This window comes from Heterocephalus glaber, unplaced genomic scaffold, assembly GCF_053883595.1.
Source record: "Heterocephalus glaber isolate CG9 unplaced genomic scaffold, H.glaber_assembly_v1.0 deba00001606, whole genome shotgun sequence".
Lineage (NCBI taxonomy): Eukaryota > Metazoa > Chordata > Mammalia > Rodentia > Bathyergidae > Heterocephalus > Heterocephalus glaber.
The window spans coordinates 15,483,790-15,607,319 of record NW_028258377.1 but is presented as its reverse complement, the minus strand read 5'-3'; the positions used below and the strand labels follow the sequence as shown (position 1 = coordinate 15,607,319).

Genomic DNA, 123,530 nt, shown 5'->3' with positions numbered 1-123,530 from the left:
TCATGGCTTCCAGCATGTTTCTGATCTCATCTATTTTCTTATCTGTTTCTGCTCTAGAGCCTCTAATCATGTCTTTCACTCTACTCACCATCTCTGTATTTATCTGGGGGATTATTTCTGCTTTGAATTTTTCTAGAGCCTCATGTATCTGCTTTGTTACTTCCTGTGCTATCAGTTCAGGGTGTCCAGGTGGTTGATTATCTGACTTTTCCACCTCATTTCCCCCAGAATTTCCTTTTTGTGGATGGAAGCCTGCATTTGTGCCTTGCTTAAATGTCTTCTTATTTTTGTTTTTGGTACTGTCTTTGGTTTAATTCCTGGGTTGATATTTCAAAATTGCTTAATGCAGGTATTTTTGTTGCTTGTGTTTAAAACCCTTGTGGAATGATTGCTTTTCAGAGGTGTCTTCCAGATATGGCTTGTGTTTAGGTGTTGAGGCTCTAATGACCCTGAGGCTATTTTATTTTCCTTATACCAGGAAGGAAAACTGATTAGATCAATCACAACATGTTAGGCCAAATGTTACAATCAGCAATACCATAGCATCAAGCACAGCTTAGAAAATGACAATTTGTGGTAGTTATTAATCTATCACATTTAACTATGTGAAGTATAATCCCCTGTGCCTCTGTAGTGTGGGACCAGGTAGCAGAAGAGCTGTAAGGTGTTGGGGGTGGGGGGAGAGGATGGAATTGGGCCTTGCAGATGCCTGCGTGTCTAAGAGGAGCACTGGATAAAGGCGGGGCCCCAAGCCGCCCCTGGGACTCCACCCTGCCGCAGAGAGGAACCAGAACACAGCCAAGGAGCCCCAGGCCACCCAGCCGACTCATGGAGAGAAGCTCCGGATGAAATTGGGGCCCCAAGTCGCTCCAGAGACCCCACCGAGCCACGCACAGAGAAGGTCGGGGATTTAGATCAGTGATTCTGTTGCCTGCCACACAAGGTCCCGAGTTCAATGTCCCAAGTTCAATCCTCAGTACCAAAAATAAAGAAAGAAAGAAAGAAAGAAAGAAAGAAAGAAAGAAAGAAAGAAAGAAAGAAAGCAAGCAACATGAAGGCTTCCATTGGTGATGGAAATGTTCTACATTTTGATTATATCAATGCTATATTCTAGATGTGATTTTTCATTATGGTTTTGTAAGATGTCACCATTGGGGGAATTTGGGTAGAGTACATGAGATATCTTCATTGTTTCTTATAATTGTTTGTGATGTACAATTGCTTCAACATAAAAAGCTAATTTGAAATACTATATCTTAATCCTAAGGCTAGATTACTTTTTATTTCAATAATAATAAACACATTTTTCTTAAAATATATCAATTGAACATATATTTGTGGGTCTATTTAAGGATACTTTGTTTTCTCATTGATCTACATGTCTGTGCTTTTCCCAATATCACACTGTTTTGAAGCTATAGTACTTTTTTGCATAGCTTATCTACAACTACCTATAGTAATTTTATTTTATTTTTTTATTTTTATTTTTATTTTTATTTTTATTTTTTATTTTTTGGTACCAGAGATTGAACTCGGGTCCTTGCGCTTGCGCAGCAGGCAGCAATTCCACTGAGCTAAATCCCTGGCCCACCTATAGTAATTTTAGAAGTTATATAGTGTGTGCTACAACTTAAAGTGGTTTCTCCTCCCCAAATTATTTGACTCTTCTAGTTCCTTTGCCTTTCATATAAATTTGAGAATCAGCTTAAGGATGTCTACAAGGAACTCTCTTCAGATTTTTATTTAATTGCCTATAGATGAATTTGGTTTCATCACAACAATATCAAATCTTCTCATTTGTGAACATAGTATATTTTTTCACTCAGTCTTCTTCGATTTTATTAAGTCTTGAATGCATAGTGGTTTCAGAAGTCTACAGATCTTGCACATATCTTGTAAGATACAGACCTAAATATTACGTGAATTTTGGCACTGTTCTGAATGACATTTTAATTTGAATTGTCCATTACTAATTGTTAGTATATACATTTTTGGTGATATATATAGATTCAAACTATTTTGTCTTTGAATAAAAAATTTTATTTTTTCTTCTAATCTGTATATGTCCTTTACTTATTTTTAATTTATTGTACAGACTAACACTTCCAGAATGTCAGTTGCCATGTTGGCTTTTCCAGGACCCTAATGTGTCCTCATTGGATCCTATTCTGGAAATCTGGTGGAGTAGAAAAAAATTCAAACATATGCAAAACCTGGTTTGACTATAGGTGACTCCATTAGTCTCTGTGCTTAGCATAGGTCAGATAAGGAGTATTTCCCCTCTGACCTAGACATTTTATTTTCCTTTTTAAAAATCACTATGAGGGCCAGGGATTTAGCTCAGTGGTTCCGTCGCTTGCCTTGCAAGAGCAAGGACCTGAGTTCAATCCCTGGTACCAAAAAATAAAAAATAAAAATTAAAAAAAATAAAAATCACTATGAAATGGAATCTTCTGGACATCAATAGTGGCGATCAAATGAAAACTGAAATTCTCCCAACAAAAGGTAATACCAGTTTTCAAACATATACTATCCACCTCTGCCTGAAGATGGGGGAGCCTTCAATTATATAATGTTTTAGGGCAAAGATTATGGAGGAGAGGTGACATACATATATGAGTGTTCTACCTTATATAAGTAGGTTTAAGTACATTCATGTATTCGTGTCTCATAGTTTTGAAATAAATATTATTTACCAGATTCTGTTCTAGGCACTGGGGTAACACAAGTAGATAAAACAAACAAAATTCCCACTTTTGGGGCTTAAAAACAGATGATAAAATAAGTAAAGTCTATTTAAAGAAATGAGTGCTAAAGAGAAAAGGCAAAAAATGAAGGAAGGATATGAGAGTATGAGGGTTGCAATGTTAAATACAGTGGCAAGAGGGAGGCCTTATATAGAAGGTGATATTTAGATAAAACCAAAAATAAGTAAGGGAGATATATAGGTATATAAGGAAAGAGATTAAGGACATTTTGGTTGAAGAATAGAATCTGAAGCTGAAGAATGGGAGCAAAAACAACAGGTCCAGTAAAGTGAGGAGAAAGAATAAGGGAGAGACAATAATGGAGACCAGATCATGTTGGGCTACTTAGAGGCTTTCCTTTTCTTCAGAGTTAGATTGAAATTTATTGGAAAGGTTTGAGTTGAGGATTGACATGAACTGACTGCATTTAACAGAGCTCCTTTGGCAACTATTTGGAAGAGATGTAAGGATCTTTTTTTATAGGAGTCGGGATATAATTGCTCCTCTCACTCCTTAATATAAACATAAAAAACCAATAAAATGTACCTTCTCTACAAAGAGAGACTTTCTATAAGGACTCTGAAAATACTACACATTTACTTGAAATATATAGTGGCCCTTCTGGGAGGAGACATTCATATCCCTCTTGCTCTTTGCTTAAGGGCAATGGATGCTTACAATCTGCTAATCTCTAGTGTATCAGAGGGTTTCAGGTCTACAAAAAAATTTTTCTACAAGGTCTTCCATAGCACTCTCAACTATTTTTTCATTATATTGGCCTTACAGCCTTTGGTAATCCACTATTACATTTGTCTACATTTTCTAGAACTCAGGATATTTTTTCCCTTATAAAAGTAAATAGCATTTTTTTTTGAAAGATAAGAAGAAAAAAGGTATTAAAAATACTGAAAATCACTCATTCAAAGAAACCCTATATACACTTTTGTATTTTTCAGGTTTTATATTTTCATATAGTTGAGTCTGTAATGTCTGTACCATTTTGATTATTCTTCTTACTCAACATCATATCACCAACATCTCCTATGTTATTCATTATTCTATGACATTATTTTAATGACTGCATATTATTTCATCATAAGAGAGCAACCAGAGTTCACTTGTCCACTCCATGGTTGTTTATATTTGGATTGCAAAAGCCCAATACTTATTCTCATTGAACAAAAATTACACAACTTATCATGTGATTTTCTTCAGATCATTTTATTAGTACATAATGCTTACATTCCTAGTCAAAAGTTGGTACATGAACATAATACATCTTAATTTGAATTTTCATCCCCTTTGGGTTCTCTTTCTCCCCCTCTAACCACCTCTTGATCTATTTCTCTCTCTCTCTCTCTCTTTCTCTCTCTCTCTCTTTCTTTCTTGGTACATGTTTACAGCACATAATGTTTCCATTCCTTGTGTAGAGTTGGTACCTGTTCATAGTGCATCTTCCTTTTTCATCTCCTTTCCTTCCTCTCCTGACCCGTTTCCATCTCTTGATCCCCTTTCTCAAAGAGAAAGATGTATCTCCCTATTGCCTATCATCTCTCTTTTATTTTGCTCTTTATTTATACTGTGGATTTCTCATACAAGAGACACCATGCACTATTAAAGCTTGTGTGTCTGATTAATTCACTTAATATATGGTCTTGAAGTGCATCCATTTTCCTACAAATGAGTGAAGTTTATCTCTATGGCAGAGTCATACTCCATTGTGTATAAATATCACATTTTCTCTATTCATCTGTTGATGAACATTTAGGCCACTTCCAAGACTTAGCAATTATGAATTGTGCTGCTATAAACAAGAGTATGCATGTATCATTGAAATATGATGTCTTTATCTCTTTTGGGAAGATAGCTATAAGGTTAATAGGTGGATCAAATGGAATATCTAGTATTAGTTTTTTGAGGAATCTGTACTGATTTCCATAATAGTTGTATTAGTTTACATTCCCATTAACAATGTGGAAGGATTCCTTTTTCCCCACAGCCTTACCAGCATTTGTTATTTGATTTTTTGATGATGGCCATTCTTTCTGGGTGTGTTATTTTTCTTTCTTATCGCTAAGACAAAATACCTGACACTCAGAGTTAAAGGAGTAAAGGTTTTTTAGCTCATAGTTTATAGAGGTTTCAGTGTGTAATTGGCTGGCTCCAAGGCAGGGTAGCATGGCAGAAAGGCATCACAGAGGATAAACAGTTCATGGCAGGCCGAAGGTAGCAAAACAAGCAAGGGATGACCACAGCTCTTTCTATCCCTTGTATCTTATCCAGGCTACATAGGATGGGTACCACTAACACCCTTAATCCTAGTGCCCTTGTTCCTAGCATTGCACCATGAATCAATCCAAGCATCCCACACTCTAGATCAAATAACCTCTGAAAAAGCCCCACCTATCACTGCATGAAGCTTTGGGGGAACATGTAGACTCAAGCCATAACACTGGGGTAAGATGACATCTCAGGGTTCTTCTAATTTGTATTTCTCTACTGGGCAGTGATGTTGAGCATTTCTTAATGTATCTAATGGCAATTTGTACTTCTGTGAGAAGTGTCTATTCATTTAGGTTGCCTATTTTTTTGATTGGATCTTTTATTCTGGAGAGTGTAATTTTTTTAAATTTCTTCATGTATTGTACATATTAGTGTGATTTTTAAGTATCATAGATATTTCAACCAGAATGAGAGGGTACTAAATGAACATACATCAGAGAAGTTGAAAATAATCTAGGCCTTCAAGGTATCTTAGTCTATTTTCTTTGCTAAAATCTGAGATTGAGTAATTGAAGGAAAGAGATTTAGTTCTTGGTTTTTGAGGCTGGGAAGTCCAAGACTGGGCATAGGTACTCTATTTGTCAGCTTTGCAGCACTATAATAAAATTCACAAGGCAACTATTATAAAGTTTATTTAGTTCTTTGTTTTGGAGATCCAAGTCCAAGATCCATGTGTCTCATGGATTTGAGCCTCTGGCAAGAGCAGCATATCATGGCAGGGACAAATGCTCACATTGATATAGTGGGAAGAGATGTAACTCCCAAACCTACTAGATATCCAAAATGTGAGTTCGTGTTCTCTAAAATTGAAGAATGAATTCTAGGAACAATGGAGGTTAAGAGTAAGAAAAATTTATTGAGAGAAAGAAAGCTTCTGTCTAAGAGAGACAGAAGGGGAACCGGAAAGTGGGTTGCCCACCCACCCCATGTTTCAAAGATGTTTTATACAGCAAAGCCATGTGGTGAGATGGGTACAAAGTGGGACAAAACTATAAGACTCAATGGGAATTTACAAGGTGGGCATGAGGTGGGACGAAACCATGGCCAACCAATAAGATTACAAGTACAGTCACCCTCGTAATATTGATCAAATGGGGTTCAAATGGGAGAGCAAGTCATGTAGCAAGCAAACAAGGATTTTCAGTAAGGGTGGGTCAGGGATATTTCCTGGAGAGGCTGGGTTAAGACCTTGGTCTCCCACTCAGATGATTGATACCTGTTTAGAATATCAATCACTGCTCTTCATCCTACTTGGGTGTGCTAATTTCTCTCCTTTTACAATGCTGGCTTTCAGTGAATGTGTCTTCACTCTCCTCCATGTTGGCTCCTTGACTGTCCTCCATGTTGGCTCCTCATGGGGTGGTCCTGTCTGCCCACAAGATATCTAATTAACTTACCTATCTACAATAACATCACAAGCCAGGCAGCAGAGGGAGATAAAATTAGCTGGATCTGACAGTGTACTTTGAGGGCACATTCCCTGTGACCTAAGAATCAAGCATTTACATTTGGATTTTGAGGGGACACTCATCCAAACCATAACAGGCATATTCTTGGCTCAGGTAAGAGCCTCATGCTATTTTAACTCATGGAAGAAAGTGAAAAGGGAAAGTGGACACTTACGGAAGAGAAATAAGAGAAATCCTGAGGGAACTGCACTCACTTTATAGCAAATTGCTCCTCTAAGCCATTTTGAGGTGGTTCTCCCCTGACCCAAATACCCCTCAAAGACCCCTCCATCTCTCAATATATTACATTGATAATTAACTTTCCACCTCAGTTTTGGCAGGAAAAATCCAGGTTCAAATCATGGTAGGAAAAAAAACATGATTGTAAGGAGTTTTGTTAAGTGAGGAGATGGAGTGCTCTAAAGTGAAGGCCTAGTGACAGAGAGGGGTAAATAGATTTGAGACATTTGGGACGGAAAATTATTATCTGACTTGGTAATTGTAAATCAGAGTAAGAAGAAGATGTCAACAATTCCTCTCAGATTTTTGGCTGAAACACTGAATCAAGAAGGGAGCAATTTGCTGAGTGAGGCAAGGCAGAAGGAGAGACAGGTTTGAAAGTGTAGACTCTCAAACCATTATGGTTTGCTACCACAAAGTACCATAGACTGGGTGGCTGATAAACAACAGAAATGCTTTTTTTACAGCTCTGGAGATCAGAAGTGCAAGATCAGGATGCTAGTTGGGTTCTAGTGAGCTCTCCTCTAGGCTGCAGATGGTTGACTTCATTTTATATGGTAAACAAACACACACTTAAGGATGAGGTCTTTTTTGTATAGAGAAGCTAATCCCATTAATTCATGAGGGCCCATTCTCATGTTTAAAACACCTCTCAAAGACCCTACTTCAAAACACAATGAGAATCAGACTTCAAAATAGAATTTTTGGGAAACCCAAATGTACAGTCCACAACAGAGACCATGAATTCACTTTATGCCTATTGAGATTCAAATATCTTGGAACCCTCCAAGTGAAGGAAATAGTTGTATACCTGAGTATTATTTCAGGAGCCATTAATATATGATGGTATTCAAGTCAGGGAATATGGCAGGGGGACATCACAGCTTAAGTTCTCCCTGTGGCCAATCCTGCTTCTTTTCCTCCCTTTTTCATCCTGAGACCACTCTTATAAACATCCTATACTCAAAGCTTCTAGAGTTGTTTTTTGGGGAAAAATTTCCATTCAATTGTGATTTATCTTACACCAGGAAATCTTCTATTAGAAGAAACAGGTGAGTGGAGCATTTAACAGGAAAATAGTCTCTTGGACAGGTCTTTTACAAATGGGAAAGGGACCGAGAGATGGGAGAAAGGAGAGGGAGGGGAGAGGAGGTACATAAAAAGAATTAAGATGTGTTATTCAGATGTACCAACTCCCCACAAGGAATGTAATTATTATGTCCTGCAAACATGTACTAATAAAAATTTAAAAAGAAAAAATAAACAAAGAAAGGAAAATAGTCTTTTGGAACGTGTTTTTTGTTGTTCTTGTTAGCACGTTTGCAGTAATAAGGATTAGATTCATTGTGAGGGGTTGATACATGTATATCCCTTCCCCTCCTTTCCCTTCCAGCTGCATTTTCCCTTACCCTCCTTCCCTCTCCCTCCATCTTATTTTTCCTCCTACTATTTTTCTTTTATTTTGCTCTTTATTTATATTTTGGGTTTTCCATATATGAGAAACCATGCAATATTTAAAAACGTGTATCTGATTAATTTCACTGAATATTGTGGTCTCAAGGTGCACCTGTTTTCCTAGAAATGACTAGAGTTTATTTTTCTTTATAGCAGGGTAATACTTCATTGTGTATAGGTAGCACTTTTTCTCTATCCATTCATTTCTTAATGGGTATATAGGCTGCTTCTAAGACTTAGCTTATGAATTATGTTGCATAAACATAAGTGTGCATGTATCATTATAATATAATGTCTTTAACTTTTTGGGGAAGATACCTAGAAGGTGAATAGCTGAGTCAAATGGAATTTTTAGTTTCATGTTTTTTGAGAAATCTTCATACTGATTTCCATAGTAGTTGTACTAGTTTACATTCCTACCAACAGTTTAGAAGGGCTCTTTTTTCCCAAGAGCTTTGCCAGCATTTGTTGTTATCTCATTTCTTGATGATAGCCATTCTAGAGTAAGATGGAATCTCAGTGTTGTTTTGATTTGATTTCTGTAATGGTCCAGGATTGCTTTTGCTATCGTGAGTCTCTTCTGGTTCCATATAAATTTAGGACTGTTTTCTTTAGTTCTGTGAGGAATGCTGTTGGTATTTTCATTGAGATTGCATTGAATCTATGTATAAGTTTTGGGAGTATGACCATTTTGACAGTATTGGTTCCGCCTTTTCAAGAACAAGGTATATCTTTCCATTTTTTGATGTCCTTTTCAATCTTTTTTGAGTACTGTAGTTTCACTTCCTTGGTTTGGTTAATTCCTATTTTCTTGATGATATTGTTAATGGTATTGTTTTTCTAATTTCTTTTTCATTGTGTTCATTATTGGTATATAAAAATGCTATTGATTTATGTGTGTGTTGGCTTTGCATTCTGCTACATTTCTGAAATTGGTTTTTCTAAGGTGTAGAGTAAACTGTCAAAATCTGGAAGATTGGTATTAACTACTGTGAAAAATTATATTCCAACAAATTGGAAAACCTTGAAGAAATGGACAGATTCCTAGATTCACATGAATTATCAAAACTAAACCAAGAAGAATTAAAAATATTGAACAATCCAATAACAAGTAATGAAATAGAGGCAATAATAAAAACTTACCAAATAAAAAAAGCCCAGGACCTGATGGATCCACTGCTGAATTGTACAAAACATTAAGGACATTATATCAGCAATACTCCTCAAACTCTTCAATGACATTGAAAAGGAAGGAGTACTTCCAAAGTAATTTCTGGAAGCCAGCATCACTCTGATCCCCAAACTAGAAAAAGACCCAAAAGAAAAGAAAATCACAAGGCAATCCCCTTTATGAATATAGATGCAAAAATCTTCAACAAGATATTGGCAAATAGAATGTAGCCCATCATCAAAAGGATCATACATCATGACCAAGTAGGTTTCATCCCAGGGTTACAAGGATAGTTCAACATATGCAAATCAATAAATGTAATACATCACATAAACAGAATCAAAGACAAAAACCACATAATTGTATCAATGGATGCAGAAAAAGCTTTTAACAACTAATACCCTTTCATGATAAAAACCCTGAAAAAAATAAGTATAGAAGGACCTTACCTGAATATGATTAAAGCCATGTATGACAAACCAATAGAAAATATCATATTAAGTAGGGAAAATTGAAAATTTGTTCTTTAAAATCAAGAATAAGACAAGGATGGCCAATATCACCACTTCTGTTTAACATAGTACTCAAAATACTAGCCAGAGAAATCAGGGAAGAGAAAGAAATAAAAGGGATACATATAGGATAGAAAGAAGTTAAATTATTATTATTTGGAATGGTTTTTTTAATGACATCAATTTCTAGGCAAAATTCAAAAACTTTCTCAAAGAGCCTTTATTCCAATCAACTCATGTCTAAGTGGATTCCTAAGCCTTAATTGAAAGAATTCTTTGTAAGTCATCCTACTTGTATTAAGTTGATACCAGTTTTCACCCCTAGGGCTTGTCTCCTATTTTAAGAGAATTTCCTTCTTCATCTGTTTCTAGTCACCGAGAGAAGAAATTTTGATTGGCCTTTCTGCCATTTGTCTGCTGGTCCATTGTCCTTTCTTGTTTTAAATCAAAAGTAGGCAGTGCCCCCTTTCCTTTTTAAGAAGAAAGAGAATCTCATGCTTTTCATAGCTTTCTGACTTCTTTTATTTGAAATTTAAATATAGAGTTTCTAGTAATGGTGTGAGCATAGCTTCCTTTTATGCTTGCCTCTGGGAGGTTCTCAGAACAAATTTCTAAAAAGCTTATATGCGTATCAGACCATTCAATTTGGAATAACATCCTTAAACTGACAATGTAACAAGATGTATAATGAGACATGTAAAATGGTTTCATCATCTCTATCATTTGATATATATTTATTTAGAAACAAAACACTAAATGCTAGGATGTGATGAAAACTGGTCTCAGAAGAACCTTAGATCCTTTGAAACATTTATGTATAATAATTATTTTTAGGTAAAGCATCATTTGAGGCCTTCTGGAAGAAATCTTACATTGCATTCATTTTTCTTCCTGTTTCCAATTTTGACAGAGGTGTCTTAGGAAATGGAAATATGCATCACTGCAAAGAAAGACTGGAGTTTGGCTTTTGAGGTTCAGCTGATAAATATGGAAGGAGAGGCAGAAAAATGAGGAGAAATAAATGTGTGTTGAATATCTTAGTTTACATAGGAGATGAAATTGCTCTATTATTGAACCTGGGAGATCAATATTGATTGAATTGTTTTTGATACATTATATTACAAATTGGCATAATTAAAAAATTCTGTGTACCTTCTAAATTATTAGACAAAAATTTATATAGAAAAATAATTAAGAAAATAAAGATTATAGTAAGGAATCAGAAAAAAATAAGTATAAAATAATACATGCTGTTATAAGCATTAATTTAAGAGGTTAAATTCTCCTATTAAAAAGGTTACTTATAATGGCTAGCCAAGTATAAAAGGCTGAGAAGAGCAAATACAAATCATATAAATAAGGGTTTTCAATTGTATTTTAGATGAAGGGGAATTAAAATCACAAAATACTAAATAGGAAAAATGAATCATTTTGCTTTCATAAAAGCAAAATTCATAAGAAGATGTGATACTATAAAACTTAATGCAAGAAGAAATTTCACAATAATAATGGAAAATTGAAATGTTCTCTCTTCTCTTAACAGATCATGCAAGTAAAAAAAATGAGGGCATAGAAGATTTAAAAAACATAAGTAACATTTGATTTAATAGTTATTCATAAAAATCTGTTTTTACAGAAGGTATGACTTCTTTTTCTTATGCCCACAAAATTTCAGTGGAAATAGGTCATATGTTAAGGCACAAAAAAAATGTACATTCCCCCAAAGCAGAAAATATATAAACCACACTCTTAGAGTACTTGTAATAAAGCTAGAAACTACCCTCAAATGATATACATTATGGTAACAATATAAACCAAGCTTGTAGGAATTAAAACAAAACCAAATATTTTACTGAATAACTCTTGCATCAAAGAGAGAAGTAAATCTTCATTTATCAAATACTTGAAAATGATCATGAACAAGTATTAATAATCAGAGGTAAATTAAAAAATAACATCAACTTTTTCATTATCAAACAGGAAGGAGGCTAATCAATTCATTTTTCCCACAATGTTAAAAAGAAAAATGACATAAACTTTAATAGAATAACAAGTAAATATTTATTTTTGCACTTACAAGTATCGTTCTAAGCAATACATACATATATATATATATTATATATTTTCTCATCTAATCCTCATAATGACTCCACAAATGTTATCAGTGTGCTTTATTTACAATAAGGAAATTGAGGCACAGAGAGATTAAATTACTTACCCCCCCCGTCATAAACATAAAGTGTCAAAGTTAGAATTTAACCCCAGACAGTCTCGTTCCAGAGACTGTATATTTAATTCCCATACTATACTCAAATTGAATGGTTTCAAACTCAGAGAAACAGTATTAGTTTAAAATCCTAAGGGCAAATATTGCATATGATACTATACTAAAATATGATAATTTAAAAATATTCTTTGTAAGTTTGTCAATGGTGAAAGTCACCTAAAAATGTCAGATGATGTTCAAAGGAGTAATTATTTCTGTGTTTCTTTCAGGCCTATGTCATTATGCAGCTGTAAGTGTATATTCTTAGATTAGGGGTAAAACTAATTGTGTTAGTTACTTTTCTTTTGTTGCTGAGACAAAATACTTGACACCTAAAGTTAAAGGGAAGGGGTTTATTTGGCTTACAGTTTGTAGAGGTTTCACTCCATAATTGGCTGGGTCTAAGGCAGGAATGACAAACAGGCATCACAAAGGAGAAACAACATGGCGCCCACAAAGGCAACAAGGGAGAGTTTTATAGCATCTTTCTGGATCTTTTATTTTATTCAGACTACCAGGATTAGGGTGGTACCAAACTAATCACTTGCCTGTAGTGGTTTAGTAAGCACACACCCTTAATCCTAGGATCACATATTCTAGATTCAATCACCTCATTTGCATGAGGCTTTGGGAGGACATCTAAATACAAACCATAACACTTATAAAATTTAAACTCTTCAGCACAGCCCAAATAGATGACTGTTGCTTAAAGTGTGCAATACTCCTTCCCACTTTTTAGAAATGTTCCCTTTGTTTCTTCTAAGACATGCTCTTGTCTGCTTCAACCATGTGATTGAATGAAGTTTTATCTTTTTTCTTTTTAATTCGTTTATTGGTACATTTTAGGTATACAATACGTTACATTTATCATTGGGTGTTTGTGCTTGTACATGATATATCTTGATTCTTATTTTTTCCTTGTTACCTGTGGGCCCTTCACCACCTACACCCTTCCCTATTTACATAGACATCATTTCCATTTTTTTTTCTTTCCCTTCTTTCCTTTCCCCTTCCCCTCCCTTCACCAAATAGTTTCTCTAGTGTGAGAAACTGATAGTGTAAATAAGGGTTAAAATGATTAAAATGAACAATTGATAATTTAAAATAGGAAAAAAGGTCCGAAGACGTAGGGGTGAAGTTTTAACTTACAAATCTCATTTTCCTTGTTAGAAGTGGGCCCTGGACTCTTCTTGGCTGATCAGAGCCCTTCCTCGGGAGTTTTAAACTAAGCACCTGAGAAAGAGAGTCCGAAGTTCACCTTTGGTATGATGGAATAATGAAAAGAAACTCAGCAATATTTTTGCTGAGAACAACTAAAATTTTGGTTAAAATTTTAAAAATAGCTGGTTGAGACAGTGAGACCCTACTACTGTGTTAGCTTTCTGTCCCTATAATCAAATACTTGAAATAACTTATGAAGAGAAAAGTTTTGGCTCACAGTTTTGGAAGTTCCAGTGTGTGAACAATTGGTCCTATTCCCTTGGGTCTATTGTGAGGTAACATCAGGGTGTGAGTCCATGGCAGAACAAAACTGCTCACCTCATCAGCTATGACAAGAAAGAGGCTGGAGCTGGAGTCTTACAGTTCCCTTCAAGGGCACACTCCTGATCACTTAAGCATCTCCTAATAACCCACCTCTCAAAGATTCCACCACCTACTAGTTGCACATGGGTATAGGCCAAGCCAACACACGGACTTTTAGGGGGGACATTCGACATTCAAACTATAGTAAGTTGTGAATTATTCAAGAACCAGAACCTTGCCAGTAGACTAAAAAATCCCAATCTGACACCATAATTCATATACTTTACATGTTGCCTTCTTGAACAAAGTTGGGACATAGATAAACCTTACCTTTAAAGATTCTTTCTTCTATTTAGCCATGGTCCCATTTCTTTGCTTGCAAAAACAAACTTAGGAATCTAATAGACTTGTTTAACCAATGCCATCAGAGAGTCACAATGTGCCCTCTAACAGGACCTGAGTGGCAGATCATTTGAATATCCTTTAATATCCTTATTTGCTATTTATTTATCCTCTTTGATGAAGCATTTCTTCAAGTTTTTGCTTACTTATTTTTTGGCTTTTTTTGGTACCAGAGATTGAACTCAGGACCTTGTGCTTGTGAGGCAGGTGGCAGCGGAACCACTGAGCTAAATCCCTGGCCCTTCTTGCTCACTTTTTGATTGAGTTGTTTTCTTATTTCTAAGTTCTGAGAGTTTTTTTTACATTCTAGATATGAGTCCTTTCCTTTGTCAGGCATATGATTAGTAAATATTTTCTCTTAGTTCATAGCTTATCTTTTCATCCTCTTAATATCTTTGGCAAATAAAAAGTTTAAAAATTTTAGTGAGCTCCAGTTTATCACTCTTAGGTTTTATACATTGTGCTTTTGTTGTCAAATGTATGAACTGCTTTTCTAGCTCTAGGATGTGAAATTTTTCTTGTACTTTCTTTTAAGTGTTTTATAGTTCTAAATGTTTTATAGATTTATAATATATATTTGTATAAGGCATGAGATATAGGTCAAGATTCATTGTTTCAACACCATTTTTTGAAAAGATTATCTTTTCTCCATTGAATTGCATTTAGACTTTTCTCAAAAGTCAATTGCCCAGGGCCGGGGATTTAGCTCAGGGGCACCGTGCCTACTTTGCAGGCACAAGGTCCTGAGTTCAATCCCCAGTACCACACACGCACACAAAGGTTAATTGGCCATATTTATGTGGGTTTGTTTCTGTTCTATTATCTTCCATTAATTTATAAATTTATACTGCCCATACAATATTGTCTAAAATTCTGTAGCTTTATATTAAATCTTAGAAATGGATAGTGTGATTTTTCTAATATTATTTTTCTTTTCAAAATGTTTTGGTTATTCTAGTTCCTTGCATTTCCATGTAAATATTAGAGTGATTATATCTACAAAAGTAACTGCTGAAGATTAGAATTGAAAATTTATCCATAAGGCGATTTTTAGAGAATTGACATTAGTACTATGTTAAATATGCAAACTATGGATTGGCATATCTTCAGTTAGGCCTTTGAGCTCTTTTAAAAGCATTTTGTAGTTTTTACTATACAAATTCTGTATACATTTATATTTATACCAAGGCTTTTTATTTTTTGGAGCTGTTGTAAATGGTACTTAAAATATTTTGGTTTCTGTTTGTTGCTAGTATATAGAAATATGATTGATTTTATATATTCATTATCCATGACTTTCCTAAACCCATACATTAGTTCTATGAATTGAAGAAATAGTTTTCTTGGAATTTTCTATGCAAACAATTATGTTGTCTGAAAAAAGGCATAGTTTTATTTCTTTCTTTCCAATCTTTATGTCTCATGTTATTCTTGCTTCACTGCATGGCTGGGAATTGCACATATGTTGTTGAATAGGTGTGGTAAGAGAATGAACACTCCTGCCTTATTCTCAATGTGGGAATGAAGGCATTCACTATTTCACTATTGCGTATGACATTACTTTTTTTATAGTGCCCCTTTTCAGGTTGAATATATTTTCTTTTATTCCAAGTTTTCTAAGAGTTTTTATTGTGAATGGATGTTACATTTAAAATCATTTTTCTCCATCAATTGCACTGCTATGATAAAGCTCACTTGTTCATGGTGTATTTGTTTCCTGCAGCTGGATTTAATTTTCTAGTATTTTGCTGAAGACTTGTACCTATATTTATGAGGTATATTGTCCAGTAGTGTTGCTATTTTATCTTGTCCAGTTTTGATATCAGAATATTAATGGGCTCATAGGATAAGTGAGAAACTGTTTACCTGTTTTCTGGAAAAGGTTACATAAAATGGTATTATTTCATTTAAAAATATTTGGTTGAATTTACCAGTGAAATGTTTTGGATTTGAAGATTTATTTTGGAGAAGATTTTACCTACAAACATAATTTCCTTAATACCCACTACTATTCAGGTTGTCATTTCATTTTGGGTGAGTTTTGATAATTTATGATTTTTCAGGGATTGGCTCCATTGAATCTACTTCATTGGTTGTTTGTAGTAGTTCCTAATTTTTTTAGTATCTGCATGCTCTGTAGCATTATCACCTTTCTTTAGTAATAATGGTAATTTGTGTGTTCTCTCTTTTCCCTTTGGCCTTCTGCCTACATATTTATCAAATTTGCTGGTCTTTTCAAAGAACAAACTTTGGATTTCATTTATTTGCTCTATTGCTTTTTGTTCTCTCTCTCTCTCTGTTTGCTTTGGGCTTATTTTTCTTTTATTTTTCTGAGTGACAGCATATATTACTTATTTGAGACTTTTCTTCTCATAATATACACATTTAATGCTGCACTCTTAGCTGCACTCCTAGGATTTTGATATTTCGTATTTTCATTTTTGTTTAGTACAAAATATTTTCTAACTTGAGATTTTCTCTTTAACATATGGGTTATTTAGAAGTGTGTTGCTTAATATCCAAATATTTGGAGGTTTTCCTATTAATACTCTGTTATTGATTTCTAGTCTAATCCTATTATTGTCAGAGAATATTCTTTGATTCATTTCAAATTTAAAGAAATGTTCAAGTTTGTTTTATAATCAACATATAATCTATCTTAGTAAGTGATTCATGTACACTTAAAAACAATGCTTCTTTTATTGGACCAGATAGTCTATAATGACAGTTAGATCCAGTTTATTGATAGTACTTTTTGATTCTTCTACAGCAATGGCTGTCAACTGGAGGTGGTTTTGCCTTCCTTCCCCCAGGGAATATTTATCAATGTCTGGAGGCATTTTTGATTGTCACAGCTTGCAGGAGCATGTAGCAGGGATATTGCTAAACAATACAGAGGATAACCTCCCACAATTATGTAATCCAAAATATTAATAGTCCTGAAGTTGAGAACCCTGTTCTATGTCATGGTTGATGTTTTGCTTGCTCTATCAATTAATGAGGGAGAAATACTGAAGCTGTAATTGTGGCCTTCTTGATACCTCCTTTCAGTTATGTCATTTGTTTTGCTTAATATGTGTTGAAGCTTTGTTAACAGGTTCATATATATTTAAGATTTTCATGTCTTCTTTGGAAATTAGTATTTTTGTTATATTCAGTGCTCCTCATTATCTCTAGTAATTTGCTATGGAGTGTACTTTGTTGTCTGATATTAACATAGCCAATTCAGCTTTCTTTTTGTCAGAATTATCATGATTTATCTTTTAAAAATATATTTATCTTTTTGGCTGTCATTGTCAAGTGATAATTTGTTGAAAGATTTTCCTTTGTCATTCTTAGCCAGCTGGACATTCTGCTGCCCTATCATTGACATCATTTGAAGTGTTTGAAGTGTGGTGGCTGTCAGTAGTGCAGACCACAGACTGGGAAGTCCCTAGGAGCTCTTAAAATATTCTAGAGAGTTCTCTAGCTAAATATTAGCTGTATCTGTCAGGCAATGTTGACAATCACACCAAAAGTTGTATTTCTACTCTGATTACTGTTTCTCTGATTCTTTCTATCTCTTGGCAGTTCTTTAAGGACCTTAATGATCAGGACAAAGGCAGAAGGTTCTACTGCAGTCTACGTCTATGTGTTCTTAATTAGTTTTTCTGTAATCCTTAGGTTCTCCCAATCAGCCATTTTTTCAGCTAAACAATACATAATATCTAACCTATTTTTGAAAGCAAGACCTGGAAAGCTCATTTTAGGGACCAGGCTAAAGGCACCGAGTTTTCCACCAATATGTCTCAGGCACATGACATTGATATTGTGGTTTGAACAGAAAGACGTGGAAGAGATAACTGATGTTGAATTAAATTAGAAATGGGGTGACATAAGAAAGTTGCAGAACCAAAAGCCCATCCTTTTATTTTTAACCTTATAGTATTATGTTTGAAGTAGTATAGTATAGTATTATGTCTTATTGATAGCATATATTTGGTTCATATTTTCCTCCATTTTGAAAAATTCTGTTATGAATTGGCTTGTTTATATCATTTAAATTTAATGTAATAATTGATATGTTTAGATGTAAGTACATTATTTCGTTGTTTTCTCCTGTTCTCTCAATTTTTTGTTTACTCTTTACTGCCTTCTTTTGTTTATTTGAATTTTTTCTCTTCTATTTTGATTTATCCATTGCATTTTGACTATATCACTTTGTGTCATTTTGGTCAGGCTGAGAATACAATAGACATGCTTTAGTTGGAACCAATACTTTACCACTTTAAGTGGAATATAGAAACATTGCCACCATATTGGCTCCTTTATTCTCCACTCTTTCTGTAATTAATTATCTTATATGTTACATCTACATACATTGAAAACCTCATCAGAAGATGTACTTATTTTCATTTTCAACCATCAAATGTAAAAAATCTTTATAGAAGAATAGTAGCCTATTTTACTAAGAACCACTCACCCTCATTCTCTAAGAAGGGGAAAATCTTTCACATCACTCCAACCCCACTCCACTTTATCCTTATAGCCTCTCCCCTATTCCACATATTAGGATTTCCTATTGCTGTGATACAGGCTCTTCTTCTGGATGCTAATAAACTCTCAGGAATTCTGGTATGGTGTTATTAAAAGGGCAGTTTCTTCTTGTGGACCATTCATGAAACATTGAGGTTTTATTTTGTTGTGGGGGCAGCAATAATATGATGGAATACAAGTATTCACAATTAAATACATGTGGTTGGATACATTGTGTTATCATTAGACAATGCTTGAACTTTAAAATCATCTAGGTCTTTGGGAAAGGGAGTGGATGACTAACATTAATTAGAACCCTCCTTCTCACCTTTATGCATGGGTCTCTTAATAGTGCCCTGTTTAACCCTGGTGTGTTATAGCCTTTATTGCCTCAGAAATCTCTCTCTCTCTACACACACACACACACACACACACACACACACACACACACACACACAGAGACAGACAGACAATTTCATTACTGAGTTATACAGATAATATGTATGTTTTCTTCTAGGTTTTAGCTAGAAGTGTACATCCTTAGCATGTGAGCATTAGCGAGAGTGATCAAACACTTCATCATGCCAAGCAGGATACTCTTAAAGCAAAAGGGGATACTGTTACAATGCCAAGACAGCTGAACCTCATAAAATGCATCATAAACAGCACTATAGCTGAGGATGAACAAGCAACAGTTATTTGAACCACAGCAGGGGAAAACCAGTGGCAATGGTCTTGACCTTACAGAATTTGAAGAGAGTGTAAGAGCAATCTCTAGGATTGAAATAATTCTGTCATTCAGAACCTCAACCTCAAGTTAAAAGGAATTTTCTTGAGCATAAGCTCTTCTCATGTGCCACCACTCTGCAAGGGAAGCTATTATTTTCAATCAGAGATAAGGAAATGGGAGCTTAGGGAGAGATTGCAAAAAGTTCAAGATCACATAGTCAGAATTGGGCACAGCTGACACTAGAATCTTGCCCTTTCCGATTTTAGACCATAACTGGATGTTATGTAGTGTTGTGTGCCAGATATAAACTTTGTTATCAATGGACCAGAGTCCAAATCCCAGTTCTGGTGCTATTTCAGCTCTGTGACCTTAGTTAACCTATATGATTACAGTACAATTGTGAGAGTAGTAGCTTATGTTTATGCAGTGCTTGTCATTTGCTCTTGTACTAATTGCTTTCCCTGTGCTATCTTATTCATGCCTCACAGTAACCTCATCATGTAGGTACTATTAGAAGCCACATTTTGCAAATGAAAGAGATAGCTTGAGCCTCTTTCAGGCTGGAAAAGTGCTCACTGCATGGTAAATATGCAATAAATATTGGTTTTCTTTCTCTACTAAGTCAGACTACAGTGTAGCTCTGGAACCATTCTATGTTTCATAATATTGTTCAGGAAGCTCTTAGGAGATGATCATCTTTCCTAAAAGTTAACCTGTTTTCCCAGTTTTTGCAAAGTCTCAAGAATTGCTTTCTATATACGTAATGCATATTATTAAAAAAAATATATATATTTGATGTGGCCAGAATTCGTCCCACCTTCTTGAAACCGTTTTGTACCATGCAGTGGTTGTGGCCATGCATGAGAAACAGCAGGTGGTGCCAGATGACAGATGGTGTGGAGCTTGTTCCCCGATGGGAGGGGGCGCGAGCGAGTAAGCGAGCAGGCAGCTGTCAGGAGATCTTCCCCGCTCTCTGGCGCCTCGCTCTCAGAAGCTCCGGATCCTGACACACGCGAGGCGCTGTCCTTTCAGCACCACAAGCTCAGGGCTGAGGAGGGAGGACTCCTGCTTGTCCTCCTCCTCTTCAGATTGGCTTGAATCTGCTCTGATCCCCCAAGAGTGCAGCGCAGTAAGTAGGCATTTGTTTTTGTTGTAACCATTCCCCACTATCTTCTAAATCCTTACCACCCCTGATTTCCCCACAACAACCCTGTTTTGTCTAATAACGTTCCATTAGCATGTTTGACAAGAGAAATTCAGTTGGGCTGGGCTTTTGAGGGTGGGGTGAAAGCACTGTTTGACTTCCAGGGGGGCTGGAGAGGAATAAATGTGATTTGCTTATTTAGTTGGCAATCTTGCAGTACGGGGGCTGCTAACTTTCCATGGAACAACAACAACAAAAAATGGCCCTTCGCTATTGAGGAAATGGAGGAATTCCATACCTGAATAACAGGATCAGGTTCGTGCCAGCCACCACCCCCCCTTTGGTTTTGTTTTAGGAAATTGAATCTAATGTAAATCTATATATGATGCAAAAGGGAACAGCTAGAGATATTGCATGTATCTTTTGTGTTTTCGGGGGATTGATGAAGAAAAATCCATACCACCCCCCCCAAACCAAAAAACCGAAAACAAACCAGAGGATGAAGTGAAATTTATCATACCGCAGAATTTCATTTGGCACTAAGATTACATTTTCTACTGGGATTATATGAACACTTTAGCTGTAGTGTCTTGAATATTTTTAAAGCTGTTTTTCATGTAGGTCTGGGATTTTCCTTGGTTCCTCCCATTTGAGGGCTGTTGAACCCAGTGATCAGGTGGCATGTTCTGATGATTAAAGAAGTTTTACTTGACAATGGGAATCATGTCAGAAAATCTAGTGGAAGATCGATGACTGATCACTACATTGAAAGCCACCCAAGTAGAGCTGTTGAGGACAGCATTATTTTCTCTGTCTTCGACCCTCTCCTTTCCTGCCTCACCTCCTGCTGTAACCAGAATCCCATTACTTGCCTTAGGTCTGGGAAGAAAGGCTTAAGGATGGTGAAGCTGAACAGTAACCCCAACGAGAAGGGAACCAAGCCACCTTCAGTTGAGGATGGCTTCCAGACCGTTCCTCTCATCACTCCTTTGGAGGTTAATCACTTACAACTGCCTGCTCCGGAGAAGGTAAATCAGGCGTTCTTCTTCTAATAAGCCCCTTGGAATCCCCCTTCTAAAGGCAATAAAACAGCAAAACATTCCACTACAAACCCTTTCATTCCTTAATCAGCCAAATATACTCCCTTTCTTGTAAAATGTAGTTATTGTTTCCAGAGACAAGACAGCTGTGTGTTATTTCAGATTTATGGTGTTTGTTCATTTTTTGCTTGTATCTACATACATGGGTGAGCAAATTGACCTTTCCTTGTTAAAATTTTATCACAGCAGATGAATACAAATAAGCTCCTAGGTGGTGACAGAAAAAAACCTGTCTTGATTATTTTGGGAGGTGTTTCAAAAATTGGCTAGCATAGATTTGAGGACAGAGACTTGAATTTAGTCCAACAAACATTCAGTTTGCACCTGCTCAGGCCCTGTCTCTACCAGGAGTTGGTTAGAAAAAGAAAAAAAAATATGAAATCATTATTCAGTACGACAAATGAGTGTAATGCATCATGGTAAATTCTATGCCTGAGCATTACAAAGATTGTGAGAGTACATGCATGGAAACAACTAAATTCTGTCAGGGTGGGAAGAAGATGAGGAGGATTTTGGGATAGGACTGGGGGGATAGGTTAGAGGAGCTGCAGAGGGGAATATTAGAACTGGGTTCTTGAAGGTGAGTAAAAACCTTTCAGGTAGACCATGAGAGAAAAATGCACAAAGGCACAGTTGGGAAGCTTTTGGGGAGCAGCATGACTGGAGTAGAGTGTCTTTGGTGGAGGCGTGGCTGGGAAAGAGTGACTGACTGATGGCACATCTCCTGACATGGGAGTAGTCCATGGAGAATGGAGGTGGCATTCATACAAAGACTGGGGTGGAGGGTGTTATACCATGTAGATGGGTGGGGAAATATTGTCATTTAGGATCCAGCTGAGAAAACTTGCTGTTTTGTAATATGAGCTTGTACATACCATAAGGAAGAGATTTGGAGGTAAATGATGGAGTTCCCTGGCTGCAGGTGAACAATGGATCATTCCATCTGTTTGATTTTCTCATTGGCATGTCCAGGAAGGTATTGTGTATCTTAACCAATTGGCTCCATCCAATCAACAGAAGAGGAGTCAAAGCTAGATAAAGAGCCTGGCTGATTGGTTGGGGATTGAGTCATTTGTTTTGAAAGTTCAGAGGTTGTCAACATGAGAATATATGCCATGATGGGGTTGCAGAAATAAAGAATTCTTGAGCCATCCTGAGAATTGATAACACCTTTAAACATAACTTTGAACAGGCAGTTAACACTAAAGAATCATGAAGAGATAGTGTCGAGAATTTGTCACATGCATATCAGATGGATTTTGACTACATATTAGAGTCATGTGGGGATTTTAAACTCCTGATGTCTTGAGCCATATATCAGAATAATTCTATTAGAATGTCTACAGTAAGAGCTGGATATCAGTATTAATGACATTTCCTCCAAGTGACTCCTATGTGCATCAAAAGATGAGAACCGTTGTTTTAGATGGGTGATACTCCTAGGAATCAAGAGTTATGAACTCATAGGTTAAAATTTTTTGAATTATCCAAGTTATCAGAAAGAGTAAATGGAAATGCTAAAATTTGAATCTAGACATAAGAGGAAGCTGGAGGGGAGAAGGGGAGATATTGTCCTGAGGTTCTGAGGCCAACAGCTACAGCTTTGCAGACTTAAGCAGTGTGCAAGAAAAAGCGACTGTGATAAGGTTTCCTTTCTCCCAACCATCCATACAACTGCAAATAGAGATTGCTGTGATCTCTTTCTTCTCTTACTCTCCCTATCCACCTGGGATTTCTTCTCTCCTTGAATGAAGAGACTGACCCAGTGTTTACTCAGCATCCAGTCCAGCAGTACCAGAAAGTCACACAAAGCTTGAAGCATAAATATCTTATTTCTATGGTGGGACCTCTTTGCAAGGAAAAGGAAACATGCAACCTAAAAAATGCTATGGGTCCCAGTTTGACTCCAAATTCCTAAAGGGACACATTCCTACAGGGACACATCATAGATGACCCCAGATGTTCATGGAAAAACTCTTTCTAGGAAGTAGACCTGTTTCCTCTTCTGTGAAGTGAGGGGGATCACACTTAACTTACAAGAGTCAGATCAAAGATAGATGTGGCCCCATCTATAAAATGTCAGGCACAAAACTGACCATGAAAGAATAATAGTTACCATTTTTCAAGTGCTTCCTAAATGTTAGATGTTGTCCTGAGCCACACACACACACACACACACACACACACACACACACTCAGAAACTTTCATTCTTTCAATAGTTAGTAGAATCTGACAAGGAGTTCTATTAAAATCCAAGTTTTAAAGAAACTCAGACACAGAGCATTATTGGTTGTGGAACCTGGGCAATGTTGTTCCATCCAGAACCTCCCATATCAGCAGGAGTGAGGAGTGAGCTTGCCTGAGAATCCACGGAGTTAGTCTCTAGCTCTAACTCAGTCACTAGCCCACAGTGTGACTTGATTTTCCTCCCTTAGGTGTGTGAGGTGAGCTTTGGTACACCAACCACACTGATGAGGAAAACAAGGCTCTGGTTAATAGAGTGGCCTGCCCAAATTCCATAGACAAGGAGTAGAACAACCAGGCTTAATGTTCCTGACACCCCAACTTTTTATTTTTGCATCATTCTGGCTCCAATGCTAAGAAACCTCCCACCCTGGGAGAATGCTTCCTCAAACTCTATGTTCCCTTTTATGTGGCTACAGCTCCTTGAACTCCCTTCCAGATAGGCTCCTGGACCTGCAAGTGAGGCCCTTGGAGTTGTTCTCCAGAAATATGTCACCACCTCTTTGTTTCCTCCCTGTCCAGTGCTGGAGAGATTGGTGGCTGCTCTGGGAGAGGTGGTGGCCAGCCTCAGGGTGTTTTATCTTCACTTAATTCTCCTCACTGCTCCGGAGATTCCTTACCTTTGTGACCAGTCCGCTCCCATGGAAACCCTTTGTAGTCCCTCATTCTCACATGGTTCCATCCGCAGCCCTCACCTTGGCATTCCTGGTCTTGCACTGTCTAGCTACTGGTTTCCATTCTTCTATTCCTACCTTGTCCCTTGAACACCAGCATGTCACACTTCTCTCAAGCAGCAGTTTTCAATGGGGGAGAATTTTGCATTTCAGGGAGATATCTATCAATGTCTGGAGACCTTTTGGTCATCATAAGTGGAGGGGTGATTCTACTGGCATCTAGTGAGTGAAGTCAAGAATGCTGCTAAATATCTTACAGTACACATGACAGCTTCACCTAACCCCTCCTACAAAGAATTATTCTACCCAAATATCAGCAGTCGTGAGGTTGAAAAACCCTGCCAAAGAGTTTCTACATTCTCTAGGAGTTTCCTATGCCTCATCCTCCTTGAACATGTCATTCCTTCTGCACAGAATGCCCTTCTCACCCTTTGCTTATCTGATAAGACAACACTCATCTTCCTAAACTCAGTTCTGACAGTAGCTATCCTGCACACCTTTCTTGACCATCCATGAATATAGCCATGATGATAGTCATCATACTTGAAGGTATCCAAACTCCTTCCTTCTTTCCTTCCTTCTTTCCTTCCTTCCTTCCTTCCTTCTCTTCTTCCTTCCAATTTTCCAATTTTGTTGAGTACCTTCTATCCACCAATCACCACCCTAGATTATGCATATACATGAAAAGACAATATAGCCTCTAATTTCATAGTTTCATGTCTAGAGGGGAAGAGGGACCTCAAATAAGTGATCACACAAATAGAAGCCCATAGAGGCAAATTATTAGAAGTGCTATTGAGAAAAAGAAGATGTTATAATGTAAGAGAGGGCAAAACTTAGGAGAATCTAATTCTGATGGGAGGATGGTCACAGAGGTATTTCTGAGGAAGTAGCCCTGGCTGAAACCTGGTGAGTGGAGTGAGGACAAAGGACTAGCATGCAGGCATGCAGCAAAGAGGGTGGAGGAATAATCAGGGAGCGAGGTTGGCTGAGGATGTTGAGAGAAGGAGAAAAACTTAGGAGATGAAGTGAGGTGGATGCAAGTCACGTGTGGTCTGGTGTACATTTTTTGGAAGGGACTTAAAGCAGGAGAGTAACAGGATCTGAGTCTTATTTTAGGATGACTACTCTGGCTCTGCTGGGCAGCCTAGGGAACAAGGGACAGGCTCAGTCTCATGCTTGGTATTCACTGCTTCTCTTCCTCTTTTCTTCCAATCATTCTTCCATATAACACCGGAGCATTTATCCCTAAAACAGAAGTGACTCCATTTCTTGCAGTCGCCCCACAAAGAGTAGTGGAAGAAAAGTGCAAAAGGCATGATACCAGCTAGAAGGCCACTGTTGTGTTAATGAAGGAGGTGGTGGTGGTTGGGACTAGTGCAGTAGGATTGGGGGGTTGGTGGGATTTATTAGTGCTAGGTTGGCTGTGAGGAGAATTTGGTCTCTCTGTTCCACTTGCCGAGTAGGCCTGAGACCCCTGGCTCTGAATCACCTCAGAAGCATTAGTCTTGACATGGAATGGGCAGTGGGCAATACTGGCTGAATAAGGGACCCTCTTCTGTTCTAGTTAGAACTGACCTCATTTTCTTCACTTGTTGCATGGAGAAACTAAGCAGTTGAGTGGTTTTCTCCAGAACACAGGCGCAAGCTTTGGAGAAGCTGGGATATTAATTGTTAGATGTCCAATTCTGGGACATGTGTTTGGGGCCTTGCTGATTTCAGTTTGTCTAAGTGACCACAACAACCTAGCTGTCCCCACAACTCATCTGTGAGGCTTCTGCCATTATCTCCATTTTACAGAAGCAGAAGCAGGCTCAGAGAGGTTACCTGCTGTTGTAGGGCACATCAAGAGAAAACACCGCACCCATGATCGTCCCTCAGGTGTGCTTAGAGATGTTAACTAATGGATGGCAGGTATGCAGAAACAAACCACAGATGGTACAGCTCCACCCTGGCAAAGGCCCAGGTGAATTGTATATGTCGCAAGCCAGCTTCCAGGCTTTGGGAAAATGCTCCTTTCTTTTCTTGTGATTACTAAGTATTTGTGAATCGTGGAGAAGCTTATTTCACCTGCATTGGGATAAGAGGAACATAGACATGTAGACACAAATTGATACTTGGCATGCTTCAAGTTTGCCTGGTAGATCACATGCACTTTGTAGTCCTGGAGACCTCAGCTAAACTATTTATTTACTGTGTGGCTTTGGCAAATTGCTTAGCCTCTCTGGACTCTGTTTTGTTTTGCTTCCAACTGAGTATATCTACGTAATAGGGTTACTGTCAAGGCAATAATGTGAAAATTGTCTAATGGGCCTGTCACATGGAGAGAGCTCACTGATATAGTTTCCTTTCTTCTACCAGACACAGAGAATATGTAGCATAAGATGACATGTTTGGAAGAAGAGGAAGAAAAATAAAAGATGCTAAGGATAAAAGATGAGGTCTCAAGGGTGGGGATATGAATCTGGGGGTCCGATGCTGCATAAGGAAGATCTGAAAGGATATTGGGCAGAGGGGATATCATTTCTATCACAGAGATCTATGTGACTTCTTGGCCACTCCCATGGCTTCTTTTTCTCCCCGAGACAAGGGATCAGAGAAATGTCAGCCTTTCCCCAGGGAGCAGCAGAAATGCACTCTTCAGGGTCCAGGTCTACAGAGCCCCTTGTTCTTCAGAGACTCTCAATGCATAGGTTATAAAACAGCCAACAGAGGGGCAAAGCTCCAATTAGGCAGTTCCTGCAAGCAGCTAGGAAATACTCAATAAGCACATCAAGAATTCTCTATAATTCAAAAATAACAATTTTAAACAATATAATTCTTTACTCAGATTGTTTAAAAAATTTAAAAATAATACCTAGCACTGATGATGCTGGGAACAAATCTGACCTCGGTATAGGTCAGGTTATATGATTTGATGCAACATATTCAGGGACTATTTTGACATTGTTTATAAGCTTGAAACAGTATATACCACTTTACTGATATGTTTTACACTGGTAGGAAGCCTTTCTTTGTGCAAATTTTTTTCAAGAATTCAAAGATCTATAGGTATTATAAAACAAAAGCCAAAACAGAAAAAACAGGGGAACAACTTGGACTATTGCACAAAAAGGGACTGGTTAAATCAACTCTGGTGCATGGATTGAATTATTAAGCAGTGATTATAAGAAAGAGGCCTGTTTTAATGTGGAAAGGAGCACTAGGCACACTGCTCAGTTAAAAGAACTCCAAATAGGGTGGAGCCACACATAATGTGGGCATGTTATATTCTTTTTTACTGTTTCATTTTTGATTGACACATAATTGCACATGTTCTTGGGGTAAAACATGGTGTTTTGATACATTTATACATTATATAATGGTTTCTACACAATGGGATATTATTTAACCATAAAAAGAACGAAAATCTTGCTATTTTTAAAATCATGGGTTAACCCGGAGGTTATGCATGTGTTTTATTCTTGTAGTTTATAAAGCCGTTTTGAAAGGTCATAAAATAAACCATTAAATGTTTAAGAAACAAGGATGGGGTGAGTGGCATCCATTTGAAGACTTTTTAAATATAACCATTGCCCTTTGAATGATGATTAGGCATCAAAGTTTTACTTAAAAAATCATCCCCATTTTGTGAATAGTAAAATAATCTGGAAGACTTGGTGTAACTTGCTCACTTTCACACAGAGAGAGTCCACCTTGGAGAGAGCCAATGTTCCTATTTGTATAGAGAGGATTATAGCAGCCCACTTTGAATTCAAATGCTAACTCTACCACCTCCTTACTGCATGACCCTTGGTAAGTTTATTAATCATTCTGAACTTCTGTTTCCCTTGACATGGTATCTTCCTCTACAGATTGTTGTAAGGAGGAAATGAGAAAAATATATGCTAAATGTTTATCAGAGTGTCCAGCTCATAGTAAATGCTTAATGCAAAGACATCATTATTATTGTTGGTATTAACGTGATTTTCCTCATCTAACTCAGTTCCAGATTCAGGTTCTCTGTTCCTGTGAAGCAGAGGGGCTGGCCCAGGCAGCAAAGAGAGATGATTTATAAAGTGCCCTGGGCCTCTGTGCCATGGAGCATCCTGTGGAGAGTAATTTTGCCTCATACTTTGCATTGCCAAAGAACTGGACAGTCATATAATTTTTGGTCTAGACAGTCCATTTGAGACCCTATTAGGCAAACTTCATTTGTGTCGCTGAGAAAGCAAAGCCTAGCAAAGAAAAGAGAACTGAACCCATGGAAAGAGCCAATGGCAGGTTCATTTTAGAGACCTGTTCCTGACTTAGTCTCACTGTGTGACCTGTGCAAAATCCCTTCTTTGGGCTCCAGTTTCCTCACATAAATTAGGGAGTTGGGCCATACTGCTTTAAGCACTGATTTTTCTGATATTTTACTTTTGTTTTCTACTTCACACCAAGCTTCAGGGGACAGGGCAAGACTCAAACCCAAGGAAAGAATATGGGGTGAGGTGGAGAGAGGCAAATGGGGGAAGTTCTCAACTGAAGACTCAGGTTGCAACTGGGCAATTTCACCTTCTCTCTCTTTAGATATGAGATATATTCATTCATTCATTCAACAGTATTTGTGGAGCCCATATTTTATCCCATTTCCATAGGAACAGAGTATGTTAGGTGGTACTTGAATCTGAGTTTAGGTTCAAGTCTTGTCTGCCTCATAGTTGACACGCGAGTGGTGCAGTCATTTCTGCCCTCAGACTCAGGCTCCTCATCTGTAAAATGCAGACAATCACCCATTCCTCTTAGAGTGAGTGACAAAGTTTGCTGTAGTGCTTTCAGGAAGTAAAGCTTTTGCTACAGTTCCAGGAACCTAGTAGGTACCTTAGAAAGCATGATTTAATTAAATTCTTTTATTGGTACATTGTAGGTATACAACAAAATTACATTTCTCATTGGGAATTGTACCTTTACATAATGCATCTTGGTTCTTATTTTTTCCCCATTCCTAGCCCTCCCTTCACCCCCTCTACCCTTCCCTATTTACAAAGACTTTATTTCCATTTTTTCCATTTCTCATCATTTTTGCTTTCCCTTCTTAGAAAGCATGATTGATAGGAAAGATCATGATAATCTTGAGGCTGCATACCAGCTTAACCACTCATCAGTAATTTTATCATAAAAAATGTAACTTGACCTGCTGGAGTTAACTTTCCATATGAAAAAAGGAATAATAATAGGGATTTTATGGGAGAGACATGAGGACTGAAGGGAATGTGATCAGGAGAATTATGAAGATGAAATGGATCTTCATCAGTAGGGTACTTAGCGTAGGGTCTGGCACATAGTAGGTGCTCAGCAGCAAACTGCTCATTGTCTTGGCCCGGAACTTCTCGCTTTCCTGCAGAGATGAGCTGAAGGAACAGCATAGATCTATTTTTGGCCTGTGCAAGTCCAGCTCATAAAAATACAATCTTGCTTCTTGTCAGCACTTCTGCACTCTTATTTATTGTTCCTGCCAATCCTGGGACCTCTCCATGTGGGAACTTCTTCATTATTGATAATCCTGGGAAGTAGTATTTTAAATTTTTATAATCTGTACTTTGAGCCATCTGAACCACATGTATTATCTGGCCTTATGAGTGAAGGGGGAATTATAGCCAGACTGAGGGGTCCTTTTGGGATGAATAATTTATTCCATTTTCACAATGCCAATTATGTTAAATTATGATCCTCATATTAGCTGCTGACAGGGCAATGGGGGACCAAAGTGTAAACATGAAAAGAAAACCAAGTTGCTACTCTGCCACATCCACAATAATGTTTGAAAACCTGAAGTTTCATTTTTCCAAAATATCTATGACACCCTAATTTTAATTATAGAAAACTAAGAAGATTTTTTTCTCCTTCCATTTCTGTTATAAATCAAAGAGCTCAGTGCTCTGTTTTGATCCATTTTTGTAACAGCAGGAAAAAAAAAGAATGTCCAGAATAGACCCTTTCGTTACCAATTTATTTGCTCTAATCTCCCCCCGTCTCCCTGCTTATGCAAGCTGATTCCTCTAAGGTACAATTAATAACTATTGGCTAACATTTCTTATGCTTCCTCCTGCACAGTTCTAAAAATCAGTAACTTGTTACTGTATCTTTTATATAAAGAAGGGAAATATTTGTGTTTCCCTTCCATAGGAACAAAACACCAAACTTCTTGCAACTCCTAATACCTGATTTTGGTGACTTCATAGGACTGTATTGTCTCTTCTCTCTCTTTCTCTACTCCTGTGTATCTCCATTGTGGCTGAGACTTCTCCTCTGCTTGTAATGCACATCTGGAAAACCATCTCTTGGTTTATCATCCTTCCTTAGTTCTTCACTGTCCTCAATTTGGTCTTCAAGATCTGCCTGTCCCTCCTAGCTTCATCTCTGTCATCCCTCTCTCACTGCTCTATTCTCTAGCCTCTTTGGGTATTCCCCCAGCCTCTTGAGTGTCTTTTGAAGGTTTGCTGGTATATGCTTCTCTCTTGGTCCAGAAAGATCTTTTCTTTGGGTTTGAGGAAACAAGGAAGATGGCCAAAAGCCAAAGCTCATGGAAAAGTGACCATGCTCTGAATTAGGGAGGAGACAGTATAGTGCCCCTGCCCCAGGCAAATGGGTCAATTCAAGAGAAATATTTGAGGAAGCTAGAACTACAATGGGTGGAATGATGGAATGGGTTTGGGAACTGAAGAGAAGGGAAGTATCATGAAAGATTCTTGTACTTGATCTGATAATAACAACGCTGTGGACAATACTGCTGTTTTCAAAGCTGGAGATTCTATAAATAATAAATTCTATAAATTCATGAAAATGTTGAGGGCAAGGTAGTTGGGGAATGTAGGTCAAAGCCCAAGGGGTAGACTGTGACCATGAACAATTTAGTTGTGTTGATCCAAACACAAATGCCCAGTAGGGTAAACTGAGTTTTGGATGAGGTCTGAATGGATACATTTAGGAATCATAAAACTAAATGATAGGCTTGGCAATACTGACAGCAAGTAAGGACACCCAGAAGGGAGCTTGTAGAAGTGGAGAAGAGTGGCTATGACCTATTCTTGAAAATTCCCATCATTGTGGGCTGGGGATTTAGCTCAGTGGTTTCACTGCCTGCTGCGCAAGCACAAGGACCCAAGTTCAATCCCCAGTACCAAAAAAAAAACAACAACCCCCCCCCCCCATCATTGAGAGGTTGTGTGGAAAAGGAGCACCCTGAAGAATAAACTGAGGAGAGCTAGTTAGTGTGGTAGGAACAGACTAAGAGAAAGATCACTAATGGACCCAAGGGAAGAGAATGTTTCAAGGAGGAGGGGAGAACAAGTCTATCAAATACAAGTACTTCTCAATTTGCAATAGGGTTATGGCCAGATAAACCTATTCTAAGTTAACAATATCATAAGTCAGGAATGCATATAGTCTGCCTAGCCTACTGACTATAACAACACAACACAATGTAGAGCATCCATTTGCCCTCATGATTACATGGCTGCCCGGGAGTTGCAGCTCTCTGCAGCCACTGTCCCGCATAGGGAAAGACAGCACCATACTGCGCATCTATATCCTGGGAAAAGATAAAAATTGGACGTAGTTTCTAGTGACTGTGTACATCACTTCCACACCATTGTAAAGTTCCACAAATAGTAAGTCAAACCATTGTAAGTCAGGGACCATCTGTAGCTCTGAGAGCTGAAAGATGACCAAGGACAGAGCACTCTCCACTTGTTCCAAGCAAATAGAACAAGACCTCCAGAAATAGAGGTGAGTTCTAAAGGAGCTAACACTTCCTTGGGGGTGAAGGTGAAATTTATATAGAAGCCCAGGTTAGTTTTGTTCCAAGCTCAGGCTAAGGTGGCGTCCACCAGACCCCTCCCCGGGAGCCGGCTCTGTGGCATCTCCTGCCCAGGGTGCCCTCCTGCAGGGCCTTGTTCTCTGGGCACTCACCTCCCTGAGGCTCAAGGAAGGCCCTGTTAGAATTACTGCTGTCCCCAGTCTCAGACCTTCCCAAGGGACATGGTCCTGGGTGCTTTGGGGAAAAATGTGACTTAGCTAACAAGAGAGGAGCAGATGACGAAGACTCACATGATATTGGGTATTCACCTGTCTCTTAGCCTGTGTTTGAGCTCTGTGGTTTCCAGAGTGAGGCAATGAAGCTAAAATAATTATTTTTATTAGACAGTCACCCAGAGCATGAGCAGTATTTCAGAGGAGTTCAGAGTAAAACAATATAAATTTGAAGAGAGAAGTGTGACCCTGACTCTGCCTAAATTCAGCGCCCCCTAACCACATTATTGCAATTGGTGAGTGGTATATACTTAAATACCATATATATCATATATGTTATACAGCCATATATTTAAAGGTGATGTAAGTGAAATCAGTGTGTATAAAAACCTTTTTTGTGTCCAATTTGTTTAATATAATGAAATTCATCCATGTATAATGGAGGATTGGAGAGTAGGATTCTCACTTTATGACTAACCCACAATGCACCCATTCTCCTGTTAATGGACATTTGAGTTGTTCTTGATTTGGGGGTTACCATGTTATACTTGATCTTAGCCAAAAGACCAAGAAGCCATTAGTTTGGGGTTATTATGAACAAAGCTGTTCTGAACCTTTTTGTATGTATGTTTTGGTAGATCCATTATATTTTTTGAGTTGGCTTTTTGCTGACACATATTAAATCTATTGATTTTGATATGCTTAGAATTTGGCTATCTTACTGAATTCTAATAGATTTTTCAGTTCATTTTCTTGGAACATACTTACATCAGATAGAAAGCTTTTAGTTTCAAGTAACAGAAAAACTAACCCAAATTGGATAAAGGCCCAAAGAATATATATTTGCCCCTATAACTGCAGAGTTCATCATGGGTCTAGCTTCAGCAAAATGTGATCCAGAGTGCAGGATATCACCTGGACCCATCTCCATTCTCTACGTTTCTCTTGGTTTTACCATCCTTTGTGTGCTTTCTTTGTCCTCTTCTTCACAGGAGCAACAGTTGCTACAACAGTTTCCCTTCATATATGCAACAGTTGCTCCAGCAATTCCAGAACTCATGTCCTCACCACACCATCCGGAAGAAAGGCACATTCTCAGGGACACGAATGAAGACCAAAGAAGACTTTTCCTCAAGTCTCTAGTCAATACTGCCTCAAATTTCATTGGTTCAAATTGGGTGATATGCCAATGTTTGAGCCAATTAAATAGTGTGGTTGATAGGATAGTCTTCTCTAATGGGATTAACTTAAGCAAGGGACCATCTTTGTTCTGAATAGAGAGGGGGTTCTCACCAAACCACATGGCTGTCAGGGGTGAGATCCTGAAAGGAACTATAGAAAGCTTTTGGTTGAGGAAGGAAAGTGATGCTGGAAAAGCAACCTCAAAATGTCTATTTTTATAGAAACTAGAATAACATTGCCTGTAGGGATTATTTATTGTCTCATCTTAACATAATATTTTTCAGCTCTGTCTCTTGACTCACATGTTGGCCAGAGTATAGGGTCTTTCAACTTACACAAAATGATGAAAATGGTTTTAAGCTTTTTGAAAAGGTTTGGGAAGGATGTTTATAAAAACACAGAGGAGGTGGGAAGTCATAAGAAGTGAATGCACCCTAATATTTTACATGTAATGTGAAGATGTTCAACACCAACCTCATGTTGTGGTTCTATACAGGAAAGGATCAAACCAAGAGGTGGTTGAGATGGGCTTGGCAATGTGGGAAGATAAACTATTCTTTTGCTGTATAAAAAATCACCAAATTTTTGTCTTAAGCCAACTTAGTTTTATTACCTCACAGTTTTTGTAGATCAGAGGTCTAAACACAGTTTAGCTTAGTTCTCTACTCAAGCTTGAAATCAAAGTGATGACTGGACTGCATTTTTGTCTGGTACTCAGATATTTTTCCAGGCTTATTGAAGTTGCTGGGAGAATTCAGTTTCTTGTGGTTATAGCCTGAAGTCTGGTTTTCTTATTGGCTGTCAGCTGGAGGTTGCCCCTCAGGTATCTGCTGCAAGACCCTATCACAACATGTCAGTTTAACTCTTCAAGGTCAGTGGAGAATGTTTTCCCAATCTGCTATGACAAAGTTTTACATAGCATATGGAATTGTGGGAGGACTGTATTCTACGTATGTTTTTACTTTCCCATTCTTTGATACAGGAGGTAGGAAAAAAATAAGAATGATAGAACATCCTTCCCTACCCTTAAGTCTGCATTTGAGTTTGCCTGCACAATTTTCTTATTTAAGAAAGTCAGAGACTCTCTTTTTTGTTATTTAACCAAGGAAACTGTGAAGAGAGTATCTGGAAAGGAGTTCTAAGGGTCAAGGAAAGGGGGAGTTGTGTATGGGCTGGAGACCTGGACCTCTTTTACTATAGGAAATAGCACATGGTAGATGTTCAGTACACCATGGTGGTTTCCCCATCCCTTCATCTTGAGCAACGATGAATCAATGACATGCCTCATGAACTTTAAAGAACATTTTTTATAGAAGAATTCTTACTCTAGTCAATGTTCTTGACATTGCCTCTAGGAAAAGTTGGTGGGAATTTTCAGTGACAGTTGTTAATTTAAGCTACCATGGGAATTAAGAGTGCTCATGGTTAGAATATTCCTTCCTTTTAGCTATGTGAATTTGGACAAATGACCCAGCATCTCTGACCTTTAATTTCCTTGTCAGGGGAATGGAAATAGTAGCATGCAGGTAAAGTATATAAAGTGCTTTCTCTAGTTCTGGTGCATAACAAATGGTTTAAAAATATGAAATCTTTTAACTGACTCAACTTTCCAAGGAAACTTATTAAATTGGAATTATGTTTATGATTATTGTCCATATTTTCAAGTAAGACCCAACACTCAGACAGTTTCAGTGTTTCTCATGGTACTGCAATATTTAGTGATAGCTATTGATTATCTGTCAGGCTTCTTTTTCTTCCACTCTGACTGCACAGTAGGATGGAGTTCCATAAATGTCTTGTCAAGTTGACAGCATATCTTAGGAAGAGATTAACCACCTCTGCAAAAAAATAGTTAAGCTTCAGATTGAACACACTTTGATATTTTTACAGAAATCAAATCAAATTGGAATTAAGAATGTGTGCAAAGGTTCAGCTACAGGATGTTCTTCATAACTTGTTTATATAACCCAAACCGTGGAAGTGACCTAAATGTTCAACAGTTAAAATTCAGTTGTTGTGCATACATACAGTGAAATATTATGCGATATCCAAAAGCAAAATGAAGGGCTTGGGATATAGTTCACTGTTAGAAAGCTTGCCTAGTATGTGCTTGGTCCTAGTCTCCTCCCCCAGCACAAAAACAGCAATAACAAAAAAAGGCAAAATGAATTCATACACTGCTCTACATTGGAAAAAGTGTAGTGTTGTATGATAAAAGCAGACTAGAAACTACACCATGAAGGAAGAGTCCATTTCATAAAAATAGAATATATGTTGTTATATATTGTAGATATGTAATATACACCTATGCATATAAAAGCATTTGGAAAGGTATAATCAAAATTATCTGTGTTTGTCTCTCTTGGAAATGGGTTAATTTGAATTTTCTTTTCACTTTTCACTTGTGTGTGCTTGGAAGGTGGCTTCATTTTCTGACCCTTATGTGGTAGATAATAAATTCTAGTTATTAGAAAAAGGAAAAGAAAAAGAGAGATAGTTCAAGTCTCCATGTGTACTGACACTAGTTGAACTTTTCAGGTGATTGTGAAGACAAGAACAGAGTACCAGCCAGAACAGAAGAACAAAGGGAAGTTCCGGGTGCCAAAGATCGCGGAATTTACGGTCAGTTTCTTGCTGGTGTAGGAGAGAGTAAAGGTAAGGCTGGCAGCAGCCAGCTCAGCACCCTGGTGTTGAGAAAGCAGGTGCCACTGTGGATTGGAAAGATGACCCAGGCTGCTTCTGGAGGGTTTCTTGAAGCCACACTGTCTGTCACTAAGTTTAATCAAATGACAAGAACTCTACACATGTACTCTTATACTGATGTTCTGATAAATGCCTCTTATATTCTTTGGTGTTTTCCTGTCTCCTTCTTCCTACTTTCTCATTACTATCTTCTGAAAATATGATGGAAATACATAAAAAACCTCAAAACTTTGTCAGTGGATGTGGTTGCAACAAATACAAAAAAGACAAAGGGAAAGCAAAGCTGACTTGATAAACCTCATGGTTGAGTTTTTATTTCTTGGTGAAAGAATCTGAAGCACTGACAAATAAGTACCACTGGCTGTGATGAGTTGCATGACAGAGCCATGAAGTAAGCTTACAAAGGTGAAAAAGAGATCATTTAGGGGTTAAGACACAGGAAGAGGCAGTGAATTTAAGTAGGTACAAGGGTGCTAGTGGCTGACAAGAACATAACTTGTGCAGAGGCCCTGAGGTTGTAAAGATGGTAGCCCCAATAGAAATAAGGATAATGAGACGGAACTCTAGGAGATGGTTGGGGAGTAGCAGAGATAAGACAGGGGAAGTAGGCAGAATGCAGGCTGTTCCAGCCCTTGTAGGCTGCTAAAAGCAATAGGAAGACACTGAAGGACTTTAAGAAGGGGAGGGACATGACTGAAATAGGGTTCTTCAGAAAGCATACTGTCTTTTACATGGCTTAGTGGGTGTAGTAGGCAAGAGGAAAGGTGGGGAGATTACTAGGTACAATAATCATCCAAGTGAAAAATCAGTAGTGACTCAGACAAGGATGGTGAGTAGACAGAGAAATGGATTCAGACCTACAAGATATGAGACAAAAATCAGTCAGGAAGGCAGTGAAAAAAAAAGAAAGTGGTTCAATGGATGGATATTGGAGCAGGCTGGTTTGGTTTGAGCCTTGTTTCCACTTTATTAGCCACGTGGCCATAGGTAAGTCACTAAGCCTTATTTATCAAATGAAGATAATAATAGGGTCACTTTAAAGATGAAGTGTAGATGCATGTACAGAATGAGTGGCACAATTAATAGTAGCTGTTTTGTGTCAACTGTGACCAGGGGCTTTGAAAGTGAAGGCAGCCCTTTGTTGGTTATGTGGGGCTAGCTATCTTTCTGTATGCTAAATCTTACTCTAAATCTGTGTCAGAGCAGTTGGGTGTGTGAGCCTGAGCATGAATGTGGCACTTCTATTGTTAGCCTCTTTTTTGAGGGTAGCGACTGCTTTTAATGTTTCTTTGGTGTCTGCCACACAACGTGATTATAGACCTGGCTCCTGCTGCACATAGGTGCCTGTAAGAACAAGCACACACCTGCAGGAATGAGCACGTGGCTTTGAGGGGAGGCTGGGGTTATGTGAGTGCCCCAGACAGGCAGTAAAATTGTTCTCTTCTGGCAATGGAGGTCACAAGAAGTATGCCCAGACAAGAGTATGCTATTTATAAAATCAAAGTATTGGATATTGTTATACTTTTCAACAACTTTCTCATGATTCCATAAATAAAACCACAACTGTGTGATAAGGAATTTTTTGGTGTTCTACGAATCACTTTTTTTCAGAGTACTTTCAGAGCATCTTATGAGATAGTCTTATGAGATAGTTCAATCTTCTTTTTATGCTTTCCATATTTTATACAATAAATGTGTATTGTCACAATAATCAGACAAAAATAATAATTATTTTAAAAATCTTGTTCTTTTTCCAGAATGTTGAGTATTTAATGAAACCATTCCTTACCCAGAATCATTTCAAATGATGGCTAGGAAGATACACAGTATGTTGATGAAGGGTTAGGAGAGAGTGTTGAGGGAAAAAAAGCAAAGGCTAAAATTGTATGGTTTCTAGGGTTGTAACTGTGAAGAAATCCACAAGAATAGAGGGAAAACAACTTAAAAGAAATATATTATGGTGCTGCCTGTGGCTGTGTTATCAGACATAAAGTTGGACCATGTTATATTTTTCTCTCTCTTTGAAAGCTTTTGATTATATGGCTATTTTACCAGATAAATGTGATAGTGATATTCAGCAGTTCCCTCATTCCCCGTTAGTTTCACATTTCCTGGTTTCATTTACCTACAGTCAATTGTGGTCCAAAAATATTAAATGAGAAGTTCCAGAAGTAAACAATTCATGCATTTTAAATCTTGTCCATTCTGAGTATCATAATAAAATCCCACACTGTCTTACCCTGTAAATCATCTTTTTATCCAGTGTATCCATGGTATATACACTACCTGCCTGTTAGTGACTTAGTAGCTGGCCCAGTTACTAGATTGATTGCCATAGTATCACAGTGCTTGGGTTCAATCACCCTTATTTTATCTAAGAATGATCCCAAAGTACAAGAGTAGTGAATCTGGAAATTCTTATATGTGGCAAAGAGGAAAAATAAGTGCTTACTTTAAGTGAAATGATGAAAGCTCCTGATTTAATAAGGAAAAAAATATATACTGAAGTTGTTAAGATTTATGGTATATTATTATTGTTACTCCCATGCTGTACTTAATTTATAAACTAAGTTTTATCATGGTTATGTGTATACAGTATAGGAAAAAGTATAGTATATGTAGGGTTTGGTATTATCTGACGTTTCAGGCATCCACTGGATCTGTGATAGTGAACCTTTTAGAGCCTTCAATGATACAAACAGCCCATTGTGGCACATGTACCATAGCTTTGCCACCACTGCCCCGGGTGTTCGTTTCCCATGGATAAGGGGGGACTATTCTACCTTCCTATCTTTTAAGGGGGAATGATGGCTCAGTGAGGTGACATAATCTACTCATCCAGGTACCCACTGGCAGAGATAATGTTCAGAGTAGAGCCTGACTGGCCTTTCCTTTCAGCTACCTATAGTCAGAACAGAAGTGAGTCAGCTATGAGAAAAGGCATGGTGTGGTCAGGGTCCAGGGCCTGTAGAAGCTCCTATGCAGTTTGGCCTAATTAGTCCTGGAGGTCTGAAAGGAAAGGATTTGTGATTCCACAGCACCTCTTTGTCAACATTGTCAGGCATAGGTGGAGGAGGGCCCTGCCACTTGGAACAAAAAAAAAAAAAAAAGAAGGAATGAAGCAAATTCCAATTTGCTTATATAAAGCTTCAAGTATTAATTAGCCTGATTTTCTGCTTTCTTTAAGAGAGCTCTCTCTGGTCCCTGTGGAGGATGTATCAGCTGGCTGCAGGGTGGATGTGGGGAGAGGAGCGAGGAGGCTGTGATGGTAATTAAAAAGAGTCTGAGGGTCTGAGCTGAGTCAGCTCTCTGAGGCTTAGGGACCCAAGTGGAACTGTGTCGAGCTAAAATTCACAGACCTCATGTTTAGCTGGAGAAATGGACCCTGGGGGACTCGTTGGTACTTGGCTTGTCTGCCTGGCTCTAGTGAAGTAGGAGACTGGGGAGATGCAGTGAGTGTGAAGTGCCTTGAAGCTGTGGGTGGGGTGTGCTCTTGCCACACTGAGATGTAATTCATAGGTCTGCAGCTAAGGATGAAAATTTCAGCCAGAAAATGAGAGCTGAAAGTTGGAATTTATAGTCAGCCTTAGGGAGCTCTGTGCTAGCAAATAGTTGCTGGGTCTGTCCTTGGGATATATTGCCTGGGGCAAAGGTAACTTTGGGAACGACAAAATTGCATCCCTGTCACTGGTCACTGTCATCACTTCATTGAGTAATTTCAAATTTCAAAATTGTGATTTCAAACAGCTTGTGACTTCAAATTTGAAGATTGACCTGGAGAGAGCAGTTCACAGCAGTTATATTGTGAGAGAGAAAGGGAAACGAGAGCAGGGTGGGGAGAGATGAACTGAGAAAGACTGGCTGAAGGAATTGCCTGGAATTTTTGTCATTTCTAAAGTCAAGGAGGTCCTTGCAGTCATTGTAAAAGACCAAATACATGCAATATTTTCACCAATATAATTTGAGCAAATAGGAAGCTATAGAGAGGAAATTTCTTCTTTTTATAGCCTGGGAATCGGAGGCTCTTCTAAAGTTGTCTGCTATAGAGGGTGCTGGTGTCATGGAAAGTGCTGTACAATGGGAAGCATGTTGCTTTGCAGAGTACTGATACTATGATGAGTGCTTGTTTTGTGGATGTGACGGTGCTGTGAAAGGTTCTGGTGCTATGGAAAGTGATGATATGGAAGGGAGTGGTGTTATGGAGATGTTAGTGCTATAGAAAATGGTGGTGATTTGGCAGGTACTGGTGTTATGGAAGATACTTGTACTTTGTAGGATTTTGATGATTTGGTGGTATTCCTACGGAAGGTGCAGGTGCTATGCAGGATTCTAGTGTTGTGAAAAGTACTCTTACTGTGGAAGGTGCTGGTGCTATGGAGATTCTGATGCTATGTAAAGTGCTGGTGATATGGAGGGTGCCAGTGCCATGGGGGTATCTAGTGCAACAGTGGGTACTGGTGCCATGAAAAATTTTGGTGCTATGAAGGATGTTAGTGCTGGGGAGGATGTTGGTGCTATATGGAGGGTACTGATGCTATGTAAGGTGGTTGTGCATCAGAAGGTGCTGGTGTTATGGGTACTAGTGTTATGGAAAGTACTGGTTCTGTGGAAGTTACTGGTCCTGCAGAGAATGGTGTTATAGGGAATGTTGGTAGTATGGAAAATGCAAGTGCTATGCAAAATTCTTGTGCTATGAGAGATGCTGTAGAAGATGCTGATGGTATCAAGGATGCTATGGTATGAATGGTGCATGTGCTAGGGGGGATCCTGCTGCTATGGAGGATGTCCAATTGTTCCAGGGCTGATTCGTCAGTGGGAATTCATGTTGTATTTGGAAGCTTTTGTGCTAAGGGGATGAAAGACATTTGAGGAAACAGTGGACTTGGAGGCTGGGCTCACCTGGGAATCTTAGTTCATGACTTCATCCCCTGTTAGCTTCATGACCTTGGGAAGCCCATTCACTCCTCTGGGTTGCTGATTCCGCATCAATAAAACTGGAACAACAGTCTTGAGATAACAAATAGTATAAACTCTTGGCACACTCTATGGGCTTAATAAGGGAGCATTGTATTGATTCCCTATTCCTATCCCCTTTATTTCTCCTGGATTTTTAGCTTTCTGTATAATCAGCCAGATTTTATCTATTGTTTGGGCTCTAGGCCTCATTCTCTTGGCTTTTCTCATGTGGATTTTCTCACAGGAATCTGCCTGTGAGAGCCATTCAAGGTTGTAGCTAGTTCAACAGCAGGACACATGGGTGGCCTTTGGTTCTTAACAGTGACCTCTGAAGTCATGTGCTTGTCTATTAGTAAGTGTAGGATATATTTTGTAGGCCATTTTTCATGAGTTAAAATGTGAATGATTACAATGTGTTAACGCTTTTTCAGTCTAACAACAGCTTTGTGAAATGCTCACTCATATTATTCCCATTTTACAGGTGTGTAAACTGATGCTCAGAGAAGTGAAATGACTTTCTCAAGCCAGAAATGTTAGAGTGAAATAAGAACCTGTCTTAGTTACTTTTCTCTGGTTACTTGAGACATGATACCTGACACTTAAAATTAAAGGGGAAAGGTTTATTTGGCTTACAGTTTGTAGAAGTTTCAGTCCATAATCAGCTGGCTCCAAGGCAGGGTGGCAGAGGGACTATAGGTCATGGCCTACAGAAAGTGTCAAAGGAACAAGAGACCTTAATAGCATCTTTCTTCCCCTTTTATTTTATTCAGACTTAGGGCGGGTAGCCCTCACACCCTTAATTCCAGTGCCTTTGGTCATAGCTTTGCACTATGAATCAATTCCAGTGTCACACACTCTAGATCCTTCTACCTCCCCTACCTATGACCACTTGGGGGGGCATCTAGACACAAGCTATTACAGAACCCATCTCTGTGACTCTGTATCCTAATTTAGAGCCACACCTTGATGTCCCCTTCCATTGTCCTTGCTAAGCTGTAGCTTGTCTGTCTTGTAGTCTTCTTTCTTCTCTCTCCCTTTTCTTCTTTGTCTTTGTTAGTATTTTCTCTGAGCTTGGCTCAGTGTCTGTTGCTGGGAGACAAAAAGGTGGATAAAATGAAATCCCTGTGCCAAGGAGCTCATCAAGGTGTGGAACAGATAAGAAACTTTCTGGCCAGCTTTTCAGCTGTACTGTTCCTGTAGAGTCACCTCCTCTGCAACCTCTTCTCTGGTCTTCTCAGCATGGTTTCAGACCTTTTCTGGGCTCTGCAGGGTCTGTGGGAGCTTCTAGCACTGCTGACCCCTAAGCAACTGCTCTGCACCTGCAGCCTGATCTAGGGAAATATCTGGCCCACTTCTGTGTTTCCACTTTTCAGCACAGATCCTGGCATAGAGTGGGCATTGGTTGTACTGCAATGTGAGCTCAGTCTTTTGGTATGTTTTAATATTTCTTCCTGACTGCAAGGTCCTCACTCAGGAGTCAGAAGACTTGGTTCCTTTGGCTATGGTCTGGGCAGGCTCAGACTGAAGGGTGTCCATGCACTTGGGGAAAGATTGTAGAGGGACTCAGGAGTCCAGAGGGACTGGAACTCACCATTTCTGTCAGGCAAATGAACACATTAAAAGGAAAGTAAAGTTTGGGGGATTGGAAGTGAGAGGACTAATCCTTTTTAAAGAACTAGCATTAGTGGGGTCTTAGTAAAAATCAAACTGCAGAAAACAAAACAAAAATGAAACAAAACCTTCCCCAGTTGATATTTCAGACTTGACATTATAGAATATGGTATTTTTTTTTTTTACCATTTCATCCATTCACTGATCCATTCAACTCTTTAGGCTTCTTTCCTGCCCTTCACCTATGATTGGCATTTTTTCTGTTCTATTCTATCGAACGATCTCCACAAACAAAGCTGGAGGAATTATTGCCCCACTTGCAGAGAAGGAAGATAGGCTCAGAGAAGCTGGGTGATCTACCCAAAGCCCACACCCAGCAGGCTGCAGAGGTGGGATGTGCTCTGAGGTCCTAAACATGGAACCACCTGCCCCAGGGAGGAAGGGGCTGGGAAAGCTACTCACAGGATCTGCAGCAGAGTGGAAGGCGAGACCCAGCTACACATGAAGAACTTCTTAGGGCACGCTATTGAGCCACCTAAGTTGCCAGTTGTTCCTTCATTTCCTTTTACAATATAAGGTCAAGGGATGAAGTCTTGGCAGTCTGTCTCAGGCCACACCCATGCTCACTTTCCTTCTAACACCAACTGAGAAAGAAACATGGAGAAACATCAGAGCCAACCTCCCAGTGCTGGTTGCTATGTCTATGGGTTGTTAAGTCTAGTCCCTTCTTCCTCCTGTAAGTCTCTAATGACTGTCCTTTTTTCTCTGTTCTCACTCTCCTAGTCTGGTTAAGCCATATCATCTCCTGTCCAGCCCCTCCCTTGTCCCTCTGCCTCCTTTCTTGCCCCTCACCCCAAGTCTTTGTTCTCATTTCCCCAGAAGCAGTTCCTTTCAAAAGTTCATATTCCACCTGGTTATTTCCACTCTAAGAACCCTTCCATGGTTTCTTTCGCTAACCTGCCTCCTCGATAGGTGGCCTTACCTTCCTATAGCATTCACACTTCTTCCTGTCATTCTGCTCTTTATGCTTTTGTCCAATTCTGTTCCTTCTAGCTGGCTGCCTTCTGTGTCTTCACCATGGGCCCACCTCCTTATTCATCCCCCAACACCCAACTTGAGTAGCTCTTGGCCTGTGTAGTCTTGGCTGAACTCTGTGCAAACCCTGCCCTCCCCCTTGGGACCCCTATGCTAATTACACAGGGTTGGGATGATGAGTTCCTCTCTGGTCACACACAGACTGGACTGTGAGCTCCCTCAGGAAGGAATGGTGTTCTCTTCATCTCTGCACACCAAGAGCCTAACTAGCACCTCACCAGGCTAGGCACCAAAAAAAGGATGCACTTAATAAGTAAATAAACAGGTAAATTAACAAACAAAATATCCTCATGGCTGACTGAGAAATTATAGTTGGTATTTATAGCACCAACAGCTTTTGCTGTCTCATTTTCATTATCTTTATTTAAAGCCAGGGCCTTATCTTTTCTTCTGAGCTGCTTCTTGCCAATGACACATTCTCATAACTGTCTTCTTCCTGACCCCATGTTCTTGGAGAGGTGAGGCCTCATTTATAGCTTTGCCATTTGGTTCTACCAGTTTTTCTTCAGAACTCCAGGGACTGCCTTCCATTGCCAAGATTCTAGTATTTGCTGATAGCGGTAACTGTAGATAAGAGATTTTACTTTATTATCTGTTGTCTTAGTTTTTATTGCCCTTCTTTTTTTATTTTGAGGAACATTTTTGGGCAAGTTAATAAAAACACTGCTTGCTGGGCTAGGAGCAGAGTCATTATTTGGCACAGAAAAAAATTTCACATGAGTACTTGTGGCGAAATGCTCCAATAGTATGTTTCTTATTTCATTTCTGGGTAGAGTTTTATTGAAAATCAGAATATATATACTGGTCTATGTTTTCATCTGGCTGCTTCCTCCTGGCCTGATGGATGTTTAAGAGTGACTCCCAAGAATATATATTGTTATTAATTGATAGTTGAAAAGTAAATGTGGCTTATTATTTTTTATTAAATATTTCCCATTGAGAGAGAGAAAATATACATGGTGCTGTCTTAGGAGAAATGAGCTCAGGGTTTGAATGAGGAACTGAAAGATGTAATGACCTCAAAGCTAAATAATTGGCTGCTTTTATTACTTGCTCCTCATTTTCTTTGATTTAAACAAATCTTGATAAATAAATGCGGCAGTGAAACAAGTCACTTGTCACATCATCTAGCATAGGAGAAGGCTTACAGCACCTTGTGATGATTCTTGTTTCCTATGGGACTCCTGGAGGGGGAGCTGGAGCTAGTTCACACCAATTCCTGAGAGCTGGTTGTTCAAAGATTGCAAGCCAGGTTTTAAACTGCTGGAAGTGTGAAACAAACTATGGTGGAACTTTTTACACCAGAGAATTCAGCAACCGCCACATAAATTCACCTTCCCCTGCTGAGAGTTGGTTAACCAGAAGACCATGTTGTGGAAGACATTATACAAAAAGGGAAAATACATAGATAGGTGAGGTTTGACATCGTGGGTTCATATGAACTAAAGCAACTCATTTCACCTCTTATAATCTGTAAAATAGAAGAATGATGTCTACATCATAGGCCTGTTGTAAATCCTATAAAAAGGTAATATAAATTGACACTCTTGTTCCCTAGTGGCTGCATAAATGTGAACTTCCCCTTGTCATCACATGATAGTTCCATTTCTGTTGTGTGGGTCATCTCTTAGATGAAATGCAGTCACTATTTTGAGTCTCTGGTGGGAAGCCCTGCATGGTACCCATAGGCCCTCTATCTCAAGTGTCACTGCCCTTGCTCAGTTGTGCTCTCTTGGCTACCCTTTCCACAGTGCCAGCTTTGGACTCTTGAGTTTCTGTCCCACTCACTTTGCTTCCTCTTTTGCTTGATAAATTTGATGGTGTTCTTCTTCCTACAGGCAGCTGTGTGAAATCCTTAGTATAACATAACAGGCTGTTCAAAAGTGGTCTTTGCTGCCAGTTCATGTCCTTCTGGAACTGATTTCCTGCATGTGCAGGAGTCAGAGCTCTAACAGATTTGCAAAGCTGCCTCTTCACATCTGCAGCCCTTTGATCATGCAATTTCCTTTACCTTTATTTCTGTCTTTTTTTTCTGCCTTGTGACCCATCTCAGATTTTACCTCCTTCTGGAACTTGTTCTTGGTACTGCAAGTCGATTTCTTTTCTGAAGGTCCTACAGTCCCAATTCCCTCTGTTCCAGCATCTCTTATGGTCTGAAATGGCAACTTTGCTTCTGTAGAATGCTTCTGCTGCCTGGGTGGATAGCTGAAGGTAGTTTTGAAGGTTTTGTAAAGGTTTCACAGATTTTAGGTTTGGATAACAGAAGGAAGATGCTCATGGAAAGTAAAATATTTAAAAGTGATTATTTATAGTTAACTAACAATAATCATTATTTTATTAAATTCCTGTGATATACCAGGTAGTCTACTGGTTATGTTCTAGTTTAGTTTTACTCTACCTCATGAATTAAGAACTATTTCTGATGTATAGATGAGAAAATTGGTACAGCATAGTTGATTATGGTAGCCAAGGTTGCACAGGCAATAAGAGGCAACCAGGCTTTTCCAACCCAGAGGGGTATGTGTCCAGGTATATTCATGTGTATTTTTTCAATCTCTCTCTCTCTGTCTCTCTCTCACTCTCTCTCTGTCTCTCTCTCTCTCCCTTCTCTTCTCCTCCCTTCTTTCCTCCTCTCTCCTCTTCCTCTTCCTGCTCTCTCTTCTTTCTCTCTCTCGCTTAAATGAAATCATGCTTAAAAGTGTTTGCTAGAATACTAACGTTTTGGTACATATCCACATTATTTGTCAAAAATTACATTGATTTTGTTCTTTATTTCTTTATTCTCTTTGAATATACTATTTGGCCAAAACCTGAAATGTACTAACCCAAAAGGAAAAGGGAATAGCAAACATTTCCTGAAGGAGAAATGCCATTTTCCTTAAGGCTTGTCATATGATCTGTTTCATCCTCGCAGTCACAAGGTGGGAATGTTCACCTCCTGACTTTCTTGGCCTCTTGGCTTCCACTGCTAAATGTGCAATTATATTTAATATGATTTTCAAAAAATTTTAAAGTTATGATATCTAAGCTCTTATAACTGTCAGAGGAAGACAGGGCCTAACAAGGAGATTGTATATACAGCTGGTCATGTCACCATTATGTTCTATAATTATAAGAAAACTAGTTGTCATAGCAACTGCCGTAGAACCCTGGCTTCCTCTTAAAGATGCCAAGCAACTGGGAGGAAATTTAGTTCTCTAAAAAAGATACAACACTCACTTGGGCAATCATCATTAACTCATCCAAATTCTTTACAATTTGACCTCAGTTTTGCTTTGCAGTGTGATAGACCTGAGTTCAAGTGTTGGTTCTATAATTTATTGGCTGTGTAACATCGGGCAAGTCACTTCACCGCCAGGAGCCTCAGGTTCTCTTTTTAAGGATTGTTGTAATGATTATGTGTGTGATGTGCCTACACATTTCCTGAATGCAGTAGCCCCTGATACGTATTAAACTGCTTCTTGATCTCTTTCACTCTTAACACATGAGTTGGGAGTAGAGAGGGTGTTTGTTTCTAAAATAAATTAAAAGAAATTATTATTGATTTTGTTAAAATTATAGGTAGAAAACAGAATTACTGATTAGATATTCTAGGCTGAATCATATGCTGTATAAGAAAGGAGGGAAGGAGAAAGGAAAAGAGAGAGAGACAGAAAGAGGAGAGGATACATTCAGCTGGATAAAACTGACTTAAATTAAAAATTCTGTTTTTTCATTACATTTCCTTGAGCCTAAGAAATATATCTCTAATTGCGAAAAAATTTCTCTACACTGAGTAGGGAAGCTGGTTTCTGGTCTGTCTCTGGACCTCAGTTTCCTCATCTGTAAAATGGGTACTTGGGTGAGCTGATCTTTGAGTGTCCTTTGGCTGTGATGTTTTAGGACAGTAGTTCTCAGTCAGGAATGAGTTTGTTCCCAAGGAGCCCTTTGGAAATCCCTGGAGATATCTGTAGTTGTCACAACTCTGTGTGTATGTGTGTGTTTATTTGTATCTAGTGAATAGAGGCTAAGAATGCTGTTAAACATGCTGTCATGCATAGACCAGTTCTCTACAACAAAGAATTTTCTTTCCTCAAATGTCAGTAGTGTCAAGGCTGGGTAACCTTAGTCTAGAATTTAATAGAACGTTTATTGGATTTGAAAAACAGGGCTCATACAATAGCAACCAACATAAGTCAGATTTATCTGGTATTTCAATTTCATATCCTTGCAAACTCTTACAGGCTTGGAGCATTATAAAAATTAATAAAGGTAAAGACTAAAAGACTTCTCAAGGTTGTAGAGGGCTTCATAAAAAAGTGGAATAGCTTGCAGGAGGTACTGTATAACTTTAAACAGTCCAAATGTGATTGTTTCATGCTCAAGCAAAATGCACTGAATGCAATTTCAGGTTCATAAATAGCTTTATTATGTTTTCTATAGAGGAAGATAAAAATAAGTCTTGCATAGATTTCAACTGCCTTCTCATTTCCAGCTTCTGCCTTGGGTCTTGATATTTCAAAATAAGCCAGAGTGTATCTCTTCTAAAACTTGTGTGATCAGTTACTGCCCTCATGTAGAGATCTTGGAGCTTCTTCTGGCTTCTTGGTAAAGTCTCCACTTCTTAGTTTGCTATATGTGCTCCTCAGAGCCTGTTTCTTTCTCATCTCTTCAGTCTCCTCTCCTATCTGCCTCCATCTCTTCTCAACAATCTAAATTACTTATAGAATCCTCAGTGTACTCTGCCCTATCTCATTTGCACTCATTCCACATCCTGCATGGTTTTCTTTCTCCCATGGTCTGTGGACACCTATTAATCCCGTAGCATGGCTCAAATGCTTTCTTGGTACACTTTCTTGGTAACACCTCTTCTTTTTCTCATTGGTAAATTGACTGACCACTTCTTCCTCTGGGCAGAAACTCGTCACCTTTACCTCATTCATCCAGTCATTTCCTTGCATGCATTTTTTCCTTGGTCCTAGAAAAGCCTGATTCTTTAGGATAGAAACTTCTGATTCAGTTCAGTAACTCCTACTGAGAGAGAAGACCACTCCTTCATATGGAATTGGGCAACTGTGGGTTAACTGTGTTATTAGGCAACTATGGATTAACTAGATAACTATGCTCTTTGTGGAATGTACCTGAGTAACCATGACAGCTTCTGTAATTTGTCACCAAAGGAGAGTAACAGAAAGTTCTGGCAGAACTCTGCTTTTTGAAAATCCTGCTTGCTATATTCTCAAGGAAACTCCAATGAAAGTAAGCCTTGTATAGTTAAAAAAAAGAGATATGTAAACTAGAACAAAATTCTATTAGATGCTCTTGAGACTGACAGGAGTCACTTGCTGAGCCACAGGCATTAAGAGACATTTTTTGCTCCTATCTACCTTCATGTTATGAGTTCTCTGTCCGGGGTCCTCACAGTTTCCTGCTTCACTACAACTATATACTCTGGGGATTTAAATAGAATGTACTTTGAATAGGATGGGTAGCCCATATCATTTATTCTTAAATAAGAAGAACAAACTCATGCACAAAATTCCAACAGTAGAAACATAAGCTGAAATTTAAAAGTATTCCTTTCTCCTTCTTCATAAGTCTTCTTACCCAAAAGATCCATTGTTTAGGTCTGCACTGTTCACATTGGAAACTTGTAGCCACAATCAAAATGAAATAAAGTTCAAAATTTAATTCCGTAGTCAAGTGAGCCATGTTTTAAGTGCTCAATTGTCACATTGGCCTAGTGTTTCCATCAGTGCAGAAAGTTCTATTGGACAGTCCAAACATCCTTTCCTTATGTGCCTATCTAGGGATATTTTCTACATCAGTATTTATATATGTATATATACACCTGGTATCCTCTTTTATTTTCTCAAATAGGGTGATTTTATACACATTCTTTGGTACCTTGCTTTTTTTCTCATAATATATCTCAGAGATGTTTTCAAATCAGCACACTGAAATCATTTTTGTTCTTGTAAATTGCTGTAGACTGAGGATATTTTGTAATCTTTCTCAATTAGTTCACTATTGTTCTGGTTTTCAGTCTTCTGCTACTAAACACCATTTCTTGGTGAAATTTCTTGTGTGAGCATCTTTACACACATACACACACACACGCACACATGCATCCCTTTCATATATTTTAGAAGTGTATTTGTAGGTTATGAGTACCTTCAATTTTAAAAAGTTTGCCAGAAAATATGTAAGTTCTTAATTTCAATAAATTTGACCAAATTATCTTCTAAAAAATTCCTACCAATTTATATTTCGTCAAAAGTGCCTAAAAATGTGTTCCTCCCCACATTGTGAGCATCAGGATTTAATAAACTTTAAACGTTTTCTGGTAATATAGATAGAAAATGACACTTCATTTTAAAGGTTTGCATATCTCTCATTACTGATGAAGCTCAGCCTCTTTCCATGTTTTTTTTTTTGCTTAATATATGCTAACTGTACATATTAACAGGGTTCAGTGATATTTCCATACATATATGCATATAGTAAGCAATGATCAACTTCAAGCTAGGTATGGTGGCACACGTCTTGGGAAGCACTTGGAAAGCTGAAACACTTGGGAAGCCGAGGCAAGAGGATTCCCGAGAGTTTGAGGCCAGCCTGGACTACATAGTGAATTCAAGGACATCCTAAAATACATAGCAAGACCCATCACAAAAACAAAAAAAGATCAAGTCCAACCTCCCTTTAGTTACCCTACCTCCATCCTGCTCAACCTCTATAATCACTATTCTACCTGCAGACTGAAGTTTTAGCTTCCATATAGGAGACAGAATATGTGGTACTTGTCCTTGTGAGGCTGGCTTATTTCTTTTTACGTAATTCTTGGTAGTTCTATTAATTTTGCTTCAAATTACCTTTTACTGATGAATAATATTCCTATCTATCTATCTATCTATCATCTATCTATCACATTTTCTTTATCCATTCATCTGTTTATGAATACCTTGGCTGACTTCATAACCTAGCTATTGTGAATACTCATAATAAACATAATAAAACATAGGAGTGCAGGTATTTCTTTAGTATGCTGTTTTCATTTTCTTTGGATATATTCCCAGAAATGGGCCCTCTGGGTCACAAAGCAGATCTATCTTTAGTATTTTGAAGAGCTTCCATTCTGTTCTCTTCAATGGCTGTACTAATAAAATTTCCTATCAATAGTGCATAAGAGTTTGTTTTTCTCCACGTCTTAACCAGTATTTGTTATTTTTTAGTTTTTTATTTACTCTTTGACCTTTAAGTCTCTCCTGGAAAGCTTCCTGTTTGGCTGGACTACTTGTAATTCCTTTGTACTGATTTGTGTGGGTGCTTCCAACGGCTACAAACTTAGTCTTTCTCACTTGTTTGGTAACTTCTCAGTTGTCCTTTACCTTTTGGTTTTGTTTATGATATAATTTCCTTTTTAATCCTACAGGATTTTTTTTTTTTACTTTTTCATTATTTCAATCACAAACTCCAGAAAGCATGAAAGAAAACATTGATACATTTGAGTCTGTAAAAATTAAGGACTTCTCCCATCTTAAACTCATACATTCTTCTGATGCTTTTATTATTTTATTTTTTATATCAAAATGCTTATCCATGTGGAAATTGTCTTTGAGTTAAGAGTCAGTTGCGAACTCAATTTTCTTTCTTTTTGAATGGCTCTTTGCCAGTTGCTTGAAGTCTATTGCCCTCTAACTTGACATGCAACCTTTTTTTATACAGAGATTGCATTTCCATATGTATTTGAGCTTACATCTGATATCTCTTTTCTTACATAATTCTGACAGTTATTTGGTATTACATACCAACTCATTTCCAATTAAATAGTTTTAAAATATCTCTTTGCCTTTTTTTGCCTTACTGTTATTTCTTCATTCTTTGCATAAACTCCTTACCCATTCTTTTGTGTTTGCCTTTTCAGATACATCCTACCATATTTTTAGGTAGGTGCCAAAGCACTCCTGTTATATTTTGATTTGGCTTTCATAAATTTATAGGTTGATTTGAGAAGAAGCTACATCTTTAAAATATTGAAACTTCTACTATAAATAAGATTTCATCTTACATCTGTGGAATTTTTCCATTACTCTTAGTTGGGCTTTAAAATTCATTTCTTTGTCTGTCTCTGTCTCTCTCTGTCTCTGTCTCTGTCTCTCAGTCTCTGTCTCTGTCTCTCTCTCTCTCTCTCTCTCTCTCTCTCTCTCTCTCTCTCTCTCTCTCTCCCTCTCTCTCTCACTTGCTCTGTGTGTGTGTGTAATCCAGGGTGATCTTGACTCATCATCTTCCTATCTCAGCACCTTGAGTTTTGGGATTATGGATGTTTGTCATCATACCTGGCTTATTTTTTAAGTTCTTGTTAAGTTTATTACAAAGTATTTTACTTGTTTTTATATTATAAAATGGCTCTTTTCTTTCATTATATTTATAACTGGTTATTATTTATATTTAATAAAAAAGCTTTTTTAAAATTTATTTTTTGGTGCTGGGGATTGAACCTAGAGCCTCACACATACTAACATCCTAACTGAGGTATATCTTTAGCCCTTACTTTTTGGTTTTATTAATATGTTTGCAATACATGAAGCTTGCATTCGTCTTGGGGAGCAGGTATATGTACATAATATAGCTTGTTTCTTTTTACATCCCCTTTCCTTTCCCCCCACCTCCCTCCCTCTGTCTCTAAATCCCCTTTTCCCATTTTTATTGTTATTATTTTTAGCTCATATTTATGACATGTATTGTTTACACTTACTGTAGGTATTTGGGTCCTGTATGTGGCATATGATTAAGTCTTTTTACTTTCCCTTCCTACACACTTCTCCCCTCATCTTCGATCTCCTGAACACCTTCTCATTTGCAAGAGATCTATGCCCTTTTTTTCTTCTATCCATCCTTTATTTTGCTCTTTGTACTTTGCCTTTCTTTTGAATTTTGTACACCTATTTGCCACTGGGCAATTACCAACTTCTCTTATTGTTTCTAATGATTCATTTAAAAGTTCAATTATTGGGATTTTCTATATAGATTATAGAAAATAATCTGTTTATATGCTAGTGTTGTTTCCTTTTTTCTGACATTTAGTGTTTTTTTCCTTCTTTTTAGTTGTTTTTTTCTTTTTTCAAATTTTGGACCCTAATGTCATTTTCTTGTTTAATTGCATTGGTTGGTAACTTCAGGTCTGTTGTTTCTATTTTTAACCAATTAAATTTTGATGGATTCTCCTTTGTCCCCCTATGCTTTCTACGTATATGGAGTTGGCTATATGGTATGTTTTATTTGACTCAGTATTATGACAAATTTGTCTTATAGATTTTCAAATATTAAGCCATTCTTACATGTCCTCATTTTGGTCATGGTGTACCACTGAGATCTACTGCTAGTATATTAACATTTTAACTTCAACAGTATTATGAGCTTTTTTTGTGTGTGCTGCTGTTGTCAGGTTGGGTATAGTGTTATACTACCTTTCAAAAAAATTACAGGTCTGTTCTTTCTCCTTGCCCTTAAATTTGAAAGAGCAGATAAATAATATGTTCCTTTAAAGTTTTTTTTCCCCCAAAATAGAATTAACCAATGTAATTATTTGGGTTAGTATTGTTGGGAGTATGTAATAATTTTCAGTAAAAGTGAAACTTTAAAAGATTACATTTTGAAATGAATCGTTGCCATCGCCTTAATTATAATTCTCTTCAGCAGTTTTTCTCCAAATGGCCTCATTCAGTCAATACATATTTGTAGAATGACTGGCCACAATGTGCTAAACTTTTGGGTGTAGGTGATTCATGGAAGTACAAGACAGAGTTCACAATCTGATGTTCCACTCTCATACAGTGGAAACACATTTATGTGAATTTGATTGTGAAAGAACATCACTTATCATTGAATGTTAATAAATATTTGGGCCCTCTGTTTACAGATTCCCTTTTAGACATCTATTAGTCATTCTTAGGTCTACAGAATGATATCTCACTTCAGGCTGTACACATGGATGCAACAAATTGTCTTTCCTTCTTATGTTTGCATCTGACTCTGGTTTCTGATGCAGTTCTGCAGAGTCAAGTCACATCGATCTCTGAGTTCAGAAACCATCACACCTGCCTGGCCTGTATGAATCATTTCTCTTTAGCTCCCTGAGTTTTAGGTCTTTTATCTGTAAAATGGAGATACTAATCTTATTTTGCAGGATACTTAGATAGCACATGTAATGCATTTAAATGCAGTTGACACCAGAAAGTATACACTTACTTCTTTAATTTGGTATCTCCCCAAATACCTAGCTCACTCTTGGGCTATGAAGTACCATAACTGTGGAATATTTGTTCAGGTTAGAAATATTTTTAAAATCCTCAGCTGGTCTTTCTTCTTTTCAAATATACCCCCTCCATTTCAATTCCCACCTAAACTGCCAAAGTAATCTTTAAAATTCCAATGAAGCCATGTCAATAAACAGTGGGTATTAAATACCTGTTAGCTCTTTAGTTTGACAATTACTTCATGCTACCTTTGTTTACCATTGAAGTTCCAGTTTTACCGAAATGTACTGCTGCCACCTCTCTCCCTTTGCCATTCTATTCTCTCTGCCTGGACTGCCCTTTCCTCTATTCTTCCAGCCTGGCTCAGAAGTGCCATCTTCATCACAGGGCTTCTCATCTTGCCTTCTAATGGTCTCTCCTGAGAGCAAAAACTTGTATACATCATCTTTGGATCCCATATTTCTGACCCTGGACTTGTTATGAATTAGGAATTCAGCCTATATCTGTAGTTTTTTGTGGAAGATTAGGCTTTGGGCTGCATGGTAAAGTATGAATGAGATTTTTTAAATTTAATTTTTTTGGTTGACATATCATGTTTTATATATCTTTATGAAGTACATTGTGATATTTTAATTCATGTATAATATATAACTGAATTGTATAAATGATCAACTCAAGATAATATCCATCACCTTTAACTTGCATCATTTTTTAATAATTAGTACATTCCAGATCCTGTACATCCATTCTGCTGTGCCATAAAACACCAAAGTTTATTCCTCCTATCTAGCTATAACAGTGCCAATCTCTTTCCCTTCACTCTAATTCTCTCCAGCTTTTGGTAATCACTGTTCTACTCTCGACTTCTAGGAGGTCAACTGTTTTAGATTCCACATATGAATGAGATCACACCATGATTGTCTTTCTGTGCCTGACATTTCACATAACATAATGTTCTCCAGGTTCATGCATGTATCATAAATGACAGGATTTCATGCTTTTTGATGCCTGAATAAGTTCCATTGTATATAAATACCATACTTTAAAAAAATCCATTTGCCTGTTGGTGGAGACAGGTTGATTCTTTAATCTGGCTATTGTGAATAATCCTGTAATAAACATGGGAGTGCAGGTGTCTCTTTGGCATGTTGATTTTACTTCCTTTGTTCCCAGTAGTGGGATAGCTGGATCATATGGTAGATATAGTTTTTATTTTTTGAGGTCTCCATAGTGGCTATACTAATTTACATTCCTGCCAGTAATTTGCAAAGGCTTCCCCTTTTTCCACATTCTTGCCAGAATTTATTATTACATTTTTATCTTTTTAATAAAAAGCATTCAAATTATGGCAAGGAGAAACCTCATTGTGGTTTTCATTTGCATTTCCCCGATGGTTATTGATGTTGAACCTTTTTTTATAGTTCTGTTAGCCATTTGTCCCTTTCATTTAAATGCATATTTCATTTGGAGCCTGGACTAGAATTCATCAAACCATTCAGCTGCCCCCACTGCTCATGAAATTCAGGAGCAGGTGCATTTGAAAAGCACTTCTTACATAGCTCTTTCTTCTTTTTCAGTAATGCCAATGATTTTACAGTTAAACACCCACACTCCATGATGCCTCCTTCAATAAATGGAAAGAGAAAAAGGCCAGAAATAAGATGGGAAGATGAATATTGACAGAATATCTTCTAGAATCCACGCCCTGTGCTTACTGCATTTGTCATCTCCTTTGGCCTTTGTAACTACCCTGAGATGGAGACATTATTAGAATTGCTCCCTTTGGACAGAGGACAAAACAAACAGTGAGGGAGAAGTGGCTTTCCCAAGGTCATACAAGTTAGATAGGAGCCATTTGCACATCTTCTGAGCAATCAGTTTGGTTTTGTTTTATGCACTGTGTAAACTGATCACTGATCTAGTTTCTATTTTTGATCAGCCTTCTAGAAAACCTTAAGCTAATTTATTGTCCACTCCCAACATGAACACTGTTATCCTACCTTCCTCCAATTTATGAGCATTCTTTTCATTCATCTCATTACAATAATAATAGCAGTCACAAACACAGGTTGAATATCCTTTGTCCAAAATCCAAGGGACCAGAAGTGTTTCAGATTTTGAATTTTGGAATATTTTCAAATACATCATGAGATATAATAGGGATGAGACTCAAGCCTAAACCCAACATTCATTTATGTTTCAAATATACCTTATACACAGATCCTGAAGGTAATTTTATACAATATTCTTACTGCATCTGTGTTTTGATTACAACCCATCATTTGAAGTCAAGTATAAGGTATTCTACTTGTGACATCATATTGATGCTCAAAAAGTTTGAGATTTTGGAGCATTTTGTATTTTGGAGCAGTATGAGTTCAGATTAGTGATGCTCACCCTGTATATTGTGAAGGCATGAGGGAGAAGCCATGTAAAGTGCTTAGGGCAGAACATGACATGAGATGAGCCCTTGATGAATGTTAGAGATTAATAAACCATGTAGCCTATAAGTTGCCTTACATCATTTCTGGGAAAAGATGAGGATATAAGAAAATTAAGATGAATGAAGCTAGTTAGGTGGCATTTATTTCTTTAGCACAGATTTATTGAGCACCTACTGCAGCCAAGCCCTGGCCGGAGGTGGGGTCTTCTGAGATTAAGCCTCAAGGCCTCAGCCCTCAGGGAGCACAGAGTCCAGTCAAGACTTAGCCTGGTACAAGCTAATGTCAAACACGCCTCAGCCAGCTTGTTGTGGCTTTTTCTCATGGAGGCTGCAGCAAAGAATATTCTACATTCTCTGCATCTCCTGTCTACCTTTATTTTCTGGGTAAAGAAAGCATCCCTGATCTGAACCTCACATCCAACCCGGTGGTTTGGCCACAGCTCTTCAAAGACAGCTTCACATAAAGGCTACAACATGGATGCATCTCCTCCCTTTCAGCCATGGTGCCATCCTTACCCTGGCAAGGCCGTGGAGGTCATGGTTGAACAAGCACGAAAACCAGGGAGCCAAATTGCAACCACTTTAGGGAACTCAATTGAGGGAAAGTAATTTCATTAGATTCCAGGCCTTGCTTTTAAAAATGCTTTGTGGAAATGACTCTCTGTGGCCTTGTAGGCTTGCTGTATGTGGCATCTTGTGTCTACTGGATGATTTTCTGATGTCTGTAGATCAAAATGGTTTATAAGAAACATGCACTTCCATTACTTGCAGCCAGGAAGAGTAAATACAAGGGTCTGATTCCTGTGCCAGTAAAACCACGAGAAAATTAATTAAGGCTGTGACTCACCAGGCCATCTTCATGAGATGAAGCCAGGCAGATAGCTATTTTTGTGGGAGGAAGTCAAGCAGTTGACTTTATTGTTGCTTGCTTTAGGAATATATTTAAATAATAATGACAGTAATGAAATTCAATAATAATGGGAACTTTATAGCCATTGTCTTTGGAAGTTCTCCCAAAGTACCTGGTAGGTAGGTAGGTACCCAATTTTGCAGATAAAGAGACTGAGGCTTAGAGATATGGCACCACATCTTGTGGTATCTTGTGGTGGAAAATACATTGGATCCCAGGTCAGTCTGATGCCAGGGTCTGACTCCTTCTCCCGTCTTCCACTGCTTCCCTTTTAAATTGCTGCCTCCCAGCCGCTGAATAGCCAGAACCAAATTCCACACTTCCTGTACCCTGAACCCTCAGTAGCCTTTCATTGTCTTAATAATAAATTAAAATCATCATTTTATTGGCAGCAACAAACAAACTTCATGACTTTGCTTCTCAAAACCCAGTTGCTTGCATGTTGGGAATGATTTGTAACTATAGTTACTGCCTGTGGAAATAGCAAGGCTGTATGACTTCTTAATATCCTGAGTTGCACAAAGTACAAAATGACCCTGTTAAAATGGGTGAGTATTTTTCTTGTCTGGACCATTTTTCCAAAATACTGGTGATAGACAAGGTTATGGTGTAATTTCACCAGCCTTGGAAAGAGGATGACCCCTGTATGGTGAGCAAATGTCAGAAAAGTAAAAGTCCTTCCTGACCTGAGTGTGATCCTGGCAAATCCTATCCCCTAACTTTAGTAAAATGAGGATAATATCTTCATCTGACCATTGTTGTTGGGAACTTAAAGCAGTACATATAAAACCAAGTTCTCCTCCCACCTTCAACCCCTTCCACTGTGGTAGAAGGTGATAGGCCTATACTTATTCAGAGATGTTTTTTGAATACATGCTCCAGATCCCTTTACCTTCCCACCTTGTCTCTTGTAGTAACTGGCCATAGGAGTCCATAGTGCCACATGAGAGTTTGCTCTACACTTAGCTCCATGCCAGTCACATTCCCTACCTCATCATGAACCTTGACCAAAACAGACTAGGGGTGATTCCCGGCTATCTGATCTTGTACTAACCATGTCTGGAAACTTATTTCTTACAACACAGAGATGAAAAAGCTCTACTTTATAGAGTTGTTGAAACATTTAAAACAAGTAATGAAAAAAAGTGTTGAAAGTCTTTTTGGATCTGTTTTCCCTCAATCTAAAAATTCGGAAATTACATATAAAGTACATTATCTCTGCCTTTTCTTGAAAAGTTGGAAAGCCAACCATTGTAGGACTTCACTTCATCCTTGACTGTATATTGTCTGAGGCAAAGCAGCTGCTGTCCGCTGTAGATGGGCCAGGTTCGCTCCAGATCCCCATAGTCTCTCCAGCACTTCTAATACCTCCTACCTGGCCCTTGTTACCTATTTATGTTGTTTGTCTGTTCTTTGCCTGCACAGAGGAGATGACTGGGACAGGTTGGCTTCTCCATCTTGATAGGTTGGTTAAATATGCATAAACATGTTTGGATATATTTTGCATTTACCTTATAAAGATACAACCTTGTGAATTAAGGCCTCAGCTCATTCATCCTGTAAGAGGTTCACTGTCAAAAGGCTTAATATCCTCTGGCCCAAGTTGAGTGATGGTTTGAACTTTTAAAGTGAAAAATACTTCAGGAGGCCAGAGATTTATCTCCTACATAAGCAGGGCTCTAGACCCTCATTTCTTCTTTCTAATGATTATGCCAATAGCACATTAAACTGAGAAATGAGTTATTGCTTTCGAATGTTCCAATTTAAATGGTGCTTTTTCTCTTTCAGGGATTCCATAGATATTAATGAATTCTTGGCTCTCTACCCCAGGATCACATTGCCTCCTCCGCCCTGTGGGGAATTTTCTTCTCTGAGTTCTGAAAGCAACTCTTGAATTATTGTTCATATAAAGTTTGAGGCCACAGATGTCTCATTTTCCTTTTCCTTTCAAAGGGCAATTTACTAAGCAGGATTCACTGGAGCCCTAGGGAATGGGCTTCTTTAATGAGTTTTTGGGGGCTTCCATAGGGAGCTGACCAAACATTATGATAACACAATTTTTTGGGTTTGGTAATGGAAAGAACCTTTGTATTCCAGGTAGCCACTCTATTAGCAGGCACCACACAGATAGTGAATGAAGCGAGTGGAAGGTGCACATAGTCTTTGGGATCAGACTTGGATTTGAACCTCAGTTATTCCATTCATTAATTGAGTTCCCTTAAGCAATTGACTTAACTTCTCTGGGATTCATTCTCTTCAGTTATAAAAACAGAAAAGTGATAAGACCTATAATATAAGATTGGATTTAAAAATATTAATAAGAAATGAAAGTAAAATAACCACGGTGCATTTAATAAACTGCAATGTTCATCTGAAGCCTTTTATTCCCTTTGCAATTATATAATCTTGGCTATGGGAGAAGAGACCAAAGCCAATCCCCTCTTAACTAAGGAATTAAATAAAATAATGGGCAGAAAACAGAGCCATCCCTTAGATGTTCACTCCCACATCTGTCTTGTCGTTTTATGATTGACTATTCTACCCAAATAATATCTTTCTAGATATTGTTCTGATACACTGAATTGTATGATATTTGGTTGACCATTTACTCTTTCAGATTAAAGCCAGGCAGATGACCTCTGTGATCCCATTTCACCTTTCAGTGCTTGAATGCCAGGGGTCACTATAATCCCCATTTTATGGGTAAAGAAACTGAAGCATCAAGATGTCACAAACCCTCTTCAAAGTCATTCAAATGACAGCTGGCAGTGAAGTCTTACTGGCGAGTATGCCTGTCTTCAGTCTGGACTGGCTTCATACCTGCTTTGGTCAGTAGCACTGGCTGTCTTTAGCCTCATCTCAGTATTTTATGAAGCCCAAAAGAAATTATTTCTTTTCTTCTGATTAGGCCAAACAGACCAAAAGAAACATCATGGTCATTGTAGTCATCTCCTACACCTAGGTATGTGCATGAATTTGATGACTTCAAATTAGAATAAATTCATTTCTATTGAATGAATACAATCTTGGGACCATAAAAAATTACTCAAAACATGAGACCTATGAGGTAAGGAATGAGAATAAGATATTAAATCCTAATGCATGTTTATTCTTCCTGGATCTTTGGTCTCTAGGCTCCTGTTCTATGCTAGGTGCTGCATTCAGCATTCCCACACAATGATCTCATTTTCTTCTTACATCAGTGCTTCTAGGCAGCTGCTATGATCCCAATTCCCAGATGAGACAGCTGAGGTCACAGAAATGTAATTAGAGAACCAAGAAGTTAAGGGTTGGAATGTAAGCATCGGGATTTCTGGTTTCAAAACCTAGGATCTGGCCAAGGCTTTGTTTTTCTGTCTTTATCAAAACTGAACAAATGAATGGAAAGATGTTCTACCTAAGGTCATACTGAAATATACACACTGACTGGAGAACATTGGACTTTGAAGGAAAACTTGGCTTCTAGATATTATCTAGCAATGTACTATTTCAAACCAAAGCCAGACTGATGGCCTCTGATCCCTCTAGGGAGAATTAACCAGGGTCCCATGAGAACTATCTTAATCTCTTCCAAAGGTAATGTGAGTCCAGATGACCTCATCAGTTCCAAATAGGTCCTTCTTCTTAAAGGTTCCACCCTCTCTCATCATCACCACACTGTGGATAAAGCTCTCAGCACATGAACTCAAACCACATCCAGACTGTAGCAATAGCCCATAGAAGTACCATCACCAAAGAAAAAAATCCAAGGTGGAATGTAGGAGAAAATACATTTATTCCCAGTTTCTAGCATGGAACTCATTAAGTGATATCCCAGGACAACAGAGGAGGAGAGAGGTAGACCCTAAAACAGATGGCCAAGCTCCTTGATGCAGAAAGAATAAGACTTCCATGATCTTGACCCATGAAGAAGGAAGAAAAGGGAGAGTTGTAAATGGTTCTGAGATCTGGGTGGCAGAAAGAGGGGGACAAACACCTAGTGCCTGTCTTTAAGGCACAAGATCCCTAGTAAAGTCTGGCTAACCACCTGCCAGGCTCTGAACAATGAGACATACTGTGCATTCTTCTGTAGGGGAAATCAGAAAGAGGAGTCAAGGATGGGGTTGTGTTGAAGTTCTCCAAGACCATCCCCAACCTCAATAGTTAGTTCTCCAGGACTAATAAGATTCTGCAAATGATTATATGCATGGCTCTGATTTATTACAGTAAAAAGATCTCCAGCAAAATCATCCAAGAGGAGGAAAAAAGGGAAAGTCCAGAGGAAGCTAAGCACAAACTTCTAAGAGTTCTCTCTCATTGGTGATACAAGAATATGTTTAGTTTCCTCATTTTTAATAACATGTGTGATGCATCATCTTCCAAGGAAGCTTGTTAAACTCAGTGCCTAGGGTTTTTGATGAGGGTTGGTTACACAGTCACTCTCTGATCAGCACTGCCCAAATTTCAAACCACCAGAAAGAGGGCAGATGTGCAGCATAAACCATATTGCAGGTACTATTTAGGCATAGGGAGCTATTCAGTTCTGAGAATAGTGGAAACATTCCTAAAATCCAGGTTCCTTGATGGACTAGCCTTAGAAGTAGGCCTTGCCAAGGAAGAAGCAATCCTAGGCTCTCCACAAGAGCTCTTTTCTGTAAAAAATACTCCTATAACCCATCCCTCTAAGCACAGCGTATCTGTGTATCTGTGTGTAGGGAAGGAAGTATGAAGAGGTAGGAGATTCAGTAGAAATTTTTTCCTGCTTGTGGACAAAAGTAGCAAATTGAGTAGAAGGGCAGAAAAGCTGTCTCCCCCAAACTCTGTTGACTTAGATCCAGAGGAGATACTGCGGTATGTGCTAGATCACAGCATTAACAGGCACTGTTTCTCACCCTGGGGGGAATTATAAGAAGACTTGGATTTGTTTATCTGCTTGGGATCCCCCCACTGGTATACCTACCAGTGCTATTCATTGGAATTTAGAGAGGGTAATTTCTAATTTTTCAAACCAATTTCGCTGACCTGATTCTTTTTTTTTTTTAATAGTAACTATTCTGCCAAGAAAGGGGATTGAGGAATGAAAGTAGCTAAATGGAACAAGCTATTTGGACTAGAAAGTTTGTGTCTCCATGGAGATGGGACTATAGACTGAGTGTACACCAACAGGCTGACTGAGATGCACGGAGATGATTGTGTATCTCCAACTATGGCCAGGATCCATGTCAATAACCCATAGAGTCCTGCTCTAGGGCTTATGGGGACTGGCTGAAGCAAAAGGATATCAGTCCTTCTCAGTTCACTCATGTGCCAGGCCCAGGCCAAGAATTGGGCCAGAGGTCACTGGTGTACAGTTCCTGCTCTTGGGATGCTCACAATCTGATGGGACAGGCTGGTGGTTCAAGAAGCCACAGTAACACAAAGTAATATGTATAGTTAGGTTGCGTAGCCACGGAATCCCCAGAGAGGCCTTACTTATGAAGGAAAGTGAAAACAAGAACTAGGAGTGTGTGTGTGTGTGTGTGTGTGTGTGTATGTTGTGAAACACTACCCTTTGAACACTGAAGGATTTTGATTCCACAGGGGGTCCTGGAACCAATCCCCCACAGATAGTGAAAAACAACTATATTTCATAACAAAAGGATGTGAGTTCTTTGTCCTCTCCTTTTTAGATGACAGGCAAAGGAACTTGGACTTTGTCTCAACCTATTTATAGGGTCCCAGTAACTTGGATAGCTGTGGAATATGCTGATTTCTGGGTGATGGACAGACCAGAATAATCAGAACCCAATGGTGGCTTAGGACTCTGCACCTGATCTGTCTCCTTAGATGATTCCAATGCCCAGTAAAGCCACAAACTCATTGTGCCAGGAGATAAGTCAGGGGAAGGTTTTCAACTTTACCCTGAAACGTTCAGAGAAGTACTTTAAGAAGATCCTTCAGTGGACAGGGAGAATGGATTAGGCTGGAGAGGCAGGAAAGGCCAGAGAGGAGATGCACACCAAAACTACTTTTCCGGCTTATCAACATGAATCACTAGCAGATGCTTTAAAAGATAGAACCTCAGTCCCTGGAGAATCTCAGAGACAGGGGATAGGGGTGGTCTTGCCCTTGAGAAGATATCATTTGGCTGAGGAGGACAAACCAAAGGTGATAGTAACACATGGCAATACCTAATGACCCTGATGGCAAGGCAGGAACAGAACAACAACAGCAACAAGAATCACTAGTTGATCACTTTAGAATTTATGTGGCACTCTTCTTTTGCATTATTCATCTTGGTTGTATCTCATTACAGTATGATGTAGATTAGTGTAGCAGTTTAGAGACATTTTACAGATGATAAGATAGAGGGTTATGGGTGGCCCAGAATTTGTATGTGAGGATTTTCTGTGTGATCACAGGAAGCTGGAGTCATCACAAGTATATACAATGAGATGGAGAAGAAGGAATCAAGATTTACACTGGAATATATAAAGAGAGGAACAAGAAACAAGTGTGTAAAATGAATTAAGTGTGATAGAAGAATTATAATGGGTGTCCTTTTATATTTTCAATATTGCTTTTAAAATAATGTTGCATGATATTTTATTTATTTACAGTACTGGGGCTTGAACCCAAGGCTTCATGCACAATAGGTGTCTACCACTAAGCTATGCTCCAAGCCCCAGTGTATTTTTAATAACAATAAACTATAGGTTTATAAGCAGTGTAATATATGGTTGCTGTCTTAGTCATTTTTTCATTGCTGGAACAAAATGCACAACACTTACACCTTAAAGAAGGAGAGATTTATTTTGGCTCATTTTCAGTTTGTGATTGTCTGGCTCCAAGACAGAAATGGAGTGGTAGAAAGGCATGGGTAGAAGACAGCTGCTCATCCCATAGCAGCCAGGAAGCAAAGAGAGAAGGGAGGAACTGGGGACAATAATACACCCTTTCAAGTCATGCCCACAGTGACCTATCTTTAATCAAGCCCCACATAACTGCACATTCAGCTACTGAGCTCACCAGTGGATGAACTCACCAGTGGATACATCCACTGATGACTATAGTGCCCCACGATCCCATCACCTTCTACACATGAGAGGTTTTGGGAGGACATTTCAGATCTAAAGTGTAACAGTTGGGAAGCTGGACTTCTGACTCAACAGACCTGAGTTCAAATCTTCACTGCCTCTCGCATGTGTAAAGCCATTCTGTTGCCTCTCATACAACATCTGTAAAATAATAGCCTGGTTCCTGCCCCACCTAGAACTGTGAGAACATGGCTTGATGTCATGTGTGTTGCATACTCTGTGTGCCAAGGTCATTTCTATGAGTGGCTGAGCATGCAAGATGGACCACGTACTACCATGATCTGCCTTTCAACAGTTAGTATGGGGAAGCAACCAGCATCACTACCATTTAAAAGAGAAGTAAACTGAGGGTTCCCAAAGGCAGGCAGGCAACTTGCCCAGGTTCATATGGATAAGTGGCTGATCTGGGGCTTCTGCTTATAATCTTAAAGTTCTGCTCTGTTCACTTCCTATACTAGGGAACGGGCTGAGAAAACCAGAGATTCATTTGAGTGAAATTTACAGAGGCTGTGATCCCTCACCCTTTCCACTCAAGCCCTGCTGTCAGTATTTCTGGGGCCAAGCCAGGAACATGGCACTGGGCGGCCTGATTCTAACTCTGGAGGTTCCAGCTGGCAAGTACAGAAGATGAATGTCAGTTGAATGGCTGTTTTTACCTCCTCACAAAATTAAATTTCTCTGATGTGAGTGGTTCTATTGCTTTGAGGTTTCTAGGGTTTGCATCCTTCATAAGAAGGTTCATTTATTGGGTGGTGTGGTGCTGAGAGACTGAGAGGTACCTGAATGTTAATGACATTCATGTTTCCCAACATAATGAGGGTCTAAATCAGTGGCTTCACTGGGTAGACAGTGAGAAGGGTGTTGTATTTGTCTCCTCTCTTCCTGAGTTCTGGGATTTCCACATCTGCAGTGATGGGTCCTCTCAGAATAAATTTAGAGTATGTACTGTGCATAACATCAGCTTCATTGCAATCATGAAAGAGAATTCAACTGCAGGATAGCAAGGGTTAGAATCAAGGCCTTCAGAATCAGATGTTCCACACTCCCCATTAAGCTCTGCTCCTTCTATAACCATGTAGCCTCAGACAAGTAACTAAATCCTCGTTGTCTCAGTTTCCACAGCTATAAAATTGGCTTATATGGTTACCATGAAGTTTAAAGGAGAGAATATGTAAATATTCTGTTCCACAGTACCCAGCCTGTTACTTAACAGCCATTACGTGGTTGCTCGTATCAGTTATGCCTAGGGGTCGGGATGACACTAGACAATTTATAGACATCATCTCATGGAATCTTCACATCAACCCTGGGAGATGAGATGTTTTTGTCCCTATCTGACAGATGAGGAAACAAATTTAGAGAGATGAAGCATCTCACCCAAGGTCACACACTTCACTAAAGGCAAAAGCAATACAGGTGCCTTGATGGGATGTGGCCATAGCTACTGCAGAGAACTGCACAGATGTGTCCAGAATGGAAGGTTCAGCTTACCCAGTAGAGAGAAGCTTCCTGTCTTTTGGGGGCACTGCAGGCAGAAAAGGAGATCACTTCAGGGAACTCATAGTTTCTCCACATCAGACAGACTAGACTTCGGTTGACCTTATGCACTGGTTTTATTCACCTGGGCCCTTCTCTAGCCTTCCCTTCCTTATTTGCCTCCCCTCCTCTCCTTCTCCTTCCCTTCTTTCCCTACCAGGCTCTGGAACAGTTGAAAGGGGTCCTGAAAACTCAGTGCTTTGTGCCAAAAATGAGGAAAGAAGTATGGGGTAGGGAATGTGGGATATCCATTAACATTGCTGACACACTGTGCCAATCTTGAGTTGGAAGCTAGGACCTGGAGGGATAAAGATATGATCCCTGCATACATGACACATGCCAATGCTACATGGTGGATGGATGCACAAAATGTAATGAGAGTACAAGTAGGCAAAGGAAAGTTTCTCAGAGGAGGTAACATGTGGTGTGTTAGGTTTTGAAGTATGAGTATGAGTTCACCAAGGGAGGAAGGATTGAAAAGCTATACAGGATGAGAATACAGTAGTCTTCTTTAATATTTAGATCTTTTGAAGTATATACCAGGAAACAAGGCAGATGTTATGGAGAAAGAGGAGCTCACCCATGTAACACATGTACTAAACACTGTGGGAGAACATTTTATTAGTTTCCTGGAGCTGCCATTACAAATTATAATCCCACCATGTGGCTTAATTTAATATAAATTCATTCTCTTACAGTTCTGGAAGCCAGAAGTATAAATCCAGGTGTTGGCAAGGGCCACATTCCCTCTGGAATCTCCAGAGAAAGATCTTTCCTTACCTTTTCTAGCTTCTGGTGGCTCAGGTGTTCCTTGGCCTGCAGATGCATCACTCTGCTCTCTTCTCTTGCCCCTGCATGTCTGTCTCCTTCCATAAATCTCTTATGGGGCATTTCTCCTGGGATTTAGGGCCCACCTGTATAATCCAGCATGATCTTACCTGAAGTTCCTTAACTAAACTACACCTACAAAGACACCTTTAAAATAGTCTAAATAAAATCACATTTAAAGGTTTTGGAGATTAGGATGTGGGTTTGTATTTTGGGGGCCACCACTTAGCCCACTGTAGGGCTTCATGTGCATTATCTGATCTAACCCCATAAACTCTGAGAGGCAGGTATCATTATTCCCTTTTTACAGAAGTGAAAAATCATTTCCAGGCAGACAAGGTAGACAGCATGTCTCCTGTCCTCTTTAGTATGATCTGCCCTGCATGTGGGATTATCTTTGATACACTGTATGTAGGTGCTCAGTTAATGAAATGAATAAATATACTATTTGAGTTGTGTAGATAAAATAAGTGCCCAGGCAACACTTCACAGAGCTCCTGAGTGTATTAATTCATAAGCTGTGTGTCTTTGAGAAAATGATGTAACTTCCTTGTGCTTTGGTCTCCTTACTGAGAAGATGAGGCTACAGTAGTGCTTACCTTGTAGGGCTGCTGTGAGGTTGGTAAGAGCAGATCTGTACACAGCACTGAGAACAACATCTGGCAGGCGATCAGTGCATAGTACATGGGAAGTGTGAAGTGCTATCATAGCATACTGTCTCCCAGGAGGTGGTTAGTTACATCACACTTGGAGATAGAAGTGGGCAGACAGGGAGTGGCTAAATATTGCCTGGGGACTTTGGGGGAAGAGATTGATAGTTTGAACTGGCTGTAGGATGAGCAGGGAGTCAGCAGGTTGGGAAGCAGGAATGGCGTTCCAGGGCCTGAAACAGCAGCTGTGAGTGAGCATGGGAGTGGGGAAAATCAGGGAGCCTGGGCATGAGGGGTCCAGTCAAAAGTGGATGTGGAGATTAAATGGAGAAGGGTCTGGCCTACAGTATTAAGGCTTGGTGATCTGGGTGTGAGGTCTTATTCATAAGGAAAGCAACCCAGCATGGACTGGAAGGCAAGAGACCCAGGTGCAGTGAGAGGCAAAGCCCGCGAGGATCTTGGTGAGGGAACTCAGGCTGAAGGCGGTGGGGAGAGGAAAAGTGTACCTCTGTGTCAGAGGTACAGACTCTGGGGAGCAAAGGGAGCATGGTGTTGGAGCTGGACATCCCCTGGGTTAGGGGTGGGCAGCACAGACTTCCAGCAGCTGACGGGGAAGAGGCTAAGGCTGGGTGTGAACATGATGAGTTCAGGGGACCCTTGAGTCACCTCAGCTCATTGTCTGGCCTTAATTTTTACCAACTGTAGAGTTCAAGTGAATCACTTAAATTCTCAGAGCCTCAGTTTCCCTGGCAGCAAAATGGGGATGATTATCATATTTATGCTGGGTGATTGTGATATGAGTATATAGCAAGCTCCCTCAAACTCTTGGCATCTATCATTATTGTTATGACTGCTATGAGTGCTATGGTTATTATTGCACAGATGTATGGATCATGGGAGGTGATTATGGTGACTCCAGCCTCAGCACATCTTTGCCAGCAGTGCTGACTCTATATTCAGCTGTAAATGATTTCTCTCATCTCTCTCTAATCTCAAAAACTTAAAGAGAAATCTTGGGTCCATCTTAGCAGATACTAACCCAAACCCTGACTCTTCTTCCAAGGGTGAATGGGTTTTTGTTTGAGTGTCTGTGCATCTGGGTTTGAGGGTAGGGAGGTTGAAAAGATGTGATAGTAAAGAATAGAAGCTGAAGAAGGGTGGATGTTTCATGCCCCATCCCACCAATGTGGTTTGGACCTGGCTTCATGTCTCTCTGCTAGTGAATATCTGGGGAGAGGGTGGATGTTCGCACCTCTGTGTGTGCACATGCACACACACACACACATGTGTGTGTGTGGCCTTAAATGCAATGCAACATTGAAGTTCAGGAGCTGTTACTGGTCCTCACACTGTGGAAACCATTAAGCTGGGTGCAGAGAGAAGGTGAGACTTGCTGGCTGCAGAAGGAGGATGCCGAGGTGGTAGTGACTGAGGAGCTAAATTGAACCTCAGCTCCTAACCAGGGAGGAGTCCAGTGCTTAGGAATGAGCAGGAAGGTAAAGAGACACTCTTCCTGATTCTGGTAGAAGGACACATGGGAGTTTCAGGCCAGACCAAGGCTTGAAGGGAAAAGTATTAGCTGGGGATTGATGCCACAGGAGACTGGAGGGCAGCAGAGGAGCCAGGCTAGTTGAGAAGGTCATGCTGAAAGACCCATGGAGAGGTGCTGGCTCTCAGGCAGCACAAGGGTGAGATCAGCCTCTGAAGCTTCATGGGTCTTGCCCTGCCCCCACCTCAGTTGTGTCTCTTCTTTTCTCCTTGTCACATCCAGGGTGCTCCAACCCAGGGTCACCTTGTGTCTGGCTCCTCTTTCCTTCCCATAACCTCCCTATCTAAGCTCTTCCCTTCACATTCTCTGTTCCAGATCTTGTTCTAGTCTCATTCTGTCATTATTTGGTTTTTATTCATTCACTGCCTGTCTCTGCCTATCATAAACTCCTTGGAGCTATGACTGTATCACAGTGTGTGACACAGAGAAAACCCTACAGTGAATATATGCTGAGTAAGGGAGGAGGGAGGATGAGAGAGCAGGAAGACAGGGAACAAAGAGGGTGTTTTCACGTGGTGAGGATCACATCTACGGAAACATTCACATCTAGCACCAGAAAACTAACAGGCTGTTTATTGCTAGTCCCAAGTTGTTAAATTCAAGAGGTGAAGCCAAGGCCTTTTGAGGGTCTCTGAGGAGCAAGGTTATGTAAATAGAATCCATAAATGTTGATGTGGAATCTGGCTTTCATGTTCTGAGGGACTTGGGGGAAGTGGGAATTTCCTCCCTGACCCTCTGTGTCCAGGAGCTTTGCGGCACCATCAGGCATGTGGGGCTCTGAATTTCACAAATCTTCCAGAAAGGAGAGGTAAGTTCTGGGTAACCAGGTGTGCAGTGTACCCCACTGAAATGGCCTGCAGGAAATCCCCCCTTGAGCCAAATGAGAAATCTTCAGCTCCTCACTCCACTCCAAAGATCAATGGAGATGTAATCCTTAGAATTCAGTCCCAGTTCAAAAACCCACATTCCTCCTATGAGTCAGTCCCTTCCTCCTATCTCACAGCACAGTGCTCTCCTCCTAGGCTTCCTCACATCATTACCTCTTTCCACTCCACTGCACAAGTCTGACTTCAGCCTTTGGAGCTTGTTTTAATGCATCAACCTTGCCAATAGCCTCCCTGATTCCAGTCTTATCCCCTATCCCAAGCTACCTCCATGGTGCCTCCAGGAGACATTCTTTTGACACACCTAATTTAGGTCTTGCCACTCCCTTCCTTCAAACATTCAGTGGATCCCTGCTATCCTTGAGGTAAAGTTTAAATTTTAATCCATTCTTTTTCTTTCCTCTCCAGCCCCTGAGTCCTCTCCCTCACTTGCACCCTCTCAGCCAAACCCTATGTTGCTTCTAGAACAGTCCATGTTCTCTGCAGCTTCTGTTCCATGGCAGAGGCACTTTCCTCTGCCAGAGGTTTCTGCCTCTCATTTTCTAGTGTGTGCCCATGAAGTCACTTCTGGTGTCACATTACCAGGAGGCCTTCCCTGGTCCTCCACCCCCAGGCTGGTTAGGTTTAGGATCCCCTTTGGAGATTGCCTCAGTTATGATATCAGCCCTTATGCTACCAATTCCCATGTCCTTTTGTCTACCGCTGCCACATCCTGTAGACTGTGAGTCTCAGGTGGGGCTATGCCTGGTTCACCACAGTGCACCCTCTCGCCTCCCTAGCTCTTAGGGAATGATTGGCCTGAGTAGTAGAAGTTATCAACATTTAGGAAGGGAAGCAAACTTTTCTTCCATCAAAACAACCTCCACCATGCTAATTCCAGGGACATGGAACATGTGATTCCACCTGGCATAGGTTAGTTTTGCTTGGGCAGAATCCCATACATGGAAGGGGTTGTAGCCCCATACCATCCAGCGTCCATCCACTCAGCATTAGATCCTTCATGGTGACTGTCATAGGGGCCACCTTGTCCAGTGTCTACTCACAGTGATCATTCCACCCTGTCTGCAGTAGGGATCCACCTTGGGGCTTCCAAATGCCTCAGAGCCATGCCCCCCCCCCCACGGCCCCGATTCTGATGTCATTGGTCAGGATGGAGCCAGAGCATCAGGATTATTTAAAATGCTGCCCAGTTGATCCTACAATATGTAGTCAGCTTGAGAGCCACTCATACTAGGGGAGTGGATCTCTTCCCTGTTGCACGTTATAATCACTTGGAACATTTACAATAATGCCCATGTCCACCCATTCCTGGCCCATTACATTAGAATCCATGGGAGTGATGGCAACCTATACCCCAGCATTAGAAGGTACTTTAGATGCTTCTACTGTGAAATAGGAATTGAAACCACTGTACTTATAGAGGATCTCCCTTCATCTTTCCCTCCGTTCTTCTCTTCTCACCTTTTATTTTCCCAGTAGTATTTGCTGAAGGCTTCCTCTCTGCTCACACTGTCAAGCCCTGGTGACACTTTGATGAATCAGATCTACTCCTTCTAGGTGGAGGTTGTTAATTCAGGAACTGTTAGGAATGGTAAAGGCCACCTTTGTGAGGGAACCTGTCCCAGGGATGGGACTACTTATTCTTCTTCATTAACCTGATGCTGGCCAGGGAGCATCCATGCTGAATGCATGCACCTGTACCTGTGCTTGCACATGTTGCCCTGTTTCTTAGTTTTCCAAGAGGTCTGGGGCTCTGCTCAGTCAGAGATTAGGATTGGGAATGGCCATTAGGATGGGATACTTTCCAGGAGCTCCCTAACACTTTGCATTAGGCTGCTGGTGACAGCGCAATGGGGCTGCAGCTCTCTGCTCCCTCCTTATCATGCATGAGGTCTGTAGCTGCACTGTTGACATGAGTGTGCCTATGATTGTGTCTGTATCCTGGCATTGAGGGCAACCCTCTTGGCTGGGCCTAAGTAATACTCTCTGTGAGGTGTGATTGTGGCATTTTAATGTCCCTTTGCCAAAGTCACCACTTGGGAACAAGTTTTCCCACCCGGAGGCAGAACTGTGGGTACCAGGTTGCTGCATTTATTTTTAAAACTTGCGTTAAAATTCACATACTCTAAAATTAATCACTTTAAAGTGAACAATTCAGTGGCATTTAGCACATTCACAGTGTTGTGCAATCATCACCTAAATCTAATTCCAAAATATTTTCACCACTGCAAAAGGAAACCTGGTATCCATTGGCTGTCATTGCACATTTTCTACTACCCTTAGTCTTTGGCAATTAGCCATCTGTTTTCTCTACAGATTTATCTATTCAGGATATTTTACACAAATGAAATTACATACTCTGTGTCCTTTTGTATCTAGCTTTTTTTTCAGTTAGCATAGTGGCTTTGAGGTCCATCTGCATTTGCAGTATGTACTTCATTCCCTTTTATGACTGAATAATATTCCACTCAGTAGATACACAGCCCTACCTCAAGATCTCTGGGGAATCTCAGATATTTGAATACTTTATAAAAAATGGCATAGTATTTGCATATGACCTATGTATATCCTATCTATATCTATGTATTTTAAATCATCTCTATATTCTTTATAATCCATTTTAAATGTTATAAAATAAGTGTCACTCTATTGTTAGGGAGTAATGAGACAAAAAAGTCTCTACATGTTCAATACAGAAGGAATTTATTTTTTTTCTAATATTTTTGATCTCCAGTTGATTGAATCCATGGGGGTATTGGATTGAATCAGTAGATGTATAATCCATAGATGTGGAGGGTTGACTATACCACAATTTGGTTGTCCATTCATCAGATGATGGACTTTTAGGATGTGTCTGCCTTTTGATTACTGGAAAATGTGGGCATATTTTAGTTTCTTTACATCTACATTCCAATATCTGTTTCTTTACAGTGCCTGAGTCCTTAGTATTATTGGGTAGTAGTTTCACTATACTCCTTTCCTATGCTATTCAAATTCAACCCTTGGTGGAAGTTCTAAAACAGTGAAGTGTCCTGGGGGAATCTCTTGGTCCAGATTCAGCTTCTATGGACTTACTCATCTTAGCTCCACGTATTAGCTGCCTGGGTTACTCTGGTCTGATCATCATCCTACCCTACACTGTCATCACCCCAGTCCTTGGCAGGATGCTTCTGTGTGTGCAACAGGTTTCAACCAAGGGCTTAGGGTAACAGTGGACGGGAGGATGTGGACAGCACAGTGTCAACAATAGCTTAAAATTGTCCTAAGGCTTCATACACACATATGTGGGAATTTCTCACGGACTGTGCTCCCTCCCTTATCCATCTTCCTCCTTTCTTTTTCAAATCCCTCCCATCCAATATTTAAAGCTTCCAATAAGCAACTGCATTTTTTTTTGAATATTAAAGAACCCTATCATCTCCTATCCTTATCAACATGCCTTGGGTTGGGAAGGAGATATGGTATGGCCCCTCAAGATTGATTTTATTTTTCTTCTAAGTCAAAAGAAACCTTCTCTCCATGAAAAGGATTCTGTCATATTTCTAGATCAACTGACATAAAGGACTAACAGCTTTAAAAAGTAACACAGGTAATAATTCTGCTTATGGCCCAAATAGAATGGGGCTCACCTTTGTCTTCTGTATACAGGTAATGGGATGGGCCCAATAGAAACCTGGAGGCATCTCTAATATTAGCTGTTTATTCCTTTCTGATAAACCCTGATGGTGCCCCCAGTTTGGCATGTTTTTTTTAAACTGCTTATTTTTAAAGATAGATAACAATCAGGAGCTGAGTTTTTACTCTGAGTGTGTTGGAGACTACTGCACACTTTTGATCCTTGACTTAGATTTCCAAATATCTCTCTGGTTTCTTTTTCTTTTTTTCTTTTTTCTTTTTTTTTTTTTTTTGGTTTCTATGTGTCAAATACACCAGAGTGTGAAGAAGCTGCTAGTTAAAGGTGGTTTTGATACTGCGGCTGAGAGAGAATGATAACTTGGGCCATCTTGGGAATGACTGAAGTGGTAAGAAGTGGCCAAATTCTGGATGTCCTTGAAGGCAGAGATGATAAGTTCTGCTGATAGACTGGATATACAATGTGGGAGAGAGAGTGAGTTGGGGATGATCTCAAGGTTTTTGGCCTAAACACCCCAAAGGTGGAGTCCATGTTTCCTGTCATGCAGAAGGATGCAAGTGGAGCAAGTTTGGAGTGGGAGGAGAACAGTGGTTTGAGCGATGTGTTCAAGTGTTTACTCAATGTTCAAATGGAGGAGAAACCAGCAGCTGATGCCTGAAGTTGGATTTCAGCAGTGGTGATGTGGTGGTGATGGAAGGCAGGAAGAAAAGGAAGTGATAGCTTTAATTAGCCCTTCCCCCATATACATACTGTTAACAGGAAAAATAAAACAAGTGGGGAAATCATATGTTGTTGGGTCAAGAAAAAAGTCACAGATTACCTTATTGAATGGGGAAACTAAGCCCCAAAGACTGCAGTCACACTGAAAGTAAGTGATAAAGTCAATACAGAGCCTGTCCACTGGATCCCTGGCCCTCTGCTCTTTCCAATACCCTATATACCACACTGTCTACAAACTCTAGGTTTTGAAGGCTGCACATATGGACTAAAAGTGGGTGCTCTGAGGCTGAATGACTTTCAATTTTATCTTTTCCCAGGTCACAATCCTCGTCAGCCTGGCCCTCGCTTTCCTTGCCTGCATTGTGTTCCTGGTGGTTTACAAAGCCTTCACCTATGACCACAGCTGCCCAGAGGGATTTGTCTATAAGGTAAGGGGAGTCTGACAGTAGCCCAAAATTACTGTCAACTTCAGTTGAAGGGACTGTTGTATCTTCATTTGTGTCCAAAGTTTGGGTGTGGCAACTTCCTCACAGACTGTTTTAAGTTATTTTTGTTCATTGAAAAGAAAGTTTGTGTTATTGTCTGATTATTTCTTTTTTGCAAGAATCTTTTGGTTTATATCTTGTACTGAGTACTTTGAAGATGATGATACATGGTATATAACTATTGCTATTCTCTTATTATTTGATAATGAAAATTTGTTTTATTTTTTCATAAAATAAAGCAATGAAAAAGAAAAAATATAACATATGTATGGAAAGGAGTTCTCCTGAAGGACTCAGTGGCATCCTCTAAGGTTTGGGACATGGTCCAGCTGCTAATTATGCATCAACAGTGAGGGGCTCTCACCATCGCTGGACACTGGCTTTTCCATCCTTGGAAATCTCCTCTTGGCACACTTTTGAGCCTTGACTTAGTCCTTCCTGGCTAAATGGCTGGTTCCTTAGGTTTTTTTTTTAATTAAAATAACTTTATTATCAAACACACACACATGCAAAAATTAAAACCAAAGAAGAACAATGCAAGGGAAAAAAACTACAATAATATTCAAATACAATGGAACTCAACCAAAGCAAAACTGAAAAGCACTTAAACATTTTTCCATATAACTTAAAAAAGCATCTCAAGCACCAACAAGACACCAGAGGATGTGATTTCTTTCAGAAAGATCCCCAAAATCAACACTGAACAAACAGTGGTCTGGAAAAAATCTCCGGTTGGTAGCAGACTCCACATAAGCCAAGCTTCTCCCTAATTTAAATTTTGATACAGTCATATGACCCATGATGTAAACACAATCTACGAAATATGTTATTAGGCCATTTCATCCATGTGTATCCTTAATTACACTCTCAGTATCTCACACTAGACAAACTATTCGGTATTTACACATGTGTGTCCTATTTATTTCACTTAAGAGGATGGCCTCAATGTGCATCCATTTAGCTATAAATGTCTCTAGTTTCTCATTCTTTATGGCTGAGTAGTAGCCATTTTATTAAAAAACCACATCTTTTTTATCCAGTTTCCAGTTGATGGGCACTTGGGCTGTTTCCAAACTTTAGCTATTATGAACTGTGCCGCTATAAACATGGGTGCACATATATTGCTGTAGTATGATTCTTTTAATGCTTTGGGGAAGATAGCCAGCAGGGGAATAGCTGGGTTGAATGGGTTTCTTAGATTTACACTGTCCCTGAAGAAATGTGAAGATAGGGAGCCATGCTTCTGAGGTTTTCTCTACTTTTGCAGTTGGACCCCTGACCTGCTCATCTCTTTTTAAAATTATTTTTTATTAGTACATGTTTGTGATATAATGAATATATTCACCATAAGGAGTTAGTACATGTAGACATCACTTTTTTTTTTTTTTTGGTACCAGGGATCGAACTCGGGTTCTTGTGCTTGAGAGGCAGGTGACAGAACCACTGAGAGAAATCCCCAGCAGACATCACATTTTATTGGTACTTTTTTTTTTTTTTTTTTTTTTTGGTACTGGAGATTGAACTCAGGACCTTGAGCTTGCGAGGCAGAGACAATGCCACTGAGCTAAATCTCCGGCCCAATATCACATTTTAATCCTTTTATATTTTCCTTCCTTCTTCCATCTCTCTGTCTCTAAATCCCTTTACTGTTTACAAAAGTTCTGCCTTCCTTTTTTCTACACTAATATTTACAATTGTCATTTACTAAGTATTATAAGTCAGGCCCTTTGCTAAACATTTTTATAAACATTATCTCAATTAGGCCACACAACCATTCTGAAAAATAAGTTTTATTGTTCCTCATTTTATATATGAGGAAATACAGGTTAAAAACATTTAGTTAAGGTTTTCCAAGACATCATAGCTATGTGAATTCCACAGTGGAGGATCAAATGGGTGATGTTTCAACTTGGAAGCATATGTTCTTTGATTCTGTTATAGGCTTTTCTAAGACTATGGTCTTAATGACTAAAAGCCCAAGTTCTGAAAGACTGGAAACAAACAGCATTGGAGACAGTTGAGTAAACTATGCTCATCACCAAAATGGAATTCTATAGAACTGTGAAAGTAAGTGAAGAAGGCCTTGGGAATAGACAGAGGATGTCCTCTAAAATGATATGGCTAAGCAAAGGAAGAAAAATGATCTACCTTTATGTGAATAAAAGAGGAGTTGAAATTTGCTTATTTTTTTCAGAAAGAAATTTCTAGATGGATACATTTCAAAATCAGTAAAATTGATTACTCAGGAGGAAGGGAGGGAACAGGGGACAGGGGACAGAGATGCAAGCAAGGTTTCTCAGGATATACCTTGTTATATGTTGTTCTAGGAACATGTAAATAGTTGACATATTTAAAAAATAAATAAAAAGAAAAAACATGAAAGTTAAAAAACTAAACAAAGAAGCTACTTTCTATATCAAGTTGAGGACATACATTTACAAAGAAATTAAATAAATTTCAAATGACTGTAGAATAAACAATATTGACTTTACCCTCTCATGGAAGATTCTGCTGCTACTCAGCTTGTAATGGAGTTATGATATGATAAATCTACCTTGAAATATCATAAGTTGAAAACACATTTAATATATTTAACCCACCAAACATCATAGCTTACCTTAGTCATGGTGAAAATAGAAAATTGTAATTCTATTTCTGTTTTAAGTATAGATGGCCCTCAACTTACAATGGGCCTCTGACCTGATAAACTCATCATGAGCTGAGAATATCCTGTTAAAATGTACTTATTGTATCTAACCTATCAAAGCCGTAGATTAGCCCAGCCTATCTTCAATGTGCTCAGAATATGTACATTACCCTACATTTGGTCAGAATCATGTAACACAGAGCTTACTTTATAAGAAAGTGTGGATTTGTTCTGGAGTTTATTGAATAGTATACTGAAAGTGAACAAAAGAATTATTGTGTATGTATAGTTTTATGTCATCATAAAGTAAAAAACAATTAGCAAGTCAAACCCTGGACTATCTTAAAGACAAAGATGGCTGTAGAGAAATATCAAAGTTCCTTTAGTAGTCTAACTCTGAGTAGTAATATTTGTGTTTTTTTGTAGGACGTAAATTGTAGGAGAATACAAATGCATGATTATATTAATGTTTTTAGGAACCAAGATACTTGATGTAAGAAAAGAGAGAAGTATAAAGTCAAGGACACAAACAGCCATTGTCTGTGGGCAATGGCCCAGAGAAGCAGTTGGATACTAGATAAGGAGATCTGGTGGAAGCATCAATGATGTCTACTAAGTCAAATGTTCAATAAGTAGATGAGGTTGGTCTTAAATCAATGCCAGCATCAAGTTCATTTCTTCTGGCTTCTTCTCAATGATAGCTTTGGTGATGGCGATGGTGATGATGTTGGGGACTGTCTGTTGTGTGCCAGGCTCAGGTGGCACACAACATGTGCCACGGTCTGAAGCCTGATGGCACTGGGGCTCATTGGTGACATAGTATGTCTCAAGGTGGGTTGGAAGCTGCCCACCAAACTACTCCTGACTCTGTCTATTTCTTCCCCAGCACAAGCGCTGCATCCCAGCCTCCCTGGATGCTTACTACTCATCCCAGGACCCCAACTCCAGAAGCCGCTTCTACACGGTCATCAGCCACTACAGTGTGGCCAAGCAGAGCACTGCCCGGGCCATCGGGCCTTGGCTGTCAGCAGCTGCTGTCATTCATGAGCCCAAGCCTCCTAAGACCCAGGGCCATTAGAGGCCTACCCCAGCCAGAATGGGGGTGGTGGTGGAAGGGAAGGCACCTCCTCCGTTGGCTAAGCCAAGCTTGAGTTACAACACTGTACTCCTGGGATATGGGGGTGGGGGTGGGGCAGGGCAGGGTGGGGGTGGCACTCTCCAAAAATATCGTGCACTGGAGTTGTCTGAATCAATATTTCTTTTTGTCCTTTGGTATTGTTGATTCGTCTCTAAGTCAGGCTCATGTACAAAGGCATGTTTCGTGTTGATTGTTCCCATGTAAGATATTTTCAAAGCCACTGCTTATTCTTTGTTAGGAAAATTTAAAAACAGAAAAGGAGAGACACAAATAAATAAATAGAAAGCATGAAACAGGCTCCACCTGGAAGATATTGGAGAGCAGTAAAAAGCACAGACTCTGGGCTTCTTAAACAAGAAATTGTAGCTTCACTATGGGCTTTGGAATATATGAATGACATGGACTGGGACTGTTTGGAATATATGAGTATGTGAACTGAGTCTTTAGTCTACAGGATAGGAACACCGGAGGATAGGAATGGCTCAGTTGGAGAAAAGAATTGATTTTGACATTTCTAAGCCCAGGATACACACAGCTCAGAGTAAAATGTACTGACCACTGGTGCATTTGGCAGAATGAGCACAAGCTTTAGCTGGGTGTTCATGCTAGGGCTTGGGCAGATCCGCATGGCCTAGGCCAGCCCACATGACCTGGGCTCTGAATGCTCACCCTGTGGCAGTGTGTTTGGGATACGCAAATACTGAGATGAGGGCAGATTTTTTTTGTTGTTTTGTTTTGCTAGATCTATGCATGGATATTGCCCTTGTTTATCAAATAGCAAGGGTAGAGAGGGAGAGAAAGGAGGCAAGACAGCAAGAAAAAAGGAGACACATGAGGCACAGAGGTGTGACCCTTGGCCAAACTAGAAGAAGCACAGGTACCTAGTTTTAAAATTTTTTTTATTTGTTTGTGGTTTCTCAAAATGCTAACAGGAGTAGCAACAATTGGATTACAACCAGGAACTTCAAGTGGTAGCCAAGAAGAGACTTTAAGATTGGGGCTGCAATAATCCCAATTTATTTCTAGAAGAAACTGGAAAAGGTGACTGTCTTTTGTTCATTGCATTGTATTGACAAGGGATATTGGTCCTATTTCCCCAGTCAAGTTCTAGAAGCTACTGACAAGGAGGCAATATCTGGCATTGACCAGGCCTCCTGCTCCATGGGACCATATAAGGCAGCCCATGCCTTTCTCACAGTGTTTCAGGGAGGCCCATTCTGTGCAGATTTTGGCTTCAGGCCCAATAGGGCCAGAAGTGGCTAGGAGAATTGGTGATTAGAGATGTGTTACTGTTTCCCCATGAGTCTCCAATAGGCCATTTAAAAGGGATTTTTTGTGGCTTGCTATGTTGCTGAAATCATTATACACAACAGCTGGAAAATAAGACTAGTATAGCTCAAACTATCCTGCCAAATGCTTTCATCTGATTTTTCCTTCCTCCTCCCCTATTCTCCCATCACCTTGAGTCACCTGTAAATTCACTTGTCATCTGAAGCGGAATAACAAGTTGTCCTTAGCAAAACCGCTGAGCGCTTTATAATTTTGTGGTGTATTTTTGTCAGTAGGTAGCAGAGGCTCAAGTATTTTTTGGTGTAATTCTTGAAATTTTATGACAGAAAACAAATAAAGATAGATGTGTCTGAGAATCTTGACCTTCATGCGCAACTTTCTTTACCTTCTGTTCATTGAGATGACCAGGAAGATGCTGGGGGTAGGGGCCCTGATGGGCGGGTGAGCCCTGGGGGAAGAGTGGCCTGTTAGGTGACATGGAGGACCTTCATCTTCAGGAAGCTGGGGCCTGACATGATGCTGAGGCCCTAAGTGTGGACAAAGAGATGTACTTGGCCACCTGGCTTGCAGTCCGCTGTCCTTCATTCTCTGTGGCTCTGCTGGTCAGCCTCTGAGGGCCAGGCTGAGCTGGGGATGGGGGCTACAGCACTAGATGACACAGAGTGCTTTATTCTATTTTATGTTGTAAGAGAATATAGTCTGGGTTCCCTATGGAGAAAAAAACCTTGTTTCTCACAGTTCTGGAGGCTGGGAAGTACGTGATCAAGGAACCAGTGTCCCATGAGGGCCTTCTTGAAGCATAATCCCAAGGCAGAAGGGCAAAAGAGAAGGTGAGAGAGAGCAAGAGATTGAATTGATAACTTCAAGCCCTCTTATCGTGGGCATTCATCCACTTATGTGGGTGGAGAACTCATGACCTAAACACTCACCATTAGGCCCCATCTCTCAACACTGTTGCATTGGGGATTAAACTTCTAATACATGCTTTTGGGGGAACACATTCAAACAATAGTGCATAGTCACTGCTCTGAAGTCTATAGGCAAAACTGGATGTAAAATAGACAGTGACAAGAAGAGGGTCTGATGATACTTTTGATATCATGTACCTGGTGGCTGCCCAGCACCTTGAGGGGGAAGATAATGAACCATGAATGGGAGCCTCCGCATAATTACCTTGTTTAAGGATAGGATGATGTGAGTATGTGGGAGTTATCAACCCCCATTAAACAGGTGAAGAGATTGTGGCTCACAGATGTGAAGAGACTGCTCTAGGGCTATAGCAGAAGAGCTGGGATCCAAACCCAGCTTTGTATGATACTTTTACTTCCCTTAACCACTGCTATGTACGACCTCAAGCAATGCTGTCAAGGTTATAGTTAATTCCTCCAGTCAATTTGCAGTTATTATAAAAGCAGACTCACCTATTCTCAGCCAGAACTCAGTTTCAATGGTTAATGCCAAAGTAACAAATACCTAAATACTATGTGTTCTGTGATAAGTATTGTTTTATGTTCACAGAGCCACGCAAAGTTCCAGGAGATGAGTACCTCCATCTTCAACATCATCACCATAAGCACCATCGTTATCATCCCTAGATGAAGAAATGGTGACACAGAACTGTGAAGCAGCTTGCTTTAGGTCATTCAGTTAGTAAGAGGCAAAGCTGGGATTCTAGGCCATGCATTTGTTGACAGTGTCATAACCACTCTGACATTCAGCGGTATCCATACATATTTGCGTTTTGCTCTGAAGTTCATAGTTTGTGTCCATTTATTCTATCTTAGCTGTCAGGCCATGTGAGGAAGTGGTCTGGGTTGACTTTGAGTGAGGCTGAAAGTAGAGGCTCCAAGCTGATTGCTAAACTGGGATGTGCAGCTGAGCATGCATGGTAGTGGGAAGAAGAAAGACAGGATAGCTCCTGCCCTTTGGGTCTACACAGGCTGCTAAGCACCAGGCATCAGATAACCTTCTGCAGACCCATATAGACTTAGGTGTCCAGACTGTCTTTAAGGGATGGTGAGGTGAGCTGAGCTGGAGAGGCCCAGGCAGGCACTGGGGCTGGCATATCTATCACAAAGGCTAACTGATCCACATGACCAACACATAAATACCGAGTGTATTTTTCAATTACACGAAATCAACTGATGCCTTAATGAATACATGTTCAAACATTCTGTCATAAGGATTTCCCACTCTATAAGAAACAAACCAATGCTATCTCTACTCAGCAATGAACAGGCTATGGGGGTGTAGCTGGAAACAAAGGCGAAATGGAAGTGTGAGGAGATGGGTAGCAGCTATTTCTACTTTCAAGAGTGACCTGGGAACCGCGTGCTATTCCTTCCAGTGTTATGATTTTCACATTAGAACAAAGGAGGATGCCTAACTCCTCCCATAGATATCCAAGGAGTGGCAGATCAGTTAGGAGCGTTTAACAAAAGGAAGTTAGAAGAGTTTGACAAAAGGTGAGGAAAAAGCTCTGCATTTTGAAAGGAGGAGTGTCACAGGGCCCCTTCTGGCTGACAGGGTAGCTGGAGTAGCCAGGGAAAGATCATAAAAACAGAACTTTGATTATTTGAACAACTATGTTTGTGGCTTTTGCACGGTTTTCAATCTTTCCATCATCTGTGGTAGCTGATCTTGAAAGGCTCCTAGATAAGACAGGACCAAAGCCGTGTGAGAAATGTGTTAGAGCCAAGGGTGTGATTGTGCTGGAAGTTCTAGAAGGGTAGGGCATGTTAGTGTAGTTGTTCACCAGGGCTGCACGGACCTTTGAACTGGGCCTTGTAGGACAGGTCACATTTTGAGAGGAATAATGCGGGTGGTGGGACATCATAATGCTGTCCTCCCAGGAAATGGGAAAAATACCATGAAAGTGTGGAGGAGGAAATATCCAGGGCTTCTCTTCATGACACTGTGGGATATCTCCCCTACACTGGTGCTGAATGCAAACATGAAACAAAAAGAAAGCTGCCCCTGCTTCTCTGGGGCTCATGGTCCCAGCTAGGGATAGAGGTTGGGGTGGGGCGAAATGAATGGACAACTGCTGCATGTTGGGGAGAAGCAATTGTGGTGTCCAGGGTACACCATAGTGCCTGATCTCAGAAGCAGGTCAAGTCAGAAGACATTTAGGGGGAGGTACACATTTTTTTTCTGGAAAATTCAAAGACCACTTGTTGGAACTGTTATGGCATTTTATCTCCCCTCCACTTCCCCGGTGTGATCTGATCCAACTGTAGAGTCAAATGAAACAAGAAGTAGATTCCCAACAATTTTTCTGAGAAGTGCACAATGCCATCTCTTTAAAGAATAGTGCTCCTGAACAGTTGAAAGAGAAGGGCTGGTTTCCATGGCAACATCAATGCTGTTTCCCATAGATCAGATTCAGTCTGGCACAATGGGCTGTTTATCCCATTCTGTCCTTTTGTCAGAGTTGTTCCGTCCCTGGGCACATAGACCCAGTGTTCAGTTAGTCAAATTGGCCCTCAAAGATGACCACCCTCTTTCTGGATATCCTTGAGCTTTTTTTGTCTCCTCTTTTTCTTTATCTTTGTCTTTCTCTGCCCCCATCCAGAGGCTGAGGAATGATTTGATGCCCTGATATTAAGGTTTGTGGTGGATGCTGTGCTGAGTCTGGGCCTTGTGTTGGGTGGGGCACAGATGGAAGGGGAAGATGGATAGAGTCCGTGGTAGGAGGGCAGCTAGCCCTGGGTCTGGCCTTGGCCAACTCCCTTCTTCTCTCTATACAGCAGCTTCCGTATCTTTAAAATGAGGACAAAAATTGTTCCACCCTCATTGTGCAAAGATTCTGTGATATAATGTTTAAAGATTTACCTATAGCAGGCACTCAAACATTGTAGCTCCTGTGGATAAAAATCTTACTCAGCCCCAGTTTCCTCATTTGCAAATTAGAATTATTTATACTCTACTCCCAGCCCCTATAGGATTGCTTTGAGTTAAAATAAGGGCAACAGCCTTGAAGTGCGTATAACATAGAAATTGCTCCCCTCCTAGCTGCCTTTAAGAAGCTCACTCCCCCGCCCAATCCCAAGCCCTGGCTCCTCCTCTACCATCTATCACATATACCTCTACACAAACCCAAAGGCTGCTCCAATTCTCCATGTCTACTAACAGTTTTTAATTACTAAATTCAGTTATACAAATATATTATTTTTAATGAAAAGTATTGCTTTGGGGCTCATCACATATCATGAAACAGTTTTGATCAAACTCTACACACATTTTTATAAAGAAAAAAAAAAGAAGAAAGAAAGTATGGACTTTATGTAGACCTCACCAATTTTCCCACTAAAATTCTTTTTCTGTTACAGGATATAGTCTGAGTTTCCACATTGCATTTAGGTGTCTCCTTAGGGTCCCTGATTTGTGTTGGTTCCTTGGTTTTACCTTGTTTTTTTATGAGCTTGCCACTTTTGAAGAGTGCTGGTCAGCTATATAGAGTGTCCCACAATTTGGTTTGCCTGATGTTTTCCCATGCTACACTGAAGATATGTATTTGGGGGTAAAAAATCACACGGATTTATGTCAGGGGCTTACTACTGGTGATGTTCACCTTGGTCTGTTGGCTCAAGTGATCTGTTTCAGGCTTCTCTATTATGTTACCAATTTCCCCTTCATAATTAGTAAAAATTGGAGTAAATTAGTCTGATGACAATGCAAATAACCTGTTTGTCCTTTAACTTTCACACACTCATTCCAACATTTATCAGCAGATTTTGCAGCAATTATGACACTGGCAAGTTAATAGTAATTTTTTTTTTACCCTCTTTCCTCTATATTTATTGTATAATTGCCCCTTCTCCACATTTCTTTATTTTTCCAATCGTTTCTTTGTATTACTATAAACTCATGGATCTTTACTTATTCTTTGGGTTATAATTCAACACTATTTTATTCTGTTCCTCAAATTGTTTTGGCTTTTGTTATTAGGAGCCATTTTAGGTTGGATCCTTCCTATCTATCTATCTATCTATCTATCTATCTATCTATCTATCATCTAGCTATCTGTGGATCATAAGATACTCTAGGCTTATCGCATATTTTCCCTTTCCCATACCTGAAATCAACCATGCCTCCAACCAGGCCCTATTCCTTTTATTGGGGAAAGACAAGATATTTAGAGACCAAGATCTGAACGTGAGGCATGCTCTCTGCTATGGAAATGCCCTTGTTTGCAAGCCTGCTGGGCATACAGAGCCAAAAATTATGAATATATACTAGCTTATCTACATGCCCTTTATCTGTTTATCCATTTACTTACCTACCTATCTACCTATCATCTATCAAGCCAGCAATAATTCTATCCATTTATCCATCTAAAGTACATATGAGTCTTTTGACCCTTCTTATTCCAAAGCACACCCATAGAATTCCTTTTGCTTACTTCTCACTTCTTTCTTTGACACTAGGAAATACGATTCTATTATCTACAATATTTGTATGCATATAAAGTTGTTTCAGATATGTGCATTGTTTTGATATTTAAAAGTTTGGACACCACTACAGATAATTTTTGGGCCATCTAGCATTGTGTTTTAGAGAGTGTATTCAGATATAAAGGGATTTTTATTTTCTGAAGGTTAACATTTTTTGAGGTGGGTAATGCATGGTATCATATTTAAGTTGAGTTTACAAAGGCCTCACCACTGAGAGCAATAATGGGATCTTATTAACAATAGTACTGTACCCGTTGTACACATCTAATATCTGCTCATGCAGGATCCTGACCCCTTTGTAAAGATGTCACTTCTCAGCTTATGCCAGATATTGCTGGGGACTCCTAGATGGAATTTCACATGTGCTAAAGAGCCAGTGAGCAGCTGTTGAGCTGTGTTGCTCTACTGAGCTCCCTGGATGCCCCAGGTATTCTTAGGCCCATGGGCAGCGCTATGGTTGCCCCATAGCCCTTATAATTTCCAGCTGTCTGAGGCTCTAGGGGAGCAAGGAAGAAGTACTCTCTTATCTTTTTGAATTTCACTCTAATAGGAAGGGCCTAATGCAGGACCACTCATTCCTCCTGTGCCCTATAGAATTTTAACAAAAATAGTTCTCTATGTTATTTTTATTTTATTAACTGGACCCTAAACCTCTCTTATATGGGACCCATTCATGAATACAGAAGAGCGGGATTGAAATATGGATTTAAGCAACAGCTTTAGTGCTAAGGTTGTAAGTAAATCACTCACACATTCTAACTGTTCTATCTGCACCCATGGCAGATTCAGCAAATCACTCATATCACTCTTTCCCACTGAGCCTTGTTGCAGCCAAATCATCTTCCCCTACATCGTGCTCTATCCTCCTTCTGCTGCTCCATTTGATGCTGATAGTGACAGAGATTGCTGCCTCCCCAGAAAGTTCCACATTCCCCTTCCGAAGCATGCAGTTGTCACCAAGACAGCCTTCAGTGGTGGGAGATTATCTTTCACAGCCTTTCTTGTTTCTAAGCCTTTTTATTTATTCATTTAGTTTTAATTTTCATAGTACTGGGGATTGAACCCAGGGTCTTCACACTGAGCTATACCCTCAGCACTTTTAAAATTTTTATTTTGAGACAGGGTCTCATTAAGTCACTAAGTTGCCTAGGCTGGTTTCAAACTTGTGACCTGCCTATCTGAGCCTCCCAGAATGCTGGGATTACAGGCATGTGCTACCACACCCAGGTTATATTCTATTTAAAAAAATTTTTTTTTAGATAAGGTCTTGCTAATTTGGCCAGGCTTGGCTTGAATTTGCAATCCTGCTGCTTCAGCCTTCTGAGTAGCTGGGATCATAGGCAAGTGCCACCATACCTAAAGCTTCTAAGGCATTTTATACATTAGTAATGACCATTTGAGCATGAGTGGAAGTAATGTGCATCACTTTTGGGTTGGCACTTTTGAATCAAGGAATGGGTCTTTTCTACTCCCTCTTCCTCACCAATCCTTCAGTATCTGGCAGTAAGGAACTTTCAGATCTCTAGGGATGATGGAGCCATGAGATTGAAGGAGCCTGGATCCCTGAGTCTCATGCAGAGGATGGTCTCCTTTTAACACTGATATTACCTGAGTAAAAATCAACTTTTTCATTCTTAGTGAAATTTTTGTTTTTATTTATTACAGTGGAAATAATTGCTTTGACAGATATACAAAGAAAATTCATTTTCTGTTTGGATACCAACAGTGACCAGGTGTTACTGTTTTATGAAGTCTCCAGATCTCCCCAAATTAGGTGGGTAGGATTTTGCACTGTACACATCCCAGATCCTGTACATCCCTTTGTCACAGAATTATTACAATTTGGGGGGTATAGCTCAGGGGCAGAGCATTTGACTGCAGAATTATTACAATTTACTTTTATCACTGGATTGTTAGTGTGTAGTTTCTGGAGTATATGTTGAATTGATGAATGAAAAAATCATTTATATGCCAATAACCTCTAAATATTTACCATCACCCATTTGTTTTTCCTGAGGGTTACGGTCATCAACAACTCTTTCTGCTGGTTATTTATCATTGGATATCCTTTCAGGTACCTCAAGCTCAACACATCCACCCAAACCTTCCTCTTATTTGCTCCTAATACTGTTTATTTCACGTGGCCTTTAAATTGGATTTTGACATAACCAACTACTTGCTTACTAGAACTGGAAATCTGAGTATCATTATAATTTCATCTTATGGATGAAGAAATGGAGCTTTAGAGAGACCGAGTTTTGGGTTTGACTCTGTTTTGCTGCTCTAGTGCTTAGGCACATGCCCCTGTGCCCTCACATGGAGTCTAAGCATGCCTGCACTCATTTTCCTCCATTCTCCCTGCAGGCCTCCACCATCTGCTTGAAGGCCCCCTACCCCTGCACCTCTTCAGGATTGCCAGACTCCACTGACATCTCTAGCAGGCTGGCTTTTCCTGTTTGCAACTATTTTCCCAATTAAATTCTTTTATTGGTACATTTTAGGTATACAATACATTTACATTCATCATTAGGTGCTTGTACCTGTACATAATGTATCTTGGTTCTTATTTTTTCCCCATTCTCAGTCCTCCCTTCACCCCCTCCACCCTTCCCTATTTACAAAGACTTTGTTTCCATTTTCTCCTTTTCTCATAATTTTTTCTTTCCCTTTTTCCCTTCCTCCTTCCCCTCCCACTTCCCCTATCCTATCTGCAACTTTAAATAAACGCATTTGATTAGGAAGATACATCTTTCTATGTTTGTAATTTATTCCCTTCTCTGCAAATTGTCCAATTAATTAAAAAGTAAAAGCAATATAATTCAGACCAGTGAGCTTCTGAAAGTGAAAAAGAAGCTACAGAAAGTTGGTAATATTTAGAGAATCCTGGCTTTGGAGTTGGGCAGACCTACATCTGAGTCCCATCTCTGTTGGTCTCTGGCTGTCCTCCTTTCTGAGCCTCTGTTTCCTCACTTCTTTTTTTCTTTTTTCTTTTTGGTACTGGGGATCAAACTTGGTTCCTCGCGCTTGCGCAGCAGGCAGTGAAAGCACTGAGCTAAATCCCCGGCCTTTCCTCGCTTCTGAAGTAAAGATATTAATCTCTGCTTCACATTTGAGCAATATCATTTGAGAAAGTATATATATGGTTTTGGAACTCTAAGGTGCTCTGGAAGTAGGGAAGAATATTTTCTTATATTAATTTGCAGAAAGCAAACTTTGGCCCACATATCCTCTTAGGGACTCTAGAGCCCATGGTCACACTGCTAGAAGCTCATGAAGCCATGACTTGAGGTAGGTCTCTCCAACTTGGTTGTAGTTTGAATTGTGTAATCCACAAAACATACACTGAAGTCCCAATCCTCCCAAACTTAAGAATGTGACTATATTTGGAGATAAGGTATTTACAGAGATAATCAAATTAAAATAAGACCATTAAAGTGGGCTCTGATCCAATACCACTGGTGTTCTTATGAAAAGGGAAAACTGGGCACATACACAAGGATACAGGGTAAATGTCCTGTGAAGACAGATGAGGTGATGCTTCTATCAGCCAAGGCACTGAAGATGATAACAAACTACTCAAAAGCCAGAGGGAAAAGCACAGAACAGATTATTTTTTGCAACCTCCAGAAGAAACCAACCCTGCTAACACCTTAATTGTGTACTTTATCATCCAGGATTGAGACAATACATTTCTGGCTTAAATTTTAAGTCACCATTTGTGGTGCTTCTTATGGTAACTTTAGTAAACTAATATGGTCTCCAAACATTGTGCCCTTTCTGTAAACTGCATGTGACAATGCTTCATGATGCAGACATTGTAATAAATACATACAAAATCAAATGAATCTATTCAAGTCAGTGTTTACTAGCCTTTGCCCATGTGCAGAGTCCCTTCTAGGAACTGAGAAGAAAGCAATAACTAAAATGCAGACCTCACCTTCAAGATGATAGTGAAGGATGCCAGACGTGTAAAACTCCAAATTGATGCTCTTTCATTGTTTTAAATGTCCCGCAATCATTCAGTAAGTGCCCTGAACGAGCTGCTGCAGGAGGATCTGGTCCTGACCCTACAAAACTCCCAGATCTATAATATGAGATAGGACATAGTGTAACAAAAAGCTTGGAGAGGTCCAAATGAAGGAAGTATGCACAGGGTGTAGTCCCAGGGATTTCACAGCATAACGAAGGGGAGCAGTTCACAGTCACTAACAATAACCATCATGCCCACAGTAACGTCTACAACAACTACCAACTACTAGCTAGTGGGGGAAAATAGGGGCTAGAGTACATTCAGATTAGATGAACTGGAAAACAAACTCTCTCACATATTTCCTGCTAGCTTTCAATCTCCACTTTTGTAATCATCAGAGTCAGATAAAATGCATTAACAGTTTGGGTTTGAAATCAGCAGAGGTAGTTGGCATTTAATTGCATTTGGAATGAAAATAGAGAAAAATCTTTTAAAATCATTATTGTATTTTCTGCAGCATGACAAGTGGTGCTTTTAAGTAGTTGCTCTTTGACCTTTTCTCAGCAACAAAGATGAAAGCTGTTTGCGCTGAGCTCAATCCAACCTCAAATTTACTTCCGAGCCCTGTGCCATACTTCCTAAGCAAGAAGAGAGGTGGCTGCTGGTATAGATGCCTCCTCCTTGGAAAGAGCTTTGCCCCCCTCCCTCCCAAGAGAGTTCAGACCTGGCATTGCTGAGAAACAGCAAGCAGCACTGCTTGGTTAGACAGCCTGTAATATCTTCCTGGAGCTCTAGGAAGAAAAGCTCTTTCAACACAGGCCTAGAAAATATGCACAACTGAAAAGCACACCATGAGGTTCTGTGGCTCCCTGATATGCCTGTCTTTCATCTGGCTCATCAGAAAACTTTATTGTGGCTGACTAAATTCTTTGCAAATAAATTTCCTTTCCCAAAAGCAAAGGGGAAGCTTTATTTTTCTCCCCTAACATAATGAGATGAAGAGAATTCAATTCACCAGATTTCCTCTTGAGTAGAGCATTGTATTTATTTGGAAAACATGCCTCAAGATGCTAGTGGGTGCACATGCCTGTAATCCCAGCACTTGGGAGGCTGAGGCAGGAGAATCTTTGTGACTCATGAGTTCGAGGCCAGCCTGGGCTACATAGTTCAAGGCCAGCCTGAACTACATAGCGAGGTCCTGTCTCAAAACAAAAAACAACGAAACAAAACAAAGCAAAACAAAACGAAAAAAGGCTAGTGGAGGAACAGGTGATACCCTAAGGCAATAGTCTTCAAAAATCTTTTTTTTTTTTTTTTTTGGTATCGGGTATCGAACTCGGATCCTCCTGCTTGCAAGGCAGGAGGCAGAACCACTGAGCTAAATCCCCAGCCCCTAAAAATCTTTAAAGTTCCCCTAAAGTAACAACAAAAAAAATTAAAACCAGATGATATGTACACTCTTTAAATCACAAGTTCAAGCAGTTGTGAAAGATATAATTTACTATTTATGGCATATGAATATGTGCTTGTACACTTAGGTCTTTCAATTTTTTGGGAGGTATAATACTTGTACATATTTATGGGGTATAGTATGACAATTCAATCCATGTACACAGTGTGTAATGATCAAATCAGAGCAGTGACCTTTTCCATCTCCTCAAATTTTGATGATTTCTATGTGTGGAGAACTTTCATACTTGTTTTTTTCTAGTTATTTTGCAATGTGTCACAGACTGGTACAGACTATAATTGCCTACTAGAATACAGACCACTAGAAAGCTCCTTCAATTTTTAAGAATGTCTGCTAAGTACTCAAACTGGCAAGGCTGTGTATTTAAACCATTAGTTAAATCAAAATGTTTGTCATAAAACACCTGACATCATTACTTAGTTTAAGTAAACTTACTTAGAAATGAATGAAAATCAAGATGGACTAATATATGAATTGAAGAGACAGCAGATAGAGAGAAATGGAATAAGAGAAATACAGCAAAGTGTACACCTAGGTGATGAACACATAGCAGTCCACTACACAACATTTTGAAGACCAATAGCGTGTAAGACAGGTCTACCTTAAAAACTACGAGAAATACTTGAGCTATTTATCAAACATTTTGATTGTTTAATGACCATAATAGTCTTGTGTTGAATCCGTCCTCCCATATTACAGATTAGAAAAAAGTGTTCCAGAGAGGCTAAAATAAATGTGCAAATTCCCAAAATTTTTTCGATGTCAGACAAAATTTGAGCCCCAAGGCAGCCCACCTCTGACACTCATACTTCATATTCTCATCAAGCTCAAAGTTCACCCCTTTAGAAGTCAGTGGCTATTTTATGTCTTAGGAACTAAGATTGTACAAATCAGAACTGTGTCCCATTGTCTTCCCCACAGATAGTTTTGTCTGCTATAGTGACTGCCCCTCAGGAGCCACACATTTTCTTCCCCTTTCCTTTGGCCTGGAGGTCTCTGCTCTTTTTGGCAAAGCACTGTGGTAATAACGAGGCTGGATGAAAAGCCAGTCTTACTGTGGCTAAGTGGGAGAGGGGAGGTTGTGTCAGGGGAGATGAGAAAGAAGAAGAGGTTGCCCTTGAAAGTTAGCAGAGGGCCTATTTTAGAAGCAATTACTTCTGGAAACTGAAGAGCTAGAAATGTACTCCCTAAAACAAACTTACTCTTTCTGCACCCTCTAATTGTCTGTCTTCCCACTTTGAAGGCTCACAGACAATGTATGCAGAAAAAGTGACTGAATAAGTGTGGTAAGGGGATCACAGCTTCCCTGAGAGACCTGGAGACCCCAACTCCAGGCTTAGCTTTCTGGGTCAACCCTCAGAACCATGCTGTAAGGGAACAAATACAAAGGCCAATGGCCAAGGACACTGCTGTAGGGTGGAAAAGAATAGAGAAACAACACCACAATGCCCTCATCTTTCAGCCCACACGAGTCCTCTCTAGTATTAAATAGGCTGAAATGATTTGGGCCCTTATAGAAAAGGGAAATTTGGACACAGAGACAAACACACATTAGGGAGAATGCCATGTGAACATGCAGATTGAGATGATGTATAGAAGTCAAGGACTTTCAAAGAATGACACTCAACTATGAGAAGCTGGGAGAGAGGCATGAAACATATTCTCCTCACAACCAACAGAAGGAGCCAATGCTATCAATGTCCTGATCATGAACATCCAGCTTCTAGAACTCAGACAGGAAGAAGTTTCTGTTGTTTAAGCAATCCAGTTTGTGGTACTTTGTCCTGGCAGCCTTTGGAAGCTAATATATAATCAAAGTAATTTTTAGTCTCAAGGCATTTTATTTGGTGATTTGTTTTGAAAATCACACACACATACACATATGTGCATTTAAGTCTGGGACATATGTTTAGCTGAATTCTTTAATATGATCTGACTAAGAAATATATTCCTAAAGAAATATGACTTTGATACCATAATGAAGGCCAGAGATGTGATTTATAAATATCTGTTTTCCAGGAACCTTTCAGGAATCATCTATATGTGTGTACTCTGATACAGATTCTGGGAGTAAAAATGAAACTGTTTAGTAAAACTGAAGTTTTCACTGAGTTATGCTATCAATGCATCTATGAGAGAAGTGGTTTACTCATTTAAAAGAGTAAAAGATTCAAGAGTGAATAGAATTTTTTCTCACTTAAAGGAAAAGAATAAAGAACCTTCTCTTGCTTTGTCTCTCTTCATTCTTTTCTTCCTATCTTCTTTCCTTCACCTGAGTTCCTGTAACACATTCCACCAACCCTGTGCAACCACTGGTGACAGTGAGTGGCAGACATTGTCCACAAAATATTCATATGTTCCTTTGATGGAGTACAGTTGTTTCAGGGAAGTAGATGTTGAGCTGTGCGCTACATTTCCCAGATTCCTTTGTATCTAGGGGGCATCATATGACTAAATTTTGCCAATCAAGTGTAGGAGGAAGTGATGTATGCTATTTTCTCATCCACTTGGTTCTTAATGATAAATTAAGATGCCATTTTTCTATCTGCTTGGTCTACTTAACTGAAAATACTTCACTTTGTTATGATATTTTTGCTTTTTCTAATTAGAAACCTATTAGTAGATTAGGGGGAAGAAAAAAAAAAGACTGTAGAGAAGAAAGAAGGGCTTTATTAGACCACTAGATTTTACAGATACCACTGAGGCAAGTAGTTGCATTTAGAAGATTGAGGAAAAGGTGTTAAAGAATATGAATCACACCAAGAAAAAATTATCTTTTTCTAAATTTTTATACATCTTGATTACATTAAGGAGGAAGTCTCCCTTTACATCTACTTTTCCTTACTATATTTCTACTGTATCTACCTTCAGGATGTGAGGGTACCTAACTAGAATTTACATTGTTTTAATTATATTTATTTCATTTTTACTTCTAAAAATAGATGATGCTAAATTTATGTTTATAGTCTTTATATGAAATTTCCTCTTTAAATAAAAAATTAAGGAAATACATCTATCTGGTCAATATAAAAAAAGTATTAAGTAAGTCATAGCCCATATGGTCAAGGATAAGGCAAGATAAAGGGAGTGTTTCTATGCCAAAATATTATCTTTTGAAAAGGTAGTTGGAAATATAGTGTATAGTTAACTTTTCTATCATTGAGACACAATACTTGACACCCAAAACATAAAGGAGGGGAGATGTATTTGGGCTTTCGGTTTTAGAAGTTTTGGTCCATAGTTGGCTGGTTCTAAGGTAGAAACATTATGGTGGAAGGGCATGGCAGGGGAAAGCTGCTCAACCCATGGCAGAGAGAGAGGAATAAGAGAGCAGCTAGGAACAAGAGTATATCCTTCCAGGTCATGTTCCCAGGGTTGCACCTCCAACCACACCCACTTCCTAAGTAGCACTTTCATCTATGAACTCATCAATGGATTTGTCCACTGATGAGCATAGCACTTTTATAATCCAATGATTTTTCTAAAGTCTCACCTCTGAACACATGAGACTTCTGGGGAATGTTTTAGATCTAAACCATGACATACTGGTCAAGAAGATGCTTGGCTGTCCCAAGGAGATATGCTTTAGGAACCAGAGAATAGAAAGGAAATTTATAAAATCCTACAATTTTGCTCTATCTCTTTTTTTCTCCACACATCTGTTATACAGGAGCATCTCCCTGCAGCAGGAAATGGTCATCAGTAGTTCCCAAATTGCATAGTTAACAGGGAAGTGATTGATTGACTTGCTGTTGATCCCACTTTCACATTTCTTGGAAACTGATCATTGGCCTAAGGAGTCAGGTATCCACCTGCATACCAACGACTTGTATTTACAATCAGGTACACATCTCTGCATTAATTGCTTGTACGAAGGCACTGATGACATTGAGTCACATGACTATGTTACAGTCATGTGATTGGGATAAGAAGTAAGTTGTGAGAGAAAAAGAGGTTGTGATAAAACATAAAGCAAAAAGTGGATGAATTTGGCATTAAAATGGAGAATTTTTTCTTAATGAATAATTCTATCAATTAAGTTAATAGATAAATCATAGACTGAGTAAATATACTTGCAATATCTCACATCAGCAAATCAATACCTATTATATATAAATAGCTTCCACAAATCAATTTAAAAACAAAAGAACTCAATAAGAAATGAAGAAAAGATAAGTAGCTCTTTCACAGGAGGGAAAGTCCAAATGGCTAAACATACATGAAGAGAGATTGAACCTCACAAGTAATGAGGGAAATGGCAGTGCAAGCATTGTGAAATCAACTTAAAGTTATTAGTGTGACAAACATTATTGAGTGAATAGTTCCAAGTGATGGTGGGAAATGGGAAGCTCGGGATTCTCTTGGCTGAAGTGGGAACATAAATTGGCAGAGTCCTTCTGGAAAGTGGTCTGCAGCATTGAGCAAAATTAAGCATGCCTCTGCCACTTGACCTAGTTAGCACATTTCTAGGCCTACAGCCCAACAAAATTCTTTCCAAGGTCAGCAAGGAAATATGTGTTAGAACAATTATTGCTAAGATTCGTGGAGGGTGAGGTGAGGATGGTAGGCAAACTGGGTGCTCATTATGATAGGTAAGAACAAATAAAATGTGATAAATTCATACTGGACAATACCAGGCAGGAGCTAGAGCCACAAATAAGGTATGCAGATAGCTGCATGGAAAGATCTCCATGCAACAAAACTGAGGAACAGAAGTGGGAAACCAAATGAAATTAATTGCATGACACTATATATTCAAATTAAAATGCATTACACACAAAGCAACATTACTTATTTGACCCTAATCAATGCCTACTTAAGACCATATATGAGACCCATATGAGAGGCAGGTATGATAATACTAACAATCAGGGAGGAATCTAAAATAAAGAAAAGGGGCAGCTAGACACACAGTCAAAGGATGTTTGAACACGAGGCTGTGTATGTTTTTGAGATGAGAGAGGCTAAGACAGAGAGCCCCTTAGGGGACTGTTAGAATAGTTTGGGTAAAGGAAGGTAAATATTGAACTCTTTTGGTAGTGGTAGAGATGGAATGATGCCAGTGGATTTTAGGGATACATGGGAAGAGCAGAAATGATGGGACATGTGATGGATTGAATGTTGTTGGTGGTGACGGAAGCATCTAGAATATTTTTTGTGTTTCTAGATTGCTAAGTAGATTGTGCTGGCTTTACCAGGACTTGAAACTCAGAAGAAGCACCAAGTTTGGGGTGAAAATAGTGAGGTCCCCTTTGGTTGTCAATACAGGATGAAATCATTGGTATGACCATGATGAAGTGCATGAATATTTCATTGCAGATAAGCATTTGGACCACAGACTGAAGTAGACTCCCTGCCTAACATCATACATGCTGCTGTGCTAAATTAGCCTTTAAAAATTGCTAGGATGACTTAGCAAAATGAATTTCTGGAATGAAGAAGAGGGCAAATAATATTTATATCCCAGTGAAGGTCAGGATTTGGGCAGATACAGATTGAATAAGAGGTTTTCATGTGTAGTTTGAAACAGAAATGCTGGACTTCATTTTTAAATCTCTAAATTATAAACTGGGATTTGTGCAAAGGATTTTATTCTCCATTGACTCTGAACATGATGAATATCAATACTTTGAGGCATCTGTAATACAATGCCAGGTTACTCAGCACAGTGAAAAAAAATTCATATCCCAAATTCTCAGTTTATGTAGTAGTTGGCAAATAAAAGGACTGAGGGCTGGAAGATTGTCAATTTGACCATATATAATGACTCACAGGTGAGTAAGAATCATCTTTGAATGATGTACTGAGCTCCACAAGGATTTTACAGATGTCAGGAATAGAAGAGTGAAAAGTCAGTGAGAGGCTGAGGAGGGACACTGAACTTACTGCAAAGGGGCCTGGATGCCACTCCTGACAAAACTTGTTTGAGGGCCTTGGGTGAATTAAATCCATTTACCTCCTAGAGTCGCATCTGTTTCCTCAATTACAAAACACACTGGTTCAAAGATAGTCTTTAAGCTTTTACTTTACTGAATCCAGGACTCTTTGTTCCACTCATAACCTTAACGTGTTCTGAAATGGATCAGCTCACATGTTTATGATCCTTTATAAAGATTTTCCTATTCATGACCTTTATGAGAATTCATCATGTGTTCACAAGATAGGGAGTACATGGCTGAGTTTCACTTCCTAAGTGAAGAAAGTTAGAAAATAAAATCCTAAAAGGGGGTATGATTTTACAAGGCTGGGATAGTGAAAAAATAGAGTGACCAGCTATCTCAATTTACCTGAGACTATCCTAGTTTTGACACTGAAAATCCCTGGCCTGGTTTGGATATGGTCTGAGTGTGTCTCCCAAAGGAATTCAGTGTGGTGATATTGAGAAATAGTGGAAACTTGAAGAGGTGGGGCTTAGTGAAAATTAAGCAGGTCATTGGGATGCTACCATTGGAAGGGACTAACTGTTCTGACAGAACCCCAGTTAGTTCCTGTGAGTGGATTTCTGGCCCCTCCCCTTCCTCTAGCTTCCTGTCTCCCAAATGACCTCTCTCTCTTTCCTGCACTTCTGCCATGATGCTATCTGCTGTATTGTGATGTAGCCAGAAAACCCCCACTAAAGCCAGAAAATCTGGGCATTAGGATCAAGACCTCCAAATGTATGAGCCAAATAAACTTCACTTTATATGTTACCCAGCCTCATGTATTTTGTTATAGCATCAGAAAACCAGACTAACATAGTCCTCATCCTGGGAAACCCTTTAGTCTGGGTGTGGTCTGCTATTCTAAGAAAGTGTAGTTGCAGGTTTAAAATCATGGCTGTAATTTTTGAAATCTTGTGCTTTTTTTCAAATAAATATTTTACTATGGACTCAAAAATATGGTCTTTTCCCTTCTCTTTCTGTTTCCTATCCCAAAACTCTACCCCATACTCCTACTTCCCAGAAGATTGCCAGAAACCTTTGGAACAACTTTGTGGAACTTAGCTTAGAATTTAAATAGAATGGCAGAATTATTAGTGGTTTACCAAAGCACATTTCTCCCTTCCCTCTAGGCACACAGTCACACTACACCTCTCAGCTTCCCTCATGGACAGCAATGACTTAGTGACCAAGTTCTCTCCAATTCCATATAGATATACCAACTCTAGGCTTGGACCATTAACAACTCTTTCCCCCTCCTAATCTCCTATTATTTTTTCCCGTCCTCCAGATGCACAGAGAAAGTTCTAAGAACTCAAAGGAAGTTACTGATATACCAGGGAAGGAGTCAGGGCCCTTGAGTAACAGGAGATGATCTCTCATGGGGCTCTATTTTAGCATGTGTTGTGAGCAGAGTTACCAACAGATTTTGTTCCAGATTATTTTTTTCTGGATGTTTGTATAACAGCCTTGGAAGATAAAGATACTGTTCAGTTTTGAGCAGAGAACAGATTTGCTGCCTGACATAATAAAGAGAATGTCCCCTTCTCAGTCAAAGGACAAACAGACTTACCACTTATTAGAAAAGATTGAAGTTCACTAATTTGTGGTGTTAATTCATAGTGCAGCATCCACTTGGATGACTCTGCATAGCTGTCATGGGACTTAGGAAGGAAAAGAAGCTTGTGTGAACATGATATTCATGTCCTTTGTCCCTGACCCAGGAGACTGTGTCTTCTGCCAACATCCATGAAATGGTGGCAGGCCAATGTATTAGCTTGCAAGTGGGGTATGATCTCAGGCCCTTGCAGTGCTTGACAGCAACTCCCCAGGAAATCTGTGCATATAGGTGCACCCACTTTAAACTTCTGTGCAAATGAGTGATGGACCTTTATTATGATTTGCTGAAATATTGGGATATTGAATAGTGTTTCTTACAGTGGCTACTCTATGGCTATTCTACATTACAATCACAAAGGATCAGGAAGAATTTACCCAGACCAGCAACATACCCAGGACTGCTCTGGGTTAGCAGGTACCTTTTATCTAAGGCAGAGACGATTAATGTGTTTGAATTCAAATTTTAGTTACTTTCCATATGATGTTACTGTCCCAATCCAGATTGGGTCTTTTCACTGGCTAGGCTTGAAAAACAACTCAGGACTCACTGGAGCACATAGCAGATCTTGGTAATTTTATCGTCCTCCACCACTCTTTCCTCTTATCTCCTACTGTGGAGACCAAAGAGGCTCAAGAATGTCTCTTCTTGGTGGTACCTGCATCAACCCTTGGAGCTTGCTACTGTTCAAGTGCAGGTCACATGAAGAAAGTGTGTGTTAATGTGGGAGAAGCAAGCCCATCTCTAATGGGAGGCAAAGTCCTGCATTTTATAGATTGTGAGAAGAGATTATTGATTCATGACATCAGCAGGAAGGTGACTACTATTTGAATTCAGGTAGGAAATTCCACCAGATGCTGTTTTAAGGTTTCAAAGGCAAATGATTGTGCTTGGAATCTGTAAAAATGTAGCTCTCATGGTTCTTTACCTTCTCTTCCTGGCCACCATCAAGGCTATCAAGATATGGCTATAGATATAGATATAGATATAGATATAGATATAGATATATAGTTGTGTGTCCCCCTAAAAGATATACTGAAATTCTAATCCCTGATCCCTGTGAATGTTACCTTACCTTTAAATCAGAATTTGACAGATGATCAAATTAAGATGAGGCCATGAGGGTTTAATAAGCAACACGACTAGTGCCTGTATAAGAAGAAAATACCACATGAAGACACAGGCACAGGAGGGGAGAGAGCCATGTGACAATGAAGGTCAAGAATGGAGAGCTGCAGCTGCAAGCCACAGAGTGACAAAGATTGCTGGTAAATGAAAAAAAGCTGAAAGAGGAAAGAAAGTGTTCCGCTGCAAATTTCAGTGGAAGCATGAATCTGTCGACTCCTTGATTCGAAACTTCTAGTCCCTGACACTGTGTGTGACACAATATACTTCCATTATAAACCATCTATGCTTATGATGCCTTCTTATAGCAGCCTTCAGAAATGAATACAATCCTTAATCAAACATCTCAGTGGAAGAGTGGCCTTTCTAAAACCCAGGATGTCACTCCCATTGTGGCCCTACTGTATATAGGATAGAACTCAAATACCCTTGTATTCTTCAACACCCACTCATACCATCATCCACATTTTCCACCTGAAACTCCAGTCTGGGTATGAGTAAGCCAAATGTACACTTTTTAGACTTTCATCTGTTGGACTTGACCACTATCCAGTGGTCTTCTTGTACCAACTGCTCCAACCCCACTGTGCCAGCCCTGTGTTATTCATCTCAGCTTCTACTGTGCTTCCTTTGATGGAATTAACTCTAACCACAGTGATCTTCCTTCTCTTAAAAAATGCCAAGCTGATATCCAGGGTCTTGGATATCTTTCTGGTGGGAAGACCTGAACTGAATTTTCATGCATTCATCCAGGGTCATTATACCTGCCATTGCAAACATCCACAACTCTTTGTCCCCAGCTAGCTTCTCCTCATTCTCAATGAATGGGCTCCATAGTCACCGCTTCTAAGTTGCCTTTCAAAAGCACACCATCTAAGTCACCCTGTCCTCATTACTTGCTATTTTAACACTCTGCTTCATTTCTGTCATAGCACTTACTACTAGCACATATTACCTATCAGTCATTTATTTGCCCCTCAAGAATTCTTCTAAATATATTTTTACCTAGTATTCCTCTAGCCCTTGTGCATACCTTGACCATAACCCCCACCACACTGCATTCCAAGTATTACCATTGCTTATCTAGATTACCATTTCTCTTACTAAAGCATATGCTTCTGGAGAACTGCTCCTGTCTTGTTTTCTTTCCTAAACTCCACGTCTGGTACTGGTACATGGGTGTGCATACAAATTCCCAATCGTGATTGTATTTCCTCTTACCCATAGATTTCCCATCCTCTCATGCCAAGCCCTCTCATGCCTCTGGGCCATTTACACCTGCATTGCCTTTTGCCTAGAATATTTTTGTCTTTTCCTCCTTGTTCTCCTGGACACTTAAGGTTCATCATTTCCTTCAGAGAAGCTCTGGGATCATCAGGTTGGGTTAGGTGCCCTTGCTATGAGTAGTCACAGACTGTTAATTGTTCTTCTGCTATGGTACTGATGTCACTAGGAGTACTATCTGTTTATACAGCTGCCTCCCTCACAGGACTGCCACAACATGGGGGCTAAAATCACATCTTATTTGTCTCTGTATCCTCCTTATCCTGGACCTAGAACTCAGAAGATTTAGGTAAGGCTATTATGTGATTCCATATATTTTTATTTCCACTTTCAGCCAATATGTATTAGGTATCTAACTAGGCCAGGTTTCTGAGGTTCTCCATATGTGAACTCACTAACCCACCCAATAAACCAATGAAGCAGATGATACCTTGGTTTTCAGGATACAGATCTGGAAGCTATAGCACAGAGAGAGCTTGGACAGTTGGGTTCCAGGGCCACACTCTTGGTTACTGAACTCTGTCTGTAGAAGTCCAAAGGCTCTCTGGGGGATGATCTCAAGCCCATCCAATTTTCCCTATGTGGGAGAGAGTCCCTTCTCTGTGTGCCAGAGACATCCCTCCAGCTGTGCTGGCTGATCCACCTTGGGGGTGAGCATAGGGTGAGATGATGTAGATCTTCACCCCAGCATCCCTCCAAATAACTCCCATGGTTCTGTCAAGGGGCTAGGTGTGAGAGTGAGGCTTCTGCACAGATCACATCCATGCTTTTCAAGATGCACCACTTCTTGGCATGCTTGGCAAGGAGAATGGGTAGCTTCTCTTGCATCCAGTTGTTCACATTTCCTAAATGACAGAGCCTTAATAAAAATGTGAATTCACTCTATCTTTCATTCATTCATTCATTCCCCATCCATCCATCTGCCCATCTATTTATTCCTCCCTTACTGAATTCTTTATTATGTAACACCCATTACACAGAGGCCTTCTCAGACCTCTCTCACTTAATCCTCAGCTATCACAAAGGAATTGCTACCTCCATTTGCAGATAGAGGAATGAGGACTTGGGGGCTTAGCAGCTTGTTCAAGGTAGTGGGGCTCTAATCCAAGTAGGCTTGACCTTAAAACTTTCAACGATTTTGCTACTAGGAAAAAGAGTAATCTGACCCTCTGAGAAGGGAATGCTAGGAAGAAGCAGCCCCAATAAGACAGGTACATTTTTGTGTAGCTGGGATAATTCCTGGACATATACTCTCTCATCATCAGGGAGAATATAGTGTGCTTTGAGAAGTTGGCTATGGGGGAGCTTGGAGAGGAGCACAAGGTACTGATTATGAGGTTTCGTAAACAGAGTAAAGCCAAGAATACCTCTGTGTTCCTGCCCACTGTGAAATCAGGCAAACCCTCTCCAGTTTTCCTACGTAGTCTTTTTTTATCTGGAAGGTTCTTCTCATGCAGCCTACTGAATCTCTTGGAATTTAAGTGACAGTTATGAGCCATATAGTGATGGTTTCAGTCAATGATGGCCCATATACTGCGGTGGTCCCATGAGTTTATGGCCTACTGACATTGTAAATGTCTTAGTTTTTCTCAGTGTATTCTGATAAGTTGTACAATGTCAAAGTCACCTAATGATGCATTTCTCAGAATGTGTCCCTCATGTTAATCAACACATATCCATAACAAATTCACTCACACATTCACAGGGCTTTGGTCAGCAAACTGTTGTGTCAATCACTTGTCTAGGTTTTGGGGATATAGTGATGAACAAGACAGGCACATCTCCATTCTCAGGGAGCTTATGTTCCAATAGGAGAGAAGGGAAACAAGCAAACCAAATTAGGAAATAGACCAACTACCATCACTGGAAATAATGGTGGTGTGAAGAAGGGGCTCTACTTTTGGTAGAGGTATTGGAGGGGCATTGGGGCGCCTGAGGAGGAGCCATCCATGTGAAGAGCCAAGGTCAAGGCATCTCAGGCGAGGGAACAACAGGCTTAGAGTCTCTAAAGCAAGGAGATCATAGGACTCTGACAGCTGCAGAAAGTGGAATTCATTGACCTCTATCCTGAAGAGAATTCATTGGCTTCCCATCTGTGTGCCTATGGCATTCTGCTTCCTTCTGTTCGAGCTTGTGCCATATGGTCATCATTGATTCATCTCTTTGTCTTCTCCATGGAACTTAGCATGCTTCTAGATCAGGGACCATCTGCAGCATGTGTTTGGTAATAGTGCAAGTCTTACAGATCTTGCAGAGAGGTGGGGAAAATTAGAACAGAGGATCTAGGAAAAGCCATTAGTCCTGGTTCTGGAACTACAAATGCTCAATAAACATTCATGGTCATTATTGATTGCCACTTCCTGCCCACCAGACCAGGTATTGACACTGAAAGGAGGGGTGCAGTTTGTAATGTTCAGAAATGAGGGCAAAGGAGGAGCTGATCCAACCACAAGGCCTCTGAGGATGTCAATAGGTTACCACCAACTGGCTGGGGATTCTGTTTCCAAGAAAGTTTACTACTATGAGTCCCAGACCACAAACTTAGTGCAAGAAATATAACTTCATTTTCACTAAGTTATATTAATTTCCTTTATAGCCCCTATTCCACAGAGGAGGATGAAATAAAAAATACCCTCATTTCATCTTAGTGTTGCATGTAAGGTTTGGAGAACACAAATAGTATCCAAACATCAAAGATACAGCTCTTGTGGTCTTTGCTAACCTGCACTTAAGACTTAAGACTCTATTTTATTGGTTCTCTGTTATCTGTCAACATGAACCATTGGTTCACTCAATAAATATCCATTGATCGCATATGAAGTGTTAGGCACTGCTTGAAGTGTCAAGAATACAGACATAAAAAACAAAAGATGAAGCCACATTCTTGGTGCTACATTCTAAATGAGGGGAGAAAATAATCAACTGAACACAGGTGATGCTAAGGGCTATCAGGAAAAATAAAGCATTTAAAATGATGAAGAGTGACTAGTTGAGGATGATTTTAGTTTCGAGTCAAGATTTTAAAGTAGTTCTGTGTCTGCATTAGAGCACTCAAGGGCATATGCAAAGGTCTTGAGATGCCGTGTGACCCCAGTGTATTGGAGGAATAGCCAGAAAGGCAGGATAGCTGGTGTAAAAGCAAGAGGGAAGCAACTGGGGAATGAGGGCTGAGGAATCTGTAGGTAAAACCATGTGAATCACCAAGGGAATTTGCATTTTGAGCTGAGGGAGATGAGAAGTCATTGGAGGATTCTGCTCTTTGAAGTGTCATGATCTCATCTTGTTTTAAAGGGATCACTCTAATTGGTATGTACAAGAAAAGCTGAAATAGGATGAAAATGGAAGGGAGGTAGGACACTGTTTCCTCAATTTAAGTGAGAGATGCGATGGTGGGAGCTGTGTCTGAGGTGTGAAGATGCTAAGAGGCAAAACAGTAGAAATAGTAACGCTATCGGGACAATCTCCTGTGTGCAGGTACACAGTACTTAAAGGTGGGACACTTTCTGAGAAATGTATCAGCGGGCGATTTCATTGTGTGACCCTCACAGAGGGCACTTACACAAACCTGTATGTCAGGTCTGTCAGTTCAAGTGGCCTCTTGATGTGGCCAAGAGATGCAGTGAACATGATCTGAATGAGGCTCCTGCTGCTGTAACACAGTGTGCTGTCTTACAGTAAGCTACTTTTGTAAATAGGAATCTACTCTAATGATTTAAAAGTGTTGTATAATAAATCTTTGTCAGTCATGTAGTCATGTATTGTCACTATCAAATATTTACTGTATGTAATAATACTGTTGCTATACTTTTGCGTGAATGACAGTACACTGAGTTTGTTTATACCAATGTCACAACAAACATGAACAATGGATTGTACAGGATGTTATGACAGCTGTGGTATCATGAGGCAAAAGGAAATTTTCAGCTGTTATATTTTAGAACTATCATTGTATATGTGGTCTGTTATTGACCAGAAGTGTTGTTATGTGGTATGTGGCTGTACTTCTTAGGTTTTCAATGACCAGCCCAAGACTACTTTCTTGTAGATTGGATATGGCACGAGGTATATATATATATATATATATATATATAGATAGATAGATAGATAGATAGATAGATAGATAGAGAGAGACAGAGAGATTCAGATTGCTGTCTTTAAGAATTCTCTGCTAGGTCGCTGGCTGAGCATCTGATACCTTGCCTGCTCAGAAGCCATTTTGTTGCTTCTCCAATCCCTGGTCACCAGCACATCTTTGTATAGCTGCCCACAGTTTAGTTTCCAAGGCACACTGAGCATTCTTTTCTGTGGTTGCTTTTTCCTCCCTTGGGCTTCCTATGGAAAACAAGGTGCAAGTTCCCTCTGCTCTGGAATTTCACACACCTCTGGAGTTTCCTCCCTTCCTGAGACTCACTGAAGAGGGAAGATCAAAGCCATTTCCTTAAGACCCTTTAAAGTCTCTTGATTCTCCTTTAATGTCTCTTGCTCCCAGTCTGGAGAACTCTGTTCTGAGTCAAGGGTGGCCAGCTATAACAGTAGAGGAAGCCTTACTCCTACAGCCTCCTGTGTTTAAATATTTCATTTGTGCCATGTGGAAATTTCCTTCCCCTAGAAGTTTAGGACTCCAGAAGTTGGCATTGAAAAGCCAGGAAGAAACTCCCATATTCCCTGCCTTAGATGCCTGTGTCCACTCCCTGAGGCGGCCAGAAGAACAGGGCCCAAGCATGAGGTGACAAGAAAGCAAAGAGCATGGAAAATAATGTGGGAGTGGTGGCAGTGGGGTGCGTGGGATATCAGTTACAATGCTCACAAAACAAAAGGAAGGGTTTTTTGGGGATCTGAATATAAAAATGCATTTTTACACAATTATTGAGGGGTCATTGATAAAGAATTGCACATATTTAATGTACACAATTTGATGTTTGCATACTTGGTAACCATCATCAAAATCTTACACCTCCCAAGGTTTCTGTATGTACTCCTGTTTTTGTTTATTTTTGTTTTGTGGAATTAACACCTAACAAGAGATCTACCCTCTTACAAACTTCCAAGTGCCCAATACCATCTTGTTAATAATAGGAGCCATGTTGTACTGGAGATTTCCAGAACTTATTCATCTTGTCTTGGTGAAACTTTGCACACACTGAACAATGTCCTATTTCCTCCTTTCCCCCGCCTCTATGTTATCTTCTACTTCTGTTAGTTAGACTATTTTAGATACTTCATAGAAGTGAAATTAGTGGTATTTGGCCTTCTGTATTCAGCTCATTTCACTTTAACATAATATCCTCCAGGGTCATCTGTGTTGATGCAAATGGCAGGATTTTCATTTTAAGGCCATACAACATTCCAAGGTGCACAAACACACATACATGTGCACATCACACTCTTCTTACCATTTGTGCAATGTGTAATGTGCCCATTTCTGCCTCACGACCTTTGCTTTCTCATTTTTCCTCTTACAGGCACATGGCCCCAGCTGTAGGGAGAATGGGTTTGATGGGGGTGCAGTCTTACCCTTTATAACAGCCTTGTGTCAATCAACTTCATGGCATCCACCCTCTGGCACACAAGAGCTGTGGGTGGAGGATGCTCTGTTTTATGAGTGTAACGTTGGGATCCTCGTAAGACAGTTCTGCTTTCTGGGCTGATTGCAGCATGATTTGTCAGTCTTCCTGACAAACTCTGAAGGAGTAACCATTAGGTCTTAGGCACTGTGCTTGGAAATGAAAATACAGATATAGAAGCTGGAGTCAGAATGAACAGGCTGCACTTACCCATCTATCTATACATGAGGCAGCTTGCAAACATGCCAGTGATTCTGTGGTCATGCTGAGCCCCATGATGACCAAGTGACCACAGCCCCCATTGTATGGCACATCCAGGTGAGCTGCATTGACAATGTGGTCCCTGCTTTCTAGTGTGACTCTGTGTGAAAAATTCCACCTCTGACTCAGTTTTCTCATCTATCAAATAGGAATAATATGTCATGATTCAGCAATCTTGAAAGGCTGGTGGTAGGAATGAGAGCCTCCCCTAAGGTGTTTAATGCCTCAGCTTTTCCTTCTTTTTTAGAAGCTTCAGATGTCTGCTCTGAAATTGTCATTTTTAAAGCCTGCTCTAAATATTTAGGTGATTGGTACCAGAGGAGAGGGAGAAAGCGGGTCACAGTTTAGCCATTTTCCACATATGAAAGGGAAAGGGTCCCTAAGTGCAGGGATGGGGAAGAATTTTAAAAAAAATCTTTGATGTTAACAAAATCAGCATGGAAAAAAAGGATGACTGTTTACTTTTCTGACATTGAGACAAGACTGAGTATGGCAAAGGGAAAGCAAAAATGCCATGGGGGTGAAGCCCCACTGGTGGCATAGTTTTGTGCCCTACTATTTTCTTCTGTTTCCCTCTTCTCAATACTTGTTCCACAAGTCTTTTAGGAAACAGCAGTATAATAAAAGGAACTCATATTTCTATATTAGAAGAAACTGTTTGATTTCTGGCTGTCTCCTTTCCTACATGTAGAAATTTGGAGAGAGTTTTCAGCTTCTCTAGGCCTCAGTTTTTTTATCTGTTTCATGGAGATAAGAAGCCCAGCTCATGGGCTGAGTGATGCAGTGGATGCAGAAAGTGTGACATGTAATGGGTACTAACATGTGGCTGTCTCGTGTCTGTTCTTTCTTCTTTGTGAATCTAGGGTGTGTCACTGTGGTGAAGCAGTAGGGTTTTTCAGTTGCAAACCTCTCAGGTCCTCCTCTCTCCTAATTTCACACTCTTCTTGACTCCAGACACTTGATCCCATTTCCCCACTCCTGGGGCATCGTTAGCTTCCTGCCCCTACCCTAATCTGGAGGCCTCACCTTTCTCTTGAATTCATCTTCTGTCTGATCTCCTGCTTCTAGGCCCTCCCTTCTCTCCTCCCGACTGCACTAAAGTGATCTGCCCCCTGCAAACCTGACCCACCTTGCTCCTACCTGGAGTGCTCAGAGTTTCTTGTTGCTCTCAAAAGAAGGTGCACTCATCCTGGCCTTGCATTTCAGGATCAGCTTTCTTTCAGCTGATCCCCCACGAACTCTATGCTGCAACTGCAAACATTTCATCATTTGTCACTCTGCTTCTTTGCACACACAGCTTCTTCGTGCACCTGGCTAACTTCTACTTTTGCCTAGAAACCAACTCAAGTCTCTCACAATGGAAGTTTTTTGGTCACCATTGAAGCAGCATTCCTCCTTCTTTTTGTTTTGTCTCTGTTTTTCCTTCTTCATCTGCTTTCAGGGCCCTGATATCACAGAATCAATCCCATTTATGTATCTATCTGTCACTTGGCACAAGATAGAAGTATTCTGAAGGCAGAAATTGCACTTTGTTATAAATTATTTATAAATTTATTCAACATACACCTATTTGGTGTCTTATAGGCCAGGCCCCAGGCTGGCACTGGGAACTCAGTGGAGAATAAGACAGACAAGGTTCTCACTTCCTAGGAAGGCATTGCTATTCTACTGAAAGAGTGCAAAAAGGTGAACAAATACAATTTTCTCTACTTACCTGCACAAGTTCATTCCAAGACCCCTAGTAGATGCCTGATACCACAAATAGTACTGAGCCCTGAATATGCTATTTCCTATACATATGTATCTATGATAAAGTTTAATTTATAAACCAGGCACTGTAAGAGATTAGTGACAATAACCAATAATAAAATAAAATAGTTACAACAATGTACTGTAATAAAAGTTATCAGAAGCTGGGTGTAGTGATTCATGCTTGTAATACCAGTACTCTGGGAAGTTGAAGCAAGAGGATTGCAAATTCAAGGCCAGCCTGAATAACTGATGACTTTAATGAGTCCTGTCTCAAAAAATAAAAAAATGTAGTTTAATGTAAAGGCTCTGGGTTCAATCTGCAGTACAGACAAAAGAAAAAAGATCTATTGGAATGTGGTCTCTCTCTCTTTCTCTCTCTCTCTCCCCCCAATATCTTATTGTACTATATTTCCCCTTCTTTCTCATGATGTGTGAAAAGATACGATGCCTATGTGATGAAGTTAAGTGAAAGATGTAGGCATTATGACTTAATATTAGGCTACTACAGAAAGGACTAGGTGAACATAGCACTGTGATTCCACAATAGGCAATGTGATAGATAAGGTGGTTCCTGAAAGACTAATGCACAGGGAGTGTGCATATGATGGACAAAGGAAGGATTCCTCTCTTTAGTGTGATACCACAAGATTTCACCATGCTACTCAGGATGGCAAACAATTTAAAACTTACGATTTGTTTATTTCAGGAATTTTGTTTTTTATTCTTATTTTATTCATCTTTTAAAAATATCTCAAAAACTTAAAAATTTTGACTAACGTAATAATTGGACAAATTCATGGGGTACAGTGTATACATAAGTACTGATAAAATCAGAGTATTTAACATTTCCTTCTCCCTCTCCTTTGTATTTGGAGTCTTCTAATTCCACTCTTCTAGCACTTTATCAAAGATGTAATAGGTTATTATGAACTACAATCATCCCATTGTGCTGTAGAACACTAGAGCTTATTCTTCCTATTTCTGTGTGTTATCTCTTATCCAGCCTTCCTCTATCCCTTTTTCCCCCTTTACAGCCTTTAGTTATCCCTATACATTCAGGTAGACTTTTTAAGGTTTAATATATGAGAAACATGTTGTACTTCTTTTTCTGGCAGATTTCACTTCACATAACATTCTCCAGTTTCGTTCATTTTGCTGCAAATTACAGGATTTAATCTTTTATATGATACCATAATATTCCATTGTTTTTATGATTGACATAAAAAATGTCCCCCAGAGCTTTGTGTTCAGAGGTGGGGCTTTTGGAAGATGATTGGGTCATTGATGGATTAAGTCATCAATTAATTCATAGCTAAATGTGCTGTTAGGTGACAGGGCCTGATGAGAAGAGGTGGGTCAATAGAGGTGTAACCTGAAAAGGGACTATTCTTGTCCCTGGCTCCTCCTTTCTCTGTCTCTCTACTTTCTGGTCACCATGGGTTTACCACCATGACCTCCCACTATGCTATTTCTGCCTTGGAGCCAGCTAACCATAAACTAACCCTCTGAAACCTTGAGCCAAAATGAACCTCTCCTTTAAGTATTTTATCCCAATGATAAGAGAGTGACTAATACAAAAAAGTAGTACCAGGAGTGGGGTTGCTGCTGTAACTGTACCTGGCCATGTGGTTTAGAAGTTTTTGGAACTGCTTTACAGGAGGAGCTTGGAAAGGTTTGGAGATGCAGGCTAGAAAATCCCTAGAATGCTGTAAGGAGAGCTTGATGGATAATCCTGACCCAAGCTCTTCTTAGAAGACGAGAATAAACAGTAAGTTCCCCAAATTGTGAACTTTTACAGATATGGATGGATCTTGGATCACAAATATTTGTGGATGTGAATAAATCACCAAAGTAGCTAATGTGTCTGCCAGACATTGTCATAATTGTGCTGCTGTGTGCTCACTGTACAGTATGATAGAGTACAGTGCTCAATCAGAGCCCAGGATGTACAGTGACATCTTAGTTCATGAATGTTTTTGTTTGAGAACAATTTGATTCACAAACAGAAGCATTTGGGAAAATTTTGTTTTTGTTTTTGAGCTCTGCATCCAGTGATGAACATGACAATGGCCATCTTTTTTGCAGGAACTTGAACATGGCCATTTTCCCCGGAATAGTGGGACAAATTAAGTTCATGAGCTGAAGAATCACTATATACTATATTTGACATTGTATTAGGATGTATATTATATATATATAATATATATATGTATGTATGTATATTATATATATAATATATATGTATATATATTACATATATTGTATATTTGTGTCAAAGATGTATAAGACTCAACTTTGTCAGACTTAGGGATGAATCTGACTTACAAATGTTCTCCCTGAAGAGAACTCATTTGTAAGTTGGGGACTTAATGTAAAAGAATGTGCACAATAAATGCCAGGCTCATGAAATTTCAGGTGGGAATGAGAAGTCTATTTGAAATTGGACTAGGGTCCATTTATTTTACATTCTGGCAAAGAACTTGTTTACATTTTGCTAATGTCCTCAGACTTTGCAGAAGACTAAATTGAAAGAAGGCAGACTAATCTGACAGAGAAAATTTCAAGATAGCCCAGAATTCAGGCTGAGGTATGGCTACTCTGAGGTGCTTTTGGCTATATCTACAGTGTCTGTCAGGAGCAAAAAAGCAGAGACAAAAGATGTAAAAACTCTAGTTTAGTCAGACAGCAAAGATATATAAAATTGGAGCCACAGAAGATATGATTGCTAAAAAAGATTAATGCCATTTAGAGGAAGCCAAGTTGGGCATTGTGGCATGTGCCTGTAATCTCAGCACACTGAGAGGCTAAAGGAGGAAGATTGCCTCAGCCTGGGCTACATAATGATTTAGTGAGACCCTGTCTCAAGTATATATATATACATACATACATATAAGCCCTGAGGTTTCAGCTGTGGATTAACCCAAAGAAGAAGAAGGAGAAGGAGAAGGAGAAGGAGGAGAAGGACAAGTAGAAGGAGAAGGAGAAGGAGAAGAAGGAGAAGGAGAAGAAGAGGAAAGGGGAGAGGAGGAAGGGGAGGATAAATGGGAGGAGGAAGAGAGGCTAAGCAATTTGCACCAGACCAATAGGAAAGATGGCTTGAGGACATCTCAGGAAATGGCCAGATCCCAGCCATTTTAGGCTCAAAGTTATAAAAAGGCAAACTCTTGAAAGATTTTGCTTTGATAAGAGTGTCTCAGAGTATCTGATTCAGGGCTGCTACAGAAGTGTTTAGTTATTCATAAGTGTAGCTGTCTAGGCACTCAAAAGCTACTGCAGCCATGGTCTAAGGGGGCCAGATTGTTGTTTGAGCTGGCAGCATACCTTGGCATCATCCATGTGGTGCAGTGTTTGGGGGCATGTAAAGTTTAAGAGTTATGGGGTCATGGAAGCTTCCACCTAGACTTCAAAGGAAGACCTGGGATGCCAGACTGTGTGCCTAGGTGGGTGATGCATGAAGCTGTGAGAGCGATGTTGTGGATATTGAGTATTTTGTTCTAGAGATAAAAAAGTGACTAATACAATAGTGTTCATATACCAGATTTTCATTATCCACTTATCTGTTGATAGGCACTGAGACTGATTCTACATCTTGCCAGTTATGAACAGTGTTGTAGTCATGGGGGTTTCCACTTAATATTTTTGGACTGCAGTTGACCCTTGGTAACTAAAACCATGAAAGATGAAGCCATGGTTAAGGGTAAATGAATGAGAAACTATCTGATGGTGATGAGCACTAGACAAGGAAATAAATCAGCAGGAGACAGAGTGGGATGACATGATTTCATCATGACACTCAGGATGGCACATACATTAAAACTTACAAATTCTTTATTTCTAGAATTGTTTGTTTCTAGGATGAAGTGTGTGGGGTGTATGTTGAAGGGTCTTGAAAAGTGTCTCTGTATCTATCATAGAAGACACCAGAAAGGAGAAGGGGGAAGGAAGACTGGGCATTCTTCTCTCTGTGATGCACTTGCCCTGTGAGCTGTAGCATGTTCCTTAGTGAGCACCCTTCTCCATCCATATTTTCCCAGAATGACAATTCCTAGGTTGGATTCACATCTTAACAAAACTGAAAACTGCTTATCTTTCTCACCACAACCAACACATTATCCTCTGGGGGAAAGACTTAGTGTGTAGGTGCTAGAGGGGAACAAATGTGGGTTCAATATCAGAGAAAGGGTTGGAATAGTTAGTGCTGTGTGACATCTAATAGCAGTAATTGTGATAAAAATAACCCTCACCTTCCTATGCAGCCTGCCATTAGAATCTCTTTGCAGTCCTGGGGATCAAGAGCTTTGTTTATAGAAAGGGCAGGTGGAACTAGGGATGATGTGGCTTGTTTAGGTCACATGGAGGAAGAGAATATCCATCCAGGGGTCTCATTCCAAAACCTGGGTTATAGAAAGGGCTGTGTTGAGGGTGGAGATTTAGCTCAGTGGTGCCCATGTCTGCCTCACAAGCACAAGGTCCTGAGTTCGATCCCTGGTACAAAGAAAAGAAAGAACAGTCTTGGGGAGAGAGTAAGCTCTCTACTGGTAGATATGAAAGGAAAGGCTGAGCATCCCTGTGGCAAGTGTCAGAAAATAAAATGGGATGGGAGGTAGCATGTGTGGCCTCTGTGGGCTCCTTTTGTGTTCTGGGTTCCTCATTATAAAGGCATGGAACAAGACACTTCCAGGTATAGGGGAGGCCCTCTGTCTCCATATTTACGTGACATTAGCAAACCAGTAAGCCTGCCCTTTGCCACAAGCTGAGGGTGGCTCTCACGTTCTTGCTGGGTGGGAAGGAAGCTCTGTAAGAAATGACCTGCTTTGGGGTCAGAACTCCAACATCTGTTATTCTCAGCCTTGCCTGAGTATCAGAACATTATCCTGCATGATCTGTCACACTTGCACTTATGAGATCCATGACAAAGGATCACAAAACATGGATTTCTTGATACCCTTTGAGGAGTAACTAGTTGGTTCCCAGTCATAGATAGTTGCCTCCAGGGTGTCTCCTGGTTGGAAAGGTAAAGCTGGAATTGGTCAAACAGAGGTGACTCTAAGGGACTTCATTCAGCTCAGTGCATCTAGCGTTATCCAGATCTGGAGGCCTCAGCAGGGATATGAGGCAGTAGATGGTGTGTGGATCAGGGAGATGGCTAGCACCCCACATGTGCCAGCACCCTAAAAAGAACAAGGCTTCTGGCTTTTGAAACCTCTCAGAGATCCAAAGTCCCTAAAGTGAAGGTAGGAAGTGTGGCTTTTCCAAACTTCAAGGCAGGTGCTCAGTCCCTAGCATGGCCAGTGCTTGCCTTCCTGGCAGTTCCCGAGGCTGGAGGAAAGAGGAGGCTGTTTTCCTCCAAGTTTATCTTAGCAGTGGCAATTATGTCAAGAGCTAGCAGGTTGTATTTCCACTGTGTGCTCTCTGGGGACCTTGAACCTGGCCCCTTGCCTTCTGAGCCACAGTGTCCTTGTCTATGTCTGGACTCAATATTCCTTCCTATTAGTGAGACTTCATATATGTAAGGCACTGAGAGTAAGAGATTGTTGTGTGACAGCAGTTACCCATTATTGTTGTTGGTAGGGACATCGTTCTTTTGGGTAGGAATCATCAGCCTGAAATTCTTTCTCAGCACAGCAATGGAAGTGGCTTTCAATCTGTCACAGTGTCTAGGCTTCAAGTGGTAGATGGCTGAGAACACTTGTGTGGGTAGGGGGCCATTTGCTTGATTTTGGTCTTACTTGGAGTCTTTAGAAATGAAAAAGGAAAACTTGAAAACAAAATCATTTATGGGATGTTTAGTACATGTTAGTCACTGGTGCTAATCATTAAGTTTTAATCCTTTTTACATCAATATGCATATGTTTTTAGTAAGCCCATGTCACAGATGAGAAAATAGGCATAGAGAGACTGAATGATTTGCTCTGGGATGCTGTTTAGTCATCTATTGCTGTGCAACAGATTACCACACAGTTTAGCAACTTACAATGGCAAGTGCTTACTATCCCACAGCTGCTGCAGGTCAGAAATCTGGGTGTGACTTCACCAGGCCTCTGGGTCAGGATCTCCCAGAGGGTGTAATGAAGGTGAAAGATGGTGCTGTTGGTGTCTGAAGGCTTGATGGAGTCCAGGATTCACTTCCAGCAAGGCTCCCTTCATACCTTGGCATAGGGTTTCTCCTTGGGATTGCCTGAGGATCCTCATGACATAGCAGGTCTCCTTCAGAGTGAGTGATCCAAGACAGTTGGAGTGCTTCTTGTGACTCAGTCTTGGAAATCACATGCTGTCACTTCCAGTTCATCCTGTTTGCTAGAAACAAATCATTACATTCAGTGGACACTGAGAAGGGGTGCAGAATTGTGTCAATCTTTGAAGAGTGTCAAAGACTCAGTGAGTTATTTTAAAACCACCACAGTCATTCGACTAGTAAGAAACCTTGCTGAGACTCAAACCTCTCCTTCTGATCCATGAACCTGGGGTCCTTTTTGCTACTTCCATACCCAAGGGTGTAGTCACTCTTGGAGAGTTTCCCAGTGCAAGTCAATATCACCTGAGGGTTACTAGAGCATCTAGAATCAGGGACAAGCTGCCTCTGACCTGGAATTTGGAACATGGAACACAGGTGGGCCTGGGAGGGGTTTCAGTTGCCAAGATCACAAGCTATCCTCAGCTCATCTGTTGTTGGGGAAGAGTGAGGATCTCAGTCATTTAGAGTATTGAGGGTAAAGGGGCTGAGTCCATGTAGTGTGTGTGTATGTGTGTGTGTGTTGTGTACAGTGTGTGTTGGGCAGTAGGCATGGGAACTGGTTTGTGCAGGTTTGTGGAGGCCCCTGTGAAGATCTGGGATTTAAGATTGTGGAAGACGCAGAGCCATGATGGGGATTTAAGCAAAGGAGAGACACCGTCATAGATAACCTTTAGAAAAAACTCCATTATAGAGAATGGGGGAGGAGGTGAGACCAGGAGGTGAGAGTGTTGTGTCTAGGATGCCATGGCCAAGGTGATACTGAAAATAGAGAGAAGGGCATGTGAAGGGCCCTGTTGCTGGGGGTTTCTCACCTGGCCTTGAGACACATGAGGAAGGAAAGCATCCAAGATGACACCAGGTTTATTAGCCCTTGGTGACCCCTGAGATAAGGTGATCCCTGCAATGAGGACCTGGAAGAAGAAGGAGCTGAACGGGGGGAGATGGAGACTCCAGCTTTGATCACCTCCAGGAAACTGCCTGTGGTCTATCCATAGGTAAGGCACAGAGGGTTTGGTTTTGGGGTGCAGTATTCTGCAAAGAGGTCAGTGTGAGGTGTATTGCCTGGGAGGCATCAGTGCTCTTACAGCATAATAAGATGAGGATGGTTTTTTGAGGGCAGATAGATGTGAACTTTGAATGTTAATCCTCTCTGAGCTTCATTGTCCTTAGCTGTAAATTGGGGATGTGTTATTTTGAAGATTATGAATGTATAATATATGCAGAGTACTCTAGCAAACAGTTGGCACCCAACCAACCATCCTTGTACCAGAAGGAATTGTGAGGAATGTGGTTCTCAATGGGGAATTGGGGGGCTGGGCACTCCCTAGAGCTAGATTCTAGGTGGATCTGATCTCTGCCAAAAACAAGGCCCTGCTCCCACCAGTTCCCAGGGACTGGCTGTGACTCATTTTTGCTTCCTTTGTTTTGACTGGTGCCTGATGCAACCAGGCTCTGCAATGATGCAGATGTGGATGCTGTTGCTAGGCAACAGAGCTACAGCACAAATCCTACGTGGCCTCTTTCACTCACCCTCATCCCAGAGCTTCTGGGGGTGATTGACTTGGAATTGACTGTGACAATGAGGAGGGGTTCTTGTGCAAGTGCCAGGGTGTTTTAGGGCAAGGGGTGTGCACGTGTGTAATGGGGAGAAGAAAGCTGCACCAACAATAGCTTCTATTTATTGAGTGCTTGTTCTGTGCTAGATCTGTACATGGTTTAACTCATTTCATTTTTGTATAACAGCCCCAAGGTGCAGGTTCTAAATGACACCTATTTATAGATGAGAAACTCAGGATATAGAGGGAAAAAGAGGCTTATTTGAGTCCACCTAAATGTTAAGTGGTAGTACTGAGATTTAAATGTAGTTCCATCTCAATTCAGGCTCATTATGAAGAGGAGTTGGGCTTTGATTTCTTCCCTCCTTCACTCATTGTCCATTATAACTTATTCTCTGCAAAAGAGATAGATTTAAAAAAAAACATGTATCAAATTCTGAGTTTCTGCTGCAGTCCACCCACAACTGCCCAATGTCCTTGGGAGAAAGTCTACATCCTTTAAATTAGATAGTCTTGCTGGGTGTGGCTGATGCCCTTGAGTCTGCCATGGCATCATGTTCCTTCTCTATTCTAGCTTCTCACTCTCTCTTTTCTGTATCTGCTTTCCTTTGTTCTAAATGCCCTGTTCTTGTTTGTCTCAGAGCAGCAAATGCCCCCACTTTTACCTTGGCAGTTCCCCTTACTGCTTCAGGTTTCAGCTCAGACCCCTCCTTCTTGCAGCACTCCCAAGGCTAAGAGGGCTCCCAGGTCAACCTGGACACCTACCTATTCACAGGACTTTCCCTTATCAGGCACTGCGATTTCTCATCTTGCTCACCACTACCTACTTCAACACTTGACCCCTACTCTGGTGCATGAGAGAAGCCTAATAAATCCTTTGTGAATGAATGAGCATCTGAAACGTGGGTGTTTGAGTTGGCGAAGTGAGCTTGCTAGGCTTTTTGATCCAACATCGATTTGGGAGAAAGCAGTGAATTCACATTTAATCTGTCTCTGTTATGGGCCAGATAGTATCCTGGGGACTAGTGCATTTCACCAAGGATGCACTCACTTTGCAGGTGAGGAGCCTGAGACTCAGAGGTTGGAAGTGACTTCCCAGGTGGCACAGCTTGTGATTCCCAGAGCCAGGTACAGGACTGAGTTTATCTGGTTGCACAGCTCTGCTAAGAACTCTTAGATTTCTTTGAAGAGCATTTAAAATGAAACTGCACAGAAAATAAGAACCCTGACATTTCCACATATCCAATGTTCCCAGACACCTTCAGTTTGGAGGCAGCATCTGCCAGAGAATGAAAAGGCCAGCAAGAGGGTGGGAGCCTAGGAATGTAGAGAACAGTAGGGTGAGGGAGTCACAGGGAGAGCAGCAGAGGGAGCTGCATCCCTGGTCCACACCAGGGCCAGAGGAAACATCACTCATTCACCCTTCTCAGTGGGGCCAAAGCCCAAACCAGAGCACATTGCTCAATTACAAATCAGGAGGCCTGGCACATTGCTTTCATCCCTGCACCCTCATCAGCCTTACAGCCCTGCTACTTTGACCCTGTCCCCTGGGAGCTGGGGAGGGCCTTTCCTGGCCATGAGGGGGTCGAACCATCCCAAGGCTGAAGCAGCTCTTCTGAGAAAGTGGAGCAGGAGATACCTAGAGAAGAAAGCCAGAATTTCAGGACAGTAAAAGCAGCAAGCAAATAGTGTGGTGGAGCAGCTAGATGGGCAGGTGGGTGGGTAGCTCAAGATCAGGTCACAGGAACTCTTTCTTTTCAGAGCCATGTCAGAACAACTTTCTCTATTTGTGACTTCCACAATCTCATTTAGTTTTCACAAAAGGAAGCTTTTATCTCCACATTCCAGAGGAACTTGACTCTCATTCATTCATTTATAGTCATGTATCATTTAACAATGGGCATGTGTCCTAAGAAATGCATCATTAGGCAATTTCATTGTTGAGCAAATGAGAGAGGGCACTTGTACAAACCTAGATGAGGCAGGTTACTACACACCTGGGCTATATGCGCACACACACACACACTGCATGCACACACTAGCCTATTGCTTCTAGGGCTGTGATAAGAAAAGCAAGATTAAACTGAGCACAAGAGAAAATGATGAAAATAAGAGATGCTGTAAACATGAGATGTGTGAGGCTGCTACCAACATAATGTTTTTTATAAGTGGCAGGAATACACTCTAATGTAAAAAGTATGGTACAAAAATGCACAAACCAGTAACAATGTTTATTATCATTATCAAAATTATTTGACCTGTAATTCTACGTGCTGTATTTCCTTTTTTTCAGTGCTGCAGATGGAACCCTTATGCATGCTCTACCTCTGAACTACCACCTAGCCTGCATGTGCTATACTTTTATGCAATTGTCAGTACTTTGCACATGAGTAATGAATTGTGCTACAAATTATGATGGCTATAATATCTCAAGGTGATAGAAAGGTTCCAGCTCCGTTATATTCTCATGGGACCAATGCTGTATATATACTTGTTGACCAAAATGTCATTACGTGGCACATGACTGTATACAGTCATCCAAGTTTTATTGAGAACCATTTAAAAACTAGCCTCCCCACTTAGATGTCCAGTTGGCTTTGCAAACTTTCACCAAGTTTGTGTTTCCTAATTGCACAGATCCAAGAATTTAAGAGGCTTGGTTCAATAATCTGAGACTTTCTAGCAGTAAGTGTCAGAAACAGCCAGACCTTTCACATTTGTTATCAATGTTTCTCCTAACAAAAGCCACCATTTTATGTTTCGAGGCTCAGGGAAGTAAAATGATCTGGCTTAGGCTCTGATGAAGAGCAGAACCATAACATGAGCATTCTTCAGTGTGGTATGAAGTCCACATCCTCAGAGACAAACAGTATGAAAGGTCCTTGTCCCCATGGATCTATCATCTTCTTGGGTTGAAGACTGTTATGGTTTAAATATACAGTGCCCCAAAGACTCATGTATTATGGGTTTTATCCCCATTATGGTGATGTGCAGATGTGGGGTCTACAGAGGTGAGTGGATCATGGGTGTGCTGGCATCACTGATGGATTAATCCATCAATGAGTTCACTGCTGAAAGGGGTATTAGGAGATGGGGACATTTGGATAAAGGAGGTAACTAAAAGTGTGACTTTGAAGGATATATCCCATCCCCAGTCCTTTCCTCTTTCTCTGGCTTTCTTGGTCTCTTTTGACTTCCTTGCTGCCAAGAGGTAAGGAGCTTTTCTCTGCCATGTCTTTCCACCATGATATTTCTGCCTTGGAGCCAACTGAACATCGACTAAAATCTCTGAAACTGTGAGCATATAAGTCTTTACTGCTGAAGTGTATATCAGGTATTTTGTCCCTATCATAGAAATATTACTACTAATACAAAGACCTAATATTTATTGTGCAGTTAGCATGTGCCCATCATGATGACAGTTTATAGGTATTTTTTCTTCTTGTGTTTAAACTCTTGCAACCATCGGTGACAGAATCCAAAAGAGAAAAAGAGACTTCTTCAAGGTCTCCCACATGGACAGGTAGAGCTTATGATGGGAGCCCCAAATCATCTAATTCCTAAGGTATTTCCACTTTGTGGCACTGACCAGTAATGGTTATAATTAAATGTGGCAGCTGCTGTAATTAACAAATGCACAGAATCCTGAGGAGGGAAGAGGGGAACATCTTGCCTTCTGAGAGTGGGACAAGAATCACAGAAAATAGTCTGGCAACTCAGCAGAGAGAGTCCCCAGGCAAGCCAGGGCACCCTACAGAAAAAAGCCTAGAGAAGTGAGCCCCAGGCTTATGGTTATTATTAGAGGTGGCCCTGGGGCAGCATGTAGGCCTTCTAAATCCAAAGCCAGACCTTTTCATAGACCAGGACTCTGCTTTTTGTTGTTGTTGTTAAAAAACATGCCTCTCCAATGCATCCTCCACAACCAGCAAAGATGTTCTTTAGACATCATCTGAATTTAAAAGGAAGGGTGATTTCCAAGAAATCTGAACCTGGCTGAACTCATCGACACTAGAAATTCCTGGTGGACTGAGGACTGCTATTTCTTATAAGTGCTTCCATTACTGAAATGAGGGTTTTTGGAATATAAGTGGCTTGAGGGAAAGGGGTTTAGCTGCAAATCAAGATCTTTTGGGATTCCCCCACTAATGAGACTTCTAATTATTCTAATTGACTTCCTCCAAGGATGTTTAAGCTGCCTGCCTTCATCCCCTCAGCAAATGATGCTGTCTTCTTCCCTTGTTTATAATAGAGAATGGGGCATATTCATGCATGCTTCATCTAACATAGACCCTACTCAATCACCAAATTCTCTTAATCCTATCTTCCAACAAGTACCAGCCCTGTGAACACCTCCATTCTCCAGTTCTGTCTCCAAGTTTCTTTCTTTTATGTGATGCTACCATTGCATAGCTAGCTGTAATCCCAAATGGGTGCTGCAGTGAGGAAAAGATAATCACTAGTTCTTCCTGGGATGGAACAAAACAGTGACATTTAAGCTGAGCCTGGAAGGCTGACTGAGGTCTTGGTTCCAATTTTACAAAGGAAGTACTGAGCAAGGGCTCCAGGAAGTTCTGGAAGGTACTTGGGAAGCACAGTTTCCCAACAGACATGTTAGTGTTTAGCTCTTTATATTTAGCAGACCCAATTCCAAGCATCTTCAGCCCCAACTGTCATTCCTCTGGCCTGCACAGGCAGAAATGGCACAGCCTGGACAAGGTTTATGAACAGGAAAAAAGGATTTCCACATCTATGCAGTGGATGGAATCATATTTTCTGTACCAGGACTGTGTGAAGGTTGAATAGGGTCATGGCTGACTGCATTTTTCACTGTAAAGAAGAGCAGGGAATAAGAACTCAGGATTAGGTTGTGTGCGTAGCTCGCCTTTCCTTGTCATGGAGGGCACTGATTGGGATCTGGCTATCAGTGTTTGAGTCTCCCTTCTACCATTGACTAGTGGGCATTTTGAGTGAATTAATTAGCTTGGTGCATACTACCATTTCCCACATCAAGTCACATAGCAAATGATCAAACTTATTTGCCATCCTGAAGAAAATGGGGTATCAATACTATCTCAGCACAACCCTAACCCAACAAGAGAACCTAGGGAAGAAGTGTGACATAATCTCCTGAGCTTGGTTTCCTTAAGCAATGAAATTGAAATGATGATAAAAATAGCACTATCTTCCTACAGTTTTAGTGAGGATAAAATGAGAAAATTAATATAATGTACGTCCATCATAAGAAGACATCAGTGCACATTCACCCTTCTTCTTGTCTATTATTTCCTCTGGCTCTGCTGCTGAGATCCATCCATTCCCTGGTCTTACTCTCCCCTTACCTTTTGATGACTCCCAAGTGTTTGCCACTTGAAGGCCCAGCCCTCTTTCTTCCAGAGAATGACAGAACGTGACTCCTAGTTTATGCATCTATCTCTGAGCCTGATGGATTCTGAGCCTCAACTCCAACTGGCCTCACCAAGCCATATTTTTGGTCTGGCATTTTGAGCCCATATGGTCACACTATGTGTGTGTGTGTGTGTGTGTGTGTGTGTGTGTGTGTGTGTGAATGCATGTGTGTGTGTATTTTGCATACACATATGCATACACATGAAATGGGGCAGAAGAGTGAGATTATTTACTAAATGGTAGACTCTGTAGATGATCTTACTTGATTCTTACAATAAGCTTGTGGGGTGGCTATTCTTTTTAACATTGCTTTCAACTGATGTGAAAGCTGAGATTAGAATAGGATAATGTACATTCCTTAGTTTATATACCTGCTAAGAGGCAAACAGAGCTTACATTTCCATATGTGTGCATTCTGAGGGGTCATCTATCCATATATCCATCCATCCATCCATCCACCTTCCAACACTAACAAAAATCAGATCACAGCCTATGAGGCCCTCTCAAAGAAGCCCTTGTCTCGTTTTCCCCACTCACTTTTTTCTGTCCCAGGGCAAAACGTCCTTGGCTGCTTTTCAGTTTCTCCAAGTGGCCTATCAATTCTCTGAGTCAAAGACTTCACATAGGCTGTTCCATCTGTGAGGAGCACTCTTCACCTGGCCACTTGCTCTTTCATGTTTCAGATTCCAGCTTAAATGTCTCATGACAGAAAGATGCCTTCTGATTACCCTTTGCAAAGTAGCTTAGTTTTCATGATTTCTGTCACTGAATCAGGTTAGCTCATTGTCTCAGCAGTACATAAGTTCAATTCACAGTAATAATAATATCCAATACATACTGAGTGCTTGCTATATTTCAGAAATTGTTACTCCATATAATTTTTATAAATACCTGACGGTTTTTATTATCTCTGTTTTACAAATGGAGAAACAGAGGCAGAAAAAGATTATGTTTACTCACTTCATAAATTATTATCTTTCTCTCTAGCTGTACTGTAATCTTCAGGAAGGCACAACCATTGGCTAGTCCATAATAGATGCATATTACGTTTCTTGAAAGAAAGAATTTCAGGATTTGTGCTCCATGTTGGAGAAGAATAAGAAGAAGTTTGGAAAGCAGGACAAATGATTTTAGAATCATATGGCCAATGCAGTGAAAGGCAGCCATACAATATGTTAATGGAATCCAGAAGAGGAAAAATTCATGATGCAGGGGAGATCTTGCAGGACTTCACAGAGGAGACAAAATTTGAGCTGTATTTTAAAAATCACCTTTATTGGGATATAAAAATGCATAATAATATATTTAAAATGTAAAATTCAATGAGTTTTGACAAAAATATATATCTAGGAATTCAGTACCACAGACAACATGCAGAATTATTTCCAACACTTCAAAAAGATTCCCTACTGTGTTATAATCTCTATTTCTTTCACCTTCCCAACTACTCAAGGCTGTTATTGATCTGATTATAATTATACATTTTTCTGACTTTCCTTGAATTTTATTAAATGGAATCATGCAGAATGTGTTGGACTATTTCATTAGAATACTAATTTTTTAAGAAATTAAGGTTACAATATACATACATTAAAATTCATCCCTGGTAGCATGCAATTGTGCAAGTTTTGAGAAATGTGTCAAAGTGTATAATTATCACTATGAACAAGATACAGAACAGCTCCATTAACCACCTCAAGTTCCCCCATGACTCTGTTTAATCATTTTGCCACCCTAAGCCCCTGGAAACTAAAGGTTTGTTTTCTGTCTCCACAATTTTGTGTCTTTCAGGATATCTGCGTACTATTTAAAGTCTTATGAGTCTGCCTTCTTTCACTTACCAGGATGATTTAGAGATTCACTGATACATCCATGTATCAATAGTTATTATTTTACTGTTAAGCAGTAT

General features: G+C 39.8%; 1 protein-coding gene and 1 pseudogene across 2 annotated transcripts; one reads left to right on the top strand and one right to left on the bottom strand.

Moving 5' to 3' along the window:
- Nucleotides 1-20,211: 20,211 nt before the first annotated feature.
- On the top strand, nucleotides 20,212-80,361 carry Nsg2 (neuronal vesicle trafficking associated 2). 2 transcript variants are annotated; one of them, XM_021239365.2, is made up of 6 exons: nucleotides 20,241-20,422; nucleotides 20,640-20,752; nucleotides 21,315-21,465; nucleotides 36,172-36,255; nucleotides 74,763-74,873; nucleotides 78,464-80,361. In XM_021239365.2, exons 3-6 carry the CDS (start codon nucleotides 21,337-21,339, stop codon nucleotides 78,653-78,655), a joined length of 516 nt encoding a protein of 171 aa, XP_021095024.1. In that variant the 5' UTR covers nucleotides 20,241-20,422; nucleotides 20,640-20,752; nucleotides 21,315-21,336; the 3' UTR covers nucleotides 78,656-80,361. The 2 variants fall into 2 exon arrangements, with proteins under 2 accessions (XP_004836418.2, XP_021095024.1); XM_004836361.4 differs by lacking the exon at nucleotides 20,640-20,752 and having other exon boundaries at nucleotides 20,212-20,422.
- On the bottom strand, nucleotides 32,249-32,453 carry LOC147822946 (Nuclear RNase P; annotated as a pseudogene).
- Nucleotides 80,362-123,530: the final 43,169 nt, after the last annotated feature.

Excerpts from the sequence above, each read along its gene's own strand:
- Nsg2 (XM_004836361.4), top strand. The coding sequence starts at position 21,337 with ATGGTGAAGCTGAACAGTAACCCCAACGAGAAGGGAACCAAGCCACCT. Across the intron at positions 21,466-36,171 it reads AACTGCCTGCTCCGGAGAAG|GTGATTGTGAAGACAAGAAC; the intron begins GTAAATCAGGCG and ends TGAACTTTTCAG. Across the intron at positions 36,256-74,762 it reads CAAAGATCGCGGAATTTACG|GTCACAATCCTCGTCAGCCT; the intron begins GTCAGTTTCTTG and ends ATCTTTTCCCAG.